This window comes from Adiantum capillus-veneris, chromosome 28 (genome assembly GCF_014529385.1).
Source record: "Adiantum capillus-veneris isolate H3 chromosome 28, ASM1452938v2, whole genome shotgun sequence".
Classification (NCBI taxonomy): Eukaryota; Viridiplantae; Streptophyta; class Polypodiopsida; order Polypodiales; family Pteridaceae; genus Adiantum; species Adiantum capillus-veneris.
Genome location: NC_140958.1, coordinates 107,752,528 through 107,896,706, shown reverse-complemented (window position 1 = coordinate 107,896,706; position 144,179 = coordinate 107,752,528). Strand labels below are relative to the sequence as shown.

General features: G+C 39.8%; 1 protein-coding gene across 1 annotated transcript; it reads left to right on the top strand.

Annotated features, from left to right (window-relative positions):
* The first annotated feature begins 127,187 nt into the window (after positions 1-127,187).
* Positions 127,188-129,123, top strand: LOC147421060 (uncharacterized). Its single transcript, XM_086504932.1, has one exon. The coding sequence runs from the start codon at positions 127,334-127,336 to the stop codon at positions 128,237-128,239; it is 906 nt and encodes a 301-aa protein (XP_086361058.1). The 5' UTR covers positions 127,188-127,333; the 3' UTR covers positions 128,240-129,123.
* Positions 129,124-144,179: the final 15,056 nt, after the last annotated feature.

Sequence of the window (144,179 nt, the reverse complement as noted above, 5' to 3'; positions counted from 1 at the left end):
GTCAGGGCATCTGCATAGTGATGAGCTCTATGGAGGCCCATGAGCTTGGGGAAAGTATAAGGGGGTGGTGGGTATGCCCAACTTGGGCAGGGACAAGAAGCTTTGGGCTGTTTCTAGAAGATGCAAAGGGAGGATATCTTGAAGGCAAGGGTTCGGGTCAGGAAGATTTTGGTTGTTATCAACAAATGCAAAGAGAGGGCATCTCTCCAACTGAAATCACACATCTTGACGGCATATGGCATTACTGATATGGACTTGAGGATCTCCATGCTCGGGATGCCATCTCATGGAATGCACTGATGGATAGGCCAAAGAGCTCTAGGCATTTTTTCCAGCAGATGCAAAGAGAGGGTGTCTCTCCAGATGCAATCACCTACGCGTTGTTCTGTTTTCAACTGATGCAAAGCAAGGGTGTCTCTTATGTCCAACACGATTTGGTTCAGGAAGAAAGAGAGTTGTTCTCACCACATGCAGAAAGAGGACATCTCTCCAAATGAAATCACCTAGACTTGTATGTTGCATTACATAAGATGCTGACATAAGATGATATTGTTAGTCAGGGGTTGTTGAAAGAAAAGTTTGTGCTTGGCCCTACCTTGATCGACATGGATGCCAAATTTGGTGCACTGCATAAAGCACAAAAAGTTCTGGAGGAGCTTCCTATTCAGGATGTCGTCTCTTGGAATGCATTGATTTCAAGATATCCCAACTTGGAAAGGGCCAAGGAACTTTGGCCGCTTCTTAGCGGATGCAAAGTGAGGGTGTCTCTCTAGATGCAATCACATGCGCTTTGGGCAGTTTTCAGCTGATGCAGAGAGAGGGCATTACACAAGATGTTGATATGGAGAAAAGAATCCATAAAGCACAAATAGTGCTTGAGAAGATTAATGTCGTCTCATGGAATGCACTGATACTATGCCCAACTAGGGCAAGGTCAAGATCTCTAGGCTTTTTTAAGCGGATGCAAAGCAAGGGTGTCTCTAGATGCAATCACATATGCCGCTTTGGTCTGTTTTTAGCTGATGCAAAACGAGGGTGGATATTATTAGCTAGGGTTTATTGAAAGAAAAGGTCGTGCTTGGCTCTACCTTGGTCGACATGTATGCCAAATGTGGCACACTTTATAAAGAACAAAAAGTGCTTAAGGAGCTGCCTGTATGGGATGTCATCTCTTGGAATGCACTGATCGTAGGATATGCCCAACTAGGGCAAGGCAAAATAGCTCTTGGTGTTGATATGTCCAACAGGTACAGGGTGGAAAGCTCTGGACTATTTTCAACAGATGTAAAGAGAGGGCATCTCTCCAAATAAAATTGTGTACACTTGCACCTTGAAGGCATGTGGTATTACACAAGATGCTGATATGGGCAAAAGAATTCACAATGATATTGTTAGTCAGGGGTTGTTGAAAGAAAACATCGTGCTTCGCACTGCCTTGGTCGACATGTATGCCAAATGTGGTGCACTTCATCAGGTGCTTGAGGAGCTTTGTGTCTTGGATGTCATCTCTTGGAATCCATTGATTGTGGGATATGTACAACTTGGATAGGGCCAAGAAGCTCTAGCCTATTTTTGGTGGATGCAAAGCAAGGGCTCACATGTGCTTGCATCTTGAAGATCTAGGCTATGTTTTGCAAATGCCAAGTGAGCGTGTCTCTCCATACGCTTGGCCAAGAAGCTATGGGCTACTTTTCGTGGATATAAACAGGGTGTTTCTCCAGATACAATCACATATGCTTGCATCTTGAAGGCAAGGGTCAGGGTTTGGAAGCTCTGGGTTGTTTGTAGCAGATGCAGATTAAAGAGAACATATCTCCAAATGAAATCACGTACACTTGCATCTTGAAGGCATGTGGAATCACATAAGATGCTAATATGGGTAGAAGAATTCACGATGATATCTAGTCAAGGGTGATTGAAAGAAAACGCCGTGCTTTTGGCATTTCTTTGGTCCACATGTATACCAGATGTGGCGCACGTTTTAAAGAACCAAAAGTGTTTGAGAAGCTTTGTGTGTGGGATGTTGTTTCTTGGAATGCAGTGATTGCGGCATATGTCCAACTTAGGCACGGCCAAGAAGCTCTAGACTGTTTTTGGGAGATGTAAAGCGAGGGTGTCTCTCTCACTACAACACTCTACGCGCTTTTCGACGTGAAACATTTCGATGCGACGTACCTTTCCACGTGTATTTCGACGGGCATAGCGTGCGTCGATATACGCATCAAAATTTATGTGGCAATGTCTGTCGAAAAGCACGTATTTCCACGCGTATATTGACGAAAAAAGAATTGGGGAAAAAAACCCCACCCACGCGCAGGCGGTCATTTTCGCCTGCGAGCGCGCACACAGATCTAGCCCCTTCTTGGAAACCGGCAATGCACGTATTGTTACCCCTCCCCCCCCCCCCCTCCCCGCATCTCCCTCTCTCTCTCTCTCCAGCTACATTGTTGTGTGTGTATGTGTAGGCAAGAGAGAGAGAGAGAGGTGTGTGTGTGTAGGAAAGAGAGAGAGAGAGAGAGAGAGAGAGAGAGAGAGAGAGAGAGAGAGAGAGAGAGAGAGAGAGAGAGAGAGAGAGAGAGAGAGAGAGAGAGAAATAGAGAGATAGAGAGAGAAAGTGAGAGAGAGAGGGGGGGGAAGGAGAGAGAGAGAGAGAGAGAGAGAGAGAGAGAGAGAGAGAGAGAGAGAGAGAGAGAGAGAGATGTGTGTGTGTGTGCAGGAGATTAAAGAGAGAGAGAGAGAGAGAGAGAGAGAGAGAGAGAGAGTAGAGAGAGAGAGAGAGAGAAATAGAGAGATAGAGAGTGATATAGAGAGAGAGAGAGAGAGAGAGAGAGAGAGAGAGAGAGAGAGAGAGAGAGAGAGAGAGAGAGAGAGAGAGAGAGAGAGAGAGTGTGTGAGAGAGAGAGAGAGAGAGAGAGAGAGAGAGAGAGAGAGAGAGTAGAGAGAGAGAGTAGAGAGAGAGAGAGAAATAGAGAGATAGAGAGTGATATATATAGAGAGAGAGAGAGAGAGAGAGAGAGAGAGAGAGAGAGAGAGAGAGAGAGAGAGAGAGAGAGAGAGAGAAGAGAGAGAGAGAGAGAGAGAGATAGAGAGAGATAGAGAGAGAGAGAGATAGAAGAGAGAGAGAGAGAAGGAAGAGAGAGAGAGAGAGAGAGATAGAGAGATAGAGAGAGATAGAGAGAGAGAGAGAGAGAGAGAGAGAGAGAGAGAGAGAGAGAGAGAGAGAGAGAGAGAGAGAGAGAGAGAGAGAGAGAGAGAGAGAGAGAGAGAGAGAGAGAGAGAGAGAGAGAGAGAGAGAGAGAGAGAGAGAGAGAGAGAGAGAGAGAGAGAGAGAGAGAGAGAGAGAGAGAGAGAGAGAGAGAGAGAGAGAGAGAGAGAGAGAAGAGAGAGAGAGAGAGAGAGAGAGAGAGAGAGAGAGAGAGAGAGAGAGAGAGAGAGAGAGAGAGAGAGAGTAGAGAGAGAGTAGTAGTGAAAGAGTTAGCTTAGATGCTGACCAATTGTGTGAAAACGACAGAAACTATCTCTCTATCTCTCTCTCTCTCTCCCTCTAGAAGAAACTATGGAACTAAAAGAGGGAAAGGGGTTTTGCCCGCTACATGTATTGTCATGTACACGTGGGTGTGCATGTATGTGTCAACCCTTTTAGGATTTGACCAATAAAGATGAGATTTTGACCCGGTGGTCTTAATCTCCTTACACCTCTGGACCGAGATGTGCGGAGATCGGGCAAGGCTAGAGAATGCAAGGTAGTTTACATTCTGAGGAGTATATATATCGAGACAACATCCATAATCATTGTAGATGGCAACGCCATCAACTAACATGGAGGAAAAGATTGCATGCTTGTGCAAGCTCTGCAAGTATCAAATCCTGCGCAAGCGTAGGATATGTAATGAGCATGTGCACAAGTACAGAGAGTTTGCTAGAGAAACCGTACAGAATCTACGATACCACTCCTACAGACTTGGCATTGATTTTCACGACATAACACCTACATCTGAGAGAGAGAGAAAAAGGATTATGTGTGAAGGTCCGACCAATCCAGAGCCAAGGATGGAAGCAGAGGAGGGCTTACAGACACAAGACAACGGCATGGAGGAGATACTGGGTGCCTTCTTCCAGCCAAACGAGGAGAATGCTAACAAAGTAGCACCAGAAGACGTGCGCCTATCTCCTGAAGACATGTTGAGAAAGTTAGCACGTCAACCAATCTATGAAGGCGCCAAAAAATCTGTGCTTCATAGTTGTCTGTCATTTTTGAATATGCAGTCAGTGTACGGGTGGTCAGATGCAAGCGTCACTGCTTTGTTTAGGTACGTAACTTACAAAAGAGATTTTTTGATTGCAATGGTGACGTGCTTGGGGAGGTTTTAATTTAATGTGGCTTAAACAGGTTGTTGCGGGAGCAGCTACTCCCGACTGGCAATGAAATGCCCCCCTCCAGGCCAAACGCAAAGTGACTATTGACCTCAGTTGGCTTGGACTACAACAAGATTCATGCATGTCCAAATGATTCCATTCTTTTTTGCAATGAATTCGCGGATTGTCTGTCGTGTCCTAAGTGCAGAGCAATGCGCTATAAACAAGATGTGTTTGGCGAGTCAGTGCCAGCTAAAGTGTTGTGGCATTTCCCTATTATTCCGAGGATAAAATGCATGTTTCGTTGTGGTTCCATTGCAAAGTTGATGTGGTGACATTCTACGAATAGATCCAGTGATGCAACATTTAGGGTGCCCGCTGATTGAAAGGCTTGGAGGCACATTGAAGATACCTGGCCACATTTTAAGAGTGAACCATGCAATTTGCGTTTGGGCATGGCAATGGATAAAGTCAATCAATTTGGCTTGAGAAGCTCGTCATGGAGCACTTGGCCTTTGTGCCTTGTCAATTACAACCTCCCGCCATGGCTTGCCATCAAGAAGGGTCATTTGATATTAGGCTTGATTGTGCCTGGTAGGTTCAAGGCAAAAAACATGGATGTTTATCTAGCACCACTAGTTGACGATCTCCAGGAGTTATGGCATGGGATCGACATAGCAGATGCGGTTCAACTAACAGGACAACAGCATGCAAGGATCCATGGACTTCTTATGTGGACTATGCATGATTGGCCAAGATACGGTGAAGCTTCTGGTAATGGTGGATGATTTATAAAATTCTCGCTATTCACAAGCACTTTGGGTAGTACTGAATCATGCTTTAATATATGCTGGGCTTACAACTTTGGGATACAATGCATGTCCAGTTTGCGGCCGTCTTTGGATGTGCACTATTCTGCCTCGCTTCGAAAGACAATTTATCAAGGCCACCATCGTTATCTTCCAGATGGCCATCATTTGCAACCGTCTTTGGATGTGCACTATTCTGCCTCGCTTCGAAAGACAATTTATCAAGGCCACCATCGTTATCTTCCAGATGGCCATCACTTGTGCGAAGGTCAGCTTGGTTGCATTGAATGTCGTCCTATGCATGTACAAGAGTGGCGTCGCCGATGGGAGAAACATGAGGGGAAACCTGTTCCAGGAATGAAACGTTTGTCCATTCTCCACAAGTTGCCGTACTCGGGTGATCTACCAATTAACCATTTTTTGGATCCAATGCATACATTCAAGAATGTGAGAGAGCTCCTCTGGAAGACAATCATATGAATGAAAGACAATCAAGCTTCACGAGATGATTTGCAGTCAGTTGGGAAGATTCCAGAGCTGTGGCCTTTCACCAATGCAGCGGGCCAAATAAAGCTTCCAAGAGCGCCATGGATGTTGATTAAAAGCGAGGAACGACAAGTCAAAAGGGTGATTTCAGAGTTCAGAACGCCAACAGGATGCATGCGGTGTCTCAAGATAGCATTCACCCATGACGATCAACTGTCAGGACTGAAATCGCACGACTGGCATAAGTTCTTGCAATTTATTATTCCAATTGCGATCAAGGGGTGTTTAACGGAGGAAGTGCGGTCCTTCATATACAAGATTTCAGAGCTAGTGCGGTGGATCTCTTCCAAGGAGATATGAGAGGAATCCATTGCAGTTGCAAGGGCTAACTCCATTGAGTCAGTTTGCATAATTGAAAAGTATCTACCCACGAGCTTCCTAACTATCCAAATGCACTTGCTCGTCCATGTAGTAGATGAGGTTGCAATAGCAGGTACAGCCCACAACCGTTGGATGTTCTTTCTAGAGCGGTTCATGAAAACACTTAAGGGTTTTGTTCGGCAAAAAGCGTGTCCAGAGGGGAGCATGGCAGAAGGATGGCTGGTGCAAGAGTCTCTTGTCTTGATGACCGACTTTCTATCCGTTTCTGACCCAGAAATTCCTCGACTATGGAGCGATGAGGAGGATGCAAGATTGGTGGGAGAGGAGCCGCAGTGGCAAGGGGTGCCGAAGAAAATGGATGACAAAATGCGAGAAAAGATCATGAAGTTTTGTATACTAAATTCAGAGCCAATGCAAAAATGGCTTGAAAGGTACGAAGAAGAGAAAGAGAGAAGCAATAAGGAGCGACACGATTCAGGTGAAGCCAAACGACTAGAGGCTTACGCTTGCCATACCATCTCGCTCCTCTACCTGAATTCCCTACAATGGCATGGTTGGAAAAGACAGTGAGAGCAGCTCGATAGATCAGAGAACCCATATCTCCATAAGAGGAAGAACTGGCTATTGGATGTGACTGGAGGTATCATACATACATGGCACTGTGGTCGCATGGAAAGCATTTCAGAACACAAAAAATTGACAGCAAAAGAAACACGTTTGGCAGTGGGGTAATGGTTAGTTTCATGCAAAAGAGCAGGGCCAGTGCCAGAGACACGAACGAGAGCACTAGCAACCTGGATTACTGTGGTTTGGTGTCAGATATCTTGAAAGTCAGCTTCAGACGGTTTGAGATGTTTTTGTTGGATGTGAAGTGGTTCAAGGTGATTACTTCCGATGGCAATGCAACGGTATGCAGACTCTAGAAACAAGCTTGTGTAGATAGATTCTACAAAGGTTTGGACAGATGCGAGCGACACGTTTGCGCTCCCCAAACATTGCACGCAAGTGGTCTTTGTACCGGACCCTTGAGAGCCACAATGGTGGTTTTTGGTTCAGGTTGCTCCAAGAAATAAACAAGTATTTGAAGGGCAAGAGCTCCTCGAGGAAAGTCGGCCAGATGCCACAGATAATACTGTGACATTAGATGAGATGGACGAAGGTATGACAGAGGAAGCTGATAGATATACGAGGGATGATGCAGATGAGGTAGATATGACACTTGTAGATGAAGATGCAATGGATGAAGACAATCCGCCAGAACGAGTTGGGACAGATTTATGTCTGCAGTTAGAGATAGACGATGATACGGTGCAAGATCTTATCGATGATGCCTCACTAGTCAAGGCCGGTAAGTGTTTGTGCAAAGACATTGATTTACAATTAAGCTCTTTCTTAATTTAAACAAAGGTGTTCTGACTCTTTCTTTTTCTTTTTTTGTGCAGCACTTTAGTATGGCAGACCAGTCACCAGATCCTGGTTTTATGAGTGCGGATGCATTTATGGGATTCCTCACACGGATGACGCCCACTGAGATGGCACAGGCGTCTCAGTATTGGATAGCCAGAGGTACGGGTATCACGCCTCTGGGCTTCACACCCGAGGGTCCGACACATATGGGGGGGGGGGACGCCTATGGGTACGACGCCTGCGAGGTCTCCCATCACGGCCGCTTCGACACCTAGGGGTACGACAGAGGCGAATATGTCAGCATCTCCGTTTCACAGGCGCACTCGCCGATCTCGACGATCACCAGGTGGAGGTGGTGGTTTCTGTGGAGGAGGGTCCACGGATGCTTCGACCCCTCCTCGCTCACGACCCTCATCCTATGCAGGCACACCTCTCTACATACCTCTTAGCACACCTCGGACACTTTGGGGGGCACATGATCCTAGTGCCTCCAAGGTCTATACTGTATGGCCAGATGGACAGGTTGACATAGATAGTGTCGGGATTGAGATGAGACAGCGGGTTCGCCAACTCGCGGAGGTGCAGTTTTCTAGCACCATCATGACGTATTGGACTCATCAGGACCACAAAAAAATCAATTAAATAGTGGAGACCATCATGAGAGATAGTGTCGGGACTGAGATGAGACAGCGGGTTCGCCAACTCGCGGAGGTGCAGTTTTCTAGCACCATCATGACGTATTGGACTCATCAGGACCACAAAAAAATCAATTAAATAGTGGAGACCATCATGAGAGAGTATCGGCCTGCTCCCGATTTAGTAGATCTTCCGAGGAGGTGGATCATGAATGTTGCATGGTACATCGAGAAACATCGTCGAGATGCAGCTCGTCGGGCTTTCAGGCAGGGCTCACCAAAGCCTTCGGGCATCTCACGCGAGTTGTGGCAGTAGATCAGGGAGGAGGAGGAGGAGACAGCGAACACGAGTTTCAAACAGCAGCGACTCACCGCGGAGGTACGTAGGGAGACTAGGGGCACACTCATCTTGGCAGTGGAGGCTTCGACACCTTTCGCTATAAGTTTGTGAGTTTCCAATCGAATCCTAGCTATGGTGTTTTTTTTCAAGAGCAATGAATCATGTATTCTTAATTACTTTGGTTTTTGTATAAACGTAGAATCTTGCAATGCATCGAGCCCCGACACGCCAAGAGGAGACAGATGGATATCGGAAAGGCATTTATGATATATTGAATGATCTTGCTGTCGCTGGAGAGACTGTGGACTGGGAAGCCTTAGAGTCTTGCTGATCGATTGAGGTGAGACGTTTGATCGAGAAAAATAATATGTGTGAGTTGACTTAATTAATTAAGTATACGTGAAGTAATATCATACTAATTTTGTGACTTGTCCCTTTATGTGCAGGTTGTGACGCCGAGTCATCAGAGGTTTCTCTATATATTTTTTGTGAGACACTGACACATCTCTGTGTTTCTTTCTTGTATAGACATGCACATATAGGTGTTGATCATGGTTTTGGTTACGATTTTGATTATAGTTATAGTTATGGTTATGGCTGGTTTTGATCATGGTTTTGGACATGGTTATATATTGTTTTGGACAAGTGTTGATCATGGTTTTGGTTATGGTAATTATGCAGGAATTTAACGAACTTTATGGTTATGGTTATCGTTATGGTTTTGATCATGGTTATGGTTATGGTTTTGCACAAAGTTCGTTATGAAGCTCAATTCGTTTTTACTTTCATTTCTTCCATCAAGTTGTGCCTTAAATCTCATGTGAGATCCTACATGGATATCATGTAGGAGGCGTATATATGGTTTTCTTTGAAAAGATTATGTTAAAACAAACAAAACTCTACGAAAATTTTTGCGGGAGCACGGTTGATTTTGGTGCTGCTCGCTTTCTTGGGCAGAGGGCAGGCAGTCTGGCTGTGGCTGTGTCCATCTTTTCACTGAGCACAGGCCAGGCTGCCTGTCCTCTGCCCAATTTTTTTTTTTTTTGATACGGTCGTCGATATAGGCGTCAAAATATGCATCAAAAATTATGATTATCGACGTAGATATCGACGCGAATTTCAACTATTTCATAGGGACGTGGATTTTGACGCAATTTTCGACGGTTGATGTCAAAATATGCGTCGAAGACACTTGTTTTTGTTGTCGTGTCTATATGCAATCACATATGATTCCATCTGAAAGCTCTCGGCTATTTTTGACGGATGCAAAGCAAGGGTGTCTCTCCATATGGTTGGCCAAGAAGGTCTAGGCTGTTTTAGGGCTTTGGCAAATGCAAAGCAAGGGTGTCTCTCTAGATGGATTCAGATACGCTTGCATCTTGAAGGCAAGGATCTGAGTTAGGAAGCTCTTACCCGTTTTCAACAAATACAAAGAGAGGGAATCTCTCCAAATGCAATCACATACACTTGCATGTTGAGGGCATATGGCATTACACAAGATTCTGATATAGGCAAAAGAAATCATAAAGCACCTGAAGAGCTCCAAGTCTGGGATGTCATCTCATAAAATGCACTGATTGCAAGATAGGTCAAAGAGCTCTAGGCATTTTGCGACGAATGCTGAACGAGGGTGTCTCTCTAGATGCATTCACATACGCGTCGGTCTATTTTCAGCTGATGCGAAGTGAGGGTGTCTCTCTAGATACATGTTGTCTCATGGAGTGCATTGATTGTAGAATATGTCCAACAGGGTCAAGTTCAAGAAGAGAAAATTGTTTTCAACAAATGCAGTTGAAGAGATCATCTCTCCAAATGAAATCACCTACACTTGCATGTGGAATTACACAAGACACTGATATGAGCAAAATAAATAAGGATGGTATTGTTAGTCAAGGGTTGTTAAAAGAAAGTTCTTGCTTGGCACTACCTTGATCGGAATGGATGCCAAATGTGGTGCACTTCATAAAGCACAAAGAGTGCTGGAGGAGCCTCCTTATTGGGATGTTGTCTCTTGGAATGCATTGATTGTTGGATATGCCCAACTTGGGAAGGGCCAAGAAACTTTGGGCATTTCTTAGCAAATGCAAAGTGAGGGTGTCTCTGTAGATGCAATCTCGTGTGCTCTAGGCTGTTTTGAGCTGATGCAGAGAGAGGGGATTACACAAGATGTTGATATGGTCAAAAGAATTTATAAAGCACAAAAAGTGATCGAGAAGATTCATGTGTCTCATGGAATGCACTAATTCTAGGATATGCTCGGGCAAGGCCAAAGAACTTTTGGGCATTTTTCAGCGGATGCGAAGCGAGGGTACCTCGAGTTGCAATCACATATTTTCAGCTAACTCAAAGCGAGGGTGTCTCCCCTGATCCATGTTGTGTCATGGAGTGCATTGATTGCAAGATCTGTCCAATAGGGTTAGGTTCAGGAAGAGAGAAGAGTTATTTTTCACTAGATGCAGAGAGAGGGAATCTCTCCAAATGCGATCACCTACACTTGCATCTAGCATTACACAAGTTGCTAATATGGGCAAAAAAATTCAGGATGATATTGTTAGCTAGGGGTTGTTGAAAGAAACAAAAAAAAACACAATGATATTATTAGCTAGAGGTTGTTGAAAGAAAAGGTTGTTCTTGGCTCTACCTTGGTCGAAAAGTATACCGAATGTGGCACACTTCATAAAGCACAAAAACTGATTGAGGAGCTTCATGTCCAAGATGCCGTCTTTTGGAATGCAGTGATTGCAAGATATGCCCAACTAGGGCAAGGAAAAATAGCTCTTGGAATTGATATGTCCAACAGGGTCAAGGTCGGAAGCTTTGGTCTATTTCAACACATGCAGAGAGATGTCATATCTCCAAATATAATCGTGTATGCTTGCACCTTGAAGGCATGTGGTATTACACAAGATGCTAATATGGGCAAAATAATTCACGATGATATTGCCAGTTAGAGATTGTTGAAAGAAAACATTGTGCTTGGCACTACCTTGGTCGGCATGTATGCCGAATGTGGTGCACTTCATAAAGTGCTTGAGGAGCTTTGTGTCTTGGATGTCATCTCTTGGAATGCATTGATTGTGGGATATGTCCAACTTGGATAGGCCAAGATGCTCTGGGATGCTTTTGGCGTATGTGAAGCGAAGACGTATCTCCAATCATATACGCTTGCATCTTGAAGCTCTGGGTTGTTTTTTGCGGATGCGAAACGATGGTGTCTCTCCATATGCTTGGCCAAGAAGCTCTGGGCTGTTTTTCATGGATGCAACGTGGGGGTGTTTCTCCAAATGCAATCACATTCCCTTGCATCTTGAAGGTAAGGGTCCAGGTCTAGAAGCTCCAAGGTTTTTGTAGTATGCACAAAGAGGGCATCTCTCCAAATGCAATCATGTACATTTTCAATGACATACACGTCAGTCTATTTTTAGCTGATTCAAAGCGAGGGTGTCTCTCCAGATGCATGGTGTCTCATGGAGTGCATTGATTGCAAGATATGTCCATCAGGGTCAGGTTTAAGAAGAGAGAGAGGTTATTTTTAGCAAATGCAGGAAGAGGACATTTTTTCAAACGTAATAACCTAAAATTCATGTGGCATTAGAGTGAAAGCATGTTAACGTGTTGCGCTTATTTTTGTAGTTAACATATGCCAACAAGCACATCTTGTAAGCATAACACATGGATAGGACAATCATGTTTTTTCAAGTGTGTGGGCCACCATCATGAACTATACAAAGTGTAATACTTGGACTTCGAAAAAATGAATCGTAAGATTTTTAAAATCTCTAACAGTTAAGCTCAGTCGTTGCGTTGAGGTAGTGGTGTAGTCATGAAGCATGGAGGGAAGCACAACGCAGGGGCCATAGGTTAGAGAGGGGGAGGAAAGCGATTGTGAGCTGCAAGCAATTTTGCAGTCAAAGGCCAACAGTCAGCCCAAGTGGAGGATAGCTCACCACTGGAGCCAGCCACCTCCGATAGCAATCTTGACAATACTCCATTGAGAAGTAAGTCGAGGGGCAAATGTTCTATTGCTTCTCCTCCGCCCTGCAAAAGATTGAATGCTTCTAATTCCCAAGGATCCCCAATGTCAAAGTACATGCATGCAGGGAAGGGAAAGCAGAACTCAGGTACTCTCTCTCTCTCTCTCTCTCTCTCTCTCTCTCTCTCTTCAATGAGGGGGCCACATTTGGTAGTTGTAAATCAAGCAAAGCATGACACATTTCTCCAGCATGCCCCGACTAATCTGTTAGTGAATCCTCTCACCCATGAGAGAATTGTGCTGCTAAGAATATGCTGCAATCAACACAGAGGACTATGCATTCAACATATATGATTATTTTTGTAGTAGCCCCTGGCTGCAATCTAGTTGTGGATTCTCTCACACTGATCAGGTGCTTGTGCATTGCCTTAGGCATTCAAGGTGCATGCTTAGATGATTGCATCTAAGGAGTGCTCGCACAATTGCCTGTGTAGAAATTACTTGACAACCCTATTCTAGTGGGGTTCAGTAAGTTTTTAATCTTATATCGTGTGTGGTGTGCAGGCCGATGGAAAGCTCCCAAGCTGAACATCCCACTGCAGGAAAAGTTTTGTGGGACAGCAAAAGAGTTAAATGTTGTCCATGGTCTCTCCATGGACGGTGTCGACCCCAAATTGGTGAAGTGGAAGCAGATTACAGATTTGGAGTGGTTCAGTGTATTTGGAGAGACGAAGGATCGCAACAACTATCGCTTCAAATGCAGTAGCATTCGTAGCGACATGTACGACCAAGTACTTCAGCTGCACTACAGGGTGTACCAGAAGACCCCCACCAACTATCACTTCAAATGCAGTAGCATTCGTAGCGACATGTACGACCAAGTACTTCAGCTGCACTACAGGGTGTACCAGAAGACCCCCACCAACATGGAAATTAGTTCGGCTTTTGCGAAGGGTTTTGTAAAACAATTCAGTCCAGTGTCAATTGCAAGTGGCTCAATCATGCAATTCAATTGGGCTGAGTTTACTATCCACCATTTGCAAGACCTTCGAGAAAAAGGATCTACGATGCCTATGTTGAAAAGTGGAGGGTGCATAATACCCACCCCTCAAGTCAAAAAAAAGAGGAGGGCTCCGCAAAAACAAAGGACATTTGCGCTAGCCAAGTAGCTCCGAACGTTGTTTCTGCTGTCAGGGCAACACCCCTCTCTATTAACAGCTCTCACAAAGTGACAGCAAGTCTATCATATTTTGAGCTCTCTGATTTGCAACACATCATGAGTGCAAATGATCATCTCAGAAATTGACTGCAGGATGCTAAACAGCAGCTCAAGAATGCGGGTCAGGAGCTTGAAGTTGGGAGGGATCTGAAAGCAAGCCATGATATGGTCAGTCTTGTAGTACTTGCTATGAGACATAAGCTTCATGATGCTCAGAATGAATTGCGATGTTTAGGCCTCACTGATAGTGTGGATGCAAGGAGAGAAATAGAGCTCAATGTAAAGATCGAGACACTGAAGGAGACACTTGATGTTTTGGGGTTTCCTCACAGTGAGGACACCCCCACTGCTTGTGATATTGACATAGCCTGTCTTCATGTAAGTGCCGATGGTTTTTGTGATTGAACCTTAGGTTTTGAATATGTGCACAACTATCCTATGTACTTACCATGCCTCCGTAGATTAATGTGGAGGTGTAGGAAGCGAAAGTGCACGCCTGCGATAGTCAATTGCAGCTGCTCATGCAGATAAGTAGGATGATACAAGGCTTCTTCATCCCCACTGCCCTATGGAAGATAGCTATGGAAACTTTTACAGAGTGTATAGGAGGGGTACGTGATGGGACAACAAGCAACGTGTGTACTAGTTGTGGTCTGCCGCTAGAAGTACACAAAATCAGTGCAATGGTCAAAATGCCATGTGAGAATACCTATCACCTAATCTGCTTTGTTGTTGCATGCTCCTTGGGGACCAAATGTTGAGCTTCCACCTGCTAGCAGAGGATACCAGCTAAATGGTGTGACAAGGTCACAGGGCAAGGACCTCTAATTAGTGCACCGTGTGCTAACTAGCAAACAAGGTATGCTAATTAGAATACCCTGTATGTTAGTTATTAGCACACACAGTGTGCTAACTAACATACAAGGTATGCTAATTAGCATACTTTTTATGCTAATTAGAACACTGTGTATGTTCGCTAGCATGCAAGTATGCTAATTAGAAAAAAGGTATGCTAATTAGCATGCATAAGCATACCTCTTTTATAGTTATCATACTTGCATGCTAGCCCATCATACACAATTTTCTAATTAGCATATTATATATGCTAATTAGCATACCTTGTTAGCTAGTTAGCACACACCTTATTAGCTATTTAGCACACATGGCTAACAAGGTATGCTAATTTATGCTAATTTCATACTTTTTATGCTAATTAGAACATTGTGTATGATGGCTAGCATGCAAGTATGATAACTATAAAAAAAGGTATGATAATTAGCATACTCAGTATGCTAACTGCATACCTTGTATGCTAGCTAGCATTTGGTGCATGCTAACAAGCATTCAAAGTTTAGTTATCATACGTTCTTTGCTAGCTAGCATAATGTGCATGCTTGTTAGTATACCTCTATGCTAGTTAGCATACATTTTGAGCTAGCTAGCATAATTTGTATGCTAGTTAGCATACCTCTTTGCTAGTTATCATAATGTGTATTTTAGTTAGCATGCACAATATGCTAACCAGCAAAGATGGTATGCTAATTAGCATAGATGTTATGTTTATTAGCATAACTTATCCTCATCTATGCTAGCATACATTGTATTCTAATTAGCATACAACTGTGTATGCTAATTAGCATACCATTTATGCTAATTAACATAGCATGTATGCTAATTAGCACACCATCAATAATAAGCATACCATTAGCATACACATAATTTTTCCTATTAACATTTTATGTATGCTAATTAGCATACATTCTCTTCTAGTTAGCATACACACTATATTCACACTTCTTTGTTAGCATATTTTGTATGCTAGTTAGCATATTTATCATGGTGGTTAGCACACTTTGTATACTAGTTAGCATAGCTAGCATAGACAATATGAATGTCTACAGGATATAGATGCCTACCATACATGGAATGCTACTTGTCAGTGGTCACACTATGCATACAAGCAATCATAATGGTATCGATGAAAATTAACAGGTGAATGGAATACACAGGTATCAATGATGTAGGATGAGAACCTGACAAGACACCCATCAATCAAAGGAAATAAGAGAAGCTCTATAATGGTCCGACTTTGCCTTGTGAGCAGCCACTGGCAAAGCTTCAAACTGAGGGGAAAAAAAAAAAGATATGTTTTTAGAGGCCTTGGGGCCTTTGAAAGGTTAACAATTTGAGAAGCTGCCATGTGGCCGTTGATTAGGCCCATATGCACAGTGCAAGAGAGCTCCATTTTTTTTTGTTTTTGGGGGACTTAGACTTCTATAAAAGGGGTATTTTTTCACTTAACAAGGGTTCGGTTGGTTCTTTTTGGGAAGGGTAAGTTTTCAAGCATTCTTCGGAGAGCTTTTGGGGGAACCTGCTGGAGCATTAGGGAGTTGTTCTCCTTGAGATCAATTGGAGAAGCCAGAGCACAAGGAAGCGGGATGGTGGGACAACTTGGGGAATAATTCTGAGGCAAGGGTTGCAATTCAAGAGGCATACCAAGAGGGTGTATGCAATTGGATTGTAAAAGACTAGTTAGAAATCTTACAGTGTATCTGTTGTATCGCATCTCTTGAGTTTGGAAGCTTTGTTTCTTCATTGTATATTGTTCTTATTTGCAGTCTACTCTCCTAAACTCTCTTGAATCTTCCGTATTATGTGTATTAAAATATTAGTTACATCTATCTGACTCTATTATCCTATTTTGAATGTCTGCTAAGCCCTGTCTACAGCCAGAGGCTCGGTGCTTTCCCGATCAACCCTAGAGAACCGCACCCGCACTCCGACAATTTGGTGAATGCGACGTGAAACTGACCGGGGTAGATGGAGCCAGGCATGGTGATAAGCTAAGTGAAAGAGCTGCAGTAAATTATAGGGCTAATGGCTACTGTTTTGCAGTAGAAGAATTCCAATCAAGTGCAGTTTATGCACCAAAAATTTGGTGCCGGTTTGAAACTTGAGAATTGGGAATTACAATAGTTTGTAGAAGGTGAACTGGGTGGATTTCAAGAGCAGAGCAACCCAGAAATATTTCAAGTGTCAAAGTTAGTAATTGCAAAAAAGGGAATTTAACGAGGCAAAAAGCTGGAAGCAGGAGATGGTGGAGCAATTGGCACTTGAAAATGCCCAATGCTTGGTTTTTTATCAATAGCAAATTTTTGATGGCTATGATCCTGCAGGTTACTTGTAGTGCTATGAAGAGGAACTAGAGCTGCATGGGGTGCCAAAAGAGAAATGGAGAAATTGGCACTTGAAAATGGCCAATGCTTGGTTTTTTATCAATAGCAATTTTTTTATGTCTATGATCCTGCAGGTTACTTGTAGTGCTATGAAGAGGAACTAGAGCTGCATGGGGTGCCAATAGAGAAAAGGAGAAATTGGCACTTGAAAATGCCCAATGCTTGGTTTTTTATCAATAGAAAATTTTTGATGGCTATGATCCTGCAGGTTACTTGTAGTGCTATGAAGAGGAAGTAGAGCTGCATGGGGTGCCAAAAGAGAACCCGATTCTAAAGTTCGTCAGGTTTGTGATTCCAAATTTTATTGAGCGCTTCCAGGAACTTCAACAAAAAATTTGCATAACTGGAGAAAGTTTAAAGCTGTTGTTATCCGTGAACGATGGGATTTAAGCATGTATGAAGATGATGAGAATTGTGATAATGTGCCTATTTATGTGGAGGTTTGCACTCAGATTCAGTCTAAGCTTGACAGTGCTATTGATGAGTGTTTGCTTGAGGATGGAAGGTTATTACAAATCTCCGTGCACCTCTAGACTGAGGTGGGCGGGGATCGGACATGACTAGAGAATGTGAGGTAGTTTACAGTGTGAACAAAGAGAGAGAGAGAGAGAGAGAGAGAGAGAGAGAGAGAGAGAGAGAGAGAGAGAGAGAGAGAGAGAGAGAGAGAGAGAGAGAGAGAGAGAGAGACTAATAGAAGACTAAATTTATGTCCAGGTTATAAGGTTTTCACATTTATTATGAGTAGTGACGAGGATGTGGGACCGTCCAACCGAAACACCTATCTCTCAACAAGTACCTTATGTCCTTGTAATCAATGCAAGCATGTTGTGCGACGGACAAGACACGTTTCTTTGTAGCACATTCGTAAATTTGGCAAGTTTGATCCATCTATTATAGATCAAGTTGTTGCCAATTATAACTCGTTGGACTCTGACGCTGGCCAACATGCAGCAATCTTGCAACCCAATAGACGTGTTCGCAGGCGCTTTGGTCAAGCAGCATACGTGAGGCCATAAGATGTAGCCTCTGGTAACTCGAAGGATGATTATGCAGACCACATTCCCAAGGAGGCAACGTTTGAGCCCGAGATCGATGAAATGATCGAGACAATCATGGATTTAGAAAGGCTTATCTATGATGATATGAAAAGTGAAGCCGATACGCCATTGTATGATGGAGCACATGTGTCTAGATTGAAGGCACTCCTGGTTCTTCTCAACATGAAGGCAAAGTTTGGATGGAGTGACACTAGCGTCATAGTGCTTTTCAGGTGATCTATTACAATGTGTTTACTTCCATAAAAAACTCTAGATGTATAATGATCTGATAGATTACTTACACAAGTGTACCACATTTGTTTTGCTGTGTAGATTGCTCAAAGAGCACATACTGCCAGCAACTGATAATGTGATGCCAGATTCCAGAGAGGAAGCAAGAAAGATCTTGCAAAACTTGGGGATGGATTGCAATTTGATTCACGCTTGTCCTAACGAATGCATTCTTTTTAGAGGGGAATACATAGACATGGAAAAGTGTCTGAAATGTGATTTCGAGAGATATCGAGTAGACCTCCACGGAACAAAATTTCCACAAAAGGTTTTGCGACATTTTCCTCTGCTCCCTGGCATCAAGAATTTCTTCGAATGTAAGTCCATGTCCGCCTTAGCATCATGGCACGAGGAGAATAGATCTTCGGATGGTGTGCTACGGATTCCTGCAGATTGCGGAGCTTGGAAACATATAGATGATACATGGTCGGATTTTGCAAGGGAAGCTCAAAATTTATGCATAGGCCTAGCTATGGATGGTGTAAATCCATCTGGTCAGAGATCAATGTATGGCCCGTTGTCATCGTCAACTACAACATTCCCCCGTGGTTGACTACCAAGAAGGGGCACCTGTGGCTAAGCTTGATTGTGCCGGGGCGGTATAAAGTGAAGAATATGGATGCGTATCTTTGTCCACTATTGGAAGAGCTGCAACAATTGTGGATTGGCATAGAAGTGGTGGATATGAGCCGATACACAGTTCAACGGAATGCTTTGATCAGAGGCATTCTAATGTAGACCATGCATGACTATCCCTGACTAACAGAATGCTCAGGTGATTTACACTTAAATTCAAACACTGTAAATCTTGGTTTTTCTCAAGCTTATCTATTTTCATGTGTATACATGCAGGGCTTCAAGCAAGCGGATACAGAGCATGTGTCACATGTGGACCTAGACTTAATGCACATCGGGTGTCCTCATTGAAGAAGCAAATCTACGACAGTCATCAAGCATATCTTCTAGAGAATCATGTGTTACGCGACGGATTTCTGGGAAGATAGCCACCGAAGATGTCTGCACAAGGATGGTTGGATCAGAAGAAGATGTGTGATGATGGTTTGCCCCCAGGGATGAAGAGGCTCTCTCTATGGTACGAGTCACCATATTGGACCCGACTCATGATCAATCACTTGCTTGATCCAATGCACATATTCAAGAATGTGGGTAATCTGCTATGGGACCATTTGACCGGTAAGAAAGATACTTTGGTAGCCAGGGTTGACCTTAGAAATGTGGATCGTATGGAGCAATATTGGCCGCAGACAGCATCCGATGGATCGATAAAACTCTCTAAAGCACCATGGATTTTCACAGGAGCCCAAGAACGCAAAGTAAAAGAGACCATCCGATCTGTGTGGACCCCCACTGGCGTTATGCACTCGCTCCGAACGTGTTCTATCATAGAAGGAAAGCTTATAGATTTGAAGTCACATGACTGGCATAAAATGTGTCAGGTATGTTTGAAGTGGAATATATCATAGTGAGAATTGGCTAACAATTTGTGTGTGGACTTTAATATCATTGCTAGACAAGACTATATTAGGTAAAGTGGGAAAATCCCAATTCCCAGGTTGGACAACTTTCAATATATCATGTACAAAATATTGAGATTTTGTCAACAATTTGAGTTTTCTTAAGGTCTCATTCCACTTTATGCACATACAATACACAATGAAAACAACTAAAATTCCATGGTTTTAATCAATTGGATTATTAGGAGACTAGTATATTGCATCCATTATCATTGTCTATGTTCTACTGTCCTACCTACAACTTATCTCAACATGGAGAGCTTGGTTTCTAGGTCCACCACTTGTCCAAGTTAATGTAAAAGTGACTCAAGGTTCACAACTTGTGAAATCAAGGATCCATTGAGGAATACAATCCACTTGGCTATGTTTCCTTAAATTAATGCATGTGACATTGAAGCAAGGTCCACTTCTAATCTAGAACTTCTTAACTTGAGGCAGGGGGCATACATATAATATGTAGCATATGCTCTATTGCCTCATAGGAAGGTTGGTTTCAAGGTGCACTTATCCAAGCTAGCCTATCTTGGAGAAATGATGGAGCTTGCTTCTCTCCTTGTTTCAATGGAGACTAGCTTGGACAAGTGGTGGACCTTTGCTTCTCTCTATAGTTCAATACAGTTAGCTTGGACAAGTGGTGGACCTTGGAACAAAACCCCCATGTAAAACATATCATGGGTTTTCCAAGTGATTAGAAAGATTACCATTTAAGATATACCTTATAGGTTGGACAACTGGAGCCTAGCTTGGAGAAATGGTGGACCTTTGATTCTCTCCATGTTTCAATGGAGCCTATCTTGGAGAAATGGTGGATCTTGCTTCTGTCCATGTTTCAATGGAGCTTAGCTTGGACAATTGGTGGACCTTTGCTTCTTTCTATGTTTCAATATAGTTACCTTAGACACGTGGTGGATCTTCAAACTAAACCAACTACTATCAATGTTTCCTAGCTTGGACAAGTGGTGGAGTTTTTCTCCTCTCCATGTTTCAATGGAGCTTAGCTTGGACAAGTGTTGGACCTTAAAACAAAAACCCCATGTACAACATAGAATGGATTTTCTAGATTTCAATGGAGTCTAGCTTTAACAAATGGTGGAGCTTGCCTTCATCCATGTTTCAATGAAACTAGCTTGGACAAGTGGTGGACCTTGTAACAAACCCCCCCATGTACAACATATCATTGGTTTTCTAATTTATGGGAAGGAATACCATTCAAGATATAAACTTATAGCTTGGATAAGTAGTTGACCTTAAAACCAAATTCATCATAATACAATGAAATATAGGTCAGCCAATTCCTAAGTCTTGAGACCAAACCTCCCATGCTATTAGAGATAATATATTGGATAAGTGGTGGACCTTCTATTATTTTCCCATGCCTAGTTTAGACAACCGGTACACTTTGCAGCTCTAAAGGTTGGACGAGTGGTGGAGCCTTGTTTCTATCCATGTTTTAATGGATCCTAGCTTGGACAAGTGATGGACCTTGGAAAAAACCTTCCATGTACAACATATATGAGGTTTTCCATGTTTTAATGGAACCTAGCTTAAACAAATGGTGAAGCTTTTGCTTCTCTCCATGCTGATTTTGGAACTACCTTAGACAAGTGGTGGAGATTTTCTTTTCTACTCTTCATAATACAATGAAGTATAGGCTGGTTACATGATGAATCTTAAGGCCAAACCTCCCATTTTACTAGAGATGATAGGTTGGACAAGTGGATCAACCTTCTATCATTTCTCCATGCCTATATTAGACAGTTAATAGACCTAGCATCTCTCTATGTTGTCTAGAGATGAGCTTGGACAAGTGATGGACCCTGCTTCTCTCTTTCCTTGGTTTACTAGTTTGAAGACTCATTATATATACTTTCTTAGATCTAGCTTGAACAAGTGGTGGACCTTGTATCCACAATCTTAATCCATTACAAAAAAGTAAATGAAAAAATAACATAGGAATCTTTGTTTGAAGGTCTAGCAATCTTGCCTTTTGTATAGGTGTGCATGATGCACTATTGTTTATGAAACTCCAGCTCACTATTGATACATCATGCCAAAATTATATGAAGTGCGTACCTTGCTATTTGTTGTGCTCCTCCTTTTCCCGGGTCTGTTGCACCTCTTGCTCATCTTTGTAAACATGGAGTGTGTATCTTGTTGCTGCTCATGCTCCCCCTCTTGCCCAGGTCTATTACAACTTCTTAAATGTTGCTTGCCCTAATTCCATTTAGAAATAATTAATTACATAAGATAGCCCTCTCCCCCTTTCACCTTGCAACCATTTTCCTTGCCCACCAACCATCCCTGTGCCTTCTTTCCTCTTGCCCAATCCCCACCGTTCTTGCCCTTTACCTTTTCCTCTCACCTTGCTTTTCCATCTAGCCTAATTACCCATTTTCTCTAAGTACCTTGCCTTGGCCTCAACACTTGCCCATCGTTCTCCTCACTTAGTGGTCATCTTAGGCTGTGCCACAAACTCCATCAAATTTTTGGCTTGTTCCATCAAAAATTTCACCCACCCACCTCAAGTGCTACTTTCTTGGTTAAATACATTTATTAAAAAAAGAAAAACAAAACATTACACGACCGTTTGGATCATCAATTTTTGGATGAACAACACCTTCTTCTTCTCTCAACTATTTTGCACTTCTTGCCACTCGAACAAAGAGCTCATTCCACCCGTGGTCTGTTGTCCTTTAGATAAAAGTAAACACTTGCAATGAATGACTCTTTGTTTTCATCTAGCTGCTCTTCATCTTGGCTTAATATTGGTGCTCATCCACTAAAATTTATCTCTCCAAACAATGGTGGGAGATTTTTAAATATTTGCAAGAATAGTTCTCTTGGTCCCAAGATTCATTTCAGTTATTCATCCTTCTACTCCTGCTCAATCATTTCCTTAAGCAACCTTCTTCAACCATAAGACTGTGATTGGATTAGTGTAAAGAAATTTGTAGCTTGCTACAGGGTTCATAGCTCTATTAGTGAAGGTTCACCTTTAGGTTCAATTTTACTTGGGAAAATTAAAAGCAAAGTGACTAGAGAGTGTTTTCATGGTGGAGTTTGAACTACTTGGAAAGGTACTCCGGTTGTATAGAAGTGGAACCAAAAGCAAGGTAACCTTTAGCAATGTGCACCAAGAATAACAATTGTGTGTAACATGGGGACACTAGCCATGTGGACGAGCCTACCTTATCACCAACCTCTAGGGGGTGGATGGAGATTTCGGAAGCCACAAGTCTGGATATTTGGAGGGATATATCTTGGGGTCTATCAATATCACTAGGGCATTGGTACATAGAGTCACTCACCCTTTGATACACCTCGTCCCAGTGTCTACTAAGTCAGTCAAAGTAGTTATCAACTCTACTTAGCCATTGCACATCAGCCTCCACACCCCCATTATGCCTGTCTAAGTCTTGGTCTAGAGCTGAGAGTGTTTCCAGCCAGTCATTAGCTGTGGTCTTAGTCTTGTAGTCATCTTTTGAGAAATGAAAGAAGAAAGTGTGTGTTCTTTTAGTATCCACTATTCTTTTGTCAAGTTCATGGAGAGAACAATACCCACTTTTGTGCTACAAGATTCATTCTCCACCATCATTTGTGTCAATTTTCATGAAAGTGATTGGGTTTATCCCATGTTATCTCTTCTACTTTTGTTTCCTAGCATGGTATTAGAGCCAAAGGTTAGTGTTTAGGGTTTTCTAATGAAGCCATTTAGCTATCTATTCTTATGCTTATGCTTAATTAGGTAACCCTCCAATCAAATCAAGCAAAATCACTTATATCTCATTCCATCGTTATTAGACCATGGCCTACTACAACTATGGTTAGTCAAGCTTTAAATTAAAGTGGAGAGATTAGTGCTTTTAGAGTCATCAATCAAGTCATTTCCTAGTCTTTTTATTGCAAATTTCTTTATCACTTAAAAGATTAAAATCCCCTAATAGTTGCCTAGATGTATGCTCTTTAATCCCTCTCTCCTAGCATTTTGTTGATTGCATAATTACTAGATTTTTTCATCACTATTAAAGCCTCTAATCATTTATCAATTTGTGTGTGTGTGTGTGTGTGTGTGTGTGTGAGTGTTGTTGAGATGTCAAGCTCAACATGTATGACACTTGGATGACTATCATTGACAATCATCATCATTGCATTCGGAAGATAATGGGGTCTAGGAGGGCCTCTTTATTTGGTAGTTTAAGGAAGTGAATACTTTATTATTAAGAAAGTGATCAAAGGACAAATTTTGATTTCAAACAGGTAAAATGGCTAGTTTATTTGAATTCAAAGTTTCTCCCCAAAATGGAATTAAAATCTAGCGAGTAAAACTACATCATGTAGCATATCTATGGAAAGAGATCAATGCATAGATCTATGATCTCCACCCAAATGGGATATCATGTGTGGGAGTTATGGGAGGCCAAAAGTCATAAATTTTTCCACCTCCTTTTGGAGTGAAAAGTGCATCCTTTGACCACTCTTACACATCTCTTACACACCCACCATTCTTGCATACATGGCGTACACCATTCGTCAAAATATTTATCACTTCCATAAGCTCCTGGAAAATAAAGAGGTCCTACACCCCATCCTCTTCCTAATGGCATGCCTTGGTGGATACACATATCCTTGCTAGTGATACTATAACTATACTACACCGAGTTGGTCTAACTATCAGAGTGATGACACACTTATCCATTCACCTCACTCACTAGTGGTTCACACTAGACTGTTGTATTCGTTTTCCATTATGTTTTTATTTTCCCTTATGTTTTGACGTAGACCTCTTACCTTGAGTTAGTGAATAAGAAGAAGAACATGATTTGCCTCCATCTATGTGAGTGTGTATGTGTGCTTGCAAGAGCTCAAGCTCTCTCCTTCTCTCTCTCTCTCTCTCTCTCTCTCTCTCTCTCTCAACATGGTATCAGAGCTTGGTTGTGTCTAAGGAGCTTGGAGCAACAAGCAACAGAAATAGAGGAAGCGGTCTCGGGATTCTCGGGAGCCATCATCAAACGATCTTGAGGTGCTTCCTTTTGGAGATTGTGCATCTTAGGTTTTTGGTAGTCCTTTGGAGTGTAATTGTGCAACCAAATTTCCATTTCGGGATCGTTTTAATCCCCATTCTGAAGTTAGAGCGTGTTCACATGTAGAAATGCTAAGGTTGGGATTCTCTAGATCTACATTTTGGTGGTGAAGAAGGCTCTGGTTTGGCTACAATATTCACATATATTGTTTGGTATTGTGAAATAGGTGGATGTACGTATATTGTGGTTACATGTGTTAACTGACTATTTTTAGCAGGTTGCTCAAAGACTTGGTGAAGGGTTGAAAACAAGTCATCCAACAATGATGGACTTAACCAGATTGTCAATGAGAAGCTGAACAAGAATAACTTCCATGCTTTGAAGTTTAGAATGACCAATTTCCTTATGGGTAAAGGTTATTGGGAGTACATTGATGGAGAGCATGAGACAACACAAATCTTACCAGAGGAAGTGCAAGTACTGTACATATAAAAATATTTAAAGATTGGAACCAAGGAGCTTGGAAGGTCGTGTACTAGTTTTTTGAGAGTGTGCAAGACACTATGATTGGAAACATACAAAATGCTCACACCCCTAAGGAGGCTTGAGACACCTTATTGCTGTTGAATGTGACCAACACAAAAGCAAGGAAGCTATAGTTGAGATTGAGCTGAATATTGTGCAAAATAAAACTTTGTATATCAATGAATATTCATTGAAGATAAAGAACATATGTGAGTCACTTGCATCAATTGGTGTTACTATTGATGATAATGATAAAGGGAAAATATGTTTGCAAGGTTTGGGTCAAGAACACAAACAGTTTAAGACTGGTAGTCATCTTCAAGAGAACATTCTCTCATTTACAGATTTGGTGTCCTTATTGATTGTGGAAGAGAAGGAACTTGAGGAAGACTTCACTACATAGGGTAGAAATAATTTTGAACATGTCTTTTTCAACAATAGAGGAAGAGGACATGGTACAAGTTATGGAGGAGGTCAAGGAAGATGCTAAGCACAATAACAAAATAACAATCAGAGATGCTTGTTAAAGATGCTTGATTAGATTGATAGTAACTAATTAGTGGTTAATCATGCTCTAATCTTGTGTGATTTCCCTTTTATTCTTTGTGTGTGCATGTAAGTTTGTTTGGAGTGAAGATTCTCAATAGATCTATGTGTGTGTGCTTGTGATTAGTGTGTTGCATGATGGGATTAGTGATGTGTGCATCGTTGCAATCGTTAGTGTGTGTGATTAGGTTGATTTATGGTGAAGAGAGGTGGATGTGGAGATTGCCAATCATTGTGGCTTAGCTCCTCCATAGGCCAAGAAGCTCGACTCATAGAGTCGCCATTCATGTTGCCATGATTAGCTCACTAATCGTGTGAGTGTTTCCATGCCCTAGCTGGGTAGCTCATCACTCTCGACTGACAATTAATGTTGGTCATTGAAGCTATGCTACGATGGCACCCCCGACATTTGGCTCCATTGCTAGGAAAGGATGGCCTCTGCTAGTGTAATTATGACATATTTGGATAGGTTTCCGCACTAATTTCACTTGTGTGTTTGTTTTTTTTGAATTTTGGACGTGTGTGCATATGGAAATGTGCTCAATTTTCCCTAATTTTGTACCAAATCTTGCTAATTGTGTGCCTACACACTTTAATTTCTCACTAACCCCTTGCTAATTTCCCTAATTTTTGCTAGCTTACACACTAATTTTCTACTAATTGGACTAACATTTGGTGCTTCTGCTTTGACAATTGTCTAATTTGAGACTTGGATTACATTCTAACAATGCCAGTTTGCGCTAATAACTTAACAATTTGCTGATTTTGGAATGCAAGGCTAGGGCTTGGAGCTTCGACAAAATTGACCTACACATCGTGTAATCGGTAATTGGATGGTGCCGTTGGATTCAAATCTTGTACGGTATGCTTTAATTGTTGTTAGTTTGATGGTTTTGAGCTTTTGATTTGCACGTTTGTATGCTGTTGTAATGCCAAAATTTTCCTAGAATCGAATGTGCATAATTGATGGTTTCATGTGCTAATGTGCATTGTTAATTTGGTAATTGCATGCTTGAATGGTCAATTGCAATTGTGTGCACTAAAATTAAGTGTCTATGCACTCTAATTGAGTGTGTGTATCCCTAATTTTAGGTGTGTGTGCATTATTTTGCCCTTGTGTGTGCACCTAAAAATCAATGTGTGCTTAGCGATTTTTCTAATGTGATGTTTGATTTGTGATATGGTCATGCCCAATTAGAGGTTTGTGAGTTCAATGTGCAATTTCGACATGATTAACACTCATGTGTGCGGACTTAGAATTTGGTAAAAAGTGCCAATTATTAGTGTGTGTGTGTGTGTGTAAAATTTGATGTGTATAATGGTTAAGTGTTGCATTTTGAGTTCAAAACAGGGATTAACACACTCCGCTTGCGTCAAATTTTTTACTTAATTTTGTCGGTTTAATTGCCTAGTTTTGATTTTTATTGACAAAATCAATTCGCAATTGAATCAATGTGATAATTGACTTTTGATTTGGTTGCACCATTCATCTATGTAGAACTTTTAAAAAAAAAAGTATAACTTTTGGTAATTTTTAAATAATTTTTGCATTCATTTTTTATTGATTTCATAAAAATTATATATAATATAATCCTGATGAGGTATTTCATGTGCATAATTGCAACATGATTTGGAGCATTTTAATGTCCTCATTTGTTGAGTTTTGAACATTTTGCTATTTTCGGTGAGTGGTTTGATGATTTTATCGTAATTGGTATTTTTGGCAAAATTTGCTATTTTTTGCTTGGTTGTGCATGTCAAAAGTGCTTGAATGCAATTCTCGATGATTTGATGAGGTTTATGGAATTTTTTGAGAATGTTTCAAGACTTTTCTAGAATTTTTGGGTGATTTTGAGTGTTTTTGGCTAACTTTCGGGCTAATTTTGGCATTTTCGGACATTTAAAAACTAAAAACTGAAAAATTGGTTTCAACCCAAGCCGACGGTTGTTAACAAGCTTCGGCGCACAGTCAGGAAAATGCTCGACAATTGTGCGGCCTCGACGGGGAAATTTTGAGCTTTGGCACAAAAATCGGAATTCGACGACTCAGTTGGGTGGGAACTCGCTCTTTGTGGTAATTAAGGTTCAAAAAAGCAAAAAAGCCCCTCCCCCTAAAGGAAATAGGTGCGGTGAAGATACTCTCTCTCTCTTCCCTTTCTATTTCTCTCTTATCTCCACTCTCACTCCCTCTCTCTTTGCTCGACGTGGACCCACCATCTCACTCTCTGTGACGAGGCATTTTCGTGCTGAGTGACACACACACACACACACACACACACACACACACAACTCTCTCTCTCTCTCTCTCTCTCTCTCTCTCTCTCTCTCTCTCTCTCTCTCTCTCTCTCTCTCTCTCTCTCTCTCTCTCGTTGTTGACCACCATCCTCTACCTCTTCACAAGGGTAGGCCCCTTTGTTAGCACTGCCCCCCCGCCCCCCCTCCCTTACACTCACTCTCTACTTTGCTCGCTAGCGGCCAACGCGCTGCCTTCACTCTTTCTTTCCCGCTGGTAGGGCGCGCCGTACATCTCCTCCTGTTTCTTCGCAACTGCTCAACTCCATCGCCGCCATCGTTGCCAGGTAATAAATAGGTAAAAGGTTTTTTAATTATTTTTATTTATTAATTTAAGTTTTTTTTTTTGGTCTTTAGTCTTAAAAAATATAAAAAAAGTGAAAATCCTAAAAATATTTTAAACAAATAAGATACCAATTGGAGAATAATTTCAAAAAATTAATATAGAAGAAGAGTAATTCAAAATAGTCAATAAAAAATAAAAAATAAGTATTAAAAAATAAGTAAGAAAATTAATCAAAAATACAAAAAATAAAAAACAAGATGAAACAGTTAAAAAAAGAAAAAAATCACACAAAAATTAGAAAAATCTCCAAAAAATCATAAAGAGATCTTCAAAAGTTCACAAAAAAATAAAAGGCCATAAAAATTTGTGAAAGTCAAAGAAAACCTTTAAAAGTCGCAAAAAAATAGAAAAGTCACAAAAAATCATAAAAAAATAAAAACTCAAAACAAAATCCATAAAAAATCAAAAATTTTTTAAAAAGCAAAAAAGCAAAAAAATTCTAAAAAATAATAAAAATGAAAAAAGGGAAGGTGCCAAAAAAGAAAATGAAAAGCAAAAAAGCAAAAAATCCGCTGAAGACGTCACACATTACAAGCAAAAAGCGAACAAGGAGCTACAAAAAAATCAAGAAAAAGTGGAATCAAGGCAAGCCGAAGCCAAGCTGTGAGCAATCAAAAGATTTAGAATTGGTAAAAAAAGAGCAGAAACAAAACCGCTTGAAATAGAGAAATAAAAAAACATGAAACTTGATAGATTGAGAAAAATCCTTCAGAAACCTGAGACGAAATGGAATTTTTAGTAAAATCCAATCCTTAGGACAAGTTTGGGAATTGGTGCAAATTTTAAGCTTGTTTTGGAAAAACCGACAAAATCCGAGTCGTAAGACCCCCCAAAGCTCGAAACTTGGCCTAGAAACTTGAAAAACTTCTCCCAATTGTATGTTGACCCCTTTGGTGCAAATTTGGGAAAATAATCGTGTAGTTTAGCCAAGGAACCGGAGGTTAGAAGTGATCATGCCGATCACAAATTGGCGAGTGCAAGCAATTGCATAGAAAATTGGGCCTAGAATTGGCCAACTAGGGGCACAAATCACGATTGAGTGTAGATTAAGAGCCCAAGTGTTCATCATTTCAAAGGCTATTGTCAAGTCTGACTCATTCAAGCTAGAGTTAACCAACTCTTGTGAGATTGAAGAGCATCTAGCTACCAAAATTTCTTTTGTATAAGGAGTCTTTTCAACTCGTGAAGGAGAAATTTGATCGGGAAACATCAAAATCTGTTAAGAGACAGTCTTTACAGATCAAGCACAACATGGACTCAATCTAAATCGAGAGTTTGAGTGCACCAAAATAAGCTAGTAGCAGTGACAACACAAGCACAAATGCAGAGCAGATTTTATAGCTATATGGCTATAATGGAGATAAGGTTTTGTATTCAGATTCAAAAGGCCATAGGTATCTCATGAGAAATAAAAGTAGCACAGGAGCCAAGATCCTATTCAACAAAGTGAAGCCAGATCTAGCAAACTCCCAAATGTTCATAGATTTCAGTGGAGCCAGGTATTGCAAGCTCAAAGACGGGGTGCAAATAGAAGTGCATAAAATTGATCCAAGTGTTTATCCAAAAATTTGCAGAAGCTAGCAAACCATATAGTTGGTGCATTTGAAATCGGGATCATTGTACGTGGATTAATAATGGTCGAATCTACAATTGAGAGCTACAAATGGAAGATCCAATAGATCAGCCAATAGGAACCAGTCTTATCAAAGAACCAAGTCAAAGGAAGTATAAAGGTCAAGATGGAGCAATCTATAGCTTGATGCTAAGTGTTCTGAAAGAGGATGCTGATAATTTGGCAAATACAAAAGTTGAAACTTCTCATCAAGAGCTTGAGATAGAAGAACTAATTGAAATACCACCTATAATGGTGTATTGCTTAGATTGTGGAAGAAAAGGTGGACATTTTCTAGAGTTTTGTCCAAGGATTCTGGACAACAGGGACATAGCAAATGCGAATCAAAGCACCTAGCAAACAGGAAATTCCAACTCCAATGTAAGTGCATCTAACTCATCATTTTCTCTGCCATCAAATGCTTTCGCATTACCATAAGAAGCACCAGTAAAAGCATTGCAAGTTCAAAATCTGCATAAAGATGCACAGGCACCTGAAAAGCTCAAGTTAGAACCATTGAAAAATAAATTCCTGCGTGAATTTAATTAGAGCAACCGACTCATAGAATTGTGTCCAGTGATAGAAAAGGTAGGATTGTATATATGAGAGGAAGGAATCTATTATAACCCATCCTCTCTAAATTTGAATGACATTACTCAAGTGACCCCATTAATATGTGGGTGAAAGCGTGGTTTGGTGGTACAAAAAAAGGACCTATTTTACTTCTACCAATGAAAAAGTTGGGACTGGTAAAATTTTTGTAGTTTAGGTCAAAACTTTTCGGACCTTGTGTTTTTAGATTCTTCTTTTGAAGATCTATCCACTGATATATAGTATGATAGGTAGTTTTCCATGTGACATGTAGAAATTGTAACTCAAAGATTTGTCGAGGGTGCTGTCAAGGACAGTCCTTTTTGTACCACCAAAGCATGCTTTTAGCCATGTCTAGAGACAAACTCTCATCCATTAAAGGTCAAGCTTTTTTTGTGACCATAGGAGCATATACTTTGACCAAAATGGACGTAGATATAGATGAGAGTCTAAAATCTATGATGTCTTGGGTCTTGAAACCACCGAAGCTCGTGTCATAGGAGACCCAAAGGATATACAATATCAGGGCAAAGATAATTCTATCTACAGCTTGACTTGGGAAAATATGTCATGTTTCATGGAGGTATATGAGAAACTATGCAAAAGGTTTGCATATGACAAACATCGACAGTGCTACACACATGTTCTTACAGCCCCAAAAGGTGAGATCAAGCCAGAGCCAAATAGTCTTGAGCCCAACACATGGAGAAATCTTTAGTAGTCACCCTTGGAAGGGGGGAGCTGCAAATCTCAAACTCAGTTCTTTTACCAAGAAATGTGACACCAGTTAGAAGCCCTAGAATTTCTAGCCAGACCCCTTTAAAACAAAAGTTGTTAAAGGATCATATGGTTGTTGGAAGTTCCCAATTGACCCGAATTCCATCAAAATCTGCTGACAAATGCCTATATGAAGATCATCAAGGACAAAGGTTTTAGCTGATTTCCACAAGTCAAAGTCAAAAGTCGACGAATCTCATAGTGTTCAAGCAACGTCATGTGACCAACTTTGTAGATGCATATTGAGATGCAAATGGCAACTAATATGAGTAAGTCCATGACCTTGTAGAACCATACGGATGGTAAGCCTAAAGTCAAAGAATATCTCAAGTTGATGCAAAGCCTCAAGATGCTAGAACAGGTGTTAGATAGCTCCATATGGATGGAGGCTAAAGTTTAGAAGGCTACACAAAGGTCACCACCAAAATCTCCTCCAAAGAGACATATTTTTCTAGAAAGTACAATGGATCTTCTAAGATCAAAAGTTACTCAAATGCAAGCAGATAATGCACAACAATTGCATGCAAAAGGTGCAGTATTACAACCAAACGAGCCAACATTGATTGAAATAGGTGATCAAAGTAAAAAAGATGTAGAAAAAGTTCAGCCCAGGACACCACCATAGCAAAATAAGTTAGTGCAGAAAGAAATCTTGAGAAGATCAAGTGCAACTTTACTGGTGAACATGAAGAAAATTTGTCAAGCAAATTAAAGCTAGATTTTTAGCTAGATAAAAACCTCATGTCGTTTTGCACTTGGAAGAAATGTGGCCAACCATAGTTGGAAGATGCTCCTAAATTCTTTAGCATACATGGAAACAAACGCGAAAGATGTTGGGGAATCATTTCCACCGCCATTCAAATAGGTTCAATGACCCCCATGGCTCAATTTCAAGTGATGACAATAAAAGATGTACTAGATGACATTATACTAGGAATGTCACTAGCCCAAAAATTTCTAAAAACACGGATTCAAACAAGATGCAATCTTCAAAGACAACAAAGAATGACGACCAGGAGTGGTCACTTGCGGAAGACAACACAAAGTCCTCAATCACAGTTCAAATGGAGACCGATGCCAAAGACAAGCTTATTGAAGATGATTCATCTCCACCCAACAGAACCTCAAAAGAGCTAAAAGAAAATCAAGCAAATAGAGCAAACAACAACCATGAAAGATTTTGACCAGAAAAAGCCATCAAAGCAAAAAGTAAAGAAGAACTTGAAGGTTGTAGACAACTAGGAAGCAATAGGAAGTGCAAAGACCAATCAATCATTTCCAATTGAATCAACAGATGAAAGTCAGAGTGGAACTCAAAGTCGCAAACCACCTTTCATAGAGACCCAGCTAGATCAAGACAAGACTATGGCAAAAGAAGAACATGTATCTTCAATAGAACCACCAATGAGAATAGCTATAGTCCTCAATAGTGTAAATGGATCAAGTGTCTGATGTAATACTCTACTGGAAAAAGAAGCAAAGTGAAATAGGGTTGCAAAAAACATCCAAAGAATACTCAAAATCACTCCATGTAAATAGGATAGCAAAGCAATGCTAGGTAAGGCTATGAGTCAAGAAGAAATGGTTGCTACCCTTAGCATCCAAAAGCATGAAGAGCAAGTAAAGTTTCAAGTAAATCCTTTAAAAAAAAAAGCTTACATATGTCATCCTTGTTTATCAATGGTTAGACAAGCACAAGGCCTATAAAGAAGACACAATGCTATTACTCTCCTTTTCAAATGATAGCAAGCAACAGCGGGTACCGTTGTTGGATTTAGATTTGCAAAAGTTACCAAAATCCAAGGACCCAAAAAAGGTAAAGCTAAATTGGACCTTCCACCAACTATCACAAAAGATGTGACAACATATGCCTCTACATCAAAGAACCCCTCATGGATCAGCTTCTGCAAGCAAGGCAGAAGCAAGTCAGGCTTTAGAAACTCCCAGTCAACTGCTAACCCAAACAAAACCTCTAGGGAGCCACCCAAAAAATAAAAGATATATAAGCCCAAGTACTCATTGAAGCAAATGAAAGTCAAGCAAGTGTTTGTTCCTAGCAGTTTAGTCAAAGTCATTGATCCAGTGTGGATTGAAGATGGAAGATCAACACACAATGACAAAGAGATGGGATGGATAGCATCACAATGGAGTTTGAAAGAACAAGGGCACTACATAGGTAATAGACAGATATGGGTACCAAAATGGAAGGTCACAGCATATGAAGTGCAATGAAGACCCTCCTAGAAAAGAAGAACAAATACAGTATCCCAAGATACCTAAGAAGAGGCAATACAAAAGGACAACACCGAATTCTACTATAAACTAAAGTCTACCACAACCAAAAAGAAGATACAAAATAGAGATGGACTTCAAAGAATACTCTTCTTGGACAAAGATTCTACATAAGCTATATGAAGATGCAAACAAAATCCAACTACAACTACAGTAGAACTACATGAAGATCTCAAGAGTCCAACAAGACCTCATACCAAACAGAATCATCAAGGAAGATACACAAGTCATAAAGAGATTTGGATTCCTAAGTCTTCCAATGCTCCGAGTAAAAAATCAGAGACCGATGATCAACAGAGGCCTACAATAGCATCAAAAACGCCTTACAACATGTCTAATTGGAGAACCAAATGGAACATGGAGTCTTCACAATCAACGAAGAACAAATAGATCAACACAAATGCAGATTCAAAGCTGACTAAATAGGTATGGCAAAAGATATCTTCAATGGAAACTTAGTCCTTCAATAATCCACTTTTTGAGGATTCAATCTTACTTTTACCCGAATAAATGTTTGTAGTAAGTAGAAGAATGTGAAAATTCAAGTTTTCAAGGTGAAAAAAACACTCTTTGGCATAGTCAAAGTCGGGCTATTGAGCCACAAAATGAGCAAAGCGTTACTCCCAAAGCTTCAAGTCTTATTAAACTCTGTGCTAAAAGTCATAGTTATTAGGTTTACGCTCAAGCTGGAAGAATTGAGCATATCTAAGCCATGTTGCTCATGCTTGATGAGATGAGCATAAGACTCAAAGCTATTAACTTAATTATGGTGGAGTGACGTAGAGTCCAACACTCATGCATAGTGCATAGCCAAATGAGAGCACATATCCTCAACAGCAAAAACCCTTCTTAAAGGGATGCCAACTTGTAAAGCCACGCTATATTCTTTTATAGCTACACCTTCTTTTGACGAGCCCCTCAAAAATATTTCTTGTACATCATATTTTTTTCCGTGCATTTTTGTGTATGCGTATATAGGATGTCCCATTATTAGACATATGCATTAGACACTCTTTTTTGCTTCCACCTATGCACCTTGAGTGGATTACAACATGAAACTCAATGTTCCATCATGCTACTCTCATATTTTCTACCCTCTTATTTCCATATCCAATAGCAAATAATTCCTCCAATACTTAATTAATATTTTCCATACTAATAAGTACTCCAACGATGCACGTATCCCAATGGCACTTTTTCCCCACTGAGTTTTTTCCCTGTATGGAGGCGATGTAGCACGACCTAATCACAACCCACACAAAATTATCAAATCCGTGGATCGGCAACCCGGCTAGGGCATGGAAGCACGAGCATCGGATGAATGGAATAGAGGATTCAAGAGATCACCTTTCCATTGCAAGTAGAGATTAGCCATGGCAAGACTAACTCAAAACCTACTCTAATTACTAATCAAACAACTCCTACACACATCAAGCCCATCGAAGTCCGGCTTGCCATAGACTAGAAACCCCAAGCACACTAATGATAAGCACACACTAATTACCACATGTCAATTACGACACTTCATCAATAGCTACACACACGAGGTGAATGGTGATAGAGCTTCATAAAACCTATCTACACACAAGCAAACACTAGGGCACACACACTAATTACAAGATTAAGACCCCAACTTAATCAACCTAATTAGTGATGCTAAATATCACAAATCAAAATGATTATGGAAGAATAGGAGTGGTTACTAGCAGGAAGTACATACATCTCTCAAATCTAGAATAATGAAAGTGTAATACTACTTCATGACAAGATGAAATGTAGAGAAGAAGTAGACTAATGAGAAAATGAGGATTAGATTAATCAAGAAGCGCTTACACTAATTACAATGGTTAGCAGTAGCCTCTCAAGCATAAACATTAAGCTCAAGGCTTTGCCATAGAGTGAACACTATAGAGAGAGGGAGCTCTCAAAAGTGGATCCTCAAGAGTGGATACTCAAGAATGAAGCCTCCTTGCCTAAAGGCTTCCTTTTAAGGGCTTTCACCACAATCCCTTCTACTATGGGTTTAAACTTGAGCCCTCAAACTACCATATACAACTTCGGAACTCCAAGTGATCCCAAGAATTATACAAAGTGAGTGGAAATATTATGCACAACCATAGATATCTCCCGCTTGATGCATATTTTGTGTAGCTTGTGTTAGTCGTTGCTAACATTCCCCCCTTCCTAATTTGGCACACGTCCTCGTGTGCCGGTGAAGGAAGACACGGTGACATGGTAGAAAGCAAGTCCATGGAAGAAATGTTGAGCTGCAAAACATAAGAACAAGTAATGAGCATCAAAGGCCAACAAGGATAAAAACATGAAGTACAATAAGCAATCATGCAAAGTGAATTTTTTGCTTCCAAAAGATGGGTGAATCATAGTAAAAAACTAGACAACATAAAGCAAAAAAACACCTAAACTATCGTGAAGATTAAACCACTTGAAATTTTAGTTTTATGCATGAAACACAAGTAATCAACTATGACCCTAGCCTTATGCAAGTTCATAGACCTACTTGCCTAAAAACTATGTGACGAATCTTAATAAATCATTCAAGTCTATCATGTCTACGGGCTATAAAAAAGCTCCTAATCTATTAGTACATTGTCAAAGCATTTTAAAGCTCATGGAAGTTTTGTTTTTTGTCATTCATTGAAAAAAGTTAAACACATCACAATTCACAAGGCTACCACCCCAAGGCAAGTCTAGGTGCGACTCTCGGCTCCTTGAACCCTCAAGAAGGTGTTCCGAAAGCCTACTAGCCTACCAAGGCAACGGCTAACCCTATCAACCTAGGGCATTGGTTTAGGGCCTTGACCAAGCGAGCCAAGGTGATTCCCCTTGCCTACCAAGTGCCAATAAGGTGCTAGGCCCCACAAAGGCACAACATAACATAGAGATTTTCTTTTCATGTGTCTAGTAGCATTTTTGCTACTTTTTCTTGACACTTTTTTGCTTCATTGATTCATTTTTTAGCATTTTATTGCTTCCAACATGAGATGCTAATGGCAATTGGACTAAAGAACTAAAACCTAATCATAGCCCTATGTCGTGTTATAAATGAATGGAGTATTAAGACTATGACTAAGAATCTAGGACTAATGAGAAATGAACCTATATTAATCTAAGGTCAAGGCCAATTACCTATGATTAGCACACATAAAACCTAATTTTTTGATGCGTTGATTTTCACAAAGCAAAGTGTTGAAACTTTAGTATGCCTAGCTTTTAAACATGAAAGAACCATAGCTTAGAAGCAAAATTTCACTTAAGCCAAGCATAGAGAATGAAGAGATAAAAAGAGAAAAATCATGGAAGGATTACACCTATGCATGCTCTTTGTGCATCCTTGAGCAAGCATCCCCTTTGTGTAGAGAAGTCTCTTGATCTTTTTATTTGCAAAAGAAGCTGATTTGAAGCTAAGTGTGAATGCAAGCTCCAAAGCGTTTTATTGAAAGCCAAAAACACAAAAAACATTAATGAAAACCTAAAGCTAGGGTCTTGCATACCCAAATTTGTCAAAGGGAAAAAACCCAAGGGAAAAAAGTGCCTTTGGTTATGCACATGATGCCTTTGTAGCAAATTTATGCATACATATAAAAAATGAGAGATAAAATGAGCTTCTACGTAAGAAAATTCTACAATTTTTACCATCTCTCATGCATAATTCAAAGTTGATTAGTTTCTAGCTCAAGGAGGTATAAAATTAAAAACAAGCCAGGAGCTGAAAATAATGCAACTTTGATGAAATGAAGTGGCTCTTGAAAGCCAAATTTTACAATTCAAATCTTTCCAAAAAGTTGGCTAACAACTAGCTCAAGTGATTTTTTTAACAATTTTTTAGAGCAATCTATGAGCTAGAGATGATTGCAACTTAATGAAATGGAAATGAATGGCTCTCACTAGCCAAATTATGTACTTGAAAGCTCCCAAAAAAGTTGGAAAAACATTAGCTCAAAACGAAAACATTTGCATTTTAGACCAAGCTATGAGCTAGCATGTATACAACTTTTAATCCAAACAATTGGAATGGCTCTAAGTAGCCAAATTTTGCAATATTTTGCAATGATGACCCCTTCTTGGATCAAGAAAAGTACACTCCTGCCCACAACTCTTCAAAATGAAGCTCAAGTGTTAGTGCATGAAAGAATTTGGTCATTTAATACGAGCACTAAAAGAGTTCACAATCAATTACAAGCCCAAAATTTGTAATGCTATCTTATGGCTATCAAACAAGCTCAATGTTAGTGCTTGCAGTGATTTTTTCATTCAATTCAAGCACTAAAATGTATCAAGCAATGCTAAGCTCAAGCATAAAGTCCCAACCAAGGATAAACTCATCCAATGTAGCTCTCACATGAAGCTCATATGCATGTCAAAAATGATTTTTTTTTCTTTTAGTGCAAAAATTCAATCAACATAAGCACTAAAAATTCATTCTCAATCACAATCTCAAAATTTTGAATGCCTTCCATGCACAAAATATCCATCAATCATCAGAATGGATGGCATACAATTGATGATTATATGTTTGCTCATACATATCATACATGGCAGACATAGGAAAGAGAGACAAAAAGCATATGATGACATTATCTTTATCTCTGCAAAGGCAATCCGCCCAAATTTTGTATCACTGAGTAAACTGTTTCCGAAGAGCTCCATAATTAGTGCATAAATTCATTTGGCGTTCAAAATATGGACTAAAAGAGTCACCATTGACAATTTAATGCAATTCACTTAAAAAAGTTCACTTTAAGCACCAATCAATTTTACATATAAAGCGAGAGTAAAGTTACCAACCCAAACCCAAAGTTCACAAATCGAGAGGTTTACTTCCCTTGACCGACGGTTTTGTGTTTTAGAACTATCCAAGGTCAAATGACCAATCTCAATCTAGGAATTTGTACATCCTTTTCTCGTCTTTGAAAGAGAAGAGGGTGGAGAGGCGTGGGATTCCCCACTTGCTAATTTTTGTTAAAAAATTGGAAGTAATAATTGTTTTTATTTATTTTATTTTATTTTCGTGGTCGTCTTCAAGCCTGACGCTGCCTGAGAGAGAGAGAATTTGGGACTCTTGCAGGTGTGTGTGTGTGTGTGTGTGTGTGTGTGTGTGTGTGTGGGGCCAGGCTACAACGAGTAGAGCGCGTCACAGAGTGTGTGTGTGATTTGCTGCGAAGATATTGGCGAGCAAGGTGGGATCTGAGAGGCAAGGAGGGGTCAACAGAAGCATGTGTGTGTGTGTATTTGCCAAAAGTGGCGGGTTTTGTGGGCTTTGAAGGCCTCAGAAGGCAGCGCGTGATGTGTGTGTGTGTTTTTGTGCTTGGCGGGACCAAGTCGATAGCATGGCCGTTTTCAGCAGCGGTGCAGCCGGGCTTGACGAGCTGCAGGTAGTGGGCTTGGGGGTTAGCAACAGAAACGAGGGCTCAGGTGGGTTCAATGGCTGGTTGAAACTTGCTACAAACTGGATTGCGGGTTTGCATGCAGGTTAGTGTGTGTGTGTGGTGTGGTGAGCCAAAAGCGGCCAGGTGGACCAGAAGACTGTCGAGATTGATGGGGCAAAGGATGGCGGGACAATAGGGAACCTGTGCAAAAGAGAGAGAGAATAAAGAGCCCAACAGCCCCGTGTTTGGAAAAAATATGTCTCAGCTTAATATCGCTACTTGTGTGTGTGTGGAAAAAATGCCAATCCTGGCTAGTGAGTCGGTGTGTGTGTGTGTCGTGTTGTGCTATAAGCCAAGCAAGTGGTGGCCAATTGAGACCCAGTTGAGTGAGATGAGGTTGTGCTGTAAGTGTGTTGTGTGTGTGTGTATACCAATTGGAAAACGTCGTAGCTATGAGCCAGCAAAAATGGGCCAAGGGATTTGAAAGCGGCCGGCTTGCTAGTGTTAGGCAACAGCTTAGAAAAAGACAAGGCAACAAACGGCATCATCACAGATATTTTGCTTTTTTTTAAATTAAAAAATCTCTCTTTAAGGGGAGTTTTCCACGGAGCAATTGAGTGATGGTTTGGAAAACATTTGTGGTCAAGTAAGTGAAGGTGATAGATTATTGCAGATGAATCAAGTAACCAAAAATATTGCGATACATTATCGTCAAAATCAATTCCCCTTGTTTTTCATTCTTCGAACCCATCTAAAAATCAATTGAGGGAAGCATACATGTTTAAGAATGTATGCACTACCCTGTTCAATCTCTCTTTCTTCTTGGTCTAATTTCAAAGTATTTTGCACCCGTGCATTGAAATACAAATTATGTATTCTCACACATCATGCCAAAAACCAATGAGAATTTAAAACAATTCCACGTCAAAATTTTAAAGTTCTCATTAAATTTTTTTCACCATATTAGCTCATTTTGCTTCCAAGTTTTCATTAAGGACAATTTCCAATCCATTAATTGCATATTGCATGCTCACAATATGAGTGATCTAATTGTCCTTCAGACCTTTCCAAACCCAATTTGTACTAATGACAAAATCAATTGCTCGTCTCCAATAGCCCTTATCATTCCAATTCAATTGAATTTTTCATTTGGTTTGTACGGATACACACAATTGACTATAGCATTTGCAAAGGCACAATTTAATAAAAATTTACCAATTCCCATCAAATTGATGCATATTCGGTGTAGCCTGTGTTAGCCACTACTAACATTCGACTTGCCATAGACTAGAAACCCCGAGCACACTAATGATAAGCACGCACTAATTACCACATGTCAATTACGGCACTTCATCAATAGCTACACACACGAGGTGAATGGTGCTAGAGCTTCATAAAACTTATCTACACACAAACAAACAATAGGGCACACACACTAAAAACAAAATTAAGACCCAACTTAATCAACCTAATTAGTGATGCTAAATATCACAAATCAAAATTCTTATGGAAGAATAGGAGTGGTTACTAGCAAGAAGTACATACATCTCTCAAATTTAGAATAATGAAAGTGTAATACTACTTCATGACAAGATGAAATGTAGAAAAGAAGTAGACTAATGAGAAAATAAGGACTAGATTAATCAAGAAGAGCTTACACTAATTACAATGGTTAGCACTAGCCTCTCAATCATAAACATTAAGCTCAAGGCTAGGCCATAGAGTGAACACTCTAGAGAGAGGGAGCTCTCAAAAGTGGATCATCAAGAGTGGATACTCAAGAATGAAGCCTCCTTGCCTAAAGGATTCCTTTTAAGAGCTTTCACCACAATCCCTTCTACTATGGGTTTAAGCTTGAGACCTCAAACTACCATATAAAACTTGGAGCTCCAAATGAACCCAAGACTTATACAAAGTGAGTAGAAATATTATGCACAACCATAGATATCTCCCGCTTGATGCATATTCGGTGTAGCATGTGTTAGCCGCTGCTAACATTCGACTTGCCATAGACTAAAAACCCCAAGCAAACTAATCATAAGCACACACTAATTAGCACATGTCAATTACGGCACTTCATCAATAGCTACAGACACTAGGTGAATGGTGCTAGAGCTTCATAAAACCTACCTACACTCAAGCAAACAATAGGGCACACACACTAATTGCAAAATTAATACCCAACTTAATCAACCTAATTAGTGATGCTAAATATCACAAATCAAAATTCTTATGGAAGAATAGGAGTGGTGACCAGCAAGAAGTACATTCATCTCTCAAATCTAGAATAATGAAAGTGTAATACTACTTCATGACAAGATGAAATGTAGAGAAGAAGTAGACTAATGAGAAAATAAGGATTAGATTAATCAAGAAAAGCTTACACTAATTACAATGGTTAGTAGTAGCTGCTCAAGCATAAACATTAAGCTCAAGGCTAGGATATAGAGTGAACACTCTAGAGAGAGAGACCTCTCAAAAGTGGATACTCAAGAATGAAGCCTCCTTGCCTAAAGGCTTCTTTTTTAGGGCTTTCACCACAATCCCTTCTACTATGGGTTTAAGCTTGAGCCCTCAAACTACCATATACAACTTTGGAACTGCAAGTGAGCCCAAGACTTATACAAAGTGAGTGGAAATATTATGCACAACCATAGATATCTCCCCCTTGATGCATATTTGGTGTAGCCTGTGTTAAGTCACTGCTAACATTCCCTTTGATCATCCAGGGATTAGACCCTAATTTAGATCCTCACTTCTCTACTTACCTTGTACATACTCTTAATAAATAAACAAAAATCTCACCATATGCTGCTACAACGGACAATGCAACATTATCTCTCACATCACAGACAAATTTAGACCAATGAAGAGGCTACAGTGGAATGAACCTCATCAACAAATTCTGTGAAAAATGAAGACAACATAGCTCATCGATAACCAATCTACAACCTTCTAGCCTCCACGGACACTTCTTGACAGTGCCCAAGGATGGGCACTAAAATTGGAAGGGCGGAATGTTAACTGAGTTGATGTTAGCTAACAAAAGCTGCTAATGATCCAATAATACAAATGAACATCAAAGATGAATTTGGAGAAGTATTAAAGATTGGAGATACATATTTTCACATTTTTTCAAAATGGCCATGCATTGTAAATTCTCAATTTATTTCAAGCCATTGTAATATTTGTAATGGGTTACGGGCTCAATGAGAGTTCTCACTAAAGAGTGGTCTCAACAAATGAGGCTAAGAACCCTAATTCTATTTACACACTACCTTATATACCTAGGGTAAACATATGCAATGTATGGGTGCCCAAGGCCTTGAGGGCTCCACAACTTACTGAATCTGCAACCTAGGCACACTAACTGACCTATTCTTTACCGCTTGGAACTACCATTGAGCTTGTAACACATTACATGTATTACAATGTCTTGAAATAAATTGGGAAATTACAATACATGGATGTTTTGGGAAAATATGAAAAATGTTTAGCTCCAATGTTCATTGCTTTTGCATATTTATCTTTGATGTTCTTTGTAAGGCTTGGGCCTTTAGCAGCTTATGTTAACTAATGCCGATTCAATTAACATTTCCCCCTTCTGATTTTAGTGCCCTTCCTCATGCACTATTGAGAAGTGTCCGTGGAGACTGGAAGGTTGTTAATTGGCTGAATTGTCTTCATGGGTCGTTAAATTTGTTGATAAGGTTCATTCCACGGTAGCATCTTCATTGTTCAAGGTTATTTCCGGTAGAGAGATGATGGTGCATTTGTCCATTGTAGTAGCATATGGTGAGGCTACTATTTATTCTTTAAGAGTACATACCAAACATGTAGAGAAGTGAGGTTCTAAATTAGGTTCTAATACTTGGATGACAAATGGGGAAAAACCCAATGGGAGAAAAGTTCCTTTGGGATACACTCATATTTGAGTACTTATTAGCCTGGAAAATATTGATGAAGTATTGGAGGGATTATTTGCTGAGAGATATGGAAATAAAAGGGTAGCAAATATGAGGGTAGCAAGATGGAACATAGGTTTGCCTACTGTCCACTCAAGGTGCATAGATGGAAGCAAACAAGAGTTTCTAATGCCTATGGGACATCCTATATATGCATACACAGAAATGCATTGAAAACAATATGCTGTGCAAGAAAGATTTTCGAGGGGTTCTTCAAAAAGAAGTTGTAGCCATAAAAGCATGTGTTTGGACTTTACAAGCTGGCACCCCTTTAAGAAGGGTTTTCGCTGTCGAGGATATGTGCTCTCATGTGGATGACTATTGGACTCTATGTCTCTCCACCATGAATAATAGACTTCGACTCTTATGCTCATCTCATCCAACATGAGTGACAAAACTTAGATGTGCTCAACTCTTCCAGCTTGAGCGTAAGCCTACTAAAACTATGACTCTTAGCACAAAGATTATTACGATTTGAAGCTTTGAGACTAACGCTTTGCTCATTTTGTGGCTCAGTAGCCCGACTCTGACTAGGCCAAAGAGTTTTTTTTGCACCCTGCCAACTTGACCTTTTACATTCTTGAGATTACTACAAACATGTCTTCAAGTAAAAGTAAGCTTAAATCCTCAAAGAGTGGATTAGTGAAGGACCCAGTTGGCATTGCGGGTTTCTCTTGCCATACCTATTTAGTCTTTGAATTTGCAGCTTTGTCGATAGAACTGTCCTTCTTTTACTGTGAAGACTTGATTGTCTATTTGATTCTCCAATTAGTCTCGTTGAAAGGAGCCTTTGATGTTGTTGTAGACCTTTGTTGAATGTTGACATCTAATTTTTGACTCGGAGCATTAGAAGATTTAAGAATCAAAATCTCTTTATGACCTTTGTAACTTCCTTGTTGACTTTGTTTGGCTTGAGATCTTGTTTAACTCTCAAGATCTTCATGCATCTTTGTCCTAATTGTAGCTGGTCTTTGCTTGACTGGTATCCAAATCTTTGTATAGCCTGTGAGGATCCTTGTGCAAGAGAAAGATTCATTGGAATATATCTTTGCTATGTATCCACTTGAGAATTGTGGTAGACTTTAGTAGCATTCGTTGTTGTTCTTTTGTTTAACCACTTCTTAGATATCCTTAGATATTGTCAAGATTGGTACCCATTTGACTTTCTACTCTGGGAGGTTCTTGATTGCAGTTCATATGCTCTAATCTTTGGTTTTGGTACACATATTTGTCTATTACCTCTATAGTACTCCTATTCTTCTAAACTCCATTGTGATGCTATCCATCCCATGTGTTTGTCTTTTTGTGCTGATCTTTGCTCTTCAATCCACATTGTATCACTGACTTTTACTAAACTGCTCAGAACAAACAATTTCTTGATTTCCCTTTGCTTCAATGAGTACTTGAGCTGATATACCTTTGCTTTTTTGGGTGTCTCACTAGAGGTTTTGTGTGGGTCAGCAACTGACTTGAAATTTTTTAAGCCTGATTTGCTTGAAGAAGATGATCCATGAGGGTTCTTTGATGTAGAGGCATATGATGTCACACCTTTTGTGCTAGTTGGTGCAAGGTCCACTTTAGCTTTACATTTGTCTGCAATATTTTTTGTTGACTCTTGTGAAATTTGCAACTTTGAATGTGGAATTAGCAGTACCTATAATTGTTGTTGGCTACCACTTGAAAAAGAGAGTAATAGCATGGTTTCTTCTCTATAGGCATTGTGCTATTCTAACCACTTATGTCCAAGGATAACATCTATAGGAATTGATCTTCAAAGATTTACTTGAAACTTTACCTACTCTTCATGCTTCTAGATGCTAAGATTAGCAACAATTCGTCCTTGACTTGTAGCCATACCTAGCATTGCTTTGCTATTTTGTTTACCTGGAGTGATCTCAAGGATTATCTGGATGTTTTTTGAAACCATGTTACACTTCGATTCTTTATCCAACAGAGCTTTGCATCTAACACTTGCTCCATTTGTATTGTTGAGGACTATATCTATCCTCGTCGGTGGTTCTATTGAAGATCCTTGTTCTTCTTTTGTCATGGTGTCATCTTGATCTAGCTTAGTCTCTATGGAAGGTGACTTGAGACTTTGAGTTCCATTCTGACTTACATTGATTGATTCAATTGGAAATGTCTTATAGATCTTTGGATTTCCTATTTCTTTCTGGTTGTCTGCAACCTTGTTCTTCTTCACTTTTGTCTTTGATGGCATTCTCTACTCAATATCTTTTGTGGTTGCTGTTTTCTTTGTTTGATATGCACTTCTTGATAATTGATTTTCTTTAAGCTCTTTTGAGGTTCTATTGAATGGAGATGATTCATCTTCAATAAGCTTTGCTTTGGCATCAGTCTCCATTTGAACTACACTTGAGGAATTTGTGTTGTCTTTCATAGGTGACCAATTATGGTCTTCATTCTTTGCTATCTTTGAAGACTGCATCTTGTTTGCACTTTTTATCTCTAGAACCTTCTGGGCTGGTGGCATTTCCAATATGATGTTATCTGTTATATATTTTGCTATGATCACATGAAATTGAGCTATAAGGGTCTTTGAACCAATTTGAATGGCAGTGGAGATGATTCCCCAGCATTTTTCTCTTTTTTTTCCACATGGTGGTGTCCTTGAGTTGAAATTTTCTTGCACCTTCTTGGCTTTGACCATTTGCTTCAGCCGATGCTAGCACAATTAGCTATGCTGTTACACATTTTGCTTGCAATTGTTGAGAATTATTTTATTGCATTTGAGTAGGGTCTCCTATGACATGAGCTTTCGTGGTTTCAAGACCAACATAGATTGTAGATTTTTGTCTGTATCTACCTCAATTTTGGTCAAAGTATATATTGGTCCGGTCACAATGTTGAAGCTTGACTTCTGATGGATGAGAGTTTGGATCTGGACATATTTCTAGGTTCACTTGGGGAATATCATTCAACTCTAGAGGATGGGATATAATAGATTCTCTCTTCTAAAACAAACTATCCTACCTGTTCTATCACTAGGCACAACTCTATGAGCTGGTATGTAGGCCTTTCAAACACCGGTCGATTCTTTTTGTACAATTGCCGTTCTCGGTCTACATAGTGTACATAGGAATTATGTGTGCCATACATGTTTGGTTTTAGGCCTCCTACTCGATTATGGTCGGGCGCCCATCCACTTAATCTTATTCATCTGGCTATAATGTCAATAAGGAGTTGAGAGGTATTACTCTCAGTAGCTCCACCAAGTGCTTTTCTCCTTCTCCTCCCCCCTTCTCTCCTTCCCTCTCTTGCACTCACTGCATGGCTTCCCCTCAAGTGGTTTTTGAAATTATCCCAAGAAATTTACCATAAAGGTTTTTGGACACATTCTCTTGAGTCATGACTACAAGTAGTGCTTCCAAAAGAGAAGAGTACTACATCAAAAAGTTTGATGGCACAAACTTTGCTATTTGGTAGCAGTGTATGCAAGATGTTTTGATCAACAAAGGCTTGATATCACCCTTGCGTGAAAGAAGAGAGAATGTGTTCACTGATGAACAACACTGGGAAGACTTGAATGAGCGTGCCATGGCCACCATTTACCTGCACCTTGGTGAATCCATTTACTTTACCATAATGGATAAAAACAATGCCAAAGATTTATGGGATGCTCTATGTGTGCAGCATGGGATGACAACAATGCCTCGAACAAGGTTTTCTTGATCAAGAAGCTTATGTCCATGAATATGAAAGAGAGCACTAATGCCAGTTCTCACTTGAACAAGCTCAACAACATATTTTCACATATTACTTCAAAAGGTCTCAATTTTGTGATGAAATGAAGGCTATTTCTTGCTATGTTTGCTACCATCGTCATGGGATACCTTCAACACAGCCGTAAGCAATTTTGCACCTTTTGGAGAAGTTAAGATCACTGTAGATGGTCTCAAGACAACTTTGAACCGATGGGTCTTCGATCAAGCAAAGAATGTGATCCCTAGTGATAGAATTAAGCCTAATGCCATTCTGGATGTGTTTCCTCCAAACGAGAATCTTAAAATATTTGAGCCTATTAGCAATGTGTACAAGAAATACTACTCTGATGAGATAGTAGACTATAAGCATTTGTCTTCAAACACTTATCACTTGTACTATTGTGCTCCTGAACAACCAGCAGTTAGAATCCTTTAACTGTTGAACCAAGCTAGATTTGTAAATACTTGGCATAAATAAACTATGGAACTCGACTTGGATAAGGAAATTTTGTCTTCAGTCTTTTGTCTTGTGCTGTTAAAGTTTTAAGTTGTTATCCTAGAATGGCCTCAACCCTCTACCATCAGTGAATTGTGAGAATTTCTTGAGATTACGGGTTGGTGTATGATTTGTCATAGATTATGCTCTTATCGTAGCTCCTATAATAGAATTACTAAAGAAGGAGATAAGGATTGAGTGGAAGACTGAGCATGATTCTAGTTTTTCCAAGCTAAAAGGATTCCTAGTTTTGCACCTACTCCAAGGTTTCTAGATTTTGCTAAAGGATTCAAAGTAGTACTGATGCCAATAAATTGCCTTAGGAGGATTTCTTACACAAGAAGTAAAGACCTGTAGTTTGTACTACATGGAAGCTGAGAGATCATGAAAAGAATTAATCAACTCATGATTTAGAACTTTTAGCAATTATTCATGCACTTAAGCTATGGAAAAATTATATGCTCAGGGCAAATGATTTCATTGATAACGGATCACAAGAGTCTTAAGTGGATATTCAACCAACCTACTCTCAGCATGTGACAGAGAGGATGGATTGAGATTTTACAAGAATTTGATCTTTAAGATTTTCTTAGACCAACAAAGGATAGTGTAGTAGCTTATTCCCTGAGACAAAAAGCATTCTTAAATGCTATTTCAATTGATGACAGCCCAATTCTTAATAAGTGAGATTAGCCGTAAGGAACGATTCCAAGTATGAGAAACTTTTGTCTAATGCCCAAAATGGAACAATATAAGAAAAAACATGCTGTTAAGAAATTTTCTTATAATGATAGATACCTTACCACAGACGGAACCTAAGAATTCCAAAACATCTTTCACTCAAGAAGAGCATCCAAACAGAAGCTCTTGATAATTCAATTGCAAGACATCTAAGGTACGTAAAGGACCTCAATGCTATAAGGAAGAGCTATCACTAAACAAACTTAAGGGTGATGTGTTGCGACACATGCACCAATATCTTTCAAGATAGCACATCAAAGTCAAGAGGATTAAGATGCCGTAATGAGAAATACAATCATTAGACATCCCTCGAATGAAGTGAGAGTATGTAAGTATGGATTTTGTTGCAAGATTATCTCTACTCAATGAGAACATGATTCAATCATGGTTGTAGTTGGTATACTCACTAAAGTGACACATATTATCCCAGTACAAGTCAATTATACAGCCCCCAAGATAGCTCGATTGTTTATTAAGAAAGTACTCAAGTTTCAGGGATTGCCAAAGAGAATAATAAGTGATAGGGATGCTAAGTTTACATCTAAGTTTTGGGCATCATTGTTCCAGGTTGTTAGGACACAATTAAGATTTAGTACAGTTTATTATCCTCAAGACAAAAGACAAACAAAGAAATTCAATCAAGTTATTAAAAGATATGACACAACAGACTAAGATTCTACGGAAATATACTCAAGTTGCCCAAGATAGGCAAAAAATTTACATCAACAAGAAAAGATATGCCAGAAAATTCGAATTCAAAGTCAAGATATTTCTTCAAGAAAGACCCAAGAAAAGAAATTTATCCTTGAGAAAGTACAAGAAGCTAAGCCCAAGATATTGTGGATCGATGGAGTTATCAAGGAAGTAAGTGATCAAGTTTTCTATTTAAAAGTACTGATAGCCGTTTTTTCGCTTTCCATAATTGCCATAGTAAGCTACCTCACCCTACAAAAATCATCCAAACACTGTGGCTATCCCTACCATTTCACTGTATATAGGTGTGTGTGAGTTAGGGGACTTTTCCCATATCTTCTTAAAAACCCTTAATTAGCTAGTCACTGGGCTAGTTGAGCCAAATAAATAAATAAAATCAAAAAATAAAATATATTATGGCCCATTTGTGTGTAAACATTTCATTGTATATAGGGCCTAAATAAAGGATTTTTCATAATTATTTTAGTATTTATTTAAATATTTCTACCTATGGTGTGTTATTTATGCTATGTACATTGACTCACCATTACCATATTTTTTCTTACCATTTTGCATACTCTTTATTCCATATAAAAATAATTTCATGCAAGCTTCTCTTATTTTTTGTGTAACTCCATCCCAACAAAAATCCAAAAAAACTAGTTTTATTTATGTGTATATTTTTTCACTATTGTCATTTTTTCCTTCCTACATCTATTCTCTATTACTCTCATAAATTAAACTACCAAAAATATTCATCTTTTTATGGTAGAATTATAATGAGAGAGTTTGACCCCTTTATATTTTTTCCACCTATATTATTTATATTTGACATGTACATATTTTTTTAGACCCCTCAATATTTGATTTTCTTAGTTGTACTATTCACTTATATCATGATCTCAACAATATCTTCAATTATAGACCTACCAAATAAGTTCAAGGGTATGTGGCATGCATCCATCACCATGGGGAGCTCACTCTTTGAGGTATTCAAAAGAATCATCCAAAGAAGGACCTCACAAGGACCTTGTGCAGTGGAAAAAATTGTCGGTTTTGCTGAATTTTTAAAGATCACATGCTCCCCGAATTTGGAAAGGTGATACAAACAAAAGTTGTATCTCGTGAGCTGAACTTTCACCTCAAATTTTTTCATATTTTGTTGAGCTACGAGCTGTGAGCTATGATTTTATTGGTGGACCCCAGTTTGCCCATGCTATGCATCCACACTCCCTCTTCCACTTTATCATTTTCCTCTTTCACACACACTCCTCCCTCTCCTTCCCACTCCCAAACCTGCAACTCCCATGTCCTAATTCACCCTCTTCACCATTGCCACATCTCTCACACCTCCATAGCCTTCATCCTCCATTTCTACACCCTAGGTGTCCCCCTTTCTCTCTACATATATGTCCATATTACCATACCCTCTTCAGCTTTGTAAAGAACTTCAAAAAATCAGCAAAAATCCAAGGTTAACCTCTGCAAATGAAGGCTTTTATCATGAATTTTCCAAGGTTTGAAGATAACATAGCTTCATCGACACGTGCAACTTCTCCATGCTGACCGCTTCTTCTTCCGGTGCTGTAAAGAGGTGAATGTCAACTTCTCCAAAGCTTCATCCTCTCTTTACAAGCTCATCCCTTCTCTAACTTTTCTCATCATATATCTCACCATTTGGTGAATGATTTTGTAAATATTTTGTAGTGATAATTACTAACTACTAACCACTAACCTTATTGGAAAATGCACCCTCTACTAGAGTAGGCACTCCCAAATTATTCACTCAATCCTCTCTCCTTTCATCCTCAATAATTCTCTTCCCTTGAGCCCACATCCATGTGACTCAAAGGGCAAGAGAGACCCACCCTCATTAAAAAAAATAAAAATATGCATAATCTTTTATTCCTTCAAATAAACTTGATTAGGCCTAATCCAAATCGGGGCTTCTAAAACCTATAAATAGAGCCCTTCTCTCCCTCGTAAATCATCCCATGATCACACTACACCATACCATTCTCAACACATAACACACCACTCTTCAAGCCTAGTTGTGTAGAGTGTGTGCATTGTGAGTGCTCTATTCCATCACTACACATAGGTGCATGGAGAAGCTTGAAGTTAGTTATGCCATCTAGAGGAGTGGAGTGATACTATACTCTGCAATCACACTTGTAGCCTACTCTTATCCATAAATAAGATTCATAGTTTTGGGTGCAATTGTATGCTGCAACTACGACTCTTCTCTCCAAATTGACTTGATAAGTTGGCTCATGAGGTGGTTGAAGGTATATTGTCCTTGAAGTTTGTTGTGCCATTTCATGCTTGGTGGTTTGAGGGCTTGCGGAATTGTTTGCCTAAAAGGTAAATTGTAAGAGGGTGCTCGGTGAGAGGGCTCCCGTGACCCTAAGACAATTTGTGTATTGGCAACAAGGTCAAGTTTTGTGTTGTCCCTCTATTTCTCATCAAGCTTTGTGTGCATCTAGTCTTTAAGGCTAAGACTGAGTTGCTCAAGTTGATTTGTGCTCTTCACCTCTCTCTGGCATGGTGAATATTTGTGTTTGGTGCGTGTGGCTATCTTGCATTCCCCTCTCTTTGTGCATTTGAGTACAAGGAGATTTCACGTGCGTCCTAGTTCGCATCTACAACTAGGTGGTGCCCCTTTTCTTGTTTGGTTTCTGGCTCTGGGCTGTTGTGTCTCTGATTGTGCTTGCCCCAGCCCCAATTGAGCAGCACGGGAGCCTCGAAGGGTGTTTAGAGGCCACTCTTCTTGTTGCCCGCCCCGGACCGCCTCAAATTGGTGCCCCCACTGAGGAATGACTTTGTGCTTATTGTTGTTGTATTGCATGAATGCTTGAATTTTAGCATAATCAAGTAGATTATATGAATCATGAAAACTTGTATGACCGAGTTTAATTTCAAGGCGACAAAAATTGATCTAGAATATGGTTTGGATTAGCATAACATAAGAGAGGAAAAAAACATTTTCACATAAGAATCTAGAAAGAACTTTCAAAACTTTGTGTAGTTAGTTGATTTCATGAGAGAAAATGATTGTTTGGAACTAATCTTTGTGTGGTTTTAGCATTGAGAGACTATGACACACTATACCTTTGATGATATCCCAATCTTCTTCGGAAATCTAGAAGAAGATGTTGATGATTTTCTTGCTGATTTTAGAATGGTTTGTCGTATCCTTGGTAAAAGGGATGACATTGAAAAAGGGGATTTTCTATTGCTATGCCTTAGAGGCAACGCTGAGCAATGGTTTTGGAGTATGTCTTCTCAGATTGAAGATGGGTATACCCAAATTTCCAAAGCTTTGAAGACCAGATTCTCTAAATTTCCAACAACGGAGAAAGCATGGGCTTCATTAGGGAGACTTCAACAACATGGTGAAGACTACTATGCTTATGAGGATATTTTTTCTTGTCAATGGGGAGGATGTCGGTTTAGTTCTACATTTCCAGATTATGTAAAAATGGCGCAATTTATTTCGGGTTTGTCTCCTTTCCTAAAGACTAAGGTTACTTGTAGTGGACCCTCTACCTTTGAAGAAGCGGTCACTATTGCCCGAAGGAAGTTTCACAAGTACTTCTACATCAAAAATGGTTTCCATCATGCTGGAAGAACCAACCATCATGAAAGTGTTTCTATCAAGGAGTCATCTCCTTTTCCATACTTGTCTCCTTCTACTCCGACAAATGTTGAAGAAGTTACTTACATGCCAACTGATTATTCAAGTGCTAAAGTGTGTGGCCAAGATTCAAATGTGGAATCTCTTTCTTCTACCTTTATCACAAGCATGAAAAAATCGACACAAGATATCTCGAATGGCATTGATGATTCAATTATGTACATAATGAATAAGTATAGTGGGCGGGCATCTGGCCTAACCGGCCACATGGGGATTTATCCCAACAACCTCCCACGTAAAGGCCAATGTGGCTGTGAGAGAGAAAAGAAAACCGTACAAAACCTGTACAAGGCCATCACAAGTATGACCTCATCCAATGCCCACTGGCTCACTGAATCTGTGTGCATCCAGATCTAATCATAGAGGAAGTATAGAGCGATCGACACCATACTCCTCACCAAAGCCGCACACATCCTGCAGGTATCTCACCATACGCTGCAAATTACCCATGTGCTCAAGGCCAACGTCATCCACTGCACGAATAACTACTCCCACTGCAAATGCACCTACTGCAAATGCAATGCCGGGTCTCGAGATGAGTATCTCGTACATGAGACTCTCGAATGCTGATGCAATCCTAGCAATATCTGCCAATCTTACCATCTCAGTCAAATCTAGCTCAGAACTCCACTCATGGAAATCACCCTGACACTCGAACTCCGATCCTTGGAATCCATCCTCGTGTCCATTGCATGTCACATGCACACCAGAGCATCTGTCTATCCTGAACCCTGTGTGGTAAGAGAAATGTCTAGCTCTAACTCACATACATCAGCCTCTGGCCTAAGCATAGCCATGAATGACTGAATCACGGCTGAATCCTTAGCACTCAAGCCATCCATATCTGTCATCGTATCCACGAAATGGAGCGTCTTGCTTCACAACTGGCTCAACATGCTCACAAACTGGAGCATCATGCAACCTATCTGCAAAGGAGACCTCCCTCGTCTCTCTGCATGGCTGCGTACTCACAAAAACTGTGTTGTCTTGCACATGACGTACTCGCATCGCATGAATCGTGCCAACACTAGCACCTCTAGCTATGACTAGATGTCCACGATGCAATCAGAAACTGTGCTCATCGAGCACTACCTGGCATCCACTATCTCATAAGTGACTCACAGAGATCAAGCTTTGTGTTAAACCTGGCACATGGAGTACATCTCGCAACACGTATGATGCACCACTTGGCAATGATAGTCTGACATCTCCTGCACCAACTATGTCATGCACTGAACCATCAGCTAGACACACACGTCCAAGCATACCACTAGAATATGTGCTAAACCACTCACGACTCGGCGTGACGTGAAACCTAGCAGTCACATCTAGTATCCAATGCGAAGGTAATCTGTCGTAAAAAACGACATAAGAAAGTCAAGAGTAAACATGGAAGCAAAGTCGACATCTCCGTCATGCATAGCCACATACACTACATCTACTCCCACATCATCCAAACTGATAGCATCCCTCTTCTGTTGTCTCATCCGTCGAAAACAACGCCTACGTACATGCCCTGCATGACCACAATGCCAACACACAACATCTCTATGTCTGCAAGATCGCCCTTTGACTGTAGGCATCTCTCTAGACTCATTTGTGCCAAAAGCATTACACAATATTTGCCATAACTCTCTAGTTGTACATGCATCCAAACCAATGCGATAGACAGACTCACCAAGGTGTAACATGATCATCGAAAGTGCAAGCTCATCCAAGTCCTCCCACTCATTGTCAGTCATAGAATCTGGCCTAGCATCCATGCTCTGTAGTGGCAACACTTGGCCCAACTAAGTCAATGCATCATGCATACCTACTTTCCAATGCTCAAAGTTTGAACCATCAAACTTTGTATGGAAAAGCACAAACCCTGACAATGATGTACATGCCAAATCCATGGCAATAACCTGTGACAAGACCAAGCACAAATCGATCAACTGACAATAGCCAAAGCCTGGCTAACTCATACACCAAGTACTGTAAAAAATACATCATAAGCTGTCTAAGATAAGTATCATCAAATATGCGATCAATGTAACGAAACAAAGTGAGCAAAACCACTCAAATGATGCCAAAACACCCACTCTAATCTAAGAGCACTATGTGGTAATCGATGAAACTATCATCAACAATCTCCCTCCTGAAGATATTACCACATGTATGTCAAATGACATAATCCGGTGAGCAAAAACTCTCACAATGTGATGCCAAAACACTATGGCAAAGCAAACACTGAGTGCCAAATGCAATCAAAACACGATTGCAAACCATGCGCATAAACAAATAAACTCGCAAGAAAAGTCCGGCAGAGTTTCGACAGTATTTGGCTATCTAACCATAATAACCATACTTGCCAGAAACATGCTCAAAACCATGAGCAAATCATGCGCAAAATCCGCACTCAAGTATACATGAGCTGCCCCAAAGTCTCAACTCCGTAAACTTGGAAAACAATCCTGTAATCCGAAACACAAAGTGCATCAACCGCATTCTACAAGCGAAGCATATACTAGCATAACATTGGAAGAAAACCAACCAAAATTTGACACAAATTGATGCTCAAAATAGCTAAAAATCAGCCCACATATGCCATTGCAAGGCGAAGAATACCACCCGCCAAAAAGTGCACATCATGTGCATCCACATGGCAATATAAACGAGCATCAAGCATGTACCAAAATGTGTATCAAAGAGCATCCAAATGGGCTGAAAATTCAGCTCACAATCATGCCAAAAATGCTTGCAAATCTCTCTACAAATCCATGCACCAGACTTTCCAAAATCTGCTCAATCGCATAAGTCAATGCACATAACCTGTGATGAAGCCACTCTCGAACCTAGTCCACAAGAATGCATACATCCACAAAGCGTTCTCAATGTGTGCGCATAAATGTGTTGAAAATATCAACCCACACTCTCTTTACTAAGACAAAAACATCAATGCGCAAAATAAGAGAATGACAAAATCTCAATCCGAGCTCACTGAATGTAGCAAATCACCACAATATGCATACATAATCTTCAACTTTTCGAATACCCTGCAGCCTGTCAGGTCATATCTTCCAAAACACTCAGAATTTGCTGAAACTTCCTTCTACAAAGTTGTAGACCACGTAAAAACGGTTGGGCTCACCAGGAATGGACCTAAAATGTGCTGTTTATAGAGGTCAAAACAGATCTGTAAAAATTGGCACATGTGTACCCTAGACGTGCAGGTAGTCTGAGTGATGTATCTCAAAATTGGTGAAGATTTTGGAAAAACTTTTTTCTGCAAAGTTGAAGAGGACAAAAAGCCGGTCAAGTGGCGCGAGAATTGTCTTGAATGAAAACGTTTTGGTAGGCCAAAACAAATCTGCAAAAACGTGCTGCAGTTTTTGCTACTTCTCTGCCTGCCTCCCCGCTGAGCTCCAAAGCTCCCAAACCCTGAGCTCTGATACCAGTTGAAGTGCGCGAGTGAGAGCGTGTGTGAGTGTGTGCAGTGATGGAGAAGAGAGGAGAGGAGGAGACCTTGTGTTTGCAGGGGCTAAAACTCACTCTGTACATGTGAGCCCCCTTATTCTATTATGTACATAATGAATAAGTATAGTGGGCGGCCACCTGGCCTAACCGGCCACATGGGGCTTTACCCCAACATGTGTGTGGAGTATATCCCCCTTGCACCCCGCCCTCCTTGATTTGGGTGAGTGATATCTTTTTCACATTCTTCAATCTCACTAGATCCCTCTCCCCCTAGCCAATCACATACAACATGTAGTCAAGTACATGGGCAGTATTTTGACAAGTGTCCTCCTTACCCCTTAGAGAGAGAGAGAGATTGAAAATATCTAGATATTTTTTCGATGGAAGTAGAATCTCATTGGACCCCTCTTTAGCCCAACCAATAGCATTCAAGCACCCCATGTGGTTAAGCTTAGTGAGAGTCTGACATGTGTCCCATGTGTCCTTTAGAAAAGGAGTGCCCCTTGGGTGAGTGGAAGGTTAGGTCAAAGATTCCCCTAACTTTGGGACTTTTATGCATAGGAAGTTTCTCAAGCAACTTTCTCATTAAGTGAGTAGGGTCTCTTTTTGACTCAAGCATCTTACCCCCCATGCATAGGAAGCTTCTCAAGCAACTTCCTCATTAAGTATGACAAGTACCTCAAGTACCTTAGTCATCAAGCATGACCAGCACCGTAGGTGGAGTTCCCACCTCAAGCTCAGCCCTACTTGCCTAAGGTCAAAGGCAAGTTTAGGTCGGGTTCCCACCTCAAGCACAACCCTAGCTTGCTTAAGGTCAAAGATAAGTTTAGGTCGGGTTCCCACCTCAAGCTCAACCCTAGTTTTCTTAAGGTCAAAGGACTTTTGACACTAACCATTGGAGGTCTTTAATCAAGCTAACCCTAAGGTCTTTTAAGCTCCATTAGTTAACCTTGCTCTTTGACAAACCATCTCTCATTTGGGCCCCTTTACCATTGGCCCCATGTTAAGATAGATCCGTAAGCACATGTCTAGATTCTAACCCTTGTTCCTGTTTATTATCCCACATTAAATGATCAGTTTAATATGAGAAAATCATTTGGGTTGGTTAGATATTAGATATTTAATGACATTACCTCTCTCTTGAAATCATGGTCATCCTCGACTATGAGGTAAAAGAGATAAAGTCATAGTCATTAGTCAATTTGTCTTAGCGGGTAGAGGATCACTTTTTACCCTACGACATCATTCCAAGATGGATGACTAATCCATTTGGTGCCCGAGAGATATAGCTTCCGCACGCATGTCTGCTCTTTAGTCCATATCATACTTCCAAAGTAGAGTGACAAGTTCTACTTGGTGTTTGGGAGACGTCATCACCAAAAACATGATCTTAAGCATGTATACTTCTTAAATTTGTGCACAATAAAAAGAGAAGTAGTCTTATGAGACAAAAACATTGTTCATTTAAAATGCATTTACATATGCTTACTTTAGTGCAGCATTGTAAGCATTGACAAGGTTCATATTATCCTTAAGCTAGGTTCCTTGCATCCATTTAGCATCTTTAAAAGGATAATTCTTTAACTTAATAAGATATCGTCAGATAATCTTACCGTTTCTTAATACCTTGTCTTCATGTCATGGGATGGACTTAGAGGAACTTCATATTGATCTTCAATTTTGGAGGTTTTGCAACAACTATTGCTTCTTTTGGTGGCACTCCTTTGTAAGGCTTATGTAGGTTCTCATGGAAAACATTGTGCATGAGCTAGTGGTTGGGAAAATTCAATTGATAATCCATCTCATTGACTGGCTTAAGAATTTTAAGGACCATAGTATTTTTTTTGCTAGTTTAGCATCATACTCTTGGTGGTCTGTAGGACTCTTGCCCATAGTATGTCTCAGATGATCCTTGAGAAACTTTAGCAAGACCCAATCATGTTTCTTAAAGGCTAAGGCTCTTCTATGCTTATTAGTAGTAGTCCTTTTTGCCTTTGCTTTTAGATGGATATAACCTCTTTAGCCTTTGGAAAAGATGATTGTGATTCTTGGCTATATTCATCAGCAATGAAGATCTTCTCATGTACTTTAAGTAGTAAGGGACTTTTGGATATTCCCTCTTTCACCTCGAAAGGTGCTTTCCCCATAGAAGTATGTACAATGTCATTGTACGCATACTCCATAAGAGGTAGGTACTTCTCTCATTGAGAACGTTGATCCACTTCCATGACATAGGATTTTAGTAGATCAAGAATCATTAGGTTAGGTATTTCACTTTGGTCATCCATTTGGGGATGATAGACCGACAGAGAAATTTTATCTACTTCCTAGATTCTCAAAGAGACCCTTCTAGAAATTATTGGTCATTCTAGGATTTTTGTCTGACATTATGGATGTTGGAAATCCATGATTCTTGAAAATTGAGATCTAAAGAGGATTTCCATTTGATGTGCCTTAATAGTCTTTTTGTCAGGCATAGAGTGTGTTTTCTTGCTAATCCTGTAGAGTGAAACAATTCAGGTTGCTTCCCTTAGTCAAATTTTGACTTTTGGCGTACCACACATTTTGAAACATACTCTTCATGGTATGTTTACTTTTCATGGTAGGCCAACATAAATACATTCTACTCCTCGAAGAGTAGATTATAGAATCCCTCTATGCCCTGCATAAGGAGAAGCATGGGATTCATACATGACTTTTTTATTATATGGGTGAGTAACACATAGCCTATTGCCATTTGGAAGATATCCATACTTCAAGGTGAATGGTTATTTTTTCTTCCCTATTGCAAAGGTTGTAATTACATACTTAAAGTCTAGGTCAGTAGCATACTCATCTATCATAAAAGATAGATCATTGTGAGTTGCTATAGACACCACATTTACCCTTGGCCATTGTGAAAGTGCATTGACCACTTGATTGTGCTTGCCAGCAATGCGAGCAATATGAAATTTAAAATCTGCCTACCTCATTTTTTTGTCAGAGAGATTGGTTTGCGGAATGAAGTTCTTGAGGCTTTGTGATCCATTCATAGGATGAATGGAGTTCTCAATAGATAGTGTTTCCACGTGTTTAGGGAACATAGAATAGCTAGTAGTTATTTTCTGTATTTGCCCAATACTCACTTACCGGAGTTGAGTCTTTGACTCTCATATGCTATGACATGCCCTTCTTGAAGCAAAATAGCTCCAAGGCAATCACCACAAGCATCACATTGGACCTCAAATGGATTTGAGATATCTAGTACTATGTGAGCACATGTTGAGAGATAACCTTCTGCTTAAGCTTCTCAAAAGCTTATTGCTATTTTGAAGTCCAAGAATACTTAATGTTCTTTTTCATTAAGTCATGTAATGGGCACACATACCTACAAAGCTTCGTACCTCCTATAGATTCTCTAGATTAGGCCATCTTTTTATTACCTCTAACTTTCTTGCATCCATACGGGTGCCATCTTTAGAGATAATGTGACCTAAGTATTGAATCTCTTATAGGAAAAATTCACTTTTCTTTTGATTAATAAAAATCTTATTCTCTCCCACAACTTGAAAGATTGCCTGAAGGTGTCGCTTGTACTCCTCAAGAGAATTTGAAAGGCCTGAATATTTTTGTCCATCATGAGTTTGAATGCGTCTGGAACATTTGTCATGTCAAAACTTGTGAATATAGATCTTCTACCCGCGGCATGGGAAATCTATTTTTGATAGTAATCTTATTTAGTGCACTACAGTCGACACACATGTGATATGTGTCGTCTTTCTTTTGCACTAAAAGGAATGGTGAACAAAATGGAGAGGATCTAGACCTCACTAGCCCTTTTTCCACCAATTCATGCACTTGCCACATGATCTCCTCTTGTTGATCTTGTGAAACTTGATAAGAAGGCTTGTTAGGCGGTGAGCTTCTTGGTAGGAGCTCAATTGCATGTCATCATCCCTCATTTTAGAGGTAGCTCACTAGGGATGTCATCAATGAAAACATCTTGGAATCCATTTAGAAAATTAGACAACTCTAATTCCTCTTGATTCCCTTTATTGCAGGGATATGGTGTTTCCCAACTCATTAGCATCTATATACATGCTCTCTTCCCTATAGGTGAAGTAGATTCTTCTTTTAGGGAGCTTCATGTTGGAAGCCATGCGGTTAAACCATGGTGCCCCAACGATAACATTCTAATGTTTGAGAGAGGAGATGAAGAAATCCTTTTTGTCCTCATAGCTTTGGACATGAAGCCTTAATTTTCAATTAAGGAAGTAACTGAGACGGTTTATCCCTTGATAGCTCCATTTTCTTTCAATGCATCTCCCATCTTGTGGGCTTGTATACCTAGCTTGGTGGTCAACTCCATGGAGTTGAACCAGGGTCAAACAAAATAAAGACATCATGCTCTTCCGTCTTTCCCCAAGCATAGGAAAAGAGAAATCCTTGGCAATGAGCATCCTCTTTTGGAGCTTCAAACATAGAGGCTCTAGGAGTCTCATTGCGGGTAGTTCTCTCGGGGCAAGAACGATAACCATGGCCTTGATCCCCACACTCAAAACATTTGTGTTCCTTAAGGAAATCTTTTAGCTCTTAAGGAGAGAGTTTATATTTACCTTTGTAAACTCCCTTCTCCTTGGACCGATTGTTGTTGTTGTTGGAATAGCCTTGATAAGAATTTTAGGCATTGGATTTCCTCTTGGCATCACTTTTGTCTTTATTTTTCCATGGGCTTGACATTCCGTCTAGCCCCTTGTTGGAAATTGATGCACGAAGCAACCATGGTGTGGTGGATTAATTTGGTGATAGAACTAGGCCGTTGAGAGTTGACATACTTGGCCATCTCTTTGGGTAATCCCGCACAAAATTGTTTCTTTTTGCACGGCAAAGTCTATCTTTTGAAAGACAATAGCCTTGATATATAAATCCCAAAACTTGTCCACATATTTGTGGATAGACTCATGAGAGAGAAGCTTTAAACTTCACTATTTGGTAAGCACTTTGTCCTTTGCACCACTTGCAAGGAATTGCTTCATAATGGAAACTCATAGAGTTTTCCATGTCTTTGGGGCTTCACCGTTGCCACGAAGGCTAGCCCACCATTCACGAATCGATTTTTGGAAGGGCATAGCTACATGGTGTAGCTTGGAGGACTGCGTGAGGCCCTCATCTCCAAAGGCCGCATCAAATTGTTGGATCAAGGCCAATACTTTGTTGGTAGCACCAAAGGTGCCATCGTAGGTGAGAAAAGAGATACTCTTTCCTCCCTCTTTGAACTTCTTAATTTAGCTTTTGTGACCTTCACCATGCAGGGTAAGATTTGCAATGTCCTCCCCTCTTGTATGATCTAGGAGAATAGCCATAGCTTTCATCAGTAGAGGAGGAAGGTGAAGAAGAAGGAGAAGAGGGTGACCTCTTTCTTGCCCTTTTCTTCCTTTATTTCCTCTCTTCCCTTTTGGAGTGACGAGGAGAAGGACTATGGGTTAACCATTTCCACTTGGGAGGAGTTGGTGATCATTTAGTCTGCCTTATTCGTGGAGTAACATCTTCGGAGGAATTTAGGGATTCATTACTTTCTTGATCTTTGGATTCCTCCTCTCGTATGGGAGAGAGTCTTCTTTTGGGGGTCTCATAGAGAGGCCTCCCAAGCTCTCTCTCCTCTTGGAGAGGAAAGGAAGGAAATCCCATAAGCACGAAGTTTTGAGTAACTTTGGCTTGCAAAGTGGGGTTGCCCATAGCTTGTTGCAACTTAGTGACAAGATAATTAACAAACATGGGGGCATCATCATTAGCACCTTCATGTGCAAAATCAAAGTTATCAATGTTCATTCTACTCTTTTGGTTATTTTCAGCCATGTTAATAAAACTTATGTGTATGCTTTGGCAATTTAAAAACTTAGTTGCTACTCCTCTTAGCCTTTGAAAATAGGCACTTAAGTATCTACACCCACGGCTCGAATTGGTTAATTATAGAGAGTGGTGGAGTGAGTCTAACATAGCAAAGTTGCTGAGGGATAGCTCCTTTCGGACTTCTTATGGCTCAATAATGGTAAAGCCGTAGGCAAGTCTAAAAAGACTCCATTATTTAGTCCAAAGCTCCCAAGGTGTGCACCATAACCCACAAAGTGGTCTCAACAACACCGATAATAGATCCTAGTCCCACTTACCCTAATATTATTAACAAAAAAAACCATTAATAGGCTACTTAAGGACTTCTCTTCTTAAGCAAGAAAAGAGAAACCAAATGCTCTGATATCAATGTAATGTAAATGGCCTATGAACTTTGAGAGTAGTGGAATTAGAAAATTAGGTGAAGCATTTTTTAGAGATTACTTTGTGAGCATAGCGGGTGAACTTAATGGATGGTAGCAACATAAACATGGTACTTAGTTAACTTGGCATGAAAAATACTTTTGCAAGAGAGAGAGTTTAGAGAACATGATAATAGTTCAGGACGACATTCATATGGAGCCGGTCCTCCCCTCCAATAGGCATTTGTATTATAGTTTCTTCCATCAAGAGAGACTTGGTACAATACAATCTTTGTGTTCCTTGTGACCTATGTGATGCAATGAAGATGGAAAGCTTAATGCATCACAAGCATAACATAAACAGAATTAACTACCCCAAGCCTCAGTCCCAAGGCCTCAAACACCTTCAAAGGTGGAGAGAGCTAGCGAGGAATGAGGGTAGGGAAGAGGAAGAAGAAACATTCCATAGGAGAAAGAAATAGTTCCTCACTCATCATTACTCTTCTTGATAGCATACATAATAGCATAGTAATGAAGATGGAGAAGATGGCAAGATTAAGCATTGAAGCATGGCTCCTGGTTGGATTTGCATTCCATAGCCAAGACTATTGATGTAGGCTCTCACTTCTCACAAGCTTGGAGAAGGAGGTGGTGTTCCTCAACTTTCACCAAGTGAGAATGCCCCTCCAAATGAGTGTGTGTGTGTGGAGTATATCCCCCTAGGACCCCCCTCCTTGCTTTGGGCGAGTGATAGATTTTCCACATGCTTCAATCTCATTGGACCCCTCTCCCCCTAGCCAATCACATGCAGCATGCAGTCAAGTACATGGGTAGTATTTTGACAAGTGTCCTCCTTACCCCTTAGAGAGAGAGAGAACTTGAAAATATCAAGATATTTGTTGGATGTAAGTAGAAGCTCATTGGACCCCTCTTTAGCCCAACCAATAGCATTCAAGCACCCCATGTGGTTAAGCTTAGTGAGAGTCTGACATGTGTCCCATGTGCCCTTTTAGAAAAGGGGTGGCCCTTGGGTGAGTGGAAGGTTAGGTCAAAGATTGCCCTAACTTTGGGACTTCTACACATGGGAAGCTTCTCAAGCAACTTACTCATTAAGTGTGTAGGGTCTCTTTTTGACTCAAGCATCTTACCCCCCATGCATAGGAAGCTTCTCAAGCAACTTCCTCATTAAGTATGGACCACCTGTCGTAGCTATCGTATCCGGCAGGAATCTGCAACACATTGAACCTTCAACATTCAATAACTTGGGCTCTGTAGCTTTGTTTGATGAGCCGTTTGGACCTCCTCCTTCAACAACTTAAGCTCTTCATTCCTGGACCCAAAGACTACACCTTGCATCTTCTTCATCTCTTACCCAAATTAGCCCTTTATGGAGCCTTCCTTGGCCTATAAACCGCATCAGTCATACACCTCCGCTGCTGCCTGTCAACCCATGATCTTCCTAGATTCTCCAACCTTTTGCCAAGATTCTCCTAGCCTACACATATCTGCCCATTCCATCTTCTATGGCTGACACACTTTAGCTGTACCAACGTGTATCAAATGCAGATTGATAAGTTTTCAAAGACCTACCGTGGAGTGTGAGAACTTCATGTTCACACTTCAGATAGATATGACAATTGTCGAAGATTGCAATTAATCCCATTTTCAATGAGAATCAATTGCAAGATTTGATCAATATTACCGATTATCATAATGTGTGAAAGCTTTAAGCTTGTACTTTAGATAAATTGATATAGTGCAACGAATTATAAAATCGATTATCGTAATGTGTGAAAGCCAAAAGCTTGCACTTTAGATGAATCGATATAGTGCAATGTGATTAAAATTTTTGTTTGAAGTGAAGTTCTTTAGTGCATCAAAATATAATCTGATTGACGTGAGTTTATTAATGAAGAATGCAAAGACTATTATTATCTATTGTTGATTGATAATGCAACACGATACTAATTGATAATGTGGAAAAATGTTGATCACCATATTGATTGATAGAGCATTGCTTGTGCAATTTTTTGCTTTGAATTAATTTTGACTTCGAAATTAACAAGTGGATTTGTTGATCTAGCACCTTAAATTTATCTATCAGCATGGTGAAAGGACATGAGTGGAATTACGTCCTCGAGCTGCATGCTAGAAAGAATACATCTCGATTGAAATGCAAGACATGCGGCCATGAGTTCAGTGGTAATGCGACTAGAATCAAAGAGCATTTGTTTAAAGTCCCTGGTAATGTGTCCGAGTGTACGGTGCCACCAAGAGATATTCATGCTAGATTGCCAAAGTACGCTCACATTGCAAAGCAAATTCTTACAGCTAAAAGAAAACTGTGAATGCCAAACAAGCTGCAATGGATGTTGAAATGTCATTAGTCAATGAGAGGACATAGCATGTGCCTACGGAAGCAAACGTTCAAACTTCCAGTCATCACCAGAGTTCTTGAGGCAGTCTGATCAATCCATGCATCTCCCAAGGATGTCGTGAACATAACATTGCTATATAAAGTAGAGTGCCATTTGATTGTTGTTTGGCATAACTCTCTCTTGACGTATGAATCTTTATAGCAACACTCATGAGAGTCCTTTGTGCTGAAAATCTAATAGCTTTAGAGGCGCTGATTCCTTGGCATTGCCGCCTGCTGATTCAAAATAAATGTTGACGCACAAAGTGGCTTGGACATAGTTTCCTACACTCCTTAAGGCTGAGAGGTTTGGCTTGCAACTCGGACTCGTTCTCTTTGATACATGCAATAGCTTCAAGATCTTTCTCCTAACCATAATGCTCTTTCTCCTCTTTGTAGATGGCGTGTGCTTCGGCGTGATTAAGTTTTTCTTCCATATCCGTCAATCAAGTGAACATGTCATCATGAGAAAGATTTGTCGTAAAGTTAACATGTTATCACTTTCAATCTTCAAACAAAAAGTCAAGATATCTTCATCTTGCAGCAATAAAGAGATACCATATTTATCACCATGTGAAGCATCATTTTGCAGGAGTGAATGTCATTGTGGAGATAGTCCTGCGCTTGTAGATACTTCAGGGTCTAAAGAAGAGCATTTATTATCTGTAAAATGTTATTTTGAAACAAATCTATTGTTCCTTTTGTGGTTACATAATTGCGAATGGCAGGTTGACTGCCATCTGCAGTGCACTCTCTTATCCACTGCTCTGTATGGCTGCCATTCCAAAAACATGAAATGAGCATTGGACCCTCTATATGGCGGACCATGGCAAGTGGATTAATGATACCGCAATGAGTGATGTCCAAAGTTGTGGCTTCGTCCTTGACCCGCTGATCCACTGTGGGTCCATGCAAGTGGACTTTGAATATTTTCGCTGCATATATTGGCTCTTTAAAGGCAGGGTGTGTGACACCTACACATTTCACATTTGCCCATCTCCATTATCCGAGCTGCGGGGCGTGTATGTTGAAGATTGTAGTTTCTGACAAAAGATGTAACACAGGGGGGAGCTGAGACTAATCGAGTGTGAGAGTGCCACTAGCAGGAGTCTCTACTCTAACCATAGTCTCTGGATCTGCAGTAGCATCAAAAGAGCTGACTTCCACTCTCATGCCCTTTGCTGCTCTTTCTAGATTTCCCTTGCTCTTGAACTCAATATACAATTGTTGCACAAGTTGTATAGGAGTAGCTACCCCTGGAAAAGTAATTATTTTAGGGTTTTTTAGATCCTCAAAAATCTTCGCAATCTGTCCAATAGATTGCTTGACCATGTTCGGTAATGAACTTGATGTCATTAAAGATATGTCAAATGCATTCTGGGGCATAAATGCGTGTTGAAGCTGCTCAAAGACAGGCTTTGATAAAGCCTCCATGAATTGGTAATACTGTGCCGAAGACGAGGGATTTAGGCAATGAGAAAGCTCAAGATCTGAAATGCAATGAAAGTGACGTATTATCACTTCGAAGACAAATTTTCGATGATGTTTTGCCAGCCTAATATCCTCCATATCTACAAGATATAATTTTAAAACATAAATGCTCTCAAAGAAGAAGAAAAACTATCAAATTCATGTCATGTTTGTTAATCCATATTTCATACACAATTTGACTTAATTCATAGCAAACGACGATATACTATGATTGCAATACATACATTGTAAAATAGAGAAGAGAATACACAAAGAGATAAATGGAGAGAGGTGAACATGCCAGGAGTGTGAGGTACGCTCATCACAAGAACTGGACCCCGTTATGTGCGCTACATAATACACGTAAACGATCGGAGCGTGAATGTGAACAATACAGCTAGTGTGAGGTAAATGCAACACAATTCCTGTACATTGTTGTAATGTTGATTGATACTTCCCTGATGAAGGTTGTGGAATGCACAACACAACCATCAGCGGATAATTTAAAAATCTTGGATTGTGGTCAAACATCATACATATTTACATCCAAGACAACACCAATTCATCTACGAGTAAGTGGCATATCTACGGATCAAAAAATACAAGGCGTGTCATGCTAAGATGAAGAGGGCATAGGTATGCATCTCTTTTCCCTTAGGCAGACATACGTATCTCTCATATTTCTATGTAGTAAGAACGATGATGTGACTTAATCCAATCCGTGATGAAGTGTGTGGAACAATCTCAGATGCATGCCAAATATCGTATGTATTTACATCCAAGACAACACCAATTCATCTAGTGATGAACAATGATGTGTCTTTGGAGTTCGAAACACAAGAGTAACCAGTGCGTCACACAAAGATGAATAGGGCATAAACTATGCATCTCTCCACTCTCTATTTGACGAATAGAAACTCTTGTGTATATGTGAAACAAATGATAATTTGAGTTGATCTAAAATTGAGCAACCTATAGGCCACTCTAGAGTGAGAGATTTAGCATCATGCCTACTACACACCACGAATCGACCACTAAACCCTAAACTCAACTTTGTTGTGAGAGATAGACAACTACACTACACAAGTGAGAATCTAAGTCTGTCTTAAAACCCTTCTCTACAGTGAACCAAGTGGTTGCACAACATAAGAAAAGTGACTAATTTCTACACACGTCTGGAGTGAGCCAGATGGCTACACACCACAAAGTGGCCTATAACCTGCAAGCCAACTCTGTGGTGAGAGTAAAACAACTACACCACACGAGTCTGGAAGAACGCATAAAAACAAGTCAGAAAAGAGCAAAACAAGTTGAATAAGTCTGGCAATCTCAAGCTTTGTTTGTCCCAACAATCTTCTGAAGCTCTAGAATTGCTTTCGATCGAAATCGGCGATGGTTTCTTATATAAGATATTTTTTGATCGAAAGATCTTTCGATCAAAAAGACTTTCGATAAAAATAACTAAAACGTCCATACGGTGATTATAGGGGATTTTGAAAGCGACCATGGATGAGAAAAGAAGGAGAGGAGACCAAGGAAGCCTAACAAACTCAACGTTGTATCAATCTTCAAGACTTCCCCCTTGGACATGGTATGGCTCCCTACAACTTGCTTGAAGACATAAGAGGTAAGGGTCTTGATAGCTCATGACCTCAGTTTCTTGCATTATGTCCACAAGCTAGGAGGCATTTAACGAAGGCAATTAGCACTAGCAGAAAGGTAAAGAAAGTGTGCCTGCTGTAAAAATTTCACAGGTTAAAATGAACGAGGATATTAAACCTGTGCTAAATTGTTACATCAAAGGAAGATTGGTTTGGAAAGGTTTAGTGGATGGGGGTGCACAAATTTTCATCATGACAGAGGGACTCATGCAAAGACTAGGCATGCATATCCATGAGACACATGAAATCAAAGTGAAAATGGCAAACAATAGCAAGGCTAGGTGCGTAGGTATTTGTAAAAATATTTTTGTGAAGGCCTTTGGCATTAAGAAGGTGGTGGATTTTTATGCTATGTCGACCAAGGAAAGTGGCTATCCATTTACCCTAGGAAGACCATGGCTAATGAAAATGAGAGCTTTGCAGAATTGGGAAATTGGAAAGTTGATTTGTAGGAATGACAATCATAAGAAGGTTCTGTTTGACATGAAGGAGCAACATCAAGAGGAGCTCCATAAAGAATCATCGCAAAGTGAGATAGAGGAAGACTGGACTAATAGCACTTCAAAAGAAGGAGGTAGCGATAGCACTACGGTAGAGGAGTCTTCCATCAAAGTCATGGGGGTAAGGTATTTGTAAGTCATGGGGGTAAGTCATGCGTAGGTATTTGTAAAAATATTTTTGTGAAGGCCTTTGGCATTAAGAAGGTGGTGGATTTTTATGCTATGTCGACCAAGGGAAGTGGCTATCCATTTATCCTAGGAAGACCATGGCTAATTAGAATGAGAGCTTTGTAGGATTGGGAAAGTGGAAAGTTGATTTGTAGGAATGACAATCATAAGAAGGTTGTGTTTGACATGAAGGAGCAGCTTCAAGAGGAGCTCCATGAAGAATCATCGCAAAGTGAGATAGAGGAAGACTGGACTAATAGCACTTCAAAAGAAGGAGGTAGCGATAGCACTACGGTAGAGGAGTCTTCCATCAAAGTCATGGGGGTAAGGTTTAAGCCAAGCAACCAAGAGACCTCTTGTCAAGGTTTGGAAGAAGTAGGTCCTCAAGAGAACCAAGGTGTGCAAGATGAAGGAATGTTAGAAGGTATGTTTTCTACAACACTTACGAAGGACGAAAGAGAGAAGTTCAAATGTGTGTTAAGGAAGTTTACTAAGCTTTTTGCTAAAGACTACACCGATGTGCGTGGAGTAGATCATGTTCAACACAAGATCAAGCTAAAGCCAGAGGCCTCACCTAAGGCTCAAAAGCTACAAAGGCTAGGAGTCATAAAGGAGCACACTTTAATCAAAGAGGTCAGAAAGCTTCTAGCATTAGGTTTCATGTATCCAATGGAGAATTCAGAGTGGGTCTCTCCTATTGTTGTCACTCCCAAGAAGAACGGCAAGTGGAGGGTGTGTGTGGATTATCGTCCACTAAATGAGGCAACAAAAAGAGATCACTTTCCCCTCCCATTTCAGGATGAGATACTAAATGAAGTAGCTAGTCACAAGAAGTACACTGTGTGTGATGGCTACTCAGGTTAATTTCAAATAGGGATTTCATTGGAGGTTCAAGTGAAAACAACTCTCATCACTCCTTGGGGTTGTTATGCTTTTAGAGTCATGCCATTTGGCCTGACAAATTCTCCTGCAACTCTCCAACGTTTCATGAACATGGTGTTTCAAGCATTCTTTGGAAAGTCAATTAGGGTGTTCATTGATGATTTTTGCATTTATAGCTCAAAAGCATTGCATCTACAAAAGGTAGAAGAAGGATGAAAAAAACTTTACGACATGGGAGGTCAGCTCAATCCCAAAAAATGCCACATATGGTTTGAGGACAAACCAAACGGGTGCTCAACTGGCCGGACACGTAGCCAGACATCACATTTGTAGTCAATTATTTTGTCGAGCTAGTGTAGTGATACTCTGGGTAAATCTTGATTATAGAGTAGTGGATCAATTCCCTGAGTTGTAATGCTGTAATGATATTTGTAAAGGTCCATGTGAGTCGGCCACTTGCCATTTAGAATGCCCTAGTTATAAAGGTCAATAACCTTAATGTGAAAGAAGACTTATCTTTGGAAGAAGAAGGGAGATCAAAAACCGTACACTCACTACTCCAAACTTGCAATCATTATAGCTAATGAATGGGTAATCAAATTTCATTTTTGAAACTTGCATTGTGTTCCTCTCTCTTTGCTCTTTAATTCAAGTGTAAGCTTCATCAGTTTTGTCGAGGTTTACGACTACGTGTCTGTGAGTTGTAAATGAAGATTTGAGTACTTAAATCATTGTTTATAGTCATTTTGACCATAGGAGAGTGTTCCTAGACCATAGGGTGACCTTTCTGGTATATTCTCTTCCGGTTTTCTGGACCTTTTTTTATGATGGATCGTGATTTTGGAACCTTGTCGGATAGCGACCAGACTTGCTGGGATAGTTCCCATAGGTGTCCAGACCCCCTCTTAAAATTCCATTGCATTTTGAGTTCGTTCGAGTGCCGAAATGGCGTGATGACCTAGAGCTGTGAGAATGGACATAAGCAGATTTCCCTGATCATTGAGTGTTGGTTTGCTTGTTGAGTTAGTGTGTTTGCTTTTTTAGGTTCACTTCTTGAGATTGACGATCTCAAAGAGTCTCTGTGCCCCATCCAAGTCACTTCCCTGAGTATTGACATTATGTTTGTGCCAAAAAGCTATGCTGCAGACGTCCGTCATGGCGACCCGCTAACATTGGCACCGTTGCCAGGGATATGATTCTTGGATGGTGAATGACCTAGTGCCTATTTAGAGCGTTCTTTTCTAAAGATTTGTCTCTCCATTTCATTTACACCTTAGTAGTGAAGTAGCTAGACACGGGGTTTAGTGCTTGGTAGTGTCTAGAAGTCGAGGACTTGCTAGATCTATTCTCAAGAGGTACTAAGAGGGTTGTGAGTGAGATGGCCAAAAGCATTTCATTCTTTGATTTTCTCTATGCTTTCAGAGTGCTGTACCGTTTTCTGTTTCGACTTTATTTTGTACTATTCATTTTGTTTTTGTTTCATGTTTCATTTCAGTACTTAGGAGTAGGGTAAGTAGAAACTACGACCATCAAATTTGGGCTAAAAGATTGAGGGAAAAAAGGGTGAAAACCATATTTTGATTGAAATGACCATAACTCTGAAATTCTGAAAATTTGATGGTAGAGACCTCAAAAGTGATCCAAATGGGCATTAGCAAACTCTCTAGAAGCAACCTGGAAAGTTTGAGCAGAATATGTGGAGCAACATGGATCGCGATCCATGTACCCCAAAGACCTTTTTTGGTGAAAAGTGATTAGTGACATTGAGCATCACTGGGATACTACTCTGATCAAGGTTGCTTGAAAGAAAAATTCATAAATCACATCAAAATTAGATGTTAGGGATAAAACAACAAAATAGGCATTGCAGACATAAAACTGGGCAAATTTTGAGATTTTGGGTGTGTGCTATTGTCCGCAAGCTTTCTTCCTAGCTATACCTGACTCAATTTGGAGTTGTCTATCAAAAGTTACAGCACTTTTAGTGAAATGCACTTGAAACAGAACTCAAAACAGTTCCAGGACCAGAACACAGGAACTTTGGCTTGTATCTTGGTCTCTAGAAGGTATTTTTAGCTCAAACTTGAGATTTGGGTTGTTCTAAAGTATGTCTACAAGATCATCAAGTCAGATGTCCCCACTATGCGGAGGTACATGGATCGCAATCCATGTTTCCTCTCAAAAAAAAATTCTCCAATTCCCAAAGTTTTACTATGTGTAGACAAAGTCATATGCAGGCTATATACCAATTTGCATCAAATTCAAAGGTTGAGATATATGGATCGCGACCCATGTTCAACCACATCTGGACTTGATCTTTTGGCAGCTTGTTCCTGACTATTTCGACAAGCTTTTTTTTTTTTTTTTGGATTTGTACTTGTTTTCACAGGTCAAATAGCCAATACTAGGCCTGCACTGTGGATTTCAGTCTATCACCTATTTTGCTCCCTTTCGACCCAAATTTGCTTAATTTTTTCCAAAAGTGGAGTTGGAAATATGTTTCCTTGTGTATGTACTATTATTTGGAAAGCTTTAGGTCAAGTTGTCACTATGGGTACATGGATCGCGATCCATGTTTGGAGCCCAAATTGACTTTTCTTGGTACCATTAGATTCAAAATGACTAGTAGGTCCTATGATATCAAAATTTTTGAAAATGGACCTCTGGATTGAAAATTAGGTCAATTCTGGCACTTGCACAGAGTACTTGGCAGTTCTGGGCTTTTGGTCTGGTTTTTTATATCCAAATTCAGTTTTGAAAAGATCACTAGACTCCTTATGATATCCTTAGCTAGGGTGCAAGTTTGGTATCAGTTTGTGACAAAGGAACATGGATCACGACCCATATACCTTTTTGTCAGATTGCACTGAAACTTGGCACACAGCTCGTCCTTGGTCTCTTGATCCTTGCTATATGGTTTTTGTATGATTTTGACTTGTTTAGGTCAGGAAAAAGTCAATCACTAGGTTTTTTTAGGGTTTTTACCTTTCACTGTTTTTGGACTTTTTTCAACTTTTTGACAAAAATTCTTTGAAGAATTATGTTCACAATGGTCTCTGCTACAGGCTAGAAAAGTTTCTCTTCAAAAATTTCTGAGCGGTACATGGATCGCGATCCATGTTCCACCACTTGTGGATCTGAATTTTTGGTGTGCTGATAGCTTGTGATGTTTGTAGCTTGCTCTACAAATGAATTTGAATCAATTTTGCCCTGCCAAAAATGACTTCTACAGTCTGCTATGACAATTTGACAATGTTCTGGTTTTGGCTCTTTTGACCACTCTTTGCATATGATTCTTTGTCTCTGTCTCAGCTACCTACTCCTCAAATCTCAGCGAAAAAATTTTCAAATTTTTGTCATGAGTTACATGGATCACGATCCATGTTTGGAAGCCAAATTGACTTTCCTTGGTACCATTAGAATCAACATGTTTACTAGATGCTATGGTATCAAAAGTTTTGGATCTGGACAACTTTTTCCTAGTAAAAAAAGTGATTTTTTATGTCTGCTTTGCGATTTTTGACTAGTTTCTGTATTTGGCTATTTTGACTAACTTTTTTCAATTTTTTGCTATGGTCCCTTTTGACAAAGTTGTTCCACTAGGTATCAGGGATGTACTTGTCAAATATCAGCCCCCAATGTCAAAAGGTACATGGATCGCGATCCATGTTTGGTGGCATTTTTTCATGAATTTTGGTCTGCCATATTTTGTGTCTGCAATGCCTGTTTTGTTGTTTTTGCCCTAATAGCCAATTTTGATGTGATTTTTGAATTTTTCTTTCAAGCCAACTTGATCAGAGCAGTATCCCGCTGATGCTCAATGTCACTGATTACTTTTCACCAAAAAAGGTCTCTCGGGTACATGGATCGCGATCCATGTTCCTCCACAGATTCTGCTCAAACTTTCCAGGATGCCTCTAGAGCGTCTGCTAATGCCCTTGATCCACAATTTTTGAATTTGGATCACGTTTGAGGTCTCTACCATCAAATTTTCAGAATTTCAGGTTATGGTCATTTTGACCAAAATGTGGTTTTCACCCTTTTTCCCCTCGATCTTTTAGCCCAAATTTAAGGGTCATAGTTTCTACTTAACACTAGGTTGGTAACCTAACAGGACATAAAAGTGTCCTTTCAGGGTGTTGAAAAAAACCTCCAAAACCATAGTAGATCCACTCATTTTGTAAAATCCTTTCATGAGGTTATAGTTCAAGGCCTACTACACATGTAAAAAGTAAGAAACTTGTAAAATTTCTCATCTTTTGGTCACACCAAGCCTCCAAAGTTGATGGACTAGTACATTTTCATCAAAACAGGCATTTCGTACGTTTTGTTGCATAAAAACAAGATTAGGGATTTTTGTAGGACTTGAGATAAATTCCCTAGTTAACTTCAATGGGTTGGTGATCATAACATATGATTGCTTCTCACTCACTATTTTGTGTTTTGCCAAAAGAAATAGGTACAAAAAAGTTGAATTTTTACCATTCTGCAAGCCTATCATCATAGTTTCTATAGCCACGCTCAATAAAAATAATATATGCATGTTTTCTTAGTTCCCTATTGTCCTTTAGGTTCATAAGGAGCCATGGAGCATGTCAAAAGAATATTACATCTCTTACCAAGGGGAATCTTGGGGACAAAGATGAAGTGCTAAATATAGCAAACATGAAAAAACTGGGTTCAACATTATGAGTTGTAGAATCCCATAGAAACTATTCAATATCTAGCCAAATTTGATTCTTATGACTAGATATGGTTACTACCTACAAAATGCATGTAGTTGTCACAAGAAACTAACAATATTGAAAAAGCTATACTTGATATACTAGAATGTTTCGTTTTCTTCTATAATTGAAAAATCAACCATCGTTGTCTACTATGCAAAATAGGGTATTAGGTGCCCCAAAACTCAAGGAATATTAGCTTTATGTTACAATATGCGACATAGAAAATCAAAACTGCATTTGGATATCATGAAAGCCACCAAAAAAATCATAGAAGAGCTAAAATTGGCTAAAAAACAGGATTTGACAATTTTTGTACTTTGTTCATAACTTACAACTTTAACATTTATTTCTCCTTAGAAGCATCATGACATGTTGAGGACTACTAAAGATAGTTCTCTAGCATTATAGACCTCACAAACATGAGTTCTAGAGTGGTATAGTTGCAAAAAGTTGAAAAAAGCCAAAAACAGGACCCGTTTTTTCACACAGTTTAGGTTGTGAAATGTTGTGGAAGGACAAAGTCAAAGATGGAATTGATATTCCAAAAAAATGTCGAGTTTTTTTCGGCTCATGAGACAACTTTCTAGATAGATAGCACCTCAAAATCCATTTTGAAACTCTTGACATAATTCAAGGAAAATGGTCACTTAACAGGACATAAAAGTGTCCCAGGACATAAAAGTGTCCCATTACCAACCTACTGTTAACCTAATCCTAAGTACTGAAATGAAACGTGAAACAAAAACAAACTGAATGGCACAAAATAATATTGAAATGGAAAACGGTACAGCACTCTGAAAGCATAGAGAAAATCAAAGAATGAAATGATTTTGTCTATCTCACTCACAACCCTCTTTACTTCTCGAGAATAGATCTAGCAAGTCCTCGACTTCTAGACTCTACCAAGCACTAAACCCCATGTCTATCTGCTTCACTTCTAAGGTGTAAATGGAATGGAGAGCCAATGTTAGCGGGTCGCCACGACGGACGTCTGCAACATACCTTTTTGGTACTAACTTAATGTCAATACACAAGGAAGTGACTCGGATGGGGCACGGAGACTCTTTGAGATCGTCAATCTCAAGAAGTGAACCTAAACAAGCAAACACACCAACTCAATAAGCAAACCAACACTCAATGATCAGGGAAATCTGCCTATGTCCTTTCTCATAGCTCTAGGTCATCACGCCATTTCGGCACTCGAACGAACTCGAAATGCAACGAAACTTTAGGAGGAGGAGCATTATCCTAACAAGTCTGGTCGCAATCCGACAAGGTACCAAAATCGCGATACATCATGAAAAAGGTCTTGAAATCTGCAACAAAACATACCAAAGGGTCGCCTATGGTCTACGAACACTCTCCTATGGTCAAAACGACTATAAACAATGATTTAAGCACTCAAATCTACATTTACACCTCATAGACACGTAGTCGTGAACCTCAACAAAACTGATGATGCTTACACTTGAATTAAAGAGTAAAGAGAGAGGAACACAATGCAAGTTGTGGAAATGAAATCTGATTATCCATTTATTAGCTGGGATGATGACAAGTTTGGAGCACCTCGTAGCTTGAGCGTACATTTTCTAACTCCCTTCTTCTTCCAAAGATAAGCCTTCTTTCACATTAAGTTTATTGACCTTTATACCTAAGGCATTATAAATGGCCAGTGGCCAACTCACATGGACCTTATATCATTACAACATTACAACATTACAAAATTACAACTCAGGGGATTGATCCACTACTCTAGGATCAGGATTTACTGAGAGTATCACTACATTAGCTCGACAAAATAATTGAGTACAAATGTGGTTTTCGGCTACGTGTCCGGCCAGTTGGGCGCCCGTTTGGTGTTTCCTCAAACACATGGGTGATGATGAATTGATCTTGCTCAGTGCAAGGTTTCCTATAAAGGCATTGAGGTGGATCCTTCAAAGACAAAGGCTCTTATTGAGCTCCCATCACCCAAGAATCTCAAAGATGTCATCTCATTCATTCAAAGGGTGCAGTATACGTCACGCTTCATTCACTTAGCTTTGGAGTTGCTTCATTCTTTGCAAAATTTGGCACAGCAGGTAGAATTTTCATGGTTTGATGACCTTGAAGAATATTTTTGTAACATCAAAGTCATTCTATCAGAACTACCAACACTTATGCTTCCTATTGGGAATACACATTCTTTGTTAGCTCTAGTGTTGGGAAAGAAAAAATTGGTGTTGTTTTCCTACAACAATATCCCCACAGTACTAGGATGCGACCCCTCTACTTTGCTAGTAGGGTCATGAATGTTTTGGAGAGAGGCTACAGAGAAGAAGAACTCATGATGCTTTCCCTCATGTTTGCAGTGAGAAAGTTTAGATCCTACTTGCTACCAAAAGCTTTTGTAATTCTCACTGCAGAATTACAGTGAGAAAGTTTTCCCTCATGTTTGCAGTGAGAAAGTTTAGAACCTACTTGCTACCAAAAGCTTTTGTAATGCTTTACCTCATGTTTGCAGTGAGAAAGTTTAGATCCTACTTGCTACCAAAATCTTTTGTAATTCTCACTGCTGCAGAAAATTTGTTCCCTTGGGTGTCATCTCAAATGAATCTTAGTACTAGGATCTCAAAATGGATTATAGAGTTGCAAGAGTTCCAATACTCTTTCAAGGTAGAAGATAGTGTGCGTGCACAATTGACGGGGATTCTCACTTATAGGGTACATGAGAAGGAGATTAAGGTGCCTGAAATAAAGACCCTACCATTTCCACCACCAAAAAGTATTCCTAATGCTTTTATATTATTTTTTGATGGAGCTTTTTGAAGAGTCATAGGAAAAGCAGGGGGAGGGCTAGTGTTACTCAACCCAAATGGAGAGGTGGTCATGAAAGAGAAGTTCAATCTACCAGGTTCAGCTAGCAACAATGAAGTAGAATATGACACACTACTTCATGGTTTAAAGATGTGCATTGTCCAAGGTATACAACATCTCATGGTAAAGGGAGATGCACTTCTCATTGTGAAGCAGATTTTAGGCATTTGGGCATGCAAGAACAAAAGCTCAAGGACAACGGTTCATGTAATCCGTAGGTTGTTTAATCAACTTGGATAACCCGCAATTCATGTGCCCAACGAAACTTCTTCAACTCAGTGGACAAATACTCAAATTTTGTAGCATTGATGTAGAAGATATCACCCTTACTATTCCATGTAATCTCCCAACCTTGATGGATTCCCGTTGATGGAGGAGTAAAGGCCTTCATCAAAATTTCCATCATGCTTCGGTGGAAATTGTAATTTGGAGAGCGACATGCCTCCATATACATTATCTCAAATGTTCTAAACTTGCAGTAAGCAATCTTGGCATCTTCCTGAAACATCAATGCTCAGTCCTTGAGTACGTCTACCCTACTAACCTTTATTATTTCAAAAGTTTCAAACAGCATTATTTTCCAGTTCGTAAACCTAGGCTGTGATACCAGGTGTGAGGTCCCACCCCATCATCTCAAACGACGGTTCTGATGGTAAACCTAGTGGCCACTAGATCTATAGCGGAAGCAAACAAAGTGGTTTAAGTGATCAACTAGCGGACAAGCTCTCATCACCAAGTGGATTGAGTCGAGCCTACTAGCAACAAGATCTAGTTCCACCCCGCAGGGAAAAGCGTGTCTAACCAATTATCGGTCCTAAGACTCACCTTCCAGAAGGAGAGAAGTCACGAGTGCCTTTTTCCCCATTGCTTTCAGAGGCACGTACACTTGGGACTTCAATGCTTTTGGTGTAATGAGCAATTCTAACGTCATTTACCGTACTATGGGGACAGAGAGTTCCCGACAAATCTGGACCACCCTTCTCATAGGCATTGGCAACCCGAGCCAAAAAGCCCCCACTTTCCACCTCCATACTCACATTTTGTCTTGTGTGTCATAATTACTAACACATTTGTTGTTCAACATATATATTCATTGATAATTTCCGATTCATAGGTTGTGTTAAGACAGCCCTTCAAACAGTTTTTCAAAGCAGCACTAAAAAAATATTTCTAGTAAAAATTCACTCAATAACTCATTTCATTTAAACTTCCAATTTCCTCGAGGCACGAAATCCCCTAGCGAGTGTTAAACTCCACCCGTTGTCACCTAGTTGTCCATACAACTAGATTTGTCCACCGCATAAAAAGCACGACATGGACATCCCATCACAAAGAACGCAAGTCGTGGGTATCCACCACAAAGAACGCATGACGTGGATCAAAGACCTAAGCTAGGTAATCCTAGATACTGCGAGAACCTCACAAGCTGCCCCCTATGATCAATAGGGGGATCAGGAGTAAATCAACATTGGAATTAAAAATGAACTGGCCAAGTAAATTTTACCTAGCAAACAGTCTTTCCTACACCAGACAGTATATCCCGAAAACATTATTTCGTACTTGAATTTAAATGCATCAATTAAAATGCCATGGTCTCCATTGGGTCTTCCAGCATGTTTTGGGTTAATGTTACTTTCCTACCTTACCGAATGCAATATTATTAAATTGTACTTGAATTAAAATTAGACCTACCTCAATAATATCCTCTTGATTGCTTCGTGAGATGGCCGGTGCTTGCTTGACGATAGGAGCCTTTCCCTTTCCGTTGGTGTTCCTTATTCCGGCCTCATGGTCGTGAGATCCACCAAAACGGGTCCTCTTTGGGGCCATTATACTCACTACTAAAAATGATGAATTTGGAAAAGAACTAGTGTTCAATATTACCATAACAACCACAAACGGTCCGGATACAACATGGTTAGCCTTATCAAGAAATTACTCTTATATGGAAGGAGTAGATTAACTTCAAGTACGTTTATTACTCATCTATCTATTTTTGGGTAAATTTGGGGTAATATTAGATGATCCAAGTCATAATTACATCAATTTAGGATAGCATCTTCTCTTGAACTTATGGAATTGGACTCTGAATTAAGGTTCTTAGCTTAGCCAATTGGAGAATTCAGTTCTTGTAGTTACTTGCTTAATTAGAGTGGTTGAATGATGATTTTAGTGTACTAATTCCTTCTCAAAAATGAACAGAAGAAATGCATATGCGGAAGAAATTCCATTCTCTAATGACAATTAATTTTGAGAGGGGGAATTAACTCTTCTAATTAAACATTAATCTCTTCAAATATGAGTTTAATCCTTTAATTAAACTCTTTCCTAATGAAATGACAGATTGGGGTTGTTTAGTTAGTTACATTGCTAGAAATTGGGTCAATCTCCACCACTCAATCATTGAATTGACTAACTGGTAATTCCTTCTTACTAACCATGGATTAATTTGTGATTAGGAGGTTGACTTGATGCATAATATATCTAATGGGATTAAGAAAGTGGAATAGACTAATCACACAGGTGATTTAGAGAGTTGCTACTAGGTAGAGTAGTTAGATTATGCATAGTATTAGCGGAAAATAAGGGATTCATAGAGAGATTAAGATGTAAGCATGAATTTAACTTGAGATTATCGTAATTCGAGTTGATTAAGACCTTAATTTCTGATCCAAGAAGCCTAATGCGACAAGAAATTGGCAGCACCTCCTTCCCTTAATCCTCTCCTAGAGATTGTGTATGCTCGCAACACCTCGCCCATGGTATGTGTGTGAGGGAGTGTGTGTGTGTGTGTGTGTGTGTACTGAGTATCTATGTGTGTGTGTGTGTGGGAACATGTCCTTAAATATGCTCCCAACCTCAAGAGGTCGAATTATGCTGCTAATTGCATCTCGATGAGCACTTTGGTCATGCATGGCAACTTGAGTGCATAGCTTGCAAGTGTCCAATTTGCCTACTTTAACTGAGTCTCACACTCTCTCTCTTTCTTGGAAACTCTCCCACAAGCTCCTAGATGATTGGGGGAGCCCTCTAACTGCTACAGCAAGCTCCCAATGGCCTAGAGCTTATGCACACACCGATCCCCGAGTGCCGGTGCCCCTGCTAGCCTTAGAGGAAAAATAATAACTATTTTTATCCTTAGACGGTCGTTATAGCTTGGATTTTAATTCCGAAACTTGTTGTGCTAAGACGGAGCTAAGGTGCATCATCCCGAGTACCTGCCATATTTAGAAGCTCCCCGTGCCCGGAATTTCAATTTTTTAAAATCTTGGATACGGGTGCAGTTTGACGAGCCGGTCAAAACTAGACGGGTTAGGTGACCAAAAACTTACTATTTTAGGAAAATTTTCAAAAAAATTGTTTTTTTTCATTTTTGAAAGCTCTATAACATTCTAAACATCTTGGCACCGACAGATTTAGAAAAACTGCCAAAAATAGTAACTTTTTGCAGTATGAAAACTGGGTTCAATTATTTACATGTGGGATTGGTTTTGGAGAAATGTGGAGATCTTACATACATCTGCTCCATTTTCAACTTTTTTGACCAAGTTAGCATACCACTAGATTTACCATGTTATAATAAGCCCACAAACCAAATTTGGTAAGATTTGGATCATTGGATTGAAAATTGTGACCAAATTTGCAAACTTAGTCTACGGACAAAAAACTGACGACCATTTGACCAAAAATTGTCCACTTGATGAAACTTGGCAACAGACCTCAAATTGAAGTGCTTGACAGATCTGTGTCAAGGTTGGGACAAAAACTTGCAAATAATTAGCTAGAGTAAATAATCGCGATTATTTACATGTGCTTCAAAAATTGACAATCTTGCATATTTGAGCATACCACAAGGTCAAAAGCATATCAAGTAGACCCCACAAATCAATTTTGGTGAACTTTGGATCACAAAAGTGAGGCTTAAGCCAGATTCTTGAAATCAGAGTATGCAGACACGAAACAGGTGGTAAACTTGAACAGATTTTGTCCAAACTTGTTGAAACTAAAATCTCAACTGCTAACTAAAATAGCTCAATTTGAAGGGATACATATAGACCAATCACAATAGTTAGCAAAAAACTATAAAAGAATAGCTAACTTGGTCAAATTTGTACAGAAGTCAGGTTGCAAACGAGAAATTGGAAAATTGACAGAAGTTGCACTCCCATCAAGTGGAAAAAATTGACACCAAGACAATCCACAGGGCTTCACAAGTCTTTATGAACCTTAGATCTGGTTGTGTACTAAGAAATCATGGCATATTTGGAGAAGCCTCTAGTAGAGTATCCACCAAAGAAAGCGTGAATCAAGGCAATTCCTTGCACACTATCCCTGAAGAAGTCTCATACACTTTTTTTGATTCGACGTCCAAAATGTCTTCTTATTCGACTCACTCGAAAACCGGAACGACAATGCACTATAAGCATATACTCTCTTTTTATAAGACTAATCATCATGGAGATCAGGTTTACTTGGATCCTAACGAAGAGTACACTATTCGCATTGATGACCATAGTATTGAGTTAAAAGAGAAAATCAGGGCAAATAAACAAGGAAAAATGTACATAGATCGAAACGGAACTCAGTATTTACAAGTCGAAAACCCTAACATGATAGACGAATGGGGGTTAGAAGTAAATACCATAATTCCAGATATAGCCACAAAAGAAGGACCATCAACTTTAGAATTTTGAGGGATACGATCAAGTTGATTTGAAGCCTTTAAAACGGCTTAGTACTAATAATCCTAAGGTCGGAGTCTATTGTTGGGAGGATACAAACATAAAAGATCTTCTGTGGACTTCACATGCCAAGTCAGGACAAGTAATGCCAATGAAGATCATCTATATCTTCAAGATCAAGGAAAAAGGATCAGCAGATCTACCAACCTACCCGTTTAGGGATTGTTATAACAACTTTTTTATAATGACTCCTGAGGAGGTGGAACAAACCAAATATCAAGGATATTCCATAAGGGATTTGATATTGGGCCAAGGACCAAAAATTATTCCCAGAGATGAGCATTGTGAGAGATCTTCTGAGAGTACTGTTAAGAAACCAAAAACCACCTCATCACGCTGAAAACCCGGTGACACTAAGAGTCACTATTTTCAACAGACTGGTTTGAAGGACTTTGAACAGGACCAACTACGAGGAGACCGGGAGTTGAACCAAATAGACGAGTCAGACCAGCTGATTTTCAAAAATGGGTCAGAAAATACAATGGATCTGGGGATCCATATGACCACTTAGCAAGCTTTAAGCAAGTGCTAAGACCAGAACGTATATTTGATTTCCATGCTCAATTCAAGGGGTTTGGAATGGCAATAGAAGGAAAAGCATTGACATGGTTCCAAAACATTCCACCAAGCCAATCATGGACTTGAACACATTAGCTCAAGGATTTGTAGCTGCGGGGATAAAAAACAATAATGTAGTTCAAGCCTATAGCTTTAACACTAGTCCTGTACAAAATCAGCCACTTTTGTGGATTTTTGAGACTTTTGTAAAAACCTTCTCAACACTATGTTAGTTATCTAAAAAGAAAATGGTTTCAGGGAATTATGATGAACACTCAATATGAGTTGTTAAAGATTAGTACAGAGCTAAATGAAGGTACAAAGGTGTCTTTCGATTGCCATCTTCTACAACTAATTTGTTTAAATGGACAAAAATTTTCTATTTTCTTTCGAAAGTAAATCAAATCATTGTTAAGTAGGCCCAAACTTCTTTGAAAAATCCCTCAATAGGTATGTGATAGACGTACCAAGCTTTTTGAACCCATACACAAAGACTGCCGACATTTTTTACTTCTCCAAGTTAAGTGTTAAAGTGCAGTTCTACGTAAAATTTACTCATTTTAGAAAAGTATTTTAATTATTTTTGAGCTTTTCATGTAAATTATGTATTTAAAATCTTTTTTCATATCTTGAACCCATACTTAAGAAATTTCATGAAATTTTGATGTCATATACAAAAATTATGTTTCATTTACTAGAATCCTAATGTGAGCCATTTTTCTGGCAGCCAGTTTTGTGGCTCATTACAAGTCTAGTATTAAACAAAAACAAGGTGAGTCTATTAGGGATTGTGCAACTCAAATAAAACAATATTTGCCAAATGCCTAGAGCTAGAGATACCTGCAGAAGAACAACTAGTATCATTATTTCTAGAGGGACTACTAAACAAGGAACTTCATGCTATACTGTATAGCAAGAAGTATACAACCCTAGAAGAGTGTGTGTCAGATGTTATTGACTTGGGAGACAACTGTGATATTTTCAACGAAGAAGATGTCCCTAAGGATAACCAAAGTGAGAAAACAACATTCACTAAACTAGCACAAGTGAGAACCACTGCTGCAGCACCACTTTCAACTATAGAAAACATGCTCAAAAGAATGAATGACATGATAAATAACATGCAAAAAGCACCTATGAGGAGACCATGGCAAGGGATACCTCAATAGGGCCAACCAATTAGACCGCAAAAATGGTGTGCAATAAAGGGTAAATGGACCAACAATGAGACCAATGAGTGCTACTACCTACCAAAGTATGATGGGAATGTTCAGTACGTGCCCATGAGGCCACAAGGACAACCCATGTATAGATACCAGCCTAACATGGCACCAACTCAAAGACCATCGATGGGTATGGAAAGACCTCAACCTGTGTTGGGTCAATAACATCCATATCCAGGACATAATGTAGTGCCTGTAAAATACATGCATTCAGAAGGAGTCATAAATGAGCAAGCACTAGTGCTTGTTACACCCTATGCTTAGCCTAGTCCATCTATAGTAATGGCAGAAGGAGATTGGTATAATTCACATCCACCACCAATGGAAGAGCATGTGACTTATACTACACCAGAGCTTGCACCAATATATTATGTAGCTAATCAAGGTGTTAGAACTCCTATGGTAAGACTCATGATTAAGCTAAGAACACGAAACTGTCACAACTGTGGTGCGAATGATCATTGGAAAAATGAATGCCCAGAGCCTGACAAAAACCTCAAGCCGGTTGAAGCTTATTGCATACAATGTTTCAAAAAGGGAGGACACTTCCCAAAAGATTGTCCTAAAAATCCTTTAAACAAGGGTAAATAGTAGTAAATGTAGTCCAAGTGATACCTAGTAGCTCATCTAAGAGTGAAGTGATTGTTCCAATCAAGGTAATCACTAGAGCCCAGGCTAAGAAAAAGAAACATAACTCCTCTGAGGATTCGAAGAATACAAAAGTTGCCTCTCAAAAGACCAAAAGAAGCAGAAGCAAAAGGTATGATGAGAAAAAAAAAACAACGAGCTGAAATTGAGGAGAAAGCAAAAAAACTATTCCAGGAAAAGGTGAAAGAACCTGGAAGTAAAATCAAAGAAACAACCGTAAAATCTGGAGGATCAATTTTGGTTGATAAAATTTTTGAGCCTATTAATGCAGCCTTGGAAGCCTACCAAGCAGAAATTAAAGCAGAACAAAACATGGAAAACAAATGGAAAAACTATCCTTCTCTAGACATGGAAGCAGCTAAGCTTTAAGCTTACCAAAATTTGGTGAGAATCACGCAAGAGATGCTGGAAAAACAGAAACCCAAGCTCGAAAGTATGGAAAAACTTGTGAAGCTTGTGGTGAGAGACAATCAAGAAAAATCCGAAGTGATGGTAGAACCCCACTTTGAACCAAAAGAGCCAGAACTTATAGTGCCAGACATCGAAGATGCCTTCGACGGGATCTCGAGGGGTTCACTATGTGTAAAACTACCATATCACGTGCGTTCAAGACATGTTTGTAAAACCCCTTATCTGTGAATTTTTTAAGGAATAAAATGTACCCTTTTCTTTTAAAATCTGTAAGTTTTTTTCAAATTTGAAAAATAGTATCCCTTCTGTATATATATTTCTGTAAGTTTCAAGAACTTTAAATACCCTTATGTTGAACTCAAGTGATAGGTTATATTTTTCTTAGGTGACCTACCCAGGGACGGGATTCCATTCGTAGAGGAAAATTGGCCAGGACACTTATGGGAAAAAGTTAGAGAGATCAATGATCAGAGCCTAACTCTAAAGCCAGCTCCTATAGAGGAAGTTTGGTTAGAAAACCTACCTCCTGATATAGACATGAATATACAATCCTTGTATGGGGATTGCGGATTTGAAGCTTCAGGATTGTCTAAACCATTGACCTTGAAAACATTACCCTCTCACTTGGGAGATAACAAAGATGAATCCATAGTGTAAGACCACTCAAGTAAAAAGAGCGGAACAGACCCTAGAAGTAGACAATATTCATTCAATCATGTCTACACCCATCCAATGTACTCTTACTTTGGGAGAATTGTTAAAAATCAGACCATATTTATGGAATGATCTACAAAAAACCCTAGAGAAGGTGGGGATAACGGGGCTCATCGCAAAAAAATTGGAAAGATTGAGACACGAAATGGATAACAAAGAGATTTGATTTGTTCCAATGAACAAAGTTGGAGAATATTACGAAGGGAAAGAATGAAACACTACCCTTCCAGTGAAATATAATGAAATTGAAACCATGGCAATACAAGATAGTGGGACAGGCATAGCCATAGCCACGAAAGCAGTCTGGGAGTCCTGGGGACAACCATCTATTAGACAAAATCGAATGAAATTGCAATTGGTTGATGGAAACATTGAAAGACCCGTAGGACTGCTAGAAAAAGTGATAGTCAATTCCTGTGGGATTGAATATCAACACACTTTTGCCAAAGTAGACTTTGGAAAGAAACTCAACTACAAAATCATATTGGGAAGACCTTTCATGCGACATGTACAACTGATCCAAGATTGGGGAAACAATTATCTGTACTTGAAGAAAGTGTTAATCTAAAAGACCACACATATAGAGATGTGATGAAAACACCCATACAAGATTTTGATTTAGTCTCTTCGGCTGAAACTAAGCTTCCCTCTTGGTTAAACAAAGACACTCCTATTTCAATGTGCTAAGCTTCAGAAAACGAGAGCTTAAAAGAGAAGAATGTACCTTAGAAAGGGATTTCACAGACAAAGCCTATGTACATGAACCCTTTTCAGAACACTTTTTTGAGCCAGTTGAGTGGACTTAGATTTTAGCGACAATGGATTTATGTGTGAATACGTCTATGCCTACTCAATTTTGCAATGAGGATGGCTATGACATAATTCCTATCCAAATGATTTCAACCCTCTACATTGAAGATGAGAATGAGGAACCCAAGGACTTGATAAAAGCTCAGCAAGTCTTTTCAGACCTCTACTACGATGCAACAAATGAGTTAGTAGAACACTCAGCTACCTCAGAAGATTTGGGGTCAGAAAAAGAACATGTAAGAGCTAAGCTACTCATGAAAGGAGAGGAGGAAAAGATTTTTGGCTTTCCTAACCAAAAAACGAGAAGACAGAAATGGTATAGAGAAAAAAGAAACACCAGAAACGTGAAAGCTAGACCTATGCCATCAGTCTCTAGTAGAACACAATTCCCGATGCAGATAGATGCACAAGATGGTGTCAAGGACAAAATCACTAGCAGATATCCTTCAAATGAAAATCCAAAAATGTCAAAAACATCAAGAAAAACGAGGAGGGATACTCAAGCAAAGCCAAAAAAGGAGGACAAGGAGCCAACCATGACACAAGTTGAGCAGAAAAAGAAATATCCATAGTTGAAAAAAGCTATAAAGAAGATATATACAACCTAAATAGAAACCACAAAAGAGGATGATAAAGATGTAATGAGTGTTCCATCCCATGATAAAAAATATTCTCTCCAAGACTAAAAAATCATAGTACAACAACCTGTTAGAGAACTACGAAAACAAGGTGAGTCCTACGAAGGGCTTAAAAATGCAAAAAAGATAGATTTGACTGAACCAAGAGAAGATCCTAGGCCTACCTACATTGAAAATGACGTAATAGAAGAAGAAGAAGAGCTTTTACTAAGCTTACTAAAAGAGTACCAAGATATCTTCACTTGGTCTTACAAGGATCTCAAGGGTGTTGATTCAAAAATCTATCAATATACCATACCCAGGAGAGATGATGCGAAACCAAGTAGACAAAGGCCATACACATACAATGAAATATTTGCCAGAAAGATCAAAGAAGAGATTGAGAAACTAAAGGAAGTCGAATTTATTTATGAATTCGAACACACAGATTGGGTGTCTCCAATTGTGGTAGTTACCCAAGAAGAATGGAAAATTACGAGTCTGTGTCAACCTCAAGAAAGTTAATTTACAGCTTCTTAGATGGATTTTTGGGATACAATCAACTTTTGGTTGACCCAAAAGACCAGCATAAAACTTCTTTTGCAACGAAATGGGGTATTTTTTCCTATCGGGATATGCCTTTTAGGTTAACTAATGCTCCTGCCATATCTCAAGATTGATGAGTCATGCTTTTAAAGAATATCTAAGGAAATTCTTGGAAGTATATATGGATGATCTATGCGTACATTCATCAATCCGGGCTGATCACTTTGAGCACCTCAAAAAGGTATTCGAAAAATGTAGGCTTTATAGGATTTACTAAACCTGAAAAGTGCACATTCATGGGTAGACAAGGAAAATTTATTGGATATATAGTGTCTAAAAATGGCATAGCTATTGATATGGATAAAATTCATGTTATTGTTGATTTTCCTAGACCAACAACAGTCAAGGGGGTTCAAGCCTTCATGGGACATTGTGGGTATTAGAGACGGTTCAATTACATGCATGCTATAATTGCAAAACCCATGTATAGCTTGATTACACACTTTGAATGGATTGATGAGTGTGAATAATCCTTTATGAAGCTTAAGCAAGCTCTCACCTCAGGTCCAATATTGAAAGCACAAGATTGGAATAAGATATTCCACATACATGTAGATGCTTCCAATTTTGCCATAGGTTGTATACTAGCTCAACCAGGAGACACGAAAATTGATTTTCCTATTTCTTATGCTAGCCAACAGTTGAACATGGTAGAAAATAATTATACCACCACTGCAAGGGAAGGATTAGGAATGATCTCTGTTGTAAAAAAGTAAAGACATTACCTATTAGTAAATAAATTTGTGTTCTTTGTGGACCACCAAGCCTTATTGTACTTGGTCAACAAGCCATGCAGCACAGGAAGAATAGTGAGATGGTTTATCATTCTTCTGGAATTTGATTTCACTATAGTTGTAAAAAAGGGCACAACTCATCAAAGAGCAGATCATTTGTCTAGGATTGTTTTAGGAGAACCTCCTAAAGGAATAAATGATGATCTACCAGATGCATATCTGTTCTCTGTGGAAATGATACCTTGATGGTCTGAAAATATGGTATCATTGATGACCATAGCTCAAGTGGATTCGCAAATACCACTTCCTATTATAATTGGATTAATTAAGCAATCGACTATGTATCAATTACTATCTGGTTGGCAATACAAAAGAAACCGAGATGGAATATTGCTCTTATGCATTAATCCTGAAGAGAAAAACCAATACCTAAGTCAAGCACATATTACCATAGTGGGACTTCACTTTGTGGAAGACCAAACTATGTAAAGGATCTTGAGACCTGGAGTATTTTGGCCAAGTATGAGGAGTGATGTTCTCTCTTTTGTAAAGGATTGTCCTCAATGTCAAAAACAAACACCCATACCTCATGTAACATTGTTTCAAATGTCACTTGTTCCTAAGTGGAGCAACTATCTAGTCACTTATTTATCGAGCAGAACGTTTCCTGAGGATATGAGTAAACACCGTCAAAGAGCAATTGAAACTGGAGCAAGAGACTATGCTCTTATTGGAAACCAATTGTATCGAAGAGGTAAGGATCAACATTTGCATCGTTGTGCAAATGAAGACAAATATGTTTCGGTTATAGAATATGTTGGAATTAGGGTTGCAGAGAAACACACACAGCTTGGAGAATATGAAGGAAGCTCAAGGCACACAATAGAGAGTGTGTTACTTAGTGTGCAATGGAAAGATAGATAGCCCTAGAGTGATGGGCGTATATACAATGCACAAGGGAAAAAACCTCCTAAAGAGGGAAAAAATGCCCCGGTGGTCCTAGTGTGTTCACACACATCACTACCACATATATATGATAACAAATCCCCCTTGGAGTGATGCAGTGAACGAGAGCTGCACATGAGTAAAGGGAAGTGCCATGCCCTAAGGATAGGATCAGTCCACAAAGGGGAGTAAGCCCAAAGGGTTGCGGAAAGCTTTAAGCTTCTCACGAGACAATGCCTTTCTGAAAAGATATGCAAGGTTGTCCTGTGTTGGCACATAAGCCAAGATGATCTCTCCTGCTGAGAGCCTCTCCCTGACATAGTGGTAATGCACCTCAATGTGCTTTGTGCGAGCATGAAAAACTGGTTTCCTCGCAACTGCCAATGCGCTCTGACTGTCAGTGTAGATGGTGTTGGCAGTGTCCTGTCCAACACCCAAATCATCCATAAGGCGTCTGAGCCATACACACTCAACCGTAGCTGTGAAGACTGCCCCATACTCAGCCTCACAACTCGAAGTGGCCACAGTAGGTTTCTTCTTTCTCAACCATGATATACATGAACTGCCAAGCATGAAATAAAAACCACTTGTGGACACTCGCGTGTCAGAACAACCAGCCCACCAAACTGAGTCTGAAAAAGCATGTAGGTCTGGCGGCAATGATCCCCCCTTGGGATAAAACAAGCCAAGATGTAAAGTGCCACTAAGGTAGCGGAAAATCCTCTTGATAGCCTACCAATGCTTAGACCCTGAGCTATGCATAAATCTGCTGACCTGTGAGACTGCAAACTGAATATCCGACCTCGTGCTGCATACATAAATGAGGCAGCCAACAACAGTTTGGTAAAGAGTGACATCAGCAGGATCGCCAGCATCATGTAGACTCAACTTCAAACTTGTTTCCATGGGAGTGGCAATAGGTTTGCAATCCTTAAGTCCAAACTTACATAGCAATGTCTCTATGTAACTTTTCTGACACAAAGTAGTACCACTATCACACTGCTTAAACTGTATACCCAAGTAATGATGCAACAGCCCCAAATCTTTCATCTTGAAAGTAGCATTCAAATCAGCCTTAAATTCAGCAATATGTCTCTCATTTGGTCCAGTGATCAGCAAATCATCAACATAAAGAACCACAATGATAAGTACATCACCCTCACGCTTTACATACAATGTGCTTTCTGTTGGACTGTTACGAAAGCCTCGTTTAACCAAATGAGTGTCAGCTTTCTCATACCAAGCACGAGGAGATTGCTTCAACCCATACAAAGCCTTCTTACATCTGCACACTTTGTCCTCTTGTCCTTTTATGACAAAACCGCGAGGCTACGTTACATAAACTTCCTCAAATATGTCACCATTCAAGAAATCAGTAACAATGTTTGATTGATGTACATCCCAACCAAAATGAGCTGCCAATGCACATAGAAAACGTACAGTAGTCATACGACAAGTGGGAGCAAAAGTCTCTTCATAATCTATGCATTTTTGCTGTGCATAACCTTTTGCAACAAGTCGAGCCTTATGGCGATCGATCTGACCATCCGTCTTGCGTTTCAACTTGTAAACCCACTTCGTACCAATGGCCTTTTTGCCAGGAGGCAAATCACATAAATTCCATGTGTCATTTTCTATAAGTGCATCATATTCTGATTGCATGGCAACCATCGAGTTTTCTGAATTATGTGCTTCATCAAAAGATAGAGGCTCCTCAACATCATGTAAGCTAGACACAGCCAAAGCATAACAATCTGATGCATAAGATGCATGGCGAGATCCTGAATTAGTACAACTAGACAAAGGTGCATCCAATTTACTGTCACGCAAAGTGTGCACCTGCACCATCCATTTTGGCATACCTCTAGCATGTTCATTTTCAGCCCTTTCCTCATCAAGTACATCATGTACATCTGCATCAGTAATAGGCTGATCTAAAACATTTTCAGAAACCCCCATAGACTGTACATTTGCCTCATTGGAACTTACATTCGTATTTCCACCAGTGAAAAGAGGCAACAAAGTGTCATAAATGTCCTGTGAGCTTACATAAGTGTCTCTAGTACATGACAGCAAGGACTGAATAGAATCTTCCACAAACACTACATCCCGAGAAACCAGAATACGTTTTGTTTGCGGATGATACAACCTGTAACCTTTGCTTTCAGCACTATAACCAACAAAAATACATTTGACAGCCTTATCATCCAATTTTCTACGTTGCACTTGTGGCACCAAAGCATATGACAAACAACCAAAAACACACATGTGCTCAATAGAAGGCTTTCTATCATGCCATGCTTCATATGGAGTAATAGACTGCAAAGCTTTTGTAGGACACCTATTAAGTACATAAGTGGCACACATGATGGCCTCAAGCCAAAAAGAATGCAGCAAAGCTTGACTTTTGACCATACATCGTGCCATTTTCATCAGTGACCTGTTTTTCCTCTCAGCAACACCATTTTGCTGAGGTGTATAAGGCACTATACACTGGTGTTTTATCCCATGACTAGCCAGAAATGCATTAAATTCATGAGACATATACTCCCCCCCTCGATCGGAACGGAGGGTGCCCATAGTACATTTCAAGACATATTCAGCCATAGCCAAAAATTGTTTGAAGCACATAAAAACTTTGAACTTCACTTTAAGTGGAAATACCCATGCATCCCTGGAGTAATCATCAATGAAAGTCACGAAATACAGGTACTTGCCCAAGGACGGAGTTTGCATGGTCCCACAAACATCACTATGCACAAGCTGCAACCTGCACGTGGCCCGAACTGAACCATCCTTTGGAAATTTAGAACGCTGCATCTTACCCAAAATACAATCTTCACAAACATGTTTGACAGGTGCTTCAAGAGGCGGAAAAGAAGCAACCATATCAGATTTTTGCAAACGCAGCAAACTAGCAAAATTCAGATGACAAAAACGTATGCCAAAGTTTTTCATCTGAAACAGCCCTTGAATCTGTAACAGCAGTTGCAAAATTTTGTCCACACTTGTCATACATAGTGAGATTATACAGCCCACGGCACAAAAGGCCAGATGCAACAATTTTATCACCAAAACTAAGATCATGAACTGTACATCTGTCATCCACAAATTTGACTACAAGTCCAAGTCTAGCAAGTGCGGATACAGATAAGAGATTCTTCTTGATCCCAGGTACATAAAGTGCATCAACAAGTGTGAAGGAACTGCCATTAGCAGCAGTGATCACAATCTTTCCAACTCCCTGAACTTGATAAGAGGTGTTGTTGGCACAAGTGACTAAATTCCCATGAGGGACAGACTCGAGAGAGGTAAACAATTCACGATGTGAGGTAATGTGCTTTGTAGCACCACTATCGAAATACCACACATGTGAATCTGCAACAACTAGCAAGCATGCATCATGGACAGCAGAATTGTAAGTGCACTCTGCGCTAAAAGCCCATTCTGCATCAACATCAGCAACACAATCTCCTTTCAGAGAAGACTCAACAATGGCTGCATTTGTAGTGGAACCAGCATTTGCAGTGGAACCACCCTCTTTCTTCTTAGCCTCTTTGGCCTTCAACTTAGGACACGACTTGATCAAGTGATCATTGGCTTTACAATAATGGCAACATATATTCTTTTTGCCCTTATCACCAGAATTTCCAGACAAATTGCTGCCAGTAGAAGCATTAGGAACATAATTTTTACCACTCGCAGCAGCAAAACCATAAGAAGTGGCTGCATTGCTGTTACCACCCTTTCTTTGAGAAGCAATAAAAGCCTGTTCAACTGCATGCTGTCTAGTCCTGTTTTTTCTAGAAAGTGACTCTTGCAATAGCAATGTGCATAATGCATCAAACTTGACAACTTTTGGATTTCCTTGGGTCATAAGTCTCCAAGTACTAGCAAAAGTCTGGTAAGAATCTGGTAAAGCATCAAGAACAGTCTGCACAAGGGAACTGTCTGAAATAACTTCACCTACAGAAATAAGTTGCTCATTGATATCCTTGACACTAGCAAGGAAAGTGTCCATATCATCTTCCTCATGCATAATCTTCGACTCCAGCTCTTTACGCAGCAAAGAAATTTTAGCCTCATTGCGGCTTGCATAAAGACCTGCTAGAATATCCCAAGCCTATTTTATAGATTTTGATGAACGGATGTGAGGAACTATGGTGCGCTTCACAGGCAACGCAATCAATGCATGATCCTGCGCATCCTTAACATCCCAACGAGCTTGTTCTGTTGTAGGCAAAACAACTCTAGCAGCTTTCTGCAATCCTTGTAGCAAGACCTGCAACATCCTCAACATCGCCTACATCCTCAGAATGAGGACATACATCAATGCCCTGCACAATGTTCCAGAAACCCTTTGACACAAGAACATGTTGCATCATATAAGCCCACATAGGGTATTTGTCCCCGTCCAACCTGTCCTCAGTAGAGCAAACATCTTGAACACATCTGTGTTGTTGTTGTCAGCCATGGTAAATGCTGCACCTGATGTGAAAATTGCCCAAAAATAGGAGAAACGAAGCGGGAACAACCTGTGCTATATAGCACAAACCGTAGAAGACTATAAGGAACCTGTTATGCAGAAAACGACACTGACAAAAATTCTGCACAAAATGAAGAAATAGCCTGTGCAGTAGTGCCTGTAGTGGAAACGGAGGCCGAAATGAGTCCAACTCCAAATTTTGAGCAGACCTAGCCCAAAATATTTGTCAACCTGTGAACGCTTGCCAAAGCTCACTGAAATCGGAGAAAGTGAGCAGGCGTGTGTTGGAGAAGCTGGCGACTAAGCCCGAGAGGGCGTGACCTGCTCTTATACCAATTGTTGGAATTAGGGTTGCAGAGAAACACACGCAGCTTGGAGAAGACGAAGGAAGCTCAAGGCACACAATAGAGAGTGTGTTACTTAGTGTGCAATGGAAAGATAGATAGCCCTAGAGTGATGGGTGTATATACAATGCACGGGGGAAAAAACATCCTAAAGAGGGAAAAAATGCCCCGGTGGTCCTAGTGTGTTCACACACATCACTACCACATGTATATGGTAACACATGCTGGATTAGCTAGAGGTCACTTTTCTATTGAGACCATCGCAAGAGAAATCTTGATGGCGGGCATATGGTGGCCAACACTTTTTGCAGATGCCAAAGAATATGTTCAAAGATGTGATGCTTGTCAACGATCAAGAATGCCAACACGAGTGGATAGCATGCCCTTCATACCAATGACGGGAGCTAGAGCTTTTGCAAAATGAGATATAGACTTTGTTGGGCCAATTCAACCACTAGCTTATAGAACCCAATCTCAATATATTATTGTAGCTACAGATTATTTGACTAAGTGGGCCAAGGATAAAGCAACTCAAAAGAATGATGCTAGAACCACTACCGCATTCTTATATGAGTATGTGTTCACAAAATATGGACTGCCAATAGAAATTATCAGTGATAAAGGACTACTCATTTCATCAATGAGGTAAACGACTATTTGCTTAATGAATCTATGGTCATCCTAACAAGTGAGCTCCCTATCACCCACAAGCAGACGAACAAGCTGAGCATACAAATAAGATTCTTAGCTCAGTATTGACTAAAGTGGTTAGTTCAAGAAGGACAGACTGGGAAATGAATCTTCATGTTGCTCTATGGGCCCTGTTGATGAATGTTTGGATGGAATGGACCATCGCATCAAAGTACAGCTCAACAATCATAGCACAAATGCTTTGGTCAATACAGGAGCTAGAGTAAATGCTGTCAGTTATTCCACATACAAGAAAGCAACAACTCAGCCATTGATAGTAGGAATAGCGACTATCAAAGGATGCAACAAGAACCCAACACCAACATTGGGAGTAGTCAACTTGAACGTGATAGTACATGGATATTCATGTACTCATCAGTTTGTATGCTTACCAGATGAGCACATGAATGAGACGATGATTCTTGGAATTCCCTGGATGCGGACATACAAAGCAGTATGAGATTGGGATACAAATCAGCTCAAGCTATCACCTAAAGGTGGTCAACTCATTGTTCCAATTGCACCAAGAAAGGAGAAATGGAAAGGCAATTACCAACAGAATAAACCACGAAGTAATCAATCTTCTCCATCCTATCGACAAGAAAATTCTACAAGTAGCATGCAAGGAGTCAGGAAAATTTGGGTACAAAAGCACAACTTAAGGACAAGCCAATTCAAATATGGGTGTCCAAAACATCATCGACAATACCAAAAAAGGTTCTGAGGGTCAGAACATAGAGACACACTTCTTTGAGAAGGGAACCCAACATGAAATGGATTTGGAAGAAAAAGGAGCGCTTATCTTCTTCGCAAACTACAAAACCAATCAAGCAATGGAGAGTTAAGCCTCAGAAACCTCAACCACACCATTCTGACCAAGACAAACCAAGATACCAATGGCGGGTAAAAGCTCGATAACAGCCATTCTTGATACCAAAAGCTCAAGAAATCAGCTTGCTAAAGAATATTGATGGTACAATCAAGCAAAGAGCACACAAGCTACAAGCTTTTCTCTTTGGAAGACAGCATCAGCAAGCCTTGACATCAAAAACCCTTGAGTTAATCACTCAAGACCCACCTCTTGCACAACATAATGGTTTGAACTGCATTGATCTTCAAAGCATGGTAGAGCCAACCACGACTATGCATAGACACGGTTGTTTAACCCATGCACACAGTCATCCCGGAGTACGCCATCTAGGAGGGGTGCAAGAGTACTAAGTAATTAAGGGCAATGTTTGAAGAGGGAGAGAAAAAATTTGATGTTAACGCATGATTTTTTGCAAAGTTACCTAATAATGCCCTTATATATCATCAACAAAGGAAATTTAATTGATAATATCTCCCCGATGAGTGTAAATAGTGTATATACTATCAGAAAAACATCAAAAAATAGTATTTTTTCGTTATTTTTTATCATTTTTCTTGATAGTGAGACTTGAAAATGGAGAAATCCAAAAGAAAACAATAAAGCTGTGTTTTTCAATGGATTTTATTAATTACTGGGATTTCACCTTGTTTTTTTTAGCATTTTGTTATTTTCTTTTATTTTTCCAACAAACAGGTCAAAATTAATAATAAATAGCAACTGAGCTCAGATGGAAAAACTGAAGACACGGTGGTGATCAAAAAGACAAAGCGGACAAGTACAAAAAATTTCAATCAAATCGACAGATGGAAGCTGGAAGGCTAAATTAGGTGGCCAGACCTACTTTTGCAGAATTCTTGCAGAATGAGCTACAGGAATCCGATTGGGGAAATTTTTGAGTCTAACATAGATTTCACAGCCGAGTAGGAGTACCAGGGGAATTTTTGAAAATTTGGTTCGGGAAGTCCGAGTATAGATACCCAAGGTAGGCTAAAATCACCTCATTTCGACTTGTTGCCTTTGGAGAGAGAGCTTTCGACTTCTTCGCGCGTACTTTTCGGAGTCTACAACTGTCCGTTTTCAGTGCCGTCTCACACAAGACATGAGGGGTAAGTTCTTTACTCATCAGTGATCCATTCTTTATGGCCGGTAGCTAGTCTAAACCTCTAGAAAAAACCCTAGAATATGAGCAGTGCACAAAGACCTAGACCAAAAATCGACCATAGCGGCCTGTCAACTCAACCAAATTGGATGAGATTTGAATTGTAGCATACCCCAACAGATTAGAACACTTCTATATCAACAGTTGACCAATCGACAAGGGTCGAGGGGTCCCAAGTAGAAAAGCTAGGTTTTTGGCAGATACTAGAATTGGGTTCTGACTCCACAGACAGCTTACCTACGAGGTCTATACACAATGTATATGATTGGTTTCATGAAATCAATCAAGCCAAGCCCTCAAAAAGCAAAAAAAGGCCGAAGGCTACAAAGCGTCAAATTCGACATACAAGGTCAAACTGACTCCAAATAAGCCAAAATTGGATGAGTTGCTTCACAACTACGTTGCGGACAAGTCCATAGCCTTAAAAGTGACTAACCAACTCAACACTCAGAGTAGTCACAAATATCGGTGATTTCAGAGTCGACAAAGCACAAAGTGATGCCGGCAAGACCAAACTTTACGAAATTCAATCTAGGACTTGTTTTAGGTGTATAGAATGTGTTTTGGTCAAAATTTTTAAGGTTTGCAAGAAAAATGTGACTGTTGTTGTAAATAATCGTGATTATTTACTTTTGCACTATTTTGGCTTGAACGTTGCATCATCACCTCACCTATCACTTGTACCAACTATTACATGCCAAAATTCAAGTATGAGCCAAAATGATCACATATAACTTGTAAAATTGCCAAACAATGCAAAGAAGTCCTTGCAAGCCAAATTTTGAGTTATGACCATATTTTTTGATCTAAATCACATCATATTACATACACAAGTTCTATACAATGCCTAGAACCAAGTTCTACCAAGAAATGCCCATTTTGATAGAACAGTTAATAATCACGATTATTTACTTTTGTGCCAAAATGGGAGAAATTTGCAATTTTTCCATCATACATCCAAAGTACATGATGTCCTAAGCCCACTAGCCAAGTTTGAACAAATATGGAGCTCAAAATCTCAAAATCTCTTTACATCTACGTTTTAGAAATCGAAAGCCCAAATCTCGCACCATTTTCACCCTATGCATCCAAATGAGCCCAAATTTCATTCAGAGTATCTATTTGGTATATACTTCAAGCCTGTAATGCCAAGTTTGCAAAAATCTGAAAAAATTACTCAGCTGTAAATAATCATGATTATTTACTTTTGTTGCAATTTTTTGTTTGGACTTCATAATTTTGATCTTTTCATGTTTTTATGCATCTATGCATGTTCAAAAATTAATTTGAACCAAATTGGACTCAATTTGTCAGCATTTTAGAGTGAAGGACATTTCAAAGAAAATCTACCAAATTTGCTAACTTTGACACTCTATTCACTCAACAGGAGCCATGCAAGCAACTAAAAAAGCCAAGAAGAAGCTCAATCAAAAAAAAAGTTGCAAGAGCTACCACCATACCAACAGGACCCCGATTCAGTCAAAACCGCCAAAGCAACCTATCTGTCAAGAGAACAGCTTGAATACCACAGTGTTCACTGGAAGAGTAAAGAGCGAAGAGGGACATCACATAGAGCTGCAACTTCTACCAAAAGAAGTTTATGATGTCACTGCAAAGCCCTAGATTAAAGAAGCCAACAGAAGGCTTGGTCTCAAAGAATTTTATGAACAAGAGCCGTGTGGAGTGGACTTCCAAAAAGCTTATGAGCTTTTTTCCACAATCAAAGAAGATGGAATTGCTCAAATCTCGGACCCGCAAGGGAACAAAGTTGAAGTGGTGATTACGAAGGAGATAGTGGTAGAAGCACTCAAACTGCCAACAGAAGGAATGACAATGAGGGCAAGAGATAGAAAGACGGTAGAAACTTTCACCAAGGAAATAGCCGCTACGACGTTTGCCGACCTCATCCAAAAATAGGTTGAAGAGCCCGCAAGGTTGTACTACTAGCACTTCCACTTTCTTGCCAAAAGACCACCAAGGTATACGACACCAAATCATGCGGTTTCCACAATCTTTACGCAAGTCCTGAAATCAACAACCAGGCAACCAATTGACCATGCACAATATGTTTTGTCCACATTGAAAGGGACAAAGAAAGAAGGAAAAATCACATATCTCGGTGCACCAGAGGTTCTAGCTAGGATTGCTTACCATGCCATCAGCATGGCCGACAACTTGTCGCTTGCCCCAGATCAGAACACTTGGATAGTGTCAGCACAACTTTCTCCTTGAGCTACAAGATCTGACAAGAGATCATACAAGTCTGACAAAGAGTCTGCTGAGAGCTCGCCAGAAGGGCACAATAGTGAAAGCTCGGATAACAAGGAAAGGAGAGCATGAATTGAAGAAATGAAGAGAAAAGCCGTGGAAGAACATCAGGAGCAACCTGTACAAAAACAAGCCAAATTTGAAAGAGAAAAGAAATCTTATGAACGCAGCCACCAAGCACAAGGGAACGACCCGGCAAAGTGGATACCCATTGAGCTTAAAGGACCAAGAACTAAGCATCATACCAAGAAATAGGATGAAGATCCCATGGAATCACTCGAAAAGATGTATCAAGAAGCAGAAGCTTTGAAGCTTAGAGAAGCCCAAGAAGCAGCACGGAAAGCAAAAGAGATGACAGAACAACAACAGAAAGCAGAGGAAGCAATTGAACAAGGAGCAGCACAACATGTGATGTGTCTTCCCGCCCTTCTTCACCTGTTTCAAAACAGCATGATCACCCCATGCCGAGCCCACCATCTTCACCAAGGGATAAAGCCAAATAACCTGAGCCCACTAAGGAGACAGAGCTTGAACAAGGAGAAGTAGTTGAATTTGTACAACATGCAGTTGAATCTACAGAAGAGAAGCAAAAAGAGCAAGAGGAAGGGCAGCAAGTCCTACACTAGCAGAGGACAACACAAAGTTTGAGCAACCAAGAGAACAAGAAGCAGAGGAAACACCTTCCACCTCAACACAGCAAGAAACGGCCGAGGCATCCACGGAGCCTTAGAAAGACAAAGCAGAAGAAGATCAACCACATCCTCAAGGGAAATAGTAACCAGCCGCCATGACGCAGCCAAAGAAAACACCAGAGACTTTAGAAACATCAAGGCAACTAGCACAAAACAAAGATTGGTAATCGAACGACAAAGTGATCCTGCAAGGTAATGAGTATGCCAAGAAAATGCAGGACATGACTGAACGACTTCTCTCAGCAGCACTTAGCCGTAGTACAAGAGCCAAAGAATTAGAAATGGTGATTGACGCGCTCCAAGGGGAGCTAGACGACCGACTAAACGTCATCACGGATCTACAAAGGCAAGTGCAGGAGTTGAAAGTGGAAGCTGAACAACATTAGCTCGCAAGGGATAAACAACAAAAACAGATGGAGGAGCTCGATGAATTGCTTACAAAGTTGTCAGATGCATGCAAAGTAAAAGATGAACAGCTGACAGAAGATACAAAAAAACTTCTAACTACAACCCTGTTAGTTAAGAAGATTCAGGTACAATTACATGTAGCAAATGCCTCACTACAATACTCAGACCAAAGAATAAATGATCATGCAATTTTCCTGTGGCAAATCAGAGAAAATCCTGTAGTGGCCTCGATCGAAGGAACAAATGAGGTCTACAAAGCATTGGAGGAAAAGAATAAAGACCTTGAGCTGGAGCTTAAACTGGAGCACTCACAGCGCAGAGACATGGCTTTAATGCAGGTGCAAAGAGAAGACGAGCTGCTGAAAGAAAAATATGAACTTAAAAGAGTCAACCAGCTATTGAGAGAGGGATGGCCAGAAACACAAGAAGAGGCAGGCTCTTTGGAGCGGCCACAGTAGAGATCCCTCAGTTTTATTTGCTCAGATGGAGACACAACCAGTAGAAGAGCTAAGTGGCGAGGAGGAATTTCAAGTACACATAACTGAAACAGATACAGTGCCGTTGGTCTAGCTCTCAAAGGCTGAGGAAGATGCACTAAAGAAAAAGATTACACAAGAGGTAGATGAGCATTGGAAGGCAGCAATGGATTGGGAGATGAGAGTTCTTCACTACGTCAATGTTACACAACTCACTCCCAATGAGATCAATGCGCAATGGCACCAACAATCCCTGACCTACCCTCTGATTAAGGTGGAGTTGCTACAAGTTAAAGAAAGGATTTACACAGACATGCAGGCCAAGGACACAAATCAAGACCACCCGAAGTGGAGGCTGAGTTGGTTGAACAAGAACCCAAGGTATTTGATTCTGTTCACAAGAGCACCTGCAGCCATACAAAAGGATCCTACTTTATGTCTTGTACCAAGAGAAAGGACCTAGTAAGCACATGAGGCACTAACAAAGAAGCAGCCAACTTGGCTGAACTACCCCAGATTGTTTGCTCCAGAAAAGGGTCCGCCGACAGAAGAGTACATGGTGAAAACCCTAACCAACACCATGTCCTTCTTCAAAAGTCTGTCGAATCTATCCTATGCAATCTTATACAAAATCTGCCGAATTTGCTCATCTGCATCAAAGTATTCCATGAGCCAGTATTCCATGAGCCAGAGCAAGCAGGCACCCCGTGGATGTCATCCCTCGAGGGTAACAAAGGTTTGTGCTATGATCTTAGTGGCCAACCTTCCGGAGAAGTCCTCTATGGCTTCTACGCCAGATGTATGTTTTTACCTTCTCACAATATGTTGGAGTTTGAGGAAGCATTCTACACAGGATTCTTCACTTGACGAACAAAAATATTTGGGCCAGTGAATCAACAACCTGACATCACGGTTTGTAAGTTACTCAGTAGTGGAGCTGAAAAACAAAGTCACTATGCAGTTCTTGCAAGTGCCAGATAAAGAGAGGAAGATCAGATACCAAAAGGCACTAGATGCACTTAAAGACTGCCTCACCAGCCATCAATCCAAAGATTACTTCAGCCCATAAAGTTGTGTCAAAGGACGACACAGGCGAGGAGGGAGGGAATGTTAGCAAGCTAACACGGATACCATTTTTCGGAGCTCTTACTGTAAAAACACTATTTTTATAAATCGGGAATATTGTAACTCCTATTTTTTGGATAAACCTTGTAATTGATGAGCTGGGGCTGCAAGCTTCCAGATTGTATCAACCTGTCATTACCTATCTCTAGTTAGAGCTCCCAAATTATTAGTTTTGACCACCAAAAACCTTGGCTAAGGTATAAAAGACAATTTTGTAAGTAATTTGTACGTTTTTGGATACTCAAATACACAGCATGAGGTAACGATGCTCACTTCTCTCCTTCTCTCGCTTCATACTCCCTCCCCAATTGTCAAATTGTAGTCTTCTTTTGATGCATTGCAACCGCAGGTGAGAGCTCTACGCATTGATGTAAACACATCATAGTATTTCGTAGCTTTTGGCGTCGCCAACCCGCGGCCTAGTTTCATCATAGGTAGGAATTTACACTTCAAAATAAAAAACTAAGCATAGGCGGGGTATTGGGGCATCATTGCTAAGCATTTAGGCGCATTCTGGGTTGAAAACGACTAGGTCAAAAATCCACTGCTGTTAATAATCGCGATTTTGGCACTTGACCTAAAGTGGGGTTTGAGACCATAAGCATGTGTTCTTAGGTCTTATAAATATGTCCTAGAAGTTTCATTATGTCTGGATGTCATTTGACGCTGTAACGGATGTGATTTGTTTACTGATGAGCGATTGGCTTTTGGTGATTTCAGTCACTTGAGTGTAGCTTGAGTTAGATTCCAGTTGTTTGTTGTTATCTGAGAGATTGACAACCTCTTGTAGCCACTATGAACTAGTCAAGTCAGTTTCATCCCATGGATTGACAATTTAATCGTGGTTCTCGCTAAATCTGCAATAAGATAGGACAGTGACGATGAAACGGATGTCATTTGACGCTGTAACGGATGTGATTTGTTTGCCAATGAGCGATTGGCTTTTGGTGATTTCAGTCACTTGAGTGTAGCTTGAGTTAGATTCGAGTTGTTTGTTGTTATCTGAGAGATTGACAACCTCTTGTAGCCTCTATGCACTAGTCAAGTCAGCTTCATCCCATGGATTGACAATTTAATCGTGGTTCTCGCTAAATCTGCAATAAGACAGGACAGTGAGGTTAGACGACCATCCCATATGGAGAATGGAAATATGTGGCTTCTTTGTGTCAAAGACCACTATAAAGTATCATATGTCTAAGTCTTATCATGAGTAAGTTGGTTTCCGGTTAGCTCAAGCGTGAAATTTCCTTATCCATTATGTAGCTTACAAGTTCTATCATGGTGTGTATGTTAGAAGAGTTTGTCATGAATGTTCCCCAATGGAGAATGAAAATATATGTCTTCTTTGTGAAGAAGACTAATAGAAAGGATTTATAGTTCTTGAAAATTTCTTGGTGCAGTAAATTTCACTCTCATATGGTCAGTCGTAACCCTACATGCACTCAAAGTTGACATGTCAACCCATAAGCATGCTTTCATGCTTGCTCACAAGAGCATCCTTGGTTATTTTGTTTAAGACTATATTTGAGTATATAGAAGCAACCATGGTCAATCATAGGACAAGGACACCATTAGTAAGACCATCCTTGTAGTAGCAATTGTTTGAAAGAATGCTTGGTCACATGATTGAGACATGACGACCTTGAATTCCATAAGCCAGCATGGTTGCTTGAACTTCCTAGGCTGATTAGTCCCAATATGTTGCTTGAATGCAACATCCTTTCTTAGATGCTTGGTGCCAAAACGATTCTTGAAAGTTAGATCTCATGACCAAGCTTAGGATTTGGTTCATTCTTAGTCCTAGGGAAATGATCCAATGATAAATGTCTATCTAAAGAACTTGTCAAAATGCTATGTATCAAGTTAGTGCTTTAGTGCTTGGCCTAAAATGCATTCTTAATTACAATGAGCAGGCTTCATCTTCAAACCATGCTATTATGCATGATCTTGTGACCATGCAAGGATGATCTGGTGCATAACCATTTGTGAGCTCAATGAGTTGGGCTAATCTTGGGTCCTTATGACCTTTGATCCTCAAATCATGTGTGGACATCGAATCTATGTAGTAGATAGACCTTGATGGGTGGTTTGGTCTAAGAACATGTTTGAATGTTAAGTGAACATCCAATGTTAGTCAAAAGACCTTGATGGGAGGTTTGGTATAAGAATGCGTATGAATGTTTAGTGCCAAGTCCATTCCCAAAAGCTCAATAGTATGCATGGTCCCAAGACCATTCTATCATTGTAAAGGTTAGACTATTGGAACCAAAGTCATTCCTTAGTGCATGAGGTATTCTTGGTTCTCAGTCCATGGTATGCTGCTTGATCCTTGCACGGCATTAGGGGATTGCAAGGTTTCTTGGTCCCATGATTGTGGTTGAGTTCAGAAATCTAATCACATGCTTGTTCTAAAGATCATGCTTGAATGCACAAATCAAGCATGGTCTCAACACCATGGTGGTATCCTTGGTTTCAAGAACATGATAGATACTTGATCCAAAGATCATGGTTGGTGGTAGAGTGAGAATGATCCTAAGACCATGCTTGTATACTAGGACTCAACATCATAATTGGGTTGTTGGTCCCAATTCCATGATTGGCTATAGGATGGTTTTTTTTTTGATATTATGAGAGGATGTCACACGAGATTCAAAATAGTGCTAAGCACCACAAAAACTATACAAGACAAGCTAGCCTGTATGGTCCCATCACCATCATGCAAGGACTTTGGGACTTGATAATAATGCTCTATTTGAGTGCCTAACAATATGTCTCTCATTTGGTCCAGTGACCGACAAATCATCTACATAAAGAATCGAACCACAATGAGAAGTACATCACCCTCACGCTTTACATACAATGTGCTTTTTGTTGGACTGTTACAAAAGCCTCATTTGACCAAATGAGTGTTAGCTTTCTCATACCAAGCATGAGGAGATTGCTTCAACCCATACAAAGCCTTCTTACATCTGCACACTTTGTCCTCTTGTCCTTTTATGACAAAACTGCGAGGCTGCGTTACATAAACTTCCTCAAATATGTCACCGTTCAAGAAAGCAGTAACAATGTCTGATTGATATACATCCCAACCAAATTGAGATGCCAATGCACATAGAAAATGCACAGTATTCATACGACAAGTGGGAACAAAAGTTTCTTCATAATCTATGCCTTTTTGCTATGCATAACCCTTTGCAACAAGTCAAGCCTTATGGCGATCGATCTCACCATCTGGCTTGCGTTTCAACTTGTAAACCCACTTCATATCAATGGCCTTTTTGACAGGAGGAAAATCACATAAAGTCCATGTGTCGTTTTCTATAAGTGCATCATATTCTGATTGCATGGCAGCCATCGAATTTTTTGCATGTTGTGCTTCATCAAAAGACAGAGGTTCCTCAACATCATGTAAGCTAGACACAGCCAAAGCATAACAATCAGATGCATAGGATGCATGGCCAGAGCCTAAGCTAGTACAACTAGACAAAGGTGCATCTAATTTATTATCACGCAATGTATGAACCAGCCATTTTGGCATACCTCTAGCCTGCTCATTATCAGCCCTTTCCTCATCAAGTACATCATGTACATTTGCATCAATAATCGGTTGATGTGTAACATTTTTGGAAACCCCCATAGGTTGTACATTTGCCTCACTGGAATTTACATTCGAACTTCCACCACTGCAAAGAGGCAAAAAAGTTTCATAAATGTCATGTGAGCTTACATTATTGTCTCTAGTACATGACAGCAAGGGTTGAACACAATCTTCCACACACACTACATCCTGTGAAACCAAAATACTCTTTGTTTGCGGATGATACAACCTGTAACCTTTGCTTTTAGCACTATAACCAACAAAAATACATTTGACAGCCTTATCATCCAATTTTTTGTGTTGTGTTTGTGGCACCAAAGCATATGCCAAACAGCCAAAAACACGCATGTGCTCAATAGAAGGCTTTATATCCTGCCATGCTTCATATGGAGTAATAGCTGCCATGCTTCATATGGAGTAATAGACTACAAAGATTTTGTAGGACACCTGTTAAGTACATAAGTGGCACACATGATGGCCTCAAGCCAAAAAGAATGCGGCAAAGCTTGACTTTTGACCATACATCATGCCATTTTCGTAAGTGACCTATTTTTTCTCTCAGCAACACCATTTTGGTGAGGTGTATAAGGCACTGTACATTAGTGTTTTATCCCATGACTAGCCCAAAATGCATTAAATTCATGAGACATATACTCCCCCCCTCGATCGGAACGGAGGGTGTCCATAGTACATTTCGATACATTTTCAGCCATAGCCAGAAATTGTTTGAATCACATAAAAACTTCGGACTTTTCTTTAAGCGGAAATAACCATGCATGCCTGGAGTAATCATCAATGAAAGTCACGAAGTACAGGTAATTTCCCAAGGATGAAGTTTGCATGGGCCCACAAACATCACTATGCACAAGCTGCAACCTGCATGTGGCCCTAATTGAACCATCCTTTGGAAATCTAGAACGCTGCATTTTATCCAAAATACAACGTTCACAAACATGTTTGACCGGTGCTTCAAGAGGCGTCAAAGAAGAAACCATATTAGATTTTTGCAAGCGTAACAAACTGGAAAAATTCAGATGACCAAAACGTGCAGGCCAAAGTTTTGCATCTGAAATAGCCCTTGAATCTGCAACTGCATTTGTAAATTTTTTTCCATACTTGTCATACAAAGTGAGCTTATACAGCCCATGGAACAAAAGGTCAGATGCAACAATTTTATCACCAAAACTGAGATTATGTACATCTGTCATCCACAAATTTGACTACAAGTCCAAGTCTAGCAAGTGTAAATACAGACAAAAGATTCTTCTTCATCCGAGGTACATAAAGAGCATCAACCAGTGGGAAGGAACTGCCATTTGCAGTAGTAAGCACAATCTTTCCAACTCCCTGAATTGGATAAGAGGCATTGTTGGCACAAGTGACTGAATTCCCATGAGGAGCAGACTCGAGAGAGGTGAACAATTCATGATGTGAGGTAATCTGCTTTGTAGAACCACTATCGAAATACCACACATATGAATCTGCAACAACTCACATGCATGCATCATGGACAACAGGATTGTAAGTGCACTCTGCACTAAAAGCCCATTCTGCATCAACATCAACATCACAGTCTCCTTTCACAAAAGACTCAACAATGGATGCATTTGTAGTGGAACCACCCTCTTTCTTCTTCGCCTCTTTGGCCTTCAACTTAGGAAACTACTTGACCAAGTGGTCATTATCTTTACAATAATTGCGATGCATCTTCTTTTTGCCCTTATCACCATAATTTCTAAACGAATTGCTGCCATCAGAAGCATAAGAAACAGAAGTTTTGCCACTCGCAGTAGAACAATAAGAAGTGGCTGCATTGTTGTTACAACCCTTTCTTTGAGAAGCAATAAAAGCATATTCAAATGTACACTGCCTAGTCCTGTTTTCTTTGGAAAGTGACTCTTGCAACAACAATGTGCATAATGCATCAAACTTGACAACTTCAGGATTTCCTTGGGTCATAAGTCTCCAAGTACTAGCAAAAGTCTGGTAAGAATCTGGTAAGGCATCAAGAACAGTCTGCAGAAGGGAGCTGTCTGAAATGACTTCACCTGCAGAAATAAGTTGCTCTTTGATATCCTTGATACCAGCAAGGAAAGTGTCCATATCATCTTCCTCATGCATAATCTTCAATTCCAGCTCTTTACGCAGCAAAGCAATTTGCATTAAGACTTGCTAGAATATCCCAAGCCTGCTTTGCACATTTTGATGAACGAATGTGAGGAGTAATGGTGCGCTTGCTTCACAGACAACACAATCAATGCATGAGCCTACGCATCCTTTACATCCCAACAAGCTTGTTCTGCCGTAGTAAAAACAACTCTAATAGTAGCAATTCTTGCAGCAAGACCTGCAACATCCTCAACATTGCCTAGAATCTCAGAACCAGGACGTACATTAATGCCCTGCACAATATTCCAGACACCCCTTGACACAAGAACATGTTGCATCATGTGAGACCACATAGGGTAATTGTTCCCATCCAATCTATCCTCAGCAGCAAACATCTTGAACACGTCTGTGTTGTTGTTAGCCATAGAAAATGCCTGCACCTGATGTGAAAACTGCCCGAAATGAGGAGAAATTGAGTGAGAACATCACGTGCTATATAGCACAACCCACAGCAGACTGTATGGGACCTATTATGCAATAATTTGTGCTGACAAAAATTATGCACAAAATGACAAAATTGCTTGCACAGACCTGGCTGTAGTGGAAACGGAGATCGAAATGAGCCCAAATCAAAAATTCTGAGTAGACTTAGCTCTACGAGCTTTTTGAGAATTTTTGTCGACCTATGAATGCTCGCCAACGCTCTCAAAATCGGAGAAAGTGAGCCGGTGTGTGCTGGAGCTGCTAGTGACTAAGCCCAGTAGGATGGAACCTACTCTAATACCAATTGTTGGAATTAGGATTGCAGAGAAATGCACACAGCTTGGAGAGACAAAAGAAGCTCTCCGCACGCAATAGAGAGTGTGTTACTTAGTATGCAATGGAAAGATATATAGCCCTAGAGTGATGGGCATATATACAATGCACGGGGGGGGGGGGGGGGGGGGGGGGGGGGAACCTCCTAAAGAGGGAAAAAATGCCCCGGTGGTCCTAGTGTGTTCACACACATCACTACCACATGTATATGGTAACAGTGCAAGGCAAAGTGGGGCTGCTATGGGCAAGAAATTTAAAGGTAGCCTATACAGGATGACTCTCTCTCTCTCTCTCTCTCTCTCTCTCTCTCTTCGGCTCATCCAAGAACAATGTCAATCGCTTCGGCTCATCTCAAGAACAACGTCAATCGTGATGCCGAAGAGTGAGCCACAGAGAGAGAGAGAGAGAGAGAGAGAGAGAGAGAGAGAGAGAGAGAGAGAGAGAGAGAGAGAGAGAGAGAGAGAGAGAGAGAGAGAGAGAGAGAGAGAGAGAGAGAGAGAGAGACTCATTCACGAAATCTTGAACCAGGGCTCCGGAAAAGATAAGTTTGGGGGTTCGGGGTACTTTTTCAAATTTTAGCCTAAAAGGTTCTACGCCTGCTCATTTAAGTTGCAAAAAGCAATATTTAAGCTCCCATTATGTTGAAGAGGTTTTGATTATAAATAAATAAATAAATAAATAAATAAATAAATATATATATATATATATATTATACAAGATTGTCTTCCATGCTATGTAGTATGAATGGAGGCTTCCAAGTTCAAACACAGAATAAGGGGTCATGTGGGGAAACGAAATTCATAAAAAAAACAAGGTAAAGGAGGGTTTTGTGATGAGGGTCTAGAGCCTAACCTAACTTCCTTGACTTAAAAATCCACCTTTTTAGAGAATCGAGAGTCGCGTCTATTCCCTGTATCCTAGTTACCACTACCAGAAATATGCGACAGAGTATCATTAGGGTATCTTTATTTTACACTACGAGACTTATTGGCTTTTGCTTTCGTCGCTAAATCGAACTGTAGATTGATTAGCAAAGCATCTGCAATCGTTGGCAAGCGAGGACCGCCCCCTAAATAAGGGAAGCAAAGCCTATAAGCCACCGACCATTACATACAAGATTAGGCGGCAAAGGCCTGGTGATCTCGGCAATCGATGCCAAATGTTCCGTCTGTACGAATTGTGAACACACCACAACCAAACGTGAAGCCACTGTCAAGGGATTAAGTACTATATCTAAGACAGGTCTAGCAAGTGCCGGATCCATAAAACAAACTACAATAGAAATTAAATCGTGGCCGGACAACGCCTTACGGGATAGGATATATGCGCCGCTTGTGAGAAAACTAAGATCCGCAAGCGTATCATGCACCGGGTACTCGACTTCGGAATCATGCACGATTTCATCGAACAAATGGTGAGGCAAGCAAGAAAGAAACAAATACCACTCTATTACTTATGCCATAGATCCAATGAATGTTATATAGTGCTGCTTGGGATTTTATTCATGTTGAAAAGTACTCGCATAAAGCACTTACACAATTATTAATAAAAACAAGTGAAAGGGTCACGATGGATTTCAAAAACAATAACAAAGTGATAAAATTGTTAGGTTGAATTAAAATGGTATCAATGTTTGGGAAAGGATTGCCTTAGCTTGGTCTTGAGCCGATTGAAAATCGAGACTAGCTAGCTGCAAACCATGGTAAACGAAAGAAAAATCGATGAAATATGTGAGAAAGTCGTCCAAAAATTTTGTAAATTTCAAAATTTATGCTAGTATTTTTGGTTTTCTTCTTTGTGAGGAGGAAACTCGATTAGAAGCCGCTTAATAAAAGAGACTTTCTCGAACGTTAACACTGACTGGAATCAAGCTATAAAATGCAAGAAATGTAAAGCCATGTGAAGTTGTGAATGAAAGGTGAAATAAAAAGAAGTAATTAATATGTGTGTGTGTGTGTGTGTATAGAATTTAGAAAAAAATACCAAAATACCCCTCTAACTTGTGGAAATTCTCAAAATACCCCTCAAATTTTAAAATTTTCCAAAATCCCTTGTATCTATTTTAGTTGGAGTGTTCACGATTTTCTAATCTTTTTTCCTTTTTGACAATGGAGATTTTTTTTTATAGTGCTTAGCATGTAATTTGTCACAAATTGCCTCCCAAAAAAAGACAATTATGTCTAAAAATAATGAAGCAATTCATCTCCAAAGCCTACATGACCAGCTCAAATTCTAGTTTTAGTATCTTGTATTGATAGACAATCAATCTTCTTATGAAAAGCTACAAAAAAAATTATCTTTGGATAAATTTACTCTCACAACCAAGGGTATTTTGGGAATTTTGGAAAATTTGAAGGGCATTTTGGGAATTTATGACAAAATATGAGGGGTATATTGGGAACTTTTGAAATTTGAAGGGTATTTTGAGAATTTCCACAAATTAGAGGGATATTGTGGTAATTTTCCCTAGAATTTATTAGAATTATGCAAGGTGAAGCTTCACCTTAGCATTCTAAAACAATAGAATGAAAAAAAAAACATATATGTGTGTGTGTGTAAAATTTACTAAAATTATACAAGGTGAAGCTTCACTTTAGCATTCTAAAACAATAGAGTGCAAGAAAAATAAAGACATGTAGGGGTGTGAAATGAAAGGTAAGTCTTCATCATGCAATGAAAACAATGAAAGTCTCCTTAACCCAACACACCACTAAGGGTTCATTTTAGAAAACCAAAAATCCTCTGTGGATGTGGAGCCTTTGGCTTCCAAGTTTCATCAAATCCCCCTTAGAAAATCAATGTAGAAAAACTAGGTGCCCTTTAAATCTCCACTACTTGCTTATGACATTCAAAGACAAATAGTTGCATAAGGTAGTTGTCTCCCCCTTGTACTTCACCTTTGTAGTTGTTATCCCTCGCCCACCAGCCATACAGGTGCCTCCTTGCCTCCTCTATTCCCCACCCTTCTTGCCCTTTAGCTTTTTCTCTCACCTCACTTTTCCCATATGGCCTAGATCGCCCATTTTCTCTTAGCACCTTCCTTGGCCTTGCCACTTGCCCATCATTCTCCTCGCTTGTTGGTCATCTTAGGTTGAGGCAGACACTCCATCAAATTTTTGGCTCCTCTTCATCTCAGCTTCGTATTGGTGCTCATCCACTATAATTTATGTTTTCAAAAAATGATAAAATATTTTCAAGTATCTCCAAGAATAGTTCTCTTAGTTTCAAGATTCAGTTCAATGATTCAACCTTCTACTCTCGTTCAATCATTTCCTTAAGAAATCTTCTTAATCATGTAAATAATTGAGACTTTGAGTGGATTGGTGGTAAGCAGTTTATAGCTAGCTATAGGGTTCATGCCTCTATTAGTGAAGGTGCACCTTTAGGTTCCATTTTACTTGGGTAAAATAAAAACAAAGTGACTAGAGAGTGATTTCATGTGGATTTTGACCTACTTGGAAAGGTGCTCCCATCGTACACAAGTGGAACCAAAAGGCAAAGTAACCTTTAGCACTCTAGACCAAGGGTGAATAGCATTTGTGTGGAACATGGGACACTAGCTATGTGGACCAACCTACCTTATAACCAACCTCTAGAGAGGGCAGATGGAGATTCGGCAAGCCGTGAGTCTAGGTATTTGGAGGTATATATCTTGGGGTCTATCTCACTAGGGCCTTGGTACATAGATTCACTTAGTCACTGAGTCAGATTGCCTTTGCCTGAGGGGAACACTCGCACTTAGGGTACTACTCATACTTGGGGTACTACTCGCCCTTTGGTACACCTCATCCTAGTGTTTACTAAGTCAGTCAAAGTAGCTACTAATTGTACCTAGCCATTGCACATAAGCCTCCACACCCCATTATACATGTGTTTTGCATCTTGGTGCTAAATGAGCCGACATCAATTAAAACAAGTTGCTAAAGGCCCAAGCCCTACAAAGAACATCAAAGATAAATACAGAGAAGCCGTGAAGAATGGAGTTACACATTCTTCACACTTTCCCAAAACGGTCATGTATTGTAGTTTCCTTATTTATTTCAAGTCATTGTAATAATTGTAATGTGTTACTGGCTCAATGGGAGTTCCAAGCTATAAATAATAGGTCAATTAGTGTGTCTAGGTTGTAGATTTAGTAAGTTGTGGAGCCCTAAAGGCCTTGAATGCTCAGACATTGCATATTTTTACCCTAGGTATATAAGGCAGTGTGTAAATGAAATTAGGGTTCTCAGTCTCATTTGTTGAGACCATTGTTTAGTGAGAGCCCATAAGGTGTGTGGCTATGGAGTCCTTGAGCTTCTTCTTGTTCATGTGACTTGATTAACCCTAATCAATTCTTAATTCTCTTTTAATATGCCTCTCTCATACTTCCTACGATTGTTAATGATGCTTTGATTAGCTGGGTCATAACTAATTATTGATTAATACCTCTCTAATCTTGTGTGATTGCCCTCTATTCTTTTTGTGTGGAGAATGCCAATCATTGTGGCTTAGCTCCTCCATAGGTCGAGAAGCTTACCTCATAGAGTCGTCATTCGTGTTTCCATGATTATCTCCCTATTTGATGAGTGTTTTCATGCCCTAGCTGGGTAGCTCATCCCGTTTGATTGACAATTATTGTTGGTCATTAGAGCTATGCTATGATGGTACCCCCAACATTTGGTGCCGTTGTCAGGAAGCGATGGCCTACGCTAGTGTAATTATGGCATAGTGAGATAGGTTTCCTTACTAATTTCACTTGTGTGTTTATTGTTTTGTGGATTTTGGATGTGTGCATATGGAATTGTGTTTCATTTTCCCTAATTTGATACCAAATCTTGCTAATTGTGTGCCTACACACTCTAATTAACAGTAACCCCTTGCTAATTCTACTATTTTTTGTTAATTTACACACTAATTCTACTAATTGAACTAACAATTTGTGCTTATGCTTTGATATTTGCCTAATTCAAGGCTTGGATTGCTGTAAGGTTTCCAATTTTTGAAACCTTAAAGATTGTTTAAAGCCTAATCAAACTGATATGATTATTGAAAAATCAATGTAGAATTGTCCGATCGTGGCAAATATTGGTATTTTTGGAATCTTAAGCACAACAAACCCCAGGCTAGAAATTTTCAAATTTAAATTCGGACAAAAACTGACCCCGCTAGTCCTTCTGGAAGATTCAATGTAAATTAAATTATTAAGAAAAATTGAAGGGTTGCAGTAATCATTTAAGCATAGACTTTATTAAAGGCCTCCCAGATATTTACAAGATATTTACCAATTAAGCAAAAATAGGTCAAAATATAGCAGAAGAGATATTTTAAAAGCTGGTAGGTAATGGGAGGGTGATCACTCACCTGCCAGGGAATCATTTAGCAGCAAGGGATGCCATCTGGAGCTGTAGGGCTACAAGCAACTGCTTTTTCCAGCCTGTGAGAGCTTATGAGTGCCAAAAAACTATAAATAGGACCCCTTGCTTCACAATTTGAAACAGACTCGGAGCCTTGACACACTCTCTCTCATCTAGAAAGACCACTATGCAGAAATCACTAGAGATTAAGCTCTAGTTAGTTAAATTAAACGGTAATTAGCCTAATTCTTCTTAATTAGCAAAGCTAAGTTAACCTATTTTCTTTATAAAATTAAAGATTAATCCAATTTATACTCAAATATCCTCTCTTAATTAAATATTTTTTGCTGAATTGTTGTAATTAAGCTTAGAGATATTAAGCTAATTAATTATCATATCATATTAGGACTGAAATTGTCCATATTAACCATAAACTAATGGGAATTATATTAATTAAGTTTATATTAAGTTGAGATAATTATTAGAGATGTGTTAAACTATCAATAAGCTAGAAAAATTATCTTATAATTTTTTGAGTAATTTTCATAATTAATTAAGCAAAATTACACTGTTTTTAAGAGAAAATAATCAAATTGATTCAAAATGCTTTGAGTTACAAAGGTTAATCACATCTTAGAAAACCCGTGATAATTATGTTCATCTCAGATAATTAATTTACCTAATTATCTTAGCAGAATACACTGTTTTAAAGACAAATTAGTAAATTGATTCAAAATGCTTTGAGTTATTTATCAGAGATTAATCACATCTTAGAAAACTTGTGATAATTATGTTAAACTCAAATAACTAATTTACCTAATTATCTTAGTAGAATTACACTATTTTTAGAACAAATTAAAAAGAGAAATTAGAAAAATGATTTAAAATGCTTTAAGTTATTTATCAAAGGTTAATCACATCTTAGAAAACCTGTGATAATTATGTTAAGCTCAGATAATTAATTTACCTAATTATCTTAGAAGAATTACACTATTTTTAGGACAAATTAAAACGGGAAAATTATCAAACTGATTCAAAATGCTTCGATCTATCTATTAGAGATTAATCACATTTTAGGGAACCGGTGATAATTATGTTAACCTCAAATAATCAATTTACTTAATTATCTTAGCAGAATTACATTGTTTTTGGGACAAATTAAAAGGGAAAATTAGCAAATTGATTCAAAATGCTTAGAGTTTTGTTTTAGAGATTGATCACATCTTAGGAAACCATTGATAATTATGTTAACCTCAGATAATTAGTTTATCTAAATATCTTAGCAGATTTACACTTTTTTTGGGACAAATTAAAAGGGGGAAATTAGCAAATTGATTCAAAATGCTTTGAAATTTATTTATTAGAGATTAATCACATCTTAGGAAACCCGTGATATTATGCTAATCTCAGATAATTAATTTACCTAATTATCTTAGCAGAATTAAATTATTTTTAGGACAAATTAAAAAGGGGAAATTAACAAACTAATTCAAAATACTTTGAGTTATTTATCAAAAGTTAATCACATCTTGGGGAACCCATAATAATTATGCTAACTTCAAATAACTAATTTACCTAATTATCCTAGCAAAATTACATTGCTTTTAGGGCAAATAAAAAGGAAAAAATTAGTAATTTGATTCTAATCTCTTTGAGTTATTTATCAAAGGTTAATTACATCTTAAAGAATCTGTGATAGTTATGTTAACCTTAGATAATTAGTTTACCTAATTATCTCATTAAAATTATGTTTTTTTTAGAGAAAAATAAAAGAGGGAAAATAGTTAATTAATCCAAAAACCTTTGATATAATTATCAGAGATAGAACACACCTTGAAGAATCCGTGATAAATACCTCAACTTCAGATAAATAGTTTAAATACTTATCTTCATTAAGTAACCAAATTTGCGTATAAAATAGAGAAAGTAAATTAGTAAATGAATTTATCTAATTACCAAATAAATACATGAGGTTCAAAATCACTATGGAAGGTTGGAAAAATTACCTCATCATAAATGGTTGGTATAACAAATTACTATCAGTAAAATTTTGCCTAAATTATACCATAAGTATAAAAGGTAAAGGTTATAAATCAAATTTACAAAAATTCCGAAAGATAGAACGTATCAAATTACAATTTAGGGTGAGTAATCCATTAGCCGATAGGAATTATAATTTACTGAGGTTAAATATAAAGTATTCATGGAATATAGACTAAGGATAAACCTAGTTAATAATGGTAATTATAAGAAATTACTTATGGTACAAGGAAGTTACAAGAGGAATATCTCATCCAATTAACTATCAAGGATACCTACTTACTCCAAAAATCCTTATTTTTGGGTAAAAAGGAAGAAAAGAGATTATACAATTAAACCTCTAATCGATTAAGTCTTTTTATAAGGATAAGAAGTTATGACACCAAAAAGGACCTAAGCAAATCCTACATCTAATGATGAGGACCTAGCTCCAAAACGAACTAGAGTATCGCACGATGACGAAACTGGGCCTAGTAGTAGGCCTACGAGGAGAGTCTTCAAGTGCCAGTGCAACAGCAGATGGCCGATCAATCTCAGGTGGGTTTTCCATTATTCAATTAAGTCCTTAAATAGTTTAAGTTCTTTTATAAGTTAACATTGCATACGTAAGGAGTGAGTAAGAATCAAGAAAGGAATAGTTGGTCAGAAACGAAAGGTAGCTTCCAAGAAACCAACGTGCATTTGTTTATAACGTAGGAAAGAATTGTTTGGGTTAAAACTGGTTGAATTAGGAAAGATATGATTGATCATCCTTAAGACAGCTTGTCTCAAGACACCTCCGACTCCTTGGTATATTTTGATGATCATGATGGATTTCTAGCCACGGATAAGTCGGTTACCTCCATGAACATTGAGTTTCTACTCGTGTCATGTCTTGATGTTTCTACATAAGTTAGGATACCTTTTTTTATCCTAGGGGAGCCGCCCGGTTGTATGGGCAATTGGTTTGGTGTATGGGCACCCAGAACCTTTGGTGGGGGTTTATCCACTCCGGATTATGAATAAGGAATGGGTGCCGTTTTTCCACCCTTACGTGGTCTTGAGACAAGAAGAGTACTGGTCATGGTTATTATGGACAATGTTTTGATTGACAGTACCCTGTCTTAAGTTTAAAGATATCTGTTTACTAAAAGAATGTTTTTAATACTGTTTTCAAGGGCTGTTTTAATAAAATCCTATTATGAAGGATAAAAGGAATCATTATTTTAATTGTGATAAGAGTGTGGTAGAAATTAAATAATAAAAGAATCATGTGTGAGTGCGGGGCGGTAAGTGGGGATTGACTAAGGTTGTCAATCATGGATGGGTGGACCTGATTAGTCAAGTAACTATCTATTCTTGCGCACTAAAATGATTAGAAACTCCTTCACTTGGAAGAGGAATCCACCAACGGCTGTGCCCTCACATATGTTAGGGGAAAAAAAGTGTTGGCTAAGGAAACCATAATTTGAATGATGAAGTTATAGAGCTGGAATAAGAATTTTTTTTGTAGTGCTCGTTTCCACTGCGAGGGAGGACTAGGTTTCTTTCTAGGGCTATAAACCTTAACCATTGTCAATGGTAAGGGTGAATTCCATGGAATTTTTCTTGTTTAAGGACTCTGACTTTAGTAGGCCTAGAGACCTGTCAATGGTCCCATCTCGATCTTGGTATTGGCGGGTTGTGGACCTTAACAAGTGGTATCAGAGCCTGGTTTAGTTTGGAAAAATTTCGTATTGTCTGAAAATTTAAAAAGAAAAAGAAAAAGAAAAAAAAGAAAAAAAAATATATATATATATAAATAAAAAATTGGTTAGCTAATCTAAGGTTTATGCGTCGATAATTCAGGAAGATCCTGTGGTTGAATATCGCAAGTTCCAAGTCTTTGAGCTTATTTATGAGAGTGCTTGTCGTTCTCCAAACTATTTTTTCCAACGGAGCGTGATGGAGCTACTAATGAAGGCTCACACTCCTCATTCGACTCGGATAGATAAAGGTTGGGAGCTCGAATGGAGCAATGAAGGCGGGACTTATTACATCAATGCTTGGAAGCTAGGATGTCTTACCATAGATTTAAAGAAACTACACTGGGCTGAGGAATTGAGAGTGGTTCAGTTGTACTACTTCTTGGGTACAAACTCGAGTATCACTGTTCCCACCTACCCAGGAGGCACGGGAAAACCCCTGAACGAATGGGTATGGGATAAAGTGGTGGAGATAATTCCATATCGAAGAATCATAACTTTTTCTCAGAATACCCCAAAGAATTAGGATCTTGTAATTTACTTTCCGATTTCCAATGAGTATAAGAACTATTATAGCAATCAGTTAGAAGATTGTAGAAATCTGACTATAAACACCCATCGTTTGTATCACCATATCCCAAATCAGCCAGCTATGCGGATTCTTTAAAGGCCGCAAACATTTACAACAAGTTAGGAGGAGATATCCTAAGCCTCTTTTGTAAGGCTATCCTTGTAAATATTCACCTTATGAATAAAGAACCAAGTCTTTTGAAATGAGTATCTTGATCTTGTGTCTATTCTGAAGTTAAATCTTAGCCGTAATTTGGCAGTCTATCGATCTTACGAAATCATGTAGATACCTGCTTTTGTTCTTTATACCGCGCTTGTTCCTTCTCAAACAAGCGCAACCCCCCCAACTTCAAAGGTAAAGGGGTCAACGTGAAATGAGATGCAGAGGTATGGATCAAAAACATGAGGCATACTTCGATACAGGATGCCCTTGTCAGGACTAAGCCTCATGCAGCTGAAGGAACCAACTCTACAAGGAGCCAGGGAAAATTCCAACCAAGGATATCAACAATGTGGAGTAGCTGCAGTAGTGAACTTGGAGCAGACCTTCCCAACCATTAGGTGCTATGGATGCATCAAATGGGGCACTATAGAAATAACTGTCCTGAAGAGAAAAACCCTCGAATTACTACTAGAACCATTCCTCACAATCAAGGAGATAGTCTAAGAGGAGGTAGAAATGGAGGACGAGGTAGAGGAAGAGCAAGAGGAGCCAGATCTTATGCAATCATAGGAGAACCAACCTTATGAATAAGAAAGATAAAAGAGCCACTCGCTTGGCCATACTTAGTAGTCCTAGAGCTTTGTAAACCACTAAAAATCAATAATGAAAAACTTTGAGTTACTTATATATTATAATGGTATACATGATTTTCTTTTCTAAAATTACATAAGGAATCTAAAGTTAAGTTAGTATTCAATCAAGAAATTAAGGATTGATCTAGCAAATGAGACAGAGGTTCCCGATAGTATTTGAATTTTGAGAATGAGATAGTTATCAAGAAACCAACTCTCATTCTTTGTGCACATGATAGATTCCTTGGAAAATTACCTAGATATGAAAGTATTAAGGTACGAGACTAATAGGAAGCTGAAAAGAACTCTTGGTAGGATACTTCTTAAAACCCTTTACATATTGTTGGTCAACCAGGTTGAGCATAGAGGGGGTACCTCTGGTGCAATGGTGGGAGCTTGTGCCGAACGTAGATCGCTCAGAATGGCAAGAACACGCCGAGTGCGTTCAGATTGGCAAAGCTGGAATACATGATACTTGTTGAACGCTAATTGCTCTGAATGGTCAGTTAGGGCGAGCACGTTCATGTTGACAAGATGGATATATGGATATTTTATGGAATTGATCAAACCTGGTTTTTGAGATGATACAAATGGTTTGTAAGGGTTTTTAAAATGGGCTCAACACTAAGATTTTCTTGAGGAAAAATTGACTAGAAAGCAACTCCAACCAGAAACTAGAAAGAACTCCTAGAGTAATCAGTAACATTTGGTAAAGTGGAAAGGTTATCCCTTCGAAGATGCCACTTGGGGGGATGAATTTCTCTTCTCAAAGATTTTTCCAATTTCGGTTGAGATGAGGGTATCTCAAATTCTTAAGTTGGGATGATTGTAAGGTTTCCTATTTTTGAAACCTTAAAGATTGTATAAAGCCTAATCAAATTGATATGATTATTGAAAGAGCAATGTAGAATTGTCCTACCGTAGCAAATATTGGTATTTTTGGAATCTTAAGCACAGCAAACCCCGGGTTAGAAATTTTCAGATTTAAATTCTGACAAAAACTGACTCCGCTAGTCCTTCCAGAATTAGATTCAATGTAAATTAAATTATTAAGAAAAATTGAAGGGTTGCAGTAATCATTTAAGCATAGACTTTATTAAAGGCCTCCCAGATATTTACAAGATATTTACCAATTAAGAAAAAATAGGTCAAAATATAGCAGAAGTGATATTTTAAAAGCTGGCAGGTAATGGGAGGGTCATCATTGACCTGCTAGGGACTCATTTAGCAGCAAGGGGTGCCATCTGGAGCTGTAGGGCTGCTTGGGCTACAAGCAACTGCTTTTTCAAGCCTGTGAGAGCGTATGAGTGCTAGAAAACTATAAATAGGTCCCCTTGCTTCACAATTTGAAATAGACTTGGAGCCTTAACACACTCTCTCTCATCTAGAGGGACCTCTACACATAAATCACTAGAGATTAAGCTCTAGTTGGTTAAATTAAACGGTAATTAGCGTAATCCTTCTTAATTAGCAAACCTAAGTTAACCTATTTTCTTAATCAATTAAAGATTAATCCAATATATACTCAAAAACCCTCTCTTAATTAAATATTATGTGCTGATTGTTGTAATTAAGCTTAGGGATAATTAATTATTATATCATATTAGGGCTGGAATTGTCCATATTAATCATAAACTGATGGGAATTATATTAATTAAGTTTAGATTAAGTTGAGATAATTATCAAAGCTCTGTTAGACTGTCATTAAGCTATGAAATTTATCTTATAATTTTCTAAGTAATTTTCATAATTAATAAAGCAAAATTACACTATTTTTTAGAGAAAAATAAAGGGAAAAATAATCAAATTGATTCAAAATGATTTATTTTATTTATCAGAGGTTAATCACATCATAGGGAACCCATGATAATTATGTTAATCTCAGATAATTAATTTACCTAATTATCTTAGCAAAATTACATTGTTTTTAGGACAAAGTAAAAAGGGAAAATTAGCAAATTGATTCAAAATGCTCTGAGTTATTTATCAAAAGTTAATCACATCTAGAAAAACTTGTGATAATTATGTTAACTTCAAATATTTAATTTACCTAATTATCTTAGCAAAATTACATTGCTTTTAGGACAAATTAAAAGGCAAAAATTAGTAAATTGATTCTAATTGCTTTGAGCTATTTATCACAGGTTTATTACATCTTATAAAACCCATAATAATTATGTTAGCCTGAGATAATTTGTTTACCTAATTATCTCATTAAAATTATATTGTTTTTAGAGAAAAATAAAAGGAATAAAATAGTTAATTAATCCAAAAACCTTTGATATAATTATCAAAGGTAGAATACACCTTGAAGAATCCGTGATAAATACCTCAACTTCAGATATATAGTTTAAACATTTATCTTCATTAAACGTAACCGAATTTGCGTATAAAATAGAGAAAGTAAATTAGTAAATGAATTTATATAATTACCAAATAAATACATGAGGTTCAAAATCATTATGGAAGGTTGGGAAAATTACCTCAACATAAATGGTTAGTATAGCAAATTACTATCAGTATAATTTTTCATAAATTAGACCATAAGTATAGGAGAGAAAGGTTATAAATCAAATTTATGAAAATTCCAAAAGATAGAACATATTAAATTACAATTTAGGGTGAGTAATCCATTAGCCGATAGGAATTAGAATTTACTAAGGTTAAATATAAAGTATTCATGGAATATAGACTAAGGATAAACCTAGTTAAATGGCTTCCCTAATTAAATGGTAATTATAAAAAATTACTTATAGTACAAGGAAGTTACAGGAGGAATATCTCATCCAATTAACTATCAAGGATACCTACTTACTTCAAAAAACCTTATTTTTGGGTAAAAAGGAAGAAAAGAAATTATTCAATTAAACCTCTAATCGATTAAGTCTTTTTATAAGGATAAGAAGTTATGACACCAAAAAGGACCCGAGCAAATCCTACATCTAATGATGAGGACGTAGCTCCAAAACGAACTAGAGCATCGCACGACGACGAAGCCGGGCCTAGTAGTAGGCCTACAGAGGAGAGTCTTCAAGTGCCAGCGCAGTAGCAGATGGCCGATCAATCCCAGGTGGATTTCCCATTATGCAATTAAGTTTTTTAATAGTTTAAGTTCTTCTATAAGTTAACATTGCATACGTAAGGAGTGAGTAAGAATCAAGAAAGGAATAGTTGGTCAGAAATGGAAGGTAGCTTCCAAGAAACCAACGTGCATTTGTTTGTAAAGCAGGAAAGAATTGTTTTGATTAAAACTGGTTGGATTAGGACAGATATGATGGATCACCTTAAGACAGCTTGTCTCAAGACACCTCTGACTCATTGGTATATTTTGATAATAATGATGGCTTTCTAGCCACGGATAAATCGGTTACCCCTACGAACGTTGAGTTTCTACTCCATGTCATGTCTTGATGTTTCTACATAAGTTAGGATACCGTTTTTTATCCTAGGGGAGCCGCTCGGTTCTATGGGCAACTGGTTTGGTGTATGGGCACCCAGAACCTTGGGTGGGGGTTTATCCACTCCGGATTATGAATAAGGAATGGGTGCCGTTTTTCCACCCTTAGGTGGTCTTGAGACAAGAAGAGTACTGGTCATGATTATAATAGACAATGTTTTGATTGACAGTACCCTGTCTTAAGTTTAAAGATGTCTGTTTGCTAAAAGAATGTTTTTAATATTGTTTTCAAGGTCTGTTTTAATAAAATCCTGTTATGAAGGATAAAAGGAATCATTATTTTAATTGTGATAAGAGTGTGGTAGAAATTAAATAATAAAAAAATCATGTGTGAGTGCGGGGTGGTAAGTGGGAATTGACTAAGGTTTTCAATCATGGATGGGTGGACCTGATTAGTCAGGTAACTATCCATTCCCGCGCACTAAAACGATTAGAAACTCCTTCACTCGGAAGAGGAATCCACCAACGGCTGTGCCCTCACATATGTTAGGGGGAAAAAAGCATTGGCTATGGAAACCATAATCTGAATGATGAAGTTATAGAACTGGAATAAGAATTTTTTTTGTAGTCCCGTTTCCACTGCGAGGCAAGACTAGGTCTCTTTCTACGGCTATAAACCTAAACCATTGTCAATGGTAAGGGTGAATTCCCTGTAATTTTTTTTGTTTAAGGACTCTGACTTTAGTAGGCCTAGAGACCTGTCAATGGTCCGATCCTAATCTTGGTATTGGCGGGTTGGGGACCTTAACAATTGCATTCCAATAATGCTGGTTTGTGCTAATCACTTAATGATTTGTTGATTTTGGAATGCAAGATTCGGACTTGGAGCATCGATGAAATTGGCCTAAACATTGTATACTCGGCAATTTGATGGTGCCATTGGATTTAAGATTTATGCGTTATGCTTAGGCATTGTCAAGATTGTGATTTGACCTTTCGATTTAGTGCATTTGCATGTCGTCGTAATGCCAAAATTTTCCTAAAATCGAATGTGAAAAATTGATGGTTTCATGTGCTAATTTTTGCATGGTCAATTTCCTAATTACATTCTTGAATGGTTCAAATTTGATTGTGTGCACTAAAATTAAGTGTGTGTGCACTCTAATTGAGTGTGTATACGCCTAATTTTAGGTGTGTGTGTGCACTATTTTTCCCTTGTGTGTGCACCTAAAAATCAATGTGTGCATAATGATTTGGCTAATGTGATGATTGATTTCTATTAAGGTCATACGCAATTAGAGATTTATCTGATTAATTTCCAAGTTTGACATGAAAAGTGTCTGTGTACCTAAAAAGTGATTGATGTTCATGATTAATCCGATGTTTGATTGCAAATTTGATGTGTGTTTTGGTTAATTGTTGCGTTTTGAGCTCAAAACAGGGATTTACACACTTACATTGCGTCAATTTTTGACCTAATTTTATTGCTTTTAATTGCTTAGTTATGGTTTTTATTGGCAAAAGTAATTGGAAATTGAATTGATGTGGTAATTGAGTTTAGCTTTGCCTGCATCATTCGTCTATATAAGTGGTGAAGTTTTAATAATTTTTTGAATAATGTTTTTAAATATTTGATAATTTTTTGCTATTTTTTGCATTAATTTTTTATTACTTTCATAAAAAAATGGTACTTTGTGATCTTCACGAGCTATTTTGTTGTACGTGGTTAATGCATGATTTTCAACGCTGTTGTGTCCTCGTTGGTCAAGTTTTGTATGTTTTGCTACTTTTGGGGACCAGGTTGGTGATTTTGTTGTAAGTGGAATTTGCAGTAAAAATTGCTATTTTTGGCTTGCTTGTGCATGTCGAAAGTGTTCGAATGTGATTGTCGATGATTTTTTTTGAGATTTATGGAATTTTCCAAGAATTGTTTTGATTTTTCTAGCAACTTTTTGGATTTCCATGTATTTTTTGGATTTCGACTAATTTCGGACTAATTTTGGCATTTTTAAACATATAAGAAAATTAAATAAAAATCCGGTTCCGACTCGCGTTGGTGATTGATCACGAGCTTTGGTATACTCTCTGGCAAATTTTCAACAATTGTGTGGACTCGACGGTTAAATTTCGAGCTACGGGTGGCAAATCGGACTTTGAGGTTTGTTTCCAATGAGAATTCACTCTAATTATTGTTATTAAGGGCTAATTAAGAATTAAAAAAACAAAAAAGCTCCCCTATCCAAAAGTGCAATTAATAACTCTCTCTCTTCTCCCCACTCCCTCTCTCCTCCTCACTCTCTCTCTCTCTTCCCTCTCTTTCTCTCTCCTCCAGCTAGGATATTAATCATTGCTTCTCCCATCTCTCTCCTCCCACTTGCTTCCACCCACCCACACAAGAAAAACTAAGAGGAAGGCTTTTCGGTGTTGCAAAGTCAAATCTCTCTCTCTTTCTTTGTCCCTCCTCATGGCGTGAGCTACGTGACCCTACTCACACACATATTCACTCTCTCCCTCTCTTTACTGCTCCAAGACTCACCGCCATGCTCTCCCACTCTCCCTCTGTTGTGCTTGTGGACTACCAGCTCCTCCCCCACCTATTGCATCGACTCTCTCCCTCACTCTCTACCTACCTTCTACTGCAACGTGCCGTGTCGCACTCCCTCTTCTCTCTCCTCGTCACACCCTAAGCATTTGCTGCTCTGTCCCAACCCACCGAGGCACCCACTCACACACACACACCACTCTCATCCTCTCTCTCTCTCTCTCTCTCTCTCTCTCTCTCTCTCTCTCTCTCTCTCTCTCCCCCCCTATGACGGGTGCAAACAGCCCTGCATTTTTCTTTCTCTCTCTCTCCTCTCTCTTCTGTTCTGCTCTTGTGCGCCAAGGTTCCTCACCCCCTCTCCCTGCTTTGTCATTGTCTTCATCAATGCCATCATCATTAGGTAAGGTCAATAGCATTTTTTTATTTAAAAAATTTTCAATAGCATTTTTTAATTTAAAAAATCCAAGAGCATTAAGAATCAATAAAAAAGAGAGAATAATTTCCAAAAAAATAGAAAAATCAAAAAATATTCTTTTAAAATAATGAAATAATTAAAAAAGTCAATTAGAAAAAAACCATGAAACTTTTTTAAAAATCTAAAATCTAAAAAAAGAAGAGAAGAAAATTCATGAAAAAGTACCCAAAAACATCAAAAAACAAAAATTTCACAAAAATTTCTTAAAAACTAAAAAAAAATCATAAAAAATAAAAATTTTCTTAAAATATAAAAAATCACAAAAAATACAAAATTTAAAAATCTCACCAAAAAAAAAAAGAGAGAGAAGGTGCAAAAAAGAAAAAATTTGTATGGAGGTGATTACAGCTTGATCGAATTGAGCAAGAAAAGCGAGAAAAGACAAAAAAAAAGCGAGGAAGAAAACCGAATAGAAGCCGAGCCTTGAGTGGCAGAAAAATTCAAAGATTTGTCAAAAAGAGCAGAAAACAAAACCACGTGAAACCGAGAAATTGAAACGACGTTTAAAGCTGACCAGCCAGGAAACGACCACACAAAACAAAATTAAGAAATCAAATTTTGGTAAAACCCCACCATATAGGCAGTTTGCACAAGTTAAAATTCCTAGTCGGGTTTGAGATCTTAACCTTGTTTTAGAAAAAAATTGGCAAAATTTGGGTTGTAAGACCCGCCCATGTACAAATTTGACCCAAAATCATGGAAAACCCTCGGGAGTTGGGACCTAACCGTTTCGGCCACATCACTATCTAACCCTGTTTTGGGAAGCGGTGTTGTAGTTCAGTCAAAGAACACATGCAAGCTAGGAATGATCGTGCCAACCACAAATTGGCTAGTGCAAGCAATTGCATTGCAATTTAAGCTTAGATCGGACGAACAGGGGTACCATTCACATGTGATTGCAAATTAGGCTCTTTAGAGCACATATTTTCATTGTTTCAAAGACTACAATCAATCCTAACGAATTCAGGCTAGAGTTAATCAACCTTTGTGAGTCTAAAGAGCAGTCAACTGCAAAAATTGCTTTGGCCGAAGCAGTACTGTCAAACTGAAGCAAGAGAAATTTTGTTGAGCAACATCAAAATTTAGATTTTCCTATGTATGGTGGACATCATGATGCCATTAGTGATTCTCTGCGTGTAGGTGACAACTTTGCCACGAATACGAATGAAGACGGAGTAGATTTCTACCTCTTCACGTGCTCAAAGGAGAAATACAAAAAAAGACAAGCTCTAAGAGATTCTTGGGACAACTGCATTTTTCCGAATTCCTATTTGGTTGAGGGAAACTACTATGAGCTAGTCGATGGTACCAAGGATGTTTATTACATACCTCCTGACCATCCAAAACTGCTATTGGCATTGCACTTAGCTCGATCCATAAGATACCTTTGGAACCCTTGCATGGAGAGCCACATAGGTTCAAATTATCTCTAGAGGTTTACGAAAATGTGTACAATAGCATGCCAACGGTGTTGTAGGTCTGTCTATCTTTGAGCCTAATAAACAGTTGTTTTGCTACAATTATTGTTTGTTGTACCTAAGTCCTCCCAGAACACCTAATCAGAAATGTAGCATCTTGGGTCTCTTTTCTCTTTCTACAATCCATGTGTGGTGTGTTTCTCTCTCTCTCGCCGCCACTTCTCACATGATATCAGAGTGCTGAGAACAAGCTGTCTATCTCCCATTTATTGCACCAACATGTGTACTTCAAAGTAATTTAAAAATTATTACATCTTAGGTTTCAAGCATCTGACTACTTGTTCAGGGTACTTAAAGGGGGTATCTAGGTAGTCTCAAAGTACCAATGACAGGTTTTTAGTGCATGTTCTACAATGTAGAAGCGTGAAAATTAGGTACTTAAAGTAACATGCATGGAACATATTTGTAAATTAGTTACTTTAAGTACCATTGTTGTTAGTCTCCGAGCATTCTTCACATGTATCTGTCTACAAATAGGGTACCATAAACTACCATTGTAGGTGTTTTGAAAGTTCTCTCTTAAAATACTTGCTTGCACATCAGGTACACCAAGTACCTTGGTTGGTATCTGTATCGTTCTTTCTAGTGCTAGAATGCTAAAACACAACATGATTGTAATGATGACAAGAGGCCTCTAATGACTACACAACATGGCCTCAAAAACACTTAACTTACGTGTCCGGAACCATCCACAGCCACAACCAAACACACACAGTCCACAACATAAATTGATTCCAAAGCACAAAAATTAGAGTCCAAAGCATGTTAAACTAACATAATGGATTAACTATAAATTCAACTTTCATGTTGTCAATAAGTTACATGTTAATCACTCAGTATAGAGGCATTCAAAATGTTATCGAAAAACTCAGTATAGAGGCATTCAAAATGTTAATCACTCAGTATAGAGGCATTCAAAATGTTATCGAAAAACTCAGTATAGAGGCATTCAAAATGTTAATCACTCAGTATAGAGGCATTCATGAATTCTGGGCAATCATGAATTTTTTTTGCTTAGCTTCTGGCTCTCAGGTGAATCATAACAAAACTGGAGTGTTTTCTCACCACCTCTTTCCCGAATGGATCTCCGAGACAGGTTGCAAACTCCTCCAAGAAGGAGAAATCTTCAGACTTTTAGGTATCCCCATGGGATTTGGGGTCTCTCTCAAGGCTCGGTGGGATTGGGTATGCAACAAGTTTCAATCTAAGCTCAACAGATGGATTGGTTTTCAACACTCCCTGGCTGGTAGAGTCGTGGTTATTAATCACTTTCTTAATGCGTATGTTTTATTTTTCTTTGGTTGCTGGAGACCAGCTGACTGCCATCTGTTGAGGATTTCCAAAATCTGTCGGAACTTCCTGTGGGCTGGGGATCCCTTTTCTAGAAAGAATGTCAAAGGCTCTTGGGATACATGTACCCTTCCTAGGAATGTAGGGGGTTTGGGTGTACAGAATGTCAATCTCATTGCTGACAAGATGGGGGTTAAGATGGTGGTGTCAGCTCTTCATCAACCTAATGAGGAATGGGCTAAACTCTTATTCAGGAAACTCAATAAGTTTCGTCTTGCAGAAGTCAAAGGCTGGAGTCATATCCCACCCATGGTCATATTTTGCGGTAAACAAAGCGTCCTCCCGGCTGGTTTTGACCTTTTGAGGTCTATCATGCAAGCCTGGAACAGGCACAGAGCTTGTCTTCTACTTAATCCTCTCTCCAAGCACAGACTCTCAGTTCCCCCGAATGACTCCATTTGGTGGTCTGGGCTGGATATTCCTCCTATCCCTTCTACTTCCATTAGGAGAGCTCTGGTCCTCCACAAGAAAGGCCTGAAAACTTGGTCTCAACTATGGGACCCCGGCTCTCATTCTTGGAAAAGTGACATCGACCTCTCCCTTCACTTCAGAGTTAAGCCTTGGGACATTCCACTTATTCGCTCCAGAATAAGGCTCTTTCCTCCTGAGTTGAGCTGGACCCTGCAAACTCCCATTCCCCTGGGTCTCAGAGCGGTTACTTGGGTGGGAAGGTTTAAACTCCATAACCCGGTTTGGCACTGAGATAAGGCAGCCTCTTCTCTCCATTCTGTTCTAAACAAAAGATGGAAAGTCAATTATACAAGTAATCACTGGAAGTTCAGATTTAGGAATATTTGGTCCTCTGCCATAGAACCGAAAAAATCTGTCCTTTGGCTGATTCTCCATAAGGCCTTGTGGACTGGGAAGAAGGCTCTTCGTGCCTATGTCAGCATAGGTCTTTGCTGTAGATGTAAGTGTGTTGTGGAGGACATTGGCCATCTTTTTTTGGTTTGTCCTGAAAACAGGAAGCTTCTGGCTCCCCTCATTAGCTCCTTGGGCTTCTCTCCATCCTAGAAACAATTTCTTCCCGGTGATTATTCTAGGGTGTTGTCTAATTTTTGGAGCAAAGCCAGAGCAGAGTTCCTTTGGCTTATCTGGCGTCAACGGAATTGTATAATGTATGAAGTTGCTTATGAGACCCCAAGTCTGAAAAACCTTCTTTCATCTATTATTGTGCAAGACCTGCAGATTACTAAAGATCAAGTCATCCTATATCGGACTAAGAAGGACTTTCTAAAGGATTCAAAATACTTCTATGATCGAGCTCATGGCTGGGGATCCGGAGGTCAAGAGTTTGAAGATAGGATGTATACACGGGATGAATGGGAGAAAGAACTGGATAGCGAGCTTGACCAACTGGAGGAAAGGATCGCTGAGGGTCATTATCATTTGGAAAGGCTCTAGGCTGAAATAGATAGATGTTCTGGATGGTAGTAGATCCTAGGACTTTCTTTTTGATACAGATAAATTGTATAAAGGGAGGCATGTTTTGCTTGTATAAGGATGATGTCATGCATCAGCCGTGTGTAGCTGCCTCTCTTGTAAATTATCTTTTGCTCTTCTAATTTATTCACTCGCGCTTATGGTTTTAAAAAATAAAAAATAAAAAATAAAAAATAATGCATAACTTGGAGTCCTTACCATCATCAAAAATTAAACTCTCTTTGTGCATCCTCTACATCACCCTTCATGAGGACCCATGTCCATATGTATTGCTAGGTTGATGTTGTCAAGATGAGTGCACTCTTGCACTTGTAATTTGTAGGAAAAGAGAGAACACAAATATGAGTTTCCTTAGACACTTAGCCACACTAATGAAATTCTAGGAGTAAACAGAATTCATAACTGACAAATGTGTGGATTCACACTCAATAAATAGAGTGAGTATGTAGTGAAAAAATTCCACGGATTAGAAAATTGACTAGGAATACCTAACACTAGGTCACAACATTAGAGCCTATTTAGGGCCTTAATTTAGCTAGGATACCTGAACGTTGCACATTGCACACTGCACAGAGACTAATTTTGGCGGCAAGAGATGTACTCACCATGCGCCATTAATTAAGGGAGCGGCCTTAACTGCATCAAATCTAAAAATCTCTTGATGGGCATTGCGAGTCAGGGCATCTGCATAGTGATGAGCTCTATGGAGGCCCATGAGCTTGGGGAAAGTATAAGGGGGTGGTGGGTATGCCCAACTTGGGCAGGGACAAGAAGCTTTGGGCTGTTTCTAGAAGATGCAAAGGGAGGATATCTTGAAGGCAAGGGTTCGGGTCAGGAAGATTTTGGTTGTTATCAACAAATGCAAAGAGAGGGCATCTCTCCAACTGAAATCACACATCTTGACGGCATATGGCATTACTGATATGGACTTGAGGATCTCCATGCTCGGGATGCCATCTCATGGAATGCACTGATGGATAGGCCAAAGAGCTCTAGGCATTTTTTCCAGCAGATGCAAAGAGAGGGTGTCTCTCCAGATGCAATCACCTACGCGTTGTTCTGTTTTCAACTGATGCAAAGCAAGGGTGTCTCTTATGTCCAACACGATTTGGTTCAGGAAGAAAGAGAGTTGTTCTCACCACATGCAGAAAGAGGACATCTCTCCAAATGAAATCACCTAGACTTGTATGTTGCATTACATAAGATGCTGACATAAGATGATATTGTTAGTCAGGGGTTGTTGAAAGAAAAGTTTGTGCTTGGCCCTACCTTGATCGACATGGATGCCAAATTTGGTGCACTGCATAAAGCACAAAAAGTTCTGGAGGAGCTTCCTATTCAGGATGTCGTCTCTTGGAATGCATTGATTTCAAGATATCCCAACTTGGAAAGGGCCAAGGAACTTTGGCCGCTTCTTAGCGGATGCAAAGTGAGGGTGTCTCTCTAGATGCAATCACATGCGCTTTGGGCAGTTTTCAGCTGATGCAGAGAGAGGGCATTACACAAGATGTTGATATGGAGAAAAGAATCCATAAAGCACAAATAGTGCTTGAGAAGATTAATGTCGTCTCATGGAATGCACTGATACTATGCCCAACTAGGGCAAGGTCAAGATCTCTAGGCTTTTTTAAGCGGATGCAAAGCAAGGGTGTCTCTAGATGCAATCACATATGCCGCTTTGGTCTGTTTTTAGCTGATGCAAAACGAGGGTGGATATTATTAGCTAGGGTTTATTGAAAGAAAAGGTCGTGCTTGGCTCTACCTTGGTCGACATGTATGCCAAATGTGGCACACTTTATAAAGAACAAAAAGTGCTTAAGGAGCTGCCTGTATGGGATGTCATCTCTTGGAATGCACTGATCGTAGGATATGCCCAACTAGGGCAAGGCAAAATAGCTCTTGGTGTTGATATGTCCAACAGGTACAGGGTGGAAAGCTCTGGACTATTTTCAACAGATGTAAAGAGAGGGCATCTCTCCAAATAAAATTGTGTACACTTGCACCTTGAAGGCATGTGGTATTACACAAGATGCTGATATGGGCAAAAGAATTCACAATGATATTGTTAGTCAGGGGTTGTTGAAAGAAAACATCGTGCTTCGCACTGCCTTGGTCGACATGTATGCCAAATGTGGTGCACTTCATCAGGTGCTTGAGGAGCTTTGTGTCTTGGATGTCATCTCTTGGAATCCATTGATTGTGGGATATGTACAACTTGGATAGGGCCAAGAAGCTCTAGCCTATTTTTGGTGGATGCAAAGCAAGGGCTCACATGTGCTTGCATCTTGAAGATCTAGGCTATGTTTTGCAAATGCCAAGTGAGCGTGTCTCTCCATACGCTTGGCCAAGAAGCTATGGGCTACTTTTCGTGGATATAAACAGGGTGTTTCTCCAGATACAATCACATATGCTTGCATCTTGAAGGCAAGGGTCAGGGTTTGGAAGCTCTGGGTTGTTTGTAGCAGATGCAGATTAAAGAGAACATATCTCCAAATGAAATCACGTACACTTGCATCTTGAAGGCATGTGGAATCACATAAGATGCTAATATGGGTAGAAGAATTCACGATGATATCTAGTCAAGGGTGATTGAAAGAAAACGCCGTGCTTTTGGCATTTCTTTGGTCCACATGTATACCAGATGTGGCGCACGTTTTAAAGAACCAAAAGTGTTTGAGAAGCTTTGTGTGTGGGATGTTGTTTCTTGGAATGCAGTGATTGCGGCATATGTCCAACTTAGGCACGGCCAAGAAGCTCTAGACTGTTTTTGGGAGATGTAAAGCGAGGGTGTCTCTCTCACTACAACACTCTACGCGCTTTTCGACGTGAAACATTTCGATGCGACGTACCTTTCCACGTGTATTTCGACGGGCATAGCGTGCGTCGATATACGCATCAAAATTTATGTGGCAATGTCTGTCGAAAAGCACGTATTTCCACGCGTATATTGACGAAAAAAGAATTGGGGAAAAAAACCCCACCCACGCGCAGGCGGTCATTTTCGCCTGCGAGCGCGCACACAGATCTAGCCCCTTCTTGGAAACCGGCAATGCACGTATTGTTACCCCTCCCCCCCCCCCCTCCCCGCATCTCCCTCTCTCTCTCTCTCCAGCTACATTGTTGTGTGTGTATGTGTAGGCAAGAGAGAGAGAGAGAGGTGTGTGTGTGTAGGAAAGAGAGAGAGAGAGAGAGAGAGAGAGAGAGAGAGAGAGAGAGAGAGAGAGAGAGAGAGAGAGAGAAATAGAGAGATAGAGAGAGAAAGTGAGAGAGAGAGGGGGGGGGAAGGAGAGAGAGAGAGAGAGAGAGAGAGAGAGAGAGAGAGAGAGAGAGAGAGAGAGAGATGTGTGTGTGTGTGCAGGAGATTAAAGAGAGAGAGAGAGAGAGAGAGAGAGAGAGAGAGAGAGAGAGAGAGAGAGTAGAGAGAGAGAGAGAGAGAAATAGAGAGATAGAGAGTGATATAGAGAGAGAGAGAGAGAGAGAGAGAGAGAGAGAGAGAGAGAGAGAGAGAGAGAGAGAGATGTGTGTGTGTGTGCAGGAGATTAAAGAGAGAGAGAGAGAGAGAGAGAGTAGAGAGAGAGAGTAGAGAGAGAGAGAGAGAGAGAGAGAAATAGAGAGATAGAGAGTGATATATATATATATATATATATATAGAGAGAGAGAGAGAGAGAGAGAGAGAGAGAGAGAGAGAGAGAGAGAGAGAGAGATAGGGAAATAGAGAGAGAGAAAGAGAGAATGAGAGAGAGAAAGAGATAGATTGATAGATAGATAGAGAGAGAGACAAAGAGAGAGAGAGATAAGGAAGTAGAGAGAGAGAGAAATAGAGAGATAGAGAGTGATATATATAGAGAGAGAGAGAGAGAGAGAGAGAGAGAGAGAGAGAGAGAGAGAGAGAGAGAGAGAGAGAGAGAGAGAGAGAGAGGGAAATAGAGAGAGAAAGAGAGAGTTAGATAGAGAGAGAGAGAGAGAGAGAGAGAGAGAGAGAGAGGTAAAGAGAGAGAGAGAGAGAAATAGAGAGAGGTAAAGATAGAGAAATAGAGAGAGAGAGAGAGAGAGAGAGAGAGAGAGAGAGAGAGAGAGAGAGAGAGAGAGAGAGAGAGAGAGAGAGAGATAGTAGTAGATAGAGAAAATAGTGGTGAAAGAGTTAGCTTAGATGCTGACCAATTGTGTGAAAACGACAGAAACTATCTCTCTATCTCTCTCTCTCTCTCCCTCTAGAAGAAACTATGGAACTAAAAGAGGGAAAGGGGTTTTGCCCGCTACATGTATTGTCATGTACACGTGGGTGTGCATGTATGTGTCAACCCTTTTAGGATTTGACCAATAAAGATGAGATTTTGACCCGGTGGTCTTAATCTCCTTACACCTCTGGACCGAGATGTGCGGAGATCGGGCAAGGCTAGAGAATGCAAGGTAGTTTACATTCTGAGGAGTATATATATCGAGACAACATCCATAATCATTGTAGATGGCAACGCCATCAACTAACATGGAGGAAAAGATTGCATGCTTGTGCAAGCTCTGCAAGTATCAAATCCTGCGCAAGCGTAGGATATGTAATGAGCATGTGCACAAGTACAGAGAGTTTGCTAGAGAAACCGTACAGAATCTACGATACCACTCCTACAGACTTGGCATTGATTTTCACGACATAACACCTACATCTGAGAGAGAGAGAAAAAGGATTATGTGTGAAGGTCCGACCAATCCAGAGCCAAGGATGGAAGCAGAGGAGGGCTTACAGACACAAGACAACGGCATGGAGGAGATACTGGGTGCCTTCTTCCAGCCAAACGAGGAGAATGCTAACAAAGTAGCACCAGAAGACGTGCGCCTATCTCCTGAAGACATGTTGAGAAAGTTAGCACGTCAACCAATCTATGAAGGCGCCAAAATATCTGTGCTTCATAGTTGTCTGTCATTTTTGAATATGCAGTCAGTGTACGGGTGGTCAGATGCAAGCGTCACTGCTTTGTTTAGGTACGTAACTTACAAAAGAGATTTTTTGATTGCAATGGTGACGTGCTTGGGGAGGTTTTAATTTAATGTGGCTTAAACAGGTTGTTGCGGGAGCAGCTACTCCCGACTGGCAATGAAATGCCCCCCTCCAGGCCAAACGCAAAGTGACTATTGACCTCAGTTGGCTTGGACTACAACAAGATTCATGCATGTCCAAATGATTCCATTCTTTTTTGCAATGAATTCGCGGATTGTCTGTCGTGTCCTAAGTGCAGAGCAATGCGCTATAAACAAGATGTGTTTGGCGAGTCAGTGCCAGCTAAAGTGTTGTGGCATTTCCCTATTATTCCGAGGATAAAATGCATGTTTCGTTGTGGTTCCATTGCAAAGTTGATGTGGTGACATTCTACGAATAGATCCAGTGATGCAACATTTAGGGTGCCCGCTGATTGAAAGGCTTGGAGGCACATTGAAGATACCTGGCCACATTTTAAGAGTGAACCATGCAATTTGCGTTTGGGCATGGCAATGGATAAAGTCAATCAATTTGGCTTGAGAAGCTCGTCATGGAGCACTTGGCCTTTGTGCCTTGTCAATTACAACCTCCCGCCATGGCTTGCCATCAAGAAGGGTCATTTGATATTAGGCTTGATTGTGCCTGGTAGGTTCAAGGCAAAAAACATGGATGTTTATCTAGCACCACTAGTTGACGATCTCCAGGAGTTATGGCATGGGATCGACATAGCAGATGCGGTTCAACTAACAGGACAACAGCATGCAAGGATCCATGGACTTCTTATGTGGACTATGCATGATTGGCCAAGATACGGTGAAGCTTCTGGTAATGGTGGATGATTTATAAAATTCTCGCTATTCACAAGCACTTTGGGTAGTACTGAATCATGCTTTAATATATGCTGGGCTTACAACTTTGGGATACAATGCATGTCCAGTTTGCGGCCGTCTTTGGATGTGCACTATTCTGCCTCGCTTCGAAAGACAATTTATCAAGGCCACCATCGTTATCTTCCAGATGGCCATCATTTGCAACCGTCTTTGGATGTGCACTATTCTGCCTCGCTTCGAAAGACAATTTATCAAGGCCACCATCGTTATCTTCCAGATGGCCATCACTTGTGCGAAGGTCAGCTTGGTTGCATTGAATGTCGTCCTATGCATGTACAAGAGTGGCGTCGCCGATGGGAGAAACATGAGGGGAAACCTGTTCCAGGAATGAAACGTTTGTCCATTCTCCACAAGTTGCCGTACTCGGGTGATCTACCAATTAACCATTTTTTGGATCCAATGCATACATTCAAGAATGTGAGAGAGCTCCTCTGGAAGACAATCATATGAATGAAAGACAATCAAGCTTCACGAGATGATTTGCAGTCAGTTGGGAAGATTCCAGAGCTGTGGCCTTTCACCAATGCAGCGGGCCAAATAAAGCTTCCAAGAGCGCCATGGATGTTGATTAAAAGCGAGGAACGACAAGTCAAAAGGGTGATTTCAGAGTTCAGAACGCCAACAGGATGCATGCGGTGTCTCAAGATAGCATTCACCCATGACGATCAACTGTCAGGACTGAAATCGCACGACTGGCATAAGTTCTTGCAATTTATTATTCCAATTGCGATCAAGGGGTGTTTAACGGAGGAAGTGCGGTCCTTCATATACAAGATTTCAGAGCTAGTGCGGTGGATCTCTTCCAAGGAGATATGAGAGGAATCCATTGCAGTTGCAAGGGCTAACTCCATTGAGTCAGTTTGCATAATTGAAAAGTATCTACCCACGAGCTTCCTAACTATCCAAATGCACTTGCTCGTCCATGTAGTAGATGAGGTTGCAATAGCAGGTACAGCCCACAACCGTTGGATGTTCTTTCTAGAGCGGTTCATGAAAACACTTAAGGGTTTTGTTCGGCAAAAAGCGTGTCCAGAGGGGAGCATGGCAGAAGGATGGCTGGTGCAAGAGTCTCTTGTCTTGATGACCGACTTTCTATCCGTTTCTGACCCAGAAATTCCTCGACTATGGAGCGATGAGGAGGATGCAAGATTGGTGGGAGAGGAGCCGCAGTGGCAAGGGGTGCCGAAGAAAATGGATGACAAAATGCGAGAAAAGATCATGAAGTTTTGTATACTAAATTCAGAGCCAATGCAAAAATGGCTTGAAAGGTACGAAGAAGAGAAAGAGAGAAGCAATAAGGAGCGACACGATTCAGGTGAAGCCAAACGACTAGAGGCTTACGCTTGCCATACCATCTCGCTCCTCTACCTGAATTCCCTACAATGGCATGGTTGGAAAAGACAGTGAGAGCAGCTCGATAGATCAGAGAACCCATATCTCCATAAGAGGAAGAACTGGCTATTGGATGTGACTGGAGGTATCATACATACATGGCACTGTGGTCGCATGGAAAGCATTTCAGAACACAAAAAATTGACAGCAAAAGAAACACGTTTGGCAGTGGGGTAATGGTTAGTTTCATGCAAAAGAGCAGGGCCAGTGCCAGAGACACGAACGAGAGCACTAGCAACCTGGATTACTGTGGTTTGGTGTCAGATATCTTGAAAGTCAGCTTCAGACGGTTTGAGATGTTTTTGTTGGATGTGAAGTGGTTCAAGGTGATTACTTCCGATGGCAATGCAACGGTATGCAGACTCTAGAAACAAGCTTGTGTAGATAGATTCTACAAAGGTTTGGACAGATGCGAGCGACACGTTTGCGCTCCCCAAACATTGCACGCAAGTGGTCTTTGTACCGGACCCTTGAGAGCCACAATGGTGGTTTTTGGTTCAGGTTGCTCCAAGAAATAAACAAGTATTTGAAGGGCAAGAGCTCCTCGAGGAAAGTCGGCCAGATGCCACAGATAATACTGTGACATTAGATGAGATGGACGAAGGTATGACAGAGGAAGCTGATAGATATACGAGGGATGATGCAGATGAGGTAGATATGACACTTGTAGATGAAGATGCAATGGATGAAGACAATCCGCCAGAACGAGTTGGGACAGATTTATGTCTGCAGTTAGAGATAGACGATGATACGGTGCAAGATCTTATCGATGATGCCTCACTAGTCAAGGCCGGTAAGTGTTTGTGCAAAGACATTGATTTACAATTAAGCTCTTTCTTAATTTAAACAAAGGTGTTCTGACTCTTTCTTTTTCTTTTTTTGTGCAGCACTTTAGTATGGCAGACCAGTCACCAGATCCTGGTTTTATGAGTGCGGATGCATTTATGGGATTCCTCACACGGATGACGCCCACTGAGATGGCACAGGCGTCTCAGTATTGGATAGCCAGAGGTACGGGTATCACGCCTCTGGGCTTCACACCCGAGGGTCCGACACATATGGGGGGGGGGGACGCCTATGGGTACGACGCCTGCGAGGTCTCCCATCACGGCCGCTTCGACACCTAGGGGTACGACAGAGGCGAATATGTCAGCATCTCCGTTTCACAGGCGCACTCGCCGATCTCGACGATCACCAGGTGGAGGTGGTGGTTTCTGTGGAGGAGGGTCCACGGATGCTTCGACCCCTCCTCGCTCACGACCCTCATCCTATGCAGGCACACCTCTCTACATACCTCTTAGCACACCTCGGACACTTTGGGGGGCACATGATCCTAGTGCCTCCAAGGTCTATACTGTATGGCCAGATGGACAGGTTGACATAGATAGTGTCGGGATTGAGATGAGACAGCGGGTTCGCCAACTCGCGGAGGTGCAGTTTTCTAGCACCATCATGACGTATTGGACTCATCAGGACCACAAAAAAATCAATTAAATAGTGGAGACCATCATGAGAGATAGTGTCGGGACTGAGATGAGACAGCGGGTTCGCCAACTCGCGGAGGTGCAGTTTTCTAGCACCATCATGACGTATTGGACTCATCAGGACCACAAAAAAATCAATTAAATAGTGGAGACCATCATGAGAGAGTATCGGCCTGCTCCCGATTTAGTAGATCTTCCGAGGAGGTGGATCATGAATGTTGCATGGTACATCGAGAAACATCGTCGAGATGCAGCTCGTCGGGCTTTCAGGCAGGGCTCACCAAAGCCTTCGGGCATCTCACGCGAGTTGTGGCAGTAGATCAGGGAGGAGGAGGAGGAGACAGCGAACACGAGTTTCAAACAGCAGCGACTCACCGCGGAGGTACGTAGGGAGACTAGGGGCACACTCATCTTGGCAGTGGAGGCTTCGACACCTTTCGCTATAAGTTTGTGAGTTTCCAATCGAATCCTAGCTATGGTGTTTTTTTTCAAGAGCAATGAATCATGTATTCTTAATTACTTTGGTTTTTGTATAAACGTAGAATCTTGCAATGCATCGAGCCCCGACACGCCAAGAGGAGACAGATGGATATCGGAAAGGCATTTATGATATATTGAATGATCTTGCTGTCGCTGGAGAGACTGTGGACTGGGAAGCCTTAGAGTCTTGCTGATCGATTGAGGTGAGACGTTTGATCGAGAAAAATAATATGTGTGAGTTGACTTAATTAATTAAGTATACGTGAAGTAATATCATACTAATTTTGTGACTTGTCCCTTTATGTGCAGGTTGTGACGCCGAGTCATCAGAGGTTTCTCTATATATTTTTTGTGAGACACTGACACATCTCTGTGTTTCTTTCTTGTATAGACATGCACATATAGGTGTTGATCATGGTTTTGGTTACGATTTTGATTATAGTTATAGTTATGGTTATGGCTGGTTTTGATCATGGTTTTGGACATGGTTATATATTGTTTTGGACAAGTGTTGATCATGGTTTTGGTTATGGTAATTATGCAGGAATTTAACGAACTTTATGGTTATGGTTATCGTTATGGTTTTGATCATGGTTATGGTTATGGTTTTGCACAAAGTTCGTTATGAAGCTCAATTCGTTTTTACTTTCATTTCTTCCATCAAGTTGTGCCTTAAATCTCATGTGAGATCCTACATGGATATCATGTAGGAGGCGTATATATGGTTTTCTTTGAAAAGATTATGTTAAAACAAACAAAACTCTACGAAAATTTTTGCGGGAGCACGGTTGATTTTGGTGCTGCTCGCTTTCTTGGGCAGAGGGCAGGCAGTCTGGCTGTGGCTGTGTCCATCTTTTCACTGAGCACAGGCCAGGCTGCCTGTCCTCTGCCCAATATTTTTTTTTTTTGATACGGTCGTCGATATAGGCGTCAAAATATGCATCAAAAATTATGATTATCGACGTAGATATCGACGCGAATTTCAACTATTTCATAGGGACGTGGATTTTGACGCAATTTTCGACGGTTGATGTCAAAATATGCGTCGAAGACACTTGTTTTTGTTGTCGTGTCTATATGCAATCACATATGATTCCATCTGAAAGCTCTCGGCTATTTTTGACGGATGCAAAGCAAGGGTGTCTCTCCATATGGTTGGCCAAGAAGGTCTAGGCTGTTTTAGGGCTTTGGCAAATGCAAAGCAAGGGTGTCTCTCTAGATGGATTCAGATACGCTTGCATCTTGAAGGCAAGGATCTGAGTTAGGAAGCTCTTACCCGTTTTCAACAAATACAAAGAGAGGGAATCTCTCCAAATGCAATCACATACACTTGCATGTTGAGGGCATATGGCATTACACAAGATTCTGATATAGGCAAAAGAAATCATAAAGCACCTGAAGAGCTCCAAGTCTGGGATGTCATCTCATAAAATGCACTGATTGCAAGATAGGTCAAAGAGCTCTAGGCATTTTGCGACGAATGCTGAACGAGGGTGTCTCTCTAGATGCATTCACATACGCGTCGGTCTATTTTCAGCTGATGCGAAGTGAGGGTGTCTCTCTAGATACATGTTGTCTCATGGAGTGCATTGATTGTAGAATATGTCCAACAGGGTCAAGTTCAAGAAGAGAAAATTGTTTTCAACAAATGCAGTTGAAGAGATCATCTCTCCAAATGAAATCACCTACACTTGCATGTGGAATTACACAAGACACTGATATGAGCAAAATAAATAAGGATGGTATTGTTAGTCAAGGGTTGTTAAAAGAAAGTTCTTGCTTGGCACTACCTTGATCGGAATGGATGCCAAATGTGGTGCACTTCATAAAGCACAAAGAGTGCTGGAGGAGCCTCCTTATTGGGATGTTGTCTCTTGGAATGCATTGATTGTTGGATATGCCCAACTTGGGAAGGGCCAAGAAACTTTGGGCATTTCTTAGCAAATGCAAAGTGAGGGTGTCTCTGTAGATGCAATCTCGTGTGCTCTAGGCTGTTTTGAGCTGATGCAGAGAGAGGGGATTACACAAGATGTTGATATGGTCAAAAGAATTTATAAAGCACAAAAAGTGATCGAGAAGATTCATGTGTCTCATGGAATGCACTAATTCTAGGATATGCTCGGGCAAGGCCAAAGAACTTTTGGGCATTTTTCAGCGGATGCGAAGCGAGGGTACCTCGAGTTGCAATCACATATTTTCAGCTAACTCAAAGCGAGGGTGTCTCCCCTGATCCATGTTGTGTCATGGAGTGCATTGATTGCAAGATCTGTCCAATAGGGTTAGGTTCAGGAAGAGAGAAGAGTTATTTTTCACTAGATGCAGAGAGAGGGAATCTCTCCAAATGCGATCACCTACACTTGCATCTAGCATTACACAAGTTGCTAATATGGGCAAAAAAATTCAGGATGATATTGTTAGCTAGGGGTTGTTGAAAGAAACAAAAAAAAACACAATGATATTATTAGCTAGAGGTTGTTGAAAGAAAAGGTTGTTCTTGGCTCTACCTTGGTCGAAAAGTATACCGAATGTGGCACACTTCATAAAGCACAAAAACTGATTGAGGAGCTTCATGTCCAAGATGCCGTCTTTTGGAATGCAGTGATTGCAAGATATGCCCAACTAGGGCAAGGAAAAATAGCTCTTGGAATTGATATGTCCAACAGGGTCAAGGTCGGAAGCTTTGGTCTATTTCAACACATGCAGAGAGATGTCATATCTCCAAATATAATCGTGTATGCTTGCACCTTGAAGGCATGTGGTATTACACAAGATGCTAATATGGGCAAAATAATTCACGATGATATTGCCAGTTAGAGATTGTTGAAAGAAAACATTGTGCTTGGCACTACCTTGGTCGGCATGTATGCCGAATGTGGTGCACTTCATAAAGTGCTTGAGGAGCTTTGTGTCTTGGATGTCATCTCTTGGAATGCATTGATTGTGGGATATGTCCAACTTGGATAGGCCAAGATGCTCTGGGATGCTTTTGGCGTATGTGAAGCGAAGACGTATCTCCAATCATATACGCTTGCATCTTGAAGCTCTGGGTTGTTTTTTGCGGATGCGAAACGATGGTGTCTCTCCATATGCTTGGCCAAGAAGCTCTGGGCTGTTTTTCATGGATGCAACGTGGGGGTGTTTCTCCAAATGCAATCACATTCCCTTGCATCTTGAAGGTAAGGGTCCAGGTCTAGAAGCTCCAAGGTTTTTGTAGTATGCACAAAGAGGGCATCTCTCCAAATGCAATCATGTACATTTTCAATGACATACACGTCAGTCTATTTTTAGCTGATTCAAAGCGAGGGTGTCTCTCCAGATGCATGGTGTCTCATGGAGTGCATTGATTGCAAGATATGTCCATCAGGGTCAGGTTTAAGAAGAGAGAGAGGTTATTTTTAGCAAATGCAGGAAGAGGACATTTTTTCAAACGTAATAACCTAAAATTCATGTGGCATTAGAGTGAAAGCATGTTAACGTGTTGCGCTTATTTTTGTAGTTAACATATGCCAACAAGCACATCTTGTAAGCATAACACATGGATAGGACAATCATGTTTTTTCAAGTGTGTGGGCCACCATCATGAACTATACAAAGTGTAATACTTGGACTTCGAAAAAATGAATCGTAAGATTTTTAAAATCTCTAACAGTTAAGCTCAGTCGTTGCGTTGAGGTAGTGGTGTAGTCATGAAGCATGGAGGGAAGCACAACGCAGGGGCCATAGGTTAGAGAGGGGGAGGAAAGCGATTGTGAGCTGCAAGCAATTTTGCAGTCAAAGGCCAACAGTCAGCCCAAGTGGAGGATAGCTCACCACTGGAGCCAGCCACCTCCGATAGCAATCTTGACAATACTCCATTGAGAAGTAAGTCGAGGGGCAAATGTTCTATTGCTTCTCCTCCGCCCTGCAAAAGATTGAATGCTTCTAATTCCCAAGGATCCCCAATGTCAAAGTACATGCATGCAGGGAAGGGAAAGCAGAACTCAGGTACTCTCTCTCTCTCTCTCTCTCTCTCTCTCTCTCTCTCTTCAATGAGGGGGCCACATTTGGTAGTTGTAAATCAAGCAAAGCATGACACATTTCTCCAGCATGCCCCGACTAATCTGTTAGTGAATCCTCTCACCCATGAGAGAATTGTGCTGCTAAGAATATGCTGCAATCAACACAGAGGACTATGCATTCAACATATATGATTATTTTTGTAGTAGCCCCTGGCTGCAATCTAGTTGTGGATTCTCTCACACTGATCAGGTGCTTGTGCATTGCCTTAGGCATTCAAGGTGCATGCTTAGATGATTGCATCTAAGGAGTGCTCGCACAATTGCCTGTGTAGAAATTACTTGACAACCCTATTCTAGTGGGGTTCAGTAAGTTTTTAATCTTATATCGTGTGTGGTGTGCAGGCCGATGGAAAGCTCCCAAGCTGAACATCCCACTGCAGGAAAAGTTTTGTGGGACAGCAAAAGAGTTAAATGTTGTCCATGGTCTCTCCATGGACGGTGTCGACCCCAAATTGGTGAAGTGGAAGCAGATTACAGATTTGGAGTGGTTCAGTGTATTTGGAGAGACGAAGGATCGCAACAACTATCGCTTCAAATGCAGTAGCATTCGTAGCGACATGTACGACCAAGTACTTCAGCTGCACTACAGGGTGTACCAGAAGACCCCCACCAACTATCACTTCAAATGCAGTAGCATTCATAGCGACATGTACGACCAAGTACTTCAGCTGCACTACAGGGTGTACCAGAAGACCCCCACCAACATGGAAATTAGTTCGGCTTTTGCGAAGGGTTTTGTAAAACAATTCAGTCCAGTGTCAATTGCAAGTGGCTCAATCATGCAATTCAATTGGGCTGAGTTTACTATCCACCATTTGCAAGACCTTCGAGAAAAAGGATCTACGATGCCTATGTTGAAAAGTGGAGGGTGCATAATACCCACCCCTCAAGTCAAAAAAAAGAGGAGGGCTCCGCAAAAACAAAGGACATTTGCGCTAGCCAAGTAGCTCCGAACGTTGTTTCTGCTGTCAGGGCAACACCCCTCTCTATTAACAGCTCTCACAAAGTGACAGCAAGTCTATCATATTTTGAGCTCTCTGATTTGCAACACATCATGAGTGCAAATGATCATCTCAGAAATTGACTGCAGGATGCTAAACAGCAGCTCAAGAATGCGGGTCAGGAGCTTGAAGTTGGGAGGGATCTGAAAGCAAGCCATGATATGGTCAGTCTTGTAGTACTTGCTATGAGACATAAGCTTCATGATGCTCAGAATGAATTGCGATGTTTAGGCCTCACTGATAGTGTGGATGCAAGGAGAGAAATAGAGCTCAATGTAAAGATCGAGACACTGAAGGAGACACTTGATGTTTTGGGGTTTCCTCACAGTGAGGACACCCCCACTGCTTGTGATATTGACATAGCCTGTCTTCATGTAAGTGCCGATGGTTTTTGTGATTGAACCTTAGGTTTTGAATATGTGCACAACTATCCTATGTACTTACCATGCCTCCGTAGATTAATGTGGAGGTGTAGGAAGCGAAAGTGCACGCCTGCGATAGTCAATTGCAGCTGCTCATGCAGATAAGTAGGATGATACAAGGCTTCTTCATCCCCACTGCCCTATGGAAGATAGCTATGGAAACTTTTACAGAGTGTATAGGAGGGGTACGTGATGGGACAACAAGCAACGTGTGTACTAGTTGTGGTCTGCCGCTAGAAGTACACAAAATCAGTGCAATGGTCAAAATGCCATGTGAGAATACCTATCACCTAATCTGCTTTGTTGTTGCATGCTCCTTGGGGACCAAATGTTGAGCTTCCACCTGCTAGCAGAGGATACCAGCTAAATGGTGTGACAAGGTCACAGGGCAAGGACCTCTAATTAGTGCACCGTGTGCTAACTAGCAAACAAGGTATGCTAATTAGAATACCCTGTATGTTAGTTATTAGCACACACAGTGTGCTAACTAACATACAAGG

Coding starts and splice junctions, on each gene's coding strand:
- LOC147421060 (XM_086504932.1), top strand. CDS start 127,334: ATGGGATTTGGGGTCTCTCTCAAGGCTCGGTGGGATTGGGTATGCAAC.